At 38.9% G+C, this 144,179-nt stretch overlaps 1 protein-coding gene across 2 annotated transcripts; it reads right to left on the bottom strand.

The window, feature by feature from the left end:
• Positions 1-47,814: 47,814 nt before the first annotated feature.
• On the bottom strand, positions 47,815-120,260 carry elavl4 (ELAV like neuron-specific RNA binding protein 4). Of its 2 annotated transcripts, XM_088926749.1 has the most exons (8): positions 120,050-120,260; positions 98,783-98,869; positions 93,674-93,914; positions 72,690-72,793; positions 66,379-66,532; positions 57,418-57,643; positions 54,586-54,624; positions 47,815-48,874 (listed from the first exon to the last, which is right to left on the bottom strand). In XM_088926749.1, exons 1-8 carry the CDS (start codon positions 120,071-120,073, stop codon positions 48,547-48,549), a joined length of 1,203 nt encoding a protein of 400 aa, XP_088782875.1. In that variant the 5' UTR covers positions 120,074-120,260; the 3' UTR covers positions 47,815-48,546. The 2 variants fall into 2 exon arrangements, with proteins under 2 accessions (XP_088782875.1, XP_088782876.1); XM_088926750.1 differs by lacking the exon at positions 54,586-54,624.
• Between the last annotated feature and the right edge of the window lie 23,919 nt (positions 120,261-144,179).

Genomic DNA, 144,179 nt, shown 5'->3' with positions numbered 1-144,179 from the left:
CATATTATATTAATTATGTCGTACTTCAGAGAGGGGAGGGAGGGCCTATCTGTCATCTTCGTGAATTTCACTGTCTTTTTCCTTCATTGTTTATTTTGTGAGAAAATCCTCACTAAAGTTAAAAACGTATGTACTTACAACACTGTTGTTTGATCATGCTGCTGTAATATAGCTTTTAGCGTACTAGACACTTTTGCTTCCTTGTTTGAAAAATAAGATTAGATTTAATAATGACATTAAAAAGTTATTTTTTAAAACCCATTTTTAATTCAACCCAGGTGTGACCCTAGTCAGTACCTGGATGAAAGACCTCCTGGGAAGGAACTAAGGTTGCTGCTGGAAGAGGTGTTAGTGGGGCCAGCAGGGGGCGCTCACCCTGCGGTCCATGTGGGTCCTAATGCCCCAGTATAGTGATGGGGACACTATAATGTAAACAGGCACCGTCGTTCGGATGAGATGTAAAACCGAGGTCCTGACTCTCTGTGGTCAATAAAAATCCCAGGGCGTTTCTCGAAAAGTGTAGGGGTGTAACCCCAGTGTCCTGGCCAAATTGGCCCTTACCAATCATGGCCTCCTAATAATCCCCATCTATGAATTGGCTTCATTACTCTGTTCTTCTCCCCACTAATAGCTGAGTGTTCCGGCGCACTATGGCTGCCGTCGCATCATCCAGGTGGATGCTGCACATTGGTGGTGATGGAGGGGAGTCCCCATTACCTGTAAAGCGCTTTGAGTGGAGTGTCTAGAAAAGCGCTATATAAGTGTAAACAATTATTATTAATTAAACGTGGCTTTCAGGGATTGTTTAAAGAGTGGAGGTATCCATGGAAAATGTTTTTTTGTTTCTCTTTTTTGTTTTTTCATTTTATTTCTTTTGTCATGTCTCTGTGGGCCAAATTTAATATCCTTTACTGAAGAAAGTTGGGCTCTGTGTGGGAAATCAACAGTTTTGAAGGAATAAAAAATACCTCACAGGGATTTAGAAGGCCAAAGTCTTCAATCAATATCACTGAAATGGAATTCATTGTTTTTCTAGCAACACACTGCCTGTATCCTAGATGAATCACCTGTAACTGCTTGTTTTATGCAATGAAAAGCAGCTATACTTTAGTTTTTCCCTGGTAAAAATGTCTGTTTTCCATTTACTCTGGCCACAAAATAGTCAAGATATTGAACCCTGCATGGATCTTTGACACACATTTTTAATTCTATTGACCATTTCACTCCCACTGACACACAGGCAAGAGAACGCATTGTATTAAAAAAAATGTAGATTGCAATGTACATCCATTGATTTTAGTAACTATTTGTTACTATTTTGCAGAAGAGCAAAATTTATTGAATCTTTTGTGAAGAACTTCAGAAGTACAAGAGACAGTACATAATGAAATGAAATGAAAATTACATACATTATTTGTGTGAAATTAAGCAATTCAGTATCTGTATTTATGCATTTCTCTGTGCACTGTAAATAAGTGATATTAGCTGATCTACTTCAGAGATTCAATAGTAAAAGTTCTCCACCTTCTACTGACCAGATTCCCCCACTCATGGCAGTCAGAGGTCACTGTACTGGGGCTTATTTCTCTTCAGGGTGACAGGTGGATAGCATCTACAACTGAAGTATATCGAGTGAGCTATCAAACAAAGTGACCCAAAGGTAATAAAAGAGTGCAGTACTTAACCTTGCAGTGGGGTGAGCTAAGGTTAGATGTGATGAAGGGTATAGCCTATGTTCACTGTAGAGTTTTAGAAAGAATGTTTATATCATTTGCTTTTTAAAAACGAACATTATTTTCCTCCTTTATTGTAATTTCTGAGTTGAATCTTGGCTATGCCATTAACAAACTGTGACCAGGGATTTATATACCAATATGAGAATCGGTAAGTTCTGTTGAAGAGAGCTCGTCATCGCTTTCCTGCTCTAAACAATAGACACCTACAGGTGTTCTCCAAAATGTGCTGCAGAGAACATATTTTGCCTCGGTGCTGTTTTGAAACAGTAATAATAATAATAATAATAATTGCTTACACTTATATAGCGCTTTTCTGGACACTCCACTCAAAGCGCTTTACAGGTAATGGGGACTCCCCTCCAACACCACCAATGTGCAGCATCCGCCTGGATGATGCGATGGCAGCCATAGTGCGCCAGAACGCTCACCACACATCAGCTATCAGTGGGGAGGAGAGCAGAGTAATGAAGCCAATTCATAGATGGGGATTATTAGGAGGCCATGATTGGTAAGGGCCAATGGGAAATTTGGCCAGGATACTGGGGTTACACCCCTACTCTTTTCGAGAAACGCCCTGGGATTTTTAATGACCACAGAGAGTCAGGACCTCGGTTTTACGTCTCATCCGAAGGACGGCGCCTGTTTACAGTATAGTGTCCCCATCACTATACTGGGGCATTAGGACCCACATGGACCGCAGGGTGAGCGCCCCTGCTGGCCCCACTAACACCTCTTCCAGCAGCAACCTTAGTTCCTTCCCAGGAGGTCTCTCATCCAGGTACTGACCAGGCTCACACCTGCTTAGCTTCAGTGGGTTGCCAGTTGTAAGTAAACAGTAGAATTTACAAATCAGGAGGCACAATTTCTACTTAAGACAGCTAGTTCCTTTGGCTCCCTACCTCTTATGTAAGATACGCAGGTTCAACAATGTATTCTGGAAAACATTGGTATCTAATGGTTTATCTTCCAATGGGCTCTGAATTTATTGATCAAATTGATCTTTTCTATCAAAAGAAAGATGTGAGTCATGGTTTGGATAAAAAGAAAAACCAAAGCTAACAAAAGTCTCCTGGGTGGGCAGAGGATGGGTCTTGGCTCAGAACACAGGCTAGAATCCAGATATTTAAGGACTGAATCTGGACTACCTCATTATCAAAGTGTGATGAAGGTTCTTGAAGGGAAGGTAAGAGATAAGATCACTTTATTGGCCATATACAATTTCTTGTATTAGGAATTTGTCTTTTCGCATACTCCAACTTGTCAGCCATTTATACGGCGCCCCTGGAGCAGCTGGGGTTAAGGGCCTTGATCAGGGGCCCAACAGAGTAGGATTCCTCTGCCAGCCGCGGGATACAAACCAGCAACCTTCCAGCCACAGGCGCAGATCCTTATCCACAGAGCCACCGCACCGCCCCAGAGTGGCCCAAATGACTAGCAGAGTGGCGATGGGTTTGAAATTGAACAGGGTGACTTGCCAGGTGTCTGTGAATATGCCATCCTTCCAGGATGTTGGTAACAGTGGCTCCTACATCAGTCTGTTGTCCTGCGCTTTTGCTCCGCTGTCATTGCTCTGGACTTGCAAGACAGGAGTTGCAAGGGCTACAGGTGCCTGTTTTGGAAAGGGTACCTAGTCCGTTGTGTTTGCCTCTCCTGCACCGAAACGAGGATTGTAATGCCAAACTGCTCTGATTAACAACTGTGAAATCTCTGAGCTGTCAAACAGAGAAATGATTGGCAGTTACAAATCTGGGAAGAAAAAAAAAATCTAGTCCGAAAACTTATAGTTATCAGCAAGTGAGAAATAATGAGTGGGGATTAATGGTAGAGTAAAGAGAAAAGCAAGTATTTGGGAACACACAAACAGCTGCTCAGTTCTCCTTGAGCGCAGTGTTCCCTTGATGGGGGCATCTAATGTCCCATAGCCCTCATTATTCATAGCTCGGAGGTGTCAGATTACAAGGACAGATAAGGGACAACATTTCAACACATTTTTCACTGACTAACGAATAACCAAGATCATTTGTTATTGGACAATGGCACACAAGTCATGCATTTCCCTGCTCTGCTCCCAATAAAGGAAATTGTCAATGGAAATGCATGCTACGGTATAACCCTCCAGTCCTACCAGCAGCTGAGTAGCTCAAATGCCTTATGGAACAGGATTAGATGGAGACAAGCATGATAATGACCTTGTTCGGGGGATCTTGTCAAAACCTTACAGGGTATGTTGAATAATGCTTGCATGCATTGTGATTAGGTCTTACAAAAAGGCAGAGGGTCAAGGAGATTGAAACTAAAGGGATAATCAAAGAAAATGCCTGTGATGTGTTACTCATGCTTTCCACCTCATACATTATACCCTCCAGTACTGGTTGGAGGGCACTAAAAGTGTAATCTTAACTTCATTAACTAATTGCTAAAACATTGTCTACACACAATTTAAATGTGTTTCAGAAAATTCAGAGATAGCAGTTCATAGATGTATCCAAGGTAAAAGTAAATAAAAAAGATAACATCATTTAGCTCTTTTGTCCCTGTTTGACATAGTTGCTTCTGAAGGACTATCAGTCATTTTAGAACTTAGAAAATAATAATATCATTCCTTTTGGCTCTCTGTGGTAGATTCATTAGGTATACAATATATGTTGTGGAGGTCTGGCACTGGATTATAGGAACATAAGAAAGTCTGCAGATGACAAAAGACCATTTCCATTTAATTTGTTGGGTTTTTAGTAGCTGACTGAGCCAAGAATCTCATCCAGCCACTTCTTAAAAGAAGCTTGTGTATAACATTCAACAACATGGCTGGGAAGTTTATTCGAGATTCCTTCAAATGTCTTTATTCAAACCTTTTGAGTAAGGAAGTACCTCCTCTTTTTAGCTTCAAATACACTTCCCCACTTGAGTCCTTTGGTTCATGTCTGGCTTCTGATTCTGAAGATTTGTGTTGTTTTTGTCAGTGTCTTTGAGGATTTGTAATACTTGAGTCCCCGCATAATCATCTGCATTTGAAAATACCTGTCTGAGAAGTATTTAGTTATTTTAGCCTGTGAGAGTTGAATGTCCCTTTGATCCAAAGTGTGTAGCTGATCACCTGTCTTTGGACATTCTGTATCACCAATATCACAATGGATGGTAGGTTCAGGCAAGATGGCAGCTCTGATCCGAACTACATTCCCCAGAAAGCTATGGGGAATGCCGAGCTGCTCTGTCACCTGACTAGTTAAGAGAAACACAATTGATTAGGTGATGCTTTAAAACCAGGAAGCTGGCACTTCCTAAGAAGATGGAGAGAGCAGAGGAGGAGAAATGAGATCCCATGTGGGAACCTGAAGGATCTTGTGCGTTACTGTGAAGTCTGTGTGATGTGAGATCTTGGGTTTTTTAGTTTGCTTTGTGAACCTGGTAAGCAGCGTAGTTACCCAGTTATTATTGTTGTAATGAGAGATTGTGAAGAAGTTAGTAGGCCAGTAGCTCAAAGAAGAGCTTAGGTTTTGTTTTGGGTTTGGGATTTTTTGCCAGCACTATAAATGAACAACACTTGTTTTGTACCATATGGCTGCATTTGTATCTGTGTTCGTAGGACACTCCTATATCCTCACACTGTGATTCCACAACTCCTGGGGATGTCACAGTCTATATATCTCAACATTATTTTGCTTTTTTATTGTTTCCCTATGCTGTCTAGTGGAGGATGAAAATGTGTCAACATAAACCTCAATGTCCTTTTCATAGTTAGTGACTTCAAGCGTAGCATTTCCTATTTTAAATTAATGGTTGGTTTCTGCTACATGCAGTACTCTGCTTGTATCTGCATTAAATGTCACTTGTCAGATATTTGTCCACGCTTGAATTGTATCTGAATCTTTTCTCAACTTTGCAAATTCTACAGTGTTTTCTATTCTTTCTGTTTTGGTATCAAATGGGAACTTGACTAATTTACTACTATTCCAGAATTGAAATCAATGGAGTTTATTTAACTAAAGTTTGGGAGGGATGACAACAACCACGCTCAATCATCCCCAGCTGTCAGTGATTAGCAATCACTCCCTTCGTCCTTCCTCCACCGCATGCTATAAATACCAAATGTGATATCTCCCTCTCCCTCGTGTGTGACTTTTGCATCCCATCTCCACCCCAACTCCTCTGCAGCTGCCCCTTGGTTACCTTGCTGGGGGGTCCTGGCCTCCTCGTCCTACGGCCAGGAGGTCGGCCCTCAGCCAAGCGGGTTTAAGCCAAATATTCGCTCCACAATAGTTCGCCATGGTTTGATTTTGGGGCATTGTCATTCCTTGTGAATTGATATAAACTAGGGAAAATGGGTGCTTGTGGTACTTACATCACCCCAATTTGAGTTTTTATCCCTTACCTGTACTGTTTTCTATTATTATTAGTGGTAGTAATGATTGATTGATCAATTGATTGATTGAGCAGTTCTTAAACCATGTACATACATTTTCTTGAATATCTCAAGCCTGTAATTTGAGAATGATTTATTTTTAGGAGAAACCTCTGCGAATCACATAATTTGGGGTTACAACGCTGATGCGCTTTGGGTTTTGGGGGTTACCACTTTACGGCGCCGGGGTGCCTTGGCGGGTTTCTGCCATTCTGCGTCAGTTATGAGTTATGCACGATAAAGAGCAGACGTCTGTGAAATCTGTCCACCTCAGTCCCTGGTTTTCCATGGTGTAACAATTCCCTCCTAATCTGCTTTGTTAAAATTACAGACTTCATTTTAGACGCTACCTGTACAGTTTAAGATATATTTCAAAGTATACCTGTATGACGTTATGATCACAGCTCCGCAAGGATGCTCTCACCACTATTTTAACAACTTTTTCTTTATTGTTTGAAAGTATTGGATGAATACACCTCTAGTAGGTCTTCTGACAAACTGGGTAAGAAAATGAGTCCTAGTCAGGTCTGCCATTTCAATTTCAGCAAAAGAAAACCCTTATGCTTATTATCCCTAATACCTCAAAACTGTTGTTTCTGACTTATAGCCAGACAGTTTGTATTTGTGCATGCCCAAGCCATATCATTACTTCCACCTTTCTTCACAGATGAGGTGGTGTTCTTTGGAGCATTTGTAATGCCTTCCTTTCTACACACTTCAACCTTTCCACCTTTCCATCAGTACTATGATTTATTGATCACGTTAGTGATCTATTTTGCTTAATGTACTACACACCTATTGCTAGGTAGGATAGGCCTGGGCCTGGGATCCAGGGGTTTATTTTCTTTTTCTCCCTCTTGTAGAGTTTGGTTTCCTCTCATCCATACACATACAGACAGCTTGTTATACTGTTAACTCTTATAGAAATCTGGAAAGCACTCTGTGGCAAAATGCAGAGCTATAGCAAATAAAAGACTGGTTGACTTTTTTTCATTGATCTATCTTGGTCTCAGTTGTCCATATTGTTCCCTCAAATTTCAAACTACTGTGATTAATTTCTTCTGAGTAAATTCTGAAGCACGGTGGAGGTAAGGTCATGGCCTAGGCTTCTGGAACCGGCTCACTCTTCTTTATTGATGATGTAACTGATGATATCACCTGCAGAATGACTGCATTTTAAGGTTTATAGAAACATTTTGAATACATATGGTCACTTGAAATCACTGGGTTGAACACAAAGTATGTTTTGCTTTAATATGATCAAATGCATGCAAGCAATCACTCAAAATAAAATGTATATTATACTGTACTTATTCATATTCATTATTACAAAATTACTTGATTATAAAAAATAACAGGTTTGACTTTGCTTCCTCAGTACTTTTGGAAGAATAACTTAAATGTACCAAGGTGACTATTACCTGGTTTAGTGATATTCCTCATTCCTCACAGATACTTGGAGGTGTATTTGAGTCTGCTGTTTTAAACCAAGGTATAACTGCACAAACTACTGACGTGCTAGGGTTCAGTTCCTTTGGACTACAAAGTCAAAAGTCAAAAGGGAAGAGCTAAACAGGATTTAACATGTACAGTAAGTATGGGACGTCCCATAACTGGGTTCTCAGTAGCCAACAAATAAGTTGTCATTATGTTAGCATATCAGAATAAAACATTTGTCATACTTGTGACTGTTCGGGGTTGTGCCTGAGAGACTCAGGGTTTGAAACCTCAGCACTTATGCAACAGTTTCAATCAGAGGTTTCAAGAGTTGAGCATTGATATGCAAAATAAACTTTTGGAACACGTTGAACCAAGCTGAGAAATATTGCTCCTAATAACTCCACTCCACTTGAAGTGCTTTACAGGTAATGGGGACTCCCTTCCACCACCACCAATGTGCAGCACCCACCTGGATGATGCGCCAGTATGCTCACCACGCACTAGCTATCAGTGGGGAGGAGAACAAAATAATTACACTGTGCCTTACAAAACAATTAGAATCAAGTGAATGATGTCATAGAAGGCATTGTTCTATGCAGGAAAATAAGACTACCAAGCAAAAGCCCACTCAACCAACTACTTGGGTACTCCTCTGTCACAGTGGGATACTGAAATAACCAAATCTTGAATTTTAAATGTCTGAACCAGTGGTGTTAAAAAATGGATGGATAGAATCTATAGATGGATAGAACACCTACAGGATTCTGACGTTAGAGGACTGGATCAGGGTGGTTTAATCCTGGTCCTTGAGGACTGTGTCTGTAAGGATTTCATTTGAAACTGATCTGTTAATGACTTCATTCAGATCCTTATTGGCTTAACTGGATCAGTTTAACATCTTCTCTCAACCCTATACTGTAGGTGCTGCTGCTTTAAAGAGCCAGGAGACCTTCAGACACACCTGTCCTCCAGAACCAGGATTACTGGTACAGTTTACTGTAGTCTGGATTACAACACACATGGGTGTCAAATGTTTCTTCTGAAGAGCTGGGAGATGTGGATAAATTGGTCCAATTAAGCCAATAAGAGTTGATTTAGGTCATTAAGACAAGTATTGGAAGGAAAACCTGATGCTTCAGGACTAGAGGTGAAAAATAAGATCAAATAGAGAAGGGATTCACAATCCTGGCCGTGTAGGATCACACATCTTATTTTTGTTCCAGTTAAGCTCTCATTTACACAATTGAACCCTTAATTGATGTAATAATTATTAACTGTTCAGGTGTTGTCAGCTTTTTAACTTGTTGGAGGTTACCTTTTAACAAATGTATTTCATATGTAATTTAAAATCCTAAACTGTTGAGAAAAAAAAAACTTGTTCAGCAACTTGTTAGCTCAACTCTAAAGGCTTCAATTACGTAATTAAGATCAGCTGGAGTAAGACCCAGCAGGTGTGTGAGCAACCAGGACCAGGATTGGAAGCTCCTGAACTAGAGCATGGAGAAGATGACAAAAATTAAGATGTTACCAATGAAGCAAAAGATTTTATTAGCATTAATGAGGGACTTACCCTTCTTCAGATGTGTGATTAAAGGCAAATGCACACATGGACACTTTAAATGGGCCATTGTACCAATCCAAAGCCATTACTAATACTCTGCAGCTGTGAAAAAGTGATTAGTATTGATGATCTGACTTTCCAAGGTAAGTCTCTGTGGTTTCAGCTTGTCACAGCAGTGTTTAAAAATGTGTAAGCTGGGTGGTAGGAGTATGTTTTTTTATGTTGCTGCTGTTGAGGGTACTGTAGACCAGGCTCTTTAATATGGGGAAGAAAAGCTCTATCACTTCCCCACATTATGCAACTATAGTTAGTAACTAAAGTTAGTGTCTGGCATATGAAAAAGGTTACATAAAGGTTTATTTTTGTATAATGGTGAAGTCTATTGAGACTTTAAAAGCTTAGACATTAGGTGAACTAAGCAGCATTTTGTGTGCACTGCTTCTATATGTTTCTGCCTGTCCCTGGGAACAACACCTCCATGAATTCAATGCACCTGTAGGCAGTTCCAGTTTTCTTTTACACAAGGAACTTAGTGGGAGTGAAACATCAGATCTGATGTTCTAGGTACATTACTTCACAGAACAGTATAAGACTGATGAAACAGTTTGCCAAAACTGATGCAATGCCAAATAACGTCCTTGTCCCGATCTCAACTATTTTGACATCTGTTTTAATAAGACTCCCAAGAGACACGATGGCATGCTGTGTGTGCTTCGTCACGGATCGAATTGGGAGCTCTGTGGCTATGACATTTTCTGCCTTGTTTTAGAAGCAGATGGGGTATTATCTGATCACAGGGAAGCTGTGAAAGAGTGTGATCATTTAAGCGCTGTCTCCCCAGTGGAAACCAATGTGCTTTGGAAAGAGTAAGCAGTACTTTCTACACAGCACACTTAGAGACCAGGCACAAACTCGTGCATAAGGATTGCAGTTATAGATTTAGGAACTGTGGCACAGGAAAGCGGAGTCTTACTAGCCTCATAAGGAAGCTCTTTTTCTGATACTTAAATTATGGGCACATGCAGACTTTTGTTAATCTCATTCACAACAGTGCCTTGTCAGCTTCCTTGCTAACAGTAAGATTAGCTTGAAGCCAACGATGATGGGGAAGGTGAAAAGCAGGTTCATTAATCAAGGCCACCTTAAAATACTCTTTGAAAGGTGTCTGCATTTTCTTGCCCCTGGAGGACAGGGTGGTAGTAGTTCCTGAGAAGGCGAAAGGGTGACTTTTGGTAATTAGATCTCATTTTCTAAAACACTGTGATGGACCTTGACATCTATCTTATCACAATACAAATCACTACATGGCAGGATCACACAAGGGACACAGAAAGAACATTAAGCCCCTCTCCCCTTTTCCCCCCCCCCAACATTGACATCCAGCAGTTTTCTGAGTACCATCATCTTTTTTTAACCAATTCAATTATTAGTAAGTCAGCTTTACGTAATGAGGTGTCTGACATATGCAATTGCATACACGTATGACGGATGGCCAGACCTATTATGAGCATCTTCAAAGTCAGCCAGCTGGAGGTTATTGGATAAAAATGGCTATATAAATTAAATTTATTCTACTTTGAATTGTGCTCAGGAGCTTTTGGAGAATAGCTCAGTAAGGTAAACGATGGATAGAAAGAATTTGGCTACATTTCATCCACAAAGAAATGTTGATCCACTTTATCTGCTTTAACACTGCTAAAAACATTGAATTATTTTTGGACGCCTCATTATTGTATGTATGTATGGAGGCGTACATCATCTCAGGTCATCATGCAACATATGGTAATGTGCAGAACATACTGTAATTTCAGTAATCCTGGATTATGTCATGATTTAGGATGCACAGACTGTAACTGATTTCAGAACATGTGGTCACCCTATGCCCATACAGCACAGACTGCAACACTGGAAAAGCTTTTGTAAATGTAGGTTGAGCACACTGTGCATTAATGAAATTTAGTGTCAACACCTTAAATTCATTCAATACAGATGCAGATCATTGTATGGTAAAACTTACATCTGAACAAGCTTCCCACTAACAGTTGTATAGACTTGAAAAAACTTTGAAGAAACCTAGCCATTTGTGGTATAAAAACTTTATCAGTATGTGCAGTTTGTTTTTCTACAAACGTAGAATTATTTGCACACTACTCAGCTACAACTCAGTACACTCTAGCATAGTGGTTATTTAATCTGCAGATATCAGTGAAGTCCCACATATGGTTTCTGAGATTATGCTTGTGAACTAGTTTTCTGTGGTACCATGGTACATTTTAAAAAGTTAAAGCTATTTAAACATACCCTTTTTACAAAAGCCTACATTGAAAATCAATTCTCACATTCCTTTCCAGAACTGCAATATTTTTAATATCCTGTAGGTTCCTCTGCAGGAGGTGTCAGTTGAAATGCCTTTAAATTTCAGTCAAAGTACTTAACGAGAATGAGAATTATTAATATATCTTTCGATCTCGGCTTCAGGGTGGTCTTCAGAAGATGGCAGTCCATAGACATACTGGTAGGTTAATTGACGTCTAAGAAAATTGGACCTAGTGTGAGTGGGAGCATGTCTGTGTCTGTGTGTGCCCTGCAAAGGACAGTCATCATATCCAGGGTGTAAAGGAACAAGTAAAGGTTTATTCCATGCTGAAAAGATAAGAAAGGAAACACAACATTTCTGCTGTGGAGACTTCTTCTGGTGTGAGAAAGACAGCGAAATCAGCAGAGATTATAGAGCACAGGAGAACAAAAGCCTGGAGTGCGGAGGATGTGGGAGCAGGGGGGAGGCAGAGTGGGCACCCAGGTGATCCGAGGTGAGGAGAGATGTGAAGTCAAAACCGGCAAATGAATAGAGGGGATTAGAAGAAAACAAATCTATCATTGAGAGAAGGGGGAAGGTGTGAACCATGTTTCAGGATAATTTTGGTTTTGGATGTCTTTCTGCTATAGGAGTTAAGAAACCCTTCTTTGAGAATGCAGATAGAGAGATCAGTGTGATCATGGCCATTAGAAGTGAAATGAAAAAGCTTGGAGAAATCTTTGATCTTCACAGCCCTAACATGTTCTCTGAAGCGGTCTCTGCATCTCCCTCCTGTTTCCCCAATGTAGATAGCTGGGCATTTACTGCAAGAGATGCAGTAAATAAGGTTGCTGGAGGTACAAGATGTCATTTGGGTGATCCGGAATTGTCCTGAGGGGCCTTGAATGAGTGTGGTGTTAGATATATACTTGCAGGTGATACAGCGGGGTCTGTTGCAAGGGAAAGTGCCTGCTGTGGATGGTTGCTGAGGGCGGTCAAGGAGGCTGTAAACAAGAAGGTTACATGGATTAGGTGGTTGGCGATATGAGGTGATGGGGTGGTCAGAAAAGAGGGTACCGATGGAGGGATCATCCCTCCATCATAACATGTCCCAGGTGTATCCTGCTTTGCTCCCATTGCTTGCCAGGATAGGCTCAGGCTCTCATGTGATTCTGTATTGCATAAAGCAGTTAGAAAATGGATGGATGGATGGATTGCAACAAGATTTGCAATAAATCACAATTGGCTTTGTGTGTCTGCACTTTTTTCAATCAACCAAAGCTTCATAGATGTTCTTTTAGTCTAGTTATTATACTATCTAGTTTAACATTGTACTGTCTGAAAGCCAAACAATGACATTCCTACAATATGATGAGTGGTGATGACAGTACAGTATACACAAGTAGTGGTTTGTGATGAAATGAGAGGTGGCAACCCTGTGAAGCCACCATTTTGGCTCAAACCAAGGCCATGGTGTGGCTTTGAGCCAAGATGGCTGTTTAGTAACTGAAAGTGATGCAAAGTTTGACACAATTGGACTAAATGAGCATAGAGTATTCCAAGTGAATGTAATTCCAGGGAGAGAAACTGTCAGGATAAGCTCTCTGTAGAACTAACCACACCTCTGAGTATAATCAAGAGACTCATAAGAGATTAGAATAAAAACATATGCGTTAATTGGGTCTAGACTCCAGGAGTGAAAGAACAAAATCAAACTGACTGCTTCTGTTTCAGGGACACTGGTATTTGTTACCGAGGAGCCAACTGGCCAAAAGGGATTATCCATAAAATTAGGGCTTTGTAGATAAGGGTTTTAACAGAGATGGGCTAGGCTAGCTATCGGGCTAAAGGGAAAACGGACCACTTCGGGTGTTGGTCACATGGCACAGTGTCATGGAAGTGTGATGTTGGACTCGGAGTGCAATCCAGGAATGGACCCACTTGCTGAACGAAAAGGTAAGCGAGTTGGGAAGCCAGCAAGCAGCACACAGGGAATGCCCAGAGTTCTGCTATACTGAGAGTGGAGGGAGAGGAAAACGGGCACTCTGGGAAAGGGGGAGCAGGCTGCTTACAGACTGGTGAGCCGAGGCGCCATGTACACAGACAGAAGAGATGCCAGGGAACCAGAGTGTAGTTCAGGCAAACGCAGTCCAGGGTAGAAATCCACAACAAGCAAGGGTCGTTACCGGGGAGACACTGCAACAAAGAGCAAGGGGAGTTGGGTTGAAGTCCAGTCCAAGGTCAAAACCAGTGTCGAAGCTGAGAGACACACAAGGCGTGCCACCAGGAACACAGTTGGGAGACAAAGCAGGGGTCAGGGAACAAACAGAGCTAAACAAGGCAGCAAACACAGAGACGAAGCTTGAGGGGCTCAGTGTTGAAACGTAATGACGGAGCCCCAAGCTCTATCAGTAACAAGTTTTTATTCTGAGGAGCACCTGGAACGGATGTGGTCATATACAGATGCTCCGAATCTCCGGGTGATCAGATTCTGCAGCAGCCGGCCAACAGAAACAGGTTGACGATGACGTCACCAGCCACCACGACACGTCCAGCATGCCCTGCAGAGCAGCAGCTGGGGTGAGCACGACAGGAAGGGTTAACTTACTAAACAGCTCCTCTAAATTGCTGGGGTCTGTTTTTCTCCACTTCTTGAGTGAAAATCTGGCTTTATCAAATGTGGTTAATGTAGGAAAAGACAAATGTTCTGCAAGTCACTCATGCTATACAGTCTTAAAGCAATTGAGTAGTGATATGAAGCATATGATTCATGTGTAAATCTTATATTCCTGGTATTGCGACAGTATAATAAACTGAATTTTGTTTTGGTTTTGAATCTCTTATCTACTTGTTTTTGCACTTTGGCTTGGGTATTCTTTTGCGATTTGAAGGTTGAACTTACAATTATGTCATAAGAATTGTTAGAGCCGTTGTAGAACTGAATGGTCTGTGAGAGCAGCATATTACCAAGGTGCATTCAATTACTACAGAACAGTTTTGCTTGTAGCCATTTTTATTGCAAGTGCAGCAGCTTCAACTTTTAATTGGGAATTGTTCAAAATTTGATTGAAGAAATGCCCAAATACTCCTTTCCTTTAACGTACCTGAAGGTACAGGCTAATTTTTAATTCATAATTCTTTTCATATATCCAGTATAGCTTTTTCAATTTAAAAAAAGTGCCTTTACCAATGAAGGGAGAAGGGGGCCACTTTACCTACCACTGAAGTGTAGTTGGGTGATGATCAGCAGCCAGTAAGCTATAGTAGCCCCATTATATAGCATCAGGTGAAGAAATTAGGAATTAGTAAACACTTTGAATTAAACAAAAACTTAAAAACATACTGTACAAACCCAGAGGGGATTTTAGCCAGGGAATTGGGGCTAACAACCCCTAGTCTTTTAAAAAATACCATGGACACTTTAATGGCCAAGGAATCAAGACCTTAATTTGTGAGGGTCCCCAGTCACTATAATTGTCATGGATGTCTGAAAGAGCATGATGTGGAATGGCCAAGAGAGAAAAAAATACCCTAGGCGTAGCGGCAAAACAGGGGTTAGAAACCTATGCCCTCAGGCCATGGAGGAGACGACCTGGTTCTAGGCGGGTCTCAAGATATCCGAACCCTCAATGCTGAGCAAGGAGGAAAGGGTGACCCCAAAATATATAGCCCCACACAAAGACACGCTGGAAGGACAAGCAAAGCACAGAGGGAAACTAGGAACAGGACAGAGTAGGAGCAGGACAAATTCTAGCAGTAGAGGGCATGACAATAATGGGGCTTTAGTTTTGGAGAGTGTGGTCCAGGCAAAAAACCCTATAAGTCAAAACAGCCTTGCCTCCATAGCAACATGTTTTACAGCCTGGGTGGAAATTAAATAAAAAACTTGCCAGTAGTTGATGAGGCTAATGTGACGAAGTGTCATAGTTTAAATAGTACCTGTTTATTTTAACAAGGGAGTAAAGACGTCCTAGATTATAACTAAAACATTGCAAATACTGTAGCTGTTTACTGTACAGTATATACTGTTCACCAACTAATTAAGGTTCAAACCTACTGTACATACAGTAGGGTTTTCCTCCACAGTATGCCTTGCTTCATTCCAAGTTTGCACAACTGGTAATATACAGTACATATCCACATAACATCAAATAGAAAGAAAGTATGGATGTTTATTTGGTTTTCTCAGAGAATTCTAACATATTTGAAAAACGGCATTTTAAATATGCTGAGCAAGGGGTTTTTAATACTGCAGACAAATTCTGCAGGACTTGAGTTACGTCAGTAATACGCAGCACAGCTGAATGACAAGGCATGAATCAAAGTGTAATTAGGATTCCTCTTTAACAAAGCCTAGCAAAAGTGAATCCCAAAGGGATACATACTGTACATACAGGTGCATATTTTACTGTGTCACATAAATACAGACAAAAAGGCCGGAGTCATGTTGTGGCATACAGCGTTTTCTCAAATGGAACATGCACTGTACAGCTGTGTGCCAATACAAAACTGTTGCACCTCCCACTTGGAGTTCTCAGTGATTTTGTAAACTATCCTGGAAAGTCATCTCGTTGAAACTTTTTATGCTTAAATATTATTAACTGCATTCAAGAGAAAAAATAAATAAATTGAGGTGCAATTTGACATAACTTTGCCTAAGAAAAAAAATTGAAGCTCTAGATAAATCTTTTTCTCTTCCTTTCTTAACAAGCCTGAACTTAAAGGGAGATTCTGCTCCTCACAGCTCCTCCAGGTAGAGCTACAATCACTTAAAAAGATCTTTCATTTTTCTTTTTTTATAAAGCTGTGCATTCTCTCATTAATAAACCAAGGGGGGAAAAACATGCAGTTTTAATTAGAAAAGAAAATCTATTATCTGCTCTTCTGGATAATTTGTTCCTACTGCGCAAGCCATTAGGAGATCAGGGGTGTGGGGTTCGAACGTGGTTACCTACAAAGGGAGCCTGGATTTTAATTAGCTGTTGTCTTAACAATCAGGGAATCGGTGTGTTTTGTTTTGTTTTTTTATATAAAAATCATTTCTCTTTAATTTTGCTCCCCCCTGCAAGCATGAACAAAACTAACAGTGGAAGGGCTGTGTTAAAATAGAGCTGTTTCATTTGAATGAGATTACCAGGTAATTAAAGGATTTTCTTTAAAAAAAAAAGGTAGAGGGAATAAAAAGCAGCGTTATTGTGTAGTTGAGTGTAATGAAGACAATTTGTGAGGGAACAGATGGCTGGTGTTGATTTGCTTGTTGACAGGTAGCATGTTGTCAGCGATTCATGTTGTTATCATACAGAGAACAGCAGCTTTGAGTCTTAATTGGGACCCAGAAGGATTTACTTCAGAGCCAGAGAGAGGACAGACAGGGGAACAGCTAACACTGGGAAGTATTAAAGGAAAACGCACTTCAAAACGGGCCAGTCTGCTGCCACTTTTCCTAAAAAGAGAACAGCAGTGGAAGTTTATTCATTTCTTTTTTTTTTTTGTTGCTTTGGTCAGATTGTGTGTACACAATCAAGAGCCAAATGAGCATTTGTCTGAATGCTTTTAAAAAATACGTTTGTTTCATACAGTGCACAACCACCGGCATGTCAAAAGACTTTCCAGCACATGCACAGCAGTTAATTAAAAAAAAAAATACTCTTCTTCTTCCCGAATAAGGTTTTAGGTGACCTTAATAAGGCTGTAAACAAGTGAACTCTCTATTCTAAGGTTCTCAAAACCCAGGAGAAATTTGATATGATTTCAGTTTTAGTCAGACCTTGACTAGTGGAATTACTTTCCTTGATAGTGTTGTACACGGTTAAGCATAGAATCTGCATGCTTCAAAGTACTGTAACTGAAATCTGTTATTCTGAAACACCTAATGGTAATAATACATTTGCACATGGGTGGGATGAGGGGAACGGACAAGAGGAAGACTGCCACTTCATTATGGAAATGGCAGAGCAGGAATTCTGGGAAGAACTGAATAACTTCAGTGCTTTGGCTTGTTACTACAAATCACTGCTTCCACTTGGCTCCTTTTTCTCTGCTGGCTGCAGATATATCTCAGAAACAAACATCCCTTCCCCTGTACAGTCAACTGCTTCTTTTATTATAGAGTTAAGGACACAGATAATGCCGGCTTCCTTTACCGATCCAACCCCTGGCTGGATACAAGCCTGGCAGTGTGTCTGTTGTTTTAGACAGGCAAGCTAACTTTGCAGAGTTAAAGTTTAGGCTGCACGTTTTTGATGTCTATTCCTACAAATCCAGCTTACTTTTCAATGTCTCCTGAGCCGGCTCCTTAAAAAGAACAGAATAAATCAATGTATAATGACATGGTCTTTAGGGAGGGTTTCTTTTCATCCTTGCAAATGATACAAGGAAAAAATCATCTCGCTGACTAGTTTTCTGTTGTAATAGGTTCATTGCACCATTTTCCCCAATTGTACTCTTTATTAATGTAGATAGAATTCATTCTTTTAGAATATGTTTTTTTCACATTTTCTTTGTTAAGTGTAGATTTTTGGGGGGTGGCATGGTGGTACAGTGGTTAGCATCACTGCCTCATAGCCCTGGGTTCAATTCCTGACCTGGGGTGCTATCTATGTGGAGTTTGTATGTTCTTCCCATGATTGCATGACTTTTCACCAGGTGCTCTGGTTTCCTCCCATAGTCCAAAGGCATACTGGTGGGTTAATTGACCTCTGTTAAAACAGTGTGTGTGTCTGTGTGTGTGTGTGCCCTGTGACAGACTGGTGTCCTGTGCAGGGTGTACCCTGCTTTGAGCCCATTACTTAACTGCGACCCTGCTACCCTGAATTGGAAGAAGCAGTTAGAAAATGGATGAATGGATGGAAGAGTCAGTATTTTGCACACAAAGCAATATGGTTTATATAGGACATGTTTGGTTAAATAAAACACTTGATATATATTACCATTGAATATTCTTCATTGAATTAGAAATGTTACAATGCCAACTTTGGCTTTATAGAAAACTGAGACTAAAATCTATCAACTATGTTCATACTTCAAATGATGTGAGTAATGAGGACCACCTGACAATAAGTCAATCAGAATACATTTAATAAATAAATGAAAAAGGTTATTTACTACAATACTTCATATTAGTTGCTCATGTTTGTATCACCTTGAGTTGTCATCCATTCGTCTTCAATAACTGTTTAGTCCAATACAGGGTCACAGTGAGATGAGGACTAACCCAGCAGAGAATGGGAATGATATACAGTTCTGAACACTAGATGGGATGCCAGTTCATCACAGCGCAAACACCTACAAGGGACAATATGGAGATGCTAAGTCATCTTGATGCCTTGTCGTTGAACTTTGGGAGGAAACCCTAACTGCCATAGGGTGAGCACACAAAATCCACACAAAAGTTGGACAATGCCAGAATCGAATCCACAGCTCAATCGAACCCACGGCCCAAGTGCCACACCGATGTTCCACCCTTAGTGGAATCAGGTTTTTGAACCTTGTCATCAAAGTGAGTTACAGATTGTTAAATGACAAGCTTGGCCTCCTCTCACCCAAAGTAGTTGGGGTTTGAGTTTGCTGATACAGCAATTTTAACTCCTGATTGTCTTGGGCTTTTGTATAGCACTGTACATCCATCCATTTGCTGAATGCTTTTTCCAATATAGGGCCACGGGAGATCTTGAGCCCATACTGCCAAGCAACATGCAGAAGGAAGGGTACACCCTAGACAGGACACCAGACCATGACAGGGCACACTCTCACACCAGGACGGATTTACCCAGAAGCCAATTAACCTACAAGTATGTCTTTAATACTGTAGGAGGAAACTGGAGCACCCAGAGGAAATCCACTGGAACACAAGGAGAAACTACACGGAGACAGCACGCCAGGTCTGGTCCCAGCCTTTGGTTGTCTAACCAAGCGGTTAGAAAATGGATGAATTCATGGAAGAGTACATTTTATGCGTGAAAAGCCATATGCTTTCTATAGGACATGTTTGGCTACATAGAACACTTGATACTTTTTATCATTGAATGTCCTTTATTTAATTAGGAAAATACAATGCTAACTTTGGCTTTAAAAGGAAGTGAGTTAGACCAAAATCTATCAACTGTAGTCATACTTCAGACACAGTTCTTTTATATGAGTATTATTTTATTAACCATTGTGATTTTGTATTTTCCAACTCTGGAATATGTACAGTATATGTATAATATATGTACATCCCTTTATTGAGCTATTTTAGCAGCTTCATATTTGCCATAATAAACTTTTTATCCTTTGCCCTCCAGAACAGCTCTTCTAACCACTGCATTAACATGCTACCCAGCAGTATACATACAGTCCATACTGTATTATACCTAAATCTGTTTGCAAAATGGTATGGATGTATTCTAATTTATTAACACTGATACTGCATTGCTACAGGTTTTGTGTTCTGCAAATTCCTTGATTCATTAGATTAAATGAATCTGTGTTGTTGTTTTGCCTTTAGCAAAATGGCATCCTTAAGGGAAAACTCTTTCCTGTTGATTCACGCCTGCATTTTTCACAGTGAAATGTGATATTACACACAATATGTTTCATTTAATTTGATCTGTAAGATATCCACTGATAATGTTGAAAATATTTTTCTTCCACAGCAAACAATTACTGTATATTGGCTATGGAGTTTCTTCATATTAAGCTTTTACAAAGTAGTATGGATGACAAAGAAATGAAGATCAGTCAGATGCTTTGTCACTTTGTTGTGGGTTATCATAATAATTAGGACTCTGACTACGTTTTATTCTCATAGTTGTTTCTCATAGTTTGGTCATAGTGATTTAAAAGAAAGTCTTTAGTGAGACCTACACCTCTTTCACTGGAAGAAGTTTCTGTTTAGTGAAAATGGTTAATGAAACTACAGTATGTAAATCTAGATTACAAATCTTTCAGTGAAAGCACAAGAGGAACCTTGAAGTGCTTTATGTTTCATTCTTCTTAGTGGATGATTATTTCGCTTCTGATTATAGAGCTGACATTTAAAAAATGGTTCCCCTGTTACTGTATATCGGGAGCAAGAACATTTGTATTTTATGCACATTTAACAAAATTCAAGGCTTTTTTTAGCTTGTGTGGAGAACTGGAAGAAGTCAATCAATATAGAATTTCATTACTTTTTTACATGTACCATTATTTGGTTATTTTTGAATATTTTTGATTTACAACTCAGAAGAAGGAATCCAAGTACAATTGCCAGCTTCTGTACATGAGAACAAATGCTGTCAACCTGTAGAATCTGACCTTCTGCAAAAGCTTTTAACCTGCAGGTTACATGCCAGTCAGGCTCCGATGTCCTTGTTTCTCAGACTGATGGCTTGGTATCCTTTGTGTGCACTGATTTCCAGCTGGCTGTATTTCTTTTCTTTCATCAGAACCAAGCTGATCTTTAAAACTGGCTTGTGCTTACCAGACGGAAGTCAACATTGGTACTGTATGATCCAGACTCATTTGAAGTCTGTGTCCCTTCTTTCCTCAGGACATCATTTCAGGACCAAGAGAGGCAATCGCACAATTGCTCTGAAGTCATGTTTCTGATTGTACAGATTTGCTGTGCATTATTAATGAAGTCTTAATTGGCACTTGTTTAATGAAATTAAATTACTCTTCAATTACACCATGCCTGTTCCAAGAAATCTTTATTAGCTTCTTTGGCAATACATTTCTAGACTCGGGAGAACCCACTGGCTTCATTAGGGTCAATGTGAGAATTTTTTTTTAAATGGGGTTTCTTCTCACAGGAATGGAGAAAAAAATAGCAAGTAGTTTTTGTAATCTTGGAATTGTATTGAGGAAACACTCTCTCACTTTCAGTAACTGGTTATCCAATTCAAGCTCTGGGTGGCCCGAACCCTATCCCAATAAGCACTGTGTACACAATGGGATACCAGTCCATTGCATACACAGACACAAACATGCACACACCCATACTGGGGCCAATATCACAGAAGCCAATGAACCTGTCAGAATGTCTTTAAACTGTGGGAGCACCTGGGGAACATGCAAACTCCATACAGATAGCACCTCATGAATTGAACTTTGGGCTCCAGCACTGCAAAACACCAATGCTAACCACAGTGCCATTGTGCTGCCCATTGAACCAACATCTCAGTTTAAATATTAAATCGAAGGATGATGGAAGAGATTTATTACACATCAATGCAAGTTATGTAGTTAGCCACCTCAATTTGGATGTGTCTCCCATAAACAGAACAAATGCTGCATATTACTAGTTTAAATTTACTATCAACACTGTTAACCTGTAATGCAATGATAAACTGTGAAGTGAGACAGCAATGTTAAGACACACCTTTGGACTAAATGTTTCTCTATGCAAAGAAGTGTGGAAAAAGCTACAGAGCTATACTGCTGTAGATGCTCCTGAAGAGTTTCTGTAAACACCACTAATTTATAAATTATCACAATTTTTTTCCCTCACTTTTAGAGGACCTATCAGCAGATCAGGCATCCTGTGACAAATGTGAGCACTAAGTGAGCATGTGGTTGTGTTTCCAATTCACCAATTGCTCAGTACAGCTTTAGTCTTTATCATCTCCTTGTTGTGGAAAGTGTGATAAGCCTTGCAATAATTATAATAATTAATAATTGGTTACACTTATATAGCGCTTTTCTGAACACTCCCTTTCGGGACTCCCCTCCACCACCACCCCCAATGTACAGCATCCAGCTGGATGATGCGATGGCAGCTATAGTGCGCCAGAACACTCACCACACATCATACTATCAGTAAGGAGGAGAGCAGAGTAATGAAGCCAATTCATAGATGGGGATTATTAGGAGGCCAATGTGAAATTTGGCCAGGATGCCGGGGTTACACCCCAACTCTTTTCGAGAAATGCCCTGGGATTTTTTTAATGACCACAGAGACTCAGGACCTTGGTTTTACATCTCATCCAAAAGACGGTACCTGTTTACAGTATAGTGTCCCCGTCACTATACTGGGGCATTAGGACCCACATGCACTGCAGGGTGAGCGCCCCCTGCTGGCCCCACTAACACCTCTTCCAGCAGCAACCTTAGTTTTTCCTAGGAGGTCTCCCATCCAGGTACTGACCAGGCTCACACCTGCTGAGCTTCAGTGGGCTGCCAGTTGTGAGTTTCAGAGTGATATCGCTGCTGAACTCAGTAGTTCCTGAGTTGTGTCCCATAACCCACAAAGGCTGCAGTGAAGTGGGATCTGTGTGGGGTGTTTCTTGGCCTGCTTTCATGTGAGTTGATGGTCACACAAGATCAGACTTAAATCACACTAAAATATGGGAAATCTGAAATCTATATACAGTACTATGGCAGCTACTGATTCATTTCCTGGTGTGTTTGATGTCTCTGAAAATCCATGAGCTTTCCTGCACAGTTTTCTGATCTCTGTTTCATGTGAGAGTGTTTGTGTCTTATATAAGAATATATTGTTTTCATGTGTGACAGAATATAGGGTAAAGATATTGGGGGAATATACTGTAGGCCTAGGGCACTAAGAGCATAGACTCGACCACCTGTAGCTTTTCCTCATTTTATGTTGAAAAAAAATGCTGATCAGAGTTAATTAGAATTGTCCTGAGTTAATTAAGCACAGCTGTTGTCAATGGAAGTCCTGTGTTGAGGATTTATAATGATGTGGCTGAGGGACATGAGTGGTCTTTTGTAATATTGGGTATTGTGTTTGAAAGTGGGTTTTTTTAGGTCAAACTAGAAATATTAAGAAATGAGCAGATTCTAGAAGAACCAGAGGTGTTTTCCTTCTTTGACAAGTATGTAGACAAAAGAAGAAAAAAAGTTCCAAGCGAAAAAAAGCGTTTGTTTTTTATTGCAAGGGAGTGGACTGGACCTCCATTTTGTACTTCCAAGTCATGGAAAAGCTCAGCTGTTGTGACCAGCAAAACTGCAAGGTCTTGCACATGAATGGAAAGGATGTGTTCCAGTTCTGCAATAAAGTAGAAGTAGTGCTGAGGATTTTGGATATGAATGCCAAGCGAAAATATGACCTTAATCTATGTTCCAGAAACATTTGCTGTTGATATTTCATGTCATGAGCTATGCAATCATTTAATCTTTTTTTTTAACTGTTAATGGAAAAAGGAATTCCAGATCTTTTTATTAAATCAATTTGGATAGCTATTGTCTTCTTGTTAAAGCTTCTATAATTAGAAGGCAAATAAGAAAAGCTAATTTCTATTCTGGCTGTGTGGGGGCTGAAGGGTGGTGGTTCCTTGTGATTTCACAGTGAGTCAGGGAAGCCTACTGCATAATTACAGTGAGTTGTTTTGTCAGCTAGGTAGAAACACTGTTTAATTAGAGCTGTATATATTTTATACTGTGTTAAATGTATTCTGATAACATTTTAGCTGCAGATCTCGGGAGTGAATATAGCTCTTGAGAACACTAAGGTTTGGTTTGGCACAGAAATTATAAAATGTTTTGTATGGAAGTTATACATCTATTACCATTCTGCCTGCATTCATGTGTCTATTTAATGAGGCCTCCATACTTGGAACATTTAAGGAGGTGTATTCATTTTATTTTAGGGGATCATCACATATTTTGTTTCGGCATTAATCTTTCTGCTTGCGGTTTGACAGATTAAACAGGTGTTCCTGAGAGGGAGATCTCCTGAGAAGCTGTGTACAGTAGGAAAGAAGAATTAAATAACCTGTGCACAGATATTAAAATATCATTAACTGTCTAAACCTGGATCATGCCCTGTAGACTGTGCCACCTGTACAACATTGATAGACAGCCATTACTGATGGCTTTTAGTTTTTAATGCGGTGTACCACTTAAAATCTCCTTTCATATTTCTCTTGATGCAGCTTTGCACAGATATTAAGTCAGATATCAAGCTAAATTATACACTTAAATTGGTGGTTTACAATAAACACTGGGAGAACATTGATGACATACAAACAGTATGTGTTTAATTGTTGTTGTGGTACTAGGTGGAAATCTTAACAGCATTTCATCGAGTGTAACAGCTTCAGTGATGCAATAAGTTATGTGGTGGAGAATCCAGCACTATACACGAATTAGAAATGAAAACTCTGCCATATTGCACTAATATTTATCCCAGTCATTGAGGCCCTACCCAAGCCATCATTCCAACAGTCACAGACAAGTTGTGCAGAAGTATTTTGTACTGGAAGTCCATTATCTGTGGAAATACCCAGGCTGTTTCTTTTATCTAGGTGAGATGGTTCAGCCTTGAAGGTTGTTAAGGACAGTCATCTACATCAGGTGAAATGCTGGCGTTGCAAAAATAATGATAAGATACATAACATAAACGTTATTTCTTGCACATGAATTAACGATTTAGTTATTTTGTGCGCACAAATTGTAAATCGTTCCCTTAATAAAACTATTTCATGCGCACGATTTGTAAATCGTTCCCTCGATATAACTTTTTTTTCTTACTGAAGTCCCCTCTAGGGCTCCGTAGTGTATAATTCTACTCTGAAAACCAATAACAAAGCGCTTTTAAGAGAAAGGACTGAGAACAAAATTAAAACTACTTGTTAAATCAGTCTTTGGATTTTAGATGAAGGGACTGACACATTCACATTGCGTTCTGGAAGCTAGATGTGTTTTTCTGGAGTGTCTGCCAGTAGTAGCAATAATATTAATGCTGAGAATGAAATTAATTCCTGGTGATTAATTTCATAGTGGATAGTGTATTACAGGCTTGAGAAACCTATTTGAAAGGTGCTCATATACATTGCAATGAGATATTTCCTAATCAGGAAACTAACATCAGGACAAATATCTTGTTATAAGCGGAAACATAGCTGACAGTCTTCTCTCCGAAATGGTGTTTTTGAGAGGCATAGTTATCTGTGACTAAAAGGATGAAACACCCATATGAGTACCTTCAGGAACATGCTGTAGCTGGAGTCAATGTAGTTTGTAGAGATGCTGTCAGTTTCAGTTTCTTTGAGCATTACTCAAAAGAGAATGAGAGAAGAGTATGTATACCTGAAAAATGGAACATTTAGTGACATGAAACATTTTCTTACTGACTTCTACATGTCAAAGCCTGCACAACTTTTTTTTTAAACTCCAACTCAGTTTTAAGGTTCTGAGATGCTAGTCTTCAACCAATTCACAGTACCTACTCAAAGAAGAAACGAAATGCAGGTGTCAGTCTGGACTCAGAGCAGGAATAACATAAGTAAAAAAAATATTTACTGATATTATTAAAATAAAACAAAATCCAATGTTCCTGTACTGTTTAATACACCAGACTTGTTTTCTTGTATTACTTATTGCAATGACGTTCTTATTCCAATGTTTTAATTGTGCTCAAAACAAATTTAAACATAAGTGTTTGAAGACCTCTGATGCAAGGAAACCCAGAAAAAGATGAACTGTACTTATCGTTCTAGAATGTTTTTTTTGTGTTGCATTTTACATTAGAATAGCATATTGCATGCTTGTAATACCTAGACCAGAAATTCGAAGTCCACTTTTCTATCCATCCATTTTCTGACCTCTTCATCCAATGCAGGGTCACGGGACAGCCGGAGCCTATCCCAGCAAGCAGTAGGTGAAAGGCAGTACACACCCTGGAGTTCTACAAATTCAGAATTTTTTCATAGCTGAACATTCTTCAGCACCTGACAGTTCCTAGAAATAAAATGTAGAAAAATAAGCGATGAAGCTCAGTTCAACACACAGTCCTGGGTCTTCACAGATAAAAGCACAGTGCGCTTTGGGAACTCCATCTCTGAGTACAGAAGCTCCTCTGCCCTGCATATTCGGTCCTCCCTTTCAATGAAGTGTGCCCGGCCGGCTGCTTTTCATGCTAGATTAGCCCTCCTGTGGTCAATTTGCTCTTCTTAATGTCAGGGCCCTCTGGTGCTGGATCATCTGTCGCCTAGCAACTGGCACTGCAGCAGGCAAGACCAGCCATGCATGCAGAATTCCACCTGGTGGTGGACAGGGCACAAGTGTGAGCAATTTCCAAATTATCCAGGCTCCCCGCAGGTAGAGGAGGTGCCGAACAATTGCTGGCAAGGATTTCTTCAACACCCCTCACTCCCCCCAACGCGTGTACTAATCTGCATTCTCTAATGAGGCACTGTTTTTTTAATTACACAGGCTTGTGTGCAGGAGCACAGTGCTGGCGTATCCTCATTTTGAGTGGTGGAAGTTCTGGCGAGGCCCGCGTGTTGGAAGTTGATGAATGAGAAGGGGGAAAACCCAGGCAGGTCCATCTGTGACAGGAGAAGGGGTGCCAAAGCCGATAGAGATGTCTATTTAATATTTGTTCATCAAAGAGACTGAACCTTTCCGTGTCCAAGGTTGTGACGAAGGATGTGCTTGTTTGCTGGTGGACTGACTTGCTGATATTCATTATTTTTCTAGGATTTTGATGTTTTATCTTAACTGAGTATATAGCTGATGCTATAGAAAGTTTGATGATTGTGTTTTATCGGTATGTATAAATAATGCAATTCTATATTTAGGAAAACATACTGAGATATGATTGTGTTTTTGCAGTTAACACTGCTGTCTAGGGTTTTGGATCTACTTCTGGGCTGTGGATGTCCAATAACTACAATGTCCGTCTTCATGTTTCCTTAGCAGCATGACTGCCCTTACTCTGCATCTGAGCAATGCACTGTTCTAGGCAGGAAGTGGCATATATTAATCAGTGTTCTCTGTACTGTACTTCAAGAACTGCACAAGCAAAATGGGATGCCTAAAAAAATAAGGGAACTGGGTTGTACAGTACATAATGATATACATTTCAGGGGGTAGTACGGGGAATTTCTGTGCTTTCAGTTGCACATCTTTAAGCCTTCTGTGAATTGGCATGGTGTTGAAATATGATCCCAGCAGACTCTGGCATGTTTATTTCAGACTAACTCCCTACTTATTATGGGGAACTGCAGATTGTTTATGGCGTGCATCATAACATACTACAGATCTGTCACATGGTTGTACTCAACAGAGTTGAAGTATTATATATAGCAGATATAATGCTATGTATCACTGTGCTATGTAATTTTCTCTCAAGCTAGTTTTTTTCACACTTTTTTTCCCCGTTTCAGATGGTAGGTTATGTGTTAAAGACACTACTTTACTTTCAACACTTGCCTCTTTCAAACTAAATACATGCAAAGGGTAGAATATTTTAAATTCTATAACAATTGCAGTTTTAATTCTTGTTGAGTGGGTGTTTTTTCTTCTCTCTTTTCCTTCTTGACTAAAACTTTTGCTTTAAGTTTCTGGTGTTAAAAGGCTGTGTGACTTTGAAATCCTCTCACCTTTGGTCTACAGGGATATTTGTCTAGGTTTACAAAATATGATGCAATTGGGTGACAAATCAAAAGCATTTTGAATGATAAGCATACTGTAGATGCATTTTGATTCAAGAATATTTGCATCTCACTTGTTTCCCTTAATCTTTTTTTGTAAACCAAACAGTTATAGAAGAAGCCTCTATGTTGGTAGTATACTGTACATCTGCGCCTGTGGCTGGAAGGTTGCCAGTTTGTATCCCGAGTACAGCAGAGGAATCCTGAGCAAGGCCCTTAACCCCAACTGCTCCAGGGGCACCGTATAAATGGCACGCCCTACGCTCTGACCCCAAGCTTCTCTCCCTGTCTGTGTGTCTCATGGAGAGCAAGCTGGGGTATGCGAAAAGACAAATTCCTAATACAAGAAATTGTATATGGCCAATAAAGTGATCTTATCTTACATTCATTCTTAATGTATCACAAACAATATGAAAGTGGTCCAGAATGGTTGAGGTTCATCCTTAGACGCCAGAGCAAAACTTGAAAGTGCATTTATTTATCTATAGTTTGGCTTTGTATTTTTTCTTTAGACTAATTTGGGTTCTGTTCCTATAACACAGATGTGATTCTTGCAGTGTAACAGGGCTCATTTGATGTGACCTTGTTATGGTGATGTAACCCACGAGACTTGGCATTGTGGAATTCTCCACTCCTTGGAGGAGCAGTGTTGACACTCAGGGTGTGCCAGAAACACAACAATTGAATCCCTGACAGGGATAAGCTAGGGAACACATAGGAAAAGAGGTCCTGAACACTGTTCCTTCCAGTACAAGTGAAAAGGACACTCAATCCCATCCAGTTACACCTTCAGCCAGGATGGTTTTATTTTGGAAATGAGAAGAGGGCTTATTGAGCATTTCCACTATACTGTACTTAACCTGGCTTGCTACAAATTAGAGCTCAAGCCAATGTGTGCCTCTGAGCTCTGGAGTAACTGCACAAAAAAAAAGAATTCTTGAGAAATTGACAATTTGCAGTTCTTTTAACACTGAATGCAAAATTAGACGGAGGTGTTAGTTCATTTAAGCAAGCTCTTCTAGATAATGTCTTATCCTTTTCCTACATTATGCTATGTTATCCAAACCTGCTCTTTTGAAAGAGTGGATTAAAAAAGGCTACCATATAATATCTCAGGTAGAGAGTAAATCATGAGTTTGTTTTGTAAGGGGCTTTTTTGTATTTTAATTCCAAGTAAGCCCTGCTATTTTAGTTAATTTTGAAAGTTTAAGCAGATCTACAGTATGTCTGGAGCATACAGAAGGCTGGTGATCAATGACATGAGACCAGCCATTCACTAGTCTTGGGAACCACAGGAGATGATTTCCTTATCTGTTCTGAAATCATTCACTTACTTGCACTTCACCTTGAAGCAATATGGGGAGCACAAAAAGTCATTTGCTCATATTCAGTTCTTTTCAGCGGTCAATTTCATTGGTGTAGATTTGGAAGTGTCTTTGTTGAAATCCTCCATATTTTTGATAGTGCTGTGTAGACTGTTAGACATTGATAATTGCTAAGGCTTTTAAGGCTCAACGGTTTGAGTTGGCTTTACTGTGCATTAGCTCCAGTCTCTGATTTTAATTTTTCTAAATCAAGTAGCTAGACATTCTATTCCTGCCAATCCGTGGAGAAATTCTGCTCTCTGGTATTTCAAAAGAAAGTCCTCACTGGTTATTTTCTTGTCCGATGCCGATTGGGGCCCAGCAAACACTTGCCTGCTATAAGGTTCATTCACCTGCGACCAGTAATTGACATGGATTTAAGGATTTCAACCACTGTAAGGAGGCTGAACAGAACATTGCAAATTGAAGTTTAACATATAAAAAGTGACATTTCATCTAAGCTACAGTACATTGAGACTAAGAACTGCATGCCAATACATCCTTTCAATAGTGTGGTAACCAATTTAGACCTCTTACAAGCTGGTTGGACAGCACAATAAATTATAATTGCTTGCATTTGTATAAATATCTTCATTCAAAAGTATCTCAATTTGGGATGCCAATCACTTCACATATAAGATAAGGCCAATATCCTACGCCATTGAATTGCCCCATTTTTTTATATTTGGCAGTTATTATGTGCCAGGAACCCTGCCATCAGGTAGAGTAGAAATAACATTACCAATTGAATTAAGAAGAACATTAGAAAAGCCATATTGTGCAAGCCAAAAGTGGAATTCAGTCAAGACTTGGTTTAATGTTTAATCTAAAACATTATATACTACAGTATACAGTATACTCTTATAGTTCAGTGTCCCCCATTACCATAGTGGAAAATTGCTTTGGAAATTCTGGTTCAGAGGGAAGCAAACCACGTACTCATCCACCAAACAGCAGCAGTCTGATTCCTCTGTCCCATCACAGTACCGACCAGGCCCAGCATTGAAGACTAGATGGTGAAATTGCTGCTGCCACCATCTCTCTGAGCCTGGGAAGCACCATTTTAGACTGACATTTTTTTTAGTGCTATAATTATTACAAATTTAATGCAATGAGGAAGTTTTATTTTTAGCTGAGCACAACATTGTGTGACATGCCTCCTGTCGGCCATATATCCAGTTGTGCAACAGAACATCTGGTTTAGCTGTACTAAAGAAGAGTTCATTTAAAGTAATGGTCACAGTGCTGACTTTCTTAACAGCTCTACAGTACATGAGAGTGTAACTCATGATATTATTTATTGTTTTATTTGACAAAAATGTTGATGAAAAAGCAAATGTGAAATTTGCTAGGCAAGATCCATTGTTTTCTCACACAAAGAATGAAACACTGGAATCCATGAAGAGAAGTAATATTCCCTGGAGACTCATTTAAAGTGATGCAATATAATCACAACAGATACAGCCACTTTCATGCTGATGTCAATACAGAGTCTTTTTGGAAATGTTTCTCTATTTGCAAAGAACCAGAGCTAAGACAGGTGAGATCCAAACAATCTCACAGCCTTTAATAAGTTCTGTACTTTTCTGTGTGACAAAAGCGATTTCTGTCATCTTCTAAAAGCTAAAAATATGTGCTATTCATCCCAGGCAAAAACTGCCTATGCCTACTGAAGTTGCTATTCAATATTAGAGAAGTGGCATGTCTTCCCAGACTTAATTATATAATCTTATTATTGATTGTGATTTCCAGGAGGAGTTTGCTAATGTCCTGTTCGGGAACACTATCTTGCATTATTCCTGAAGCATAACACACAGAGGTTTAACAAAACCCACTAACAGCGATTCAATCTTAACCCTAAACTCTAACATCTTTATCTTGTTGGGATAAGAATTTATCTATGTAATCTATGGAATATCTATGTAATATAGTAATAATGATTAGTATTGTACACCTGCCAATATTTTTTTTAAATTTTCAAGCAGAAAGGAAAGAGAGATGTCAGGGATGTGAAGATGGGAGAGAATTTTCAGCATTCAAGGTGAGCAGTGTTTGCCTCTGCTGTCTTCTGCGATGTTCTTGAACCTGATAGCTTATGACTTTTCTCAGACTTGTGTAATGTTAGCAGGTATTCAGATGAGATGAGATGGTAACTTGTCCAGTTCAGTTGATTGTAATTCACATGTTATAAGAGGGTGAGTGCCTTGGTAAATGGAGATAATTATTGCTGATTGTAAAAACTTCACCCTGAGAGTAGTTCACATTTATTAATTCTTCACCCAGTCTTGCCTATTAGAGGATGTAAATCAGTGTACAGAGTTAGTGATCAATGGAAACACTACTCACAGAAGTGTGCTTCTCATAAAGAGAGAGTATCAGTGACACTGGACAATTTTTCTGCTGTTTTAAGCCATTCAAGTATGCAATTCACTTTCCAGTTAGTATTATTCAAATGCTCTTTAAACAGAATGTTCTCCTCTCCTGGCGATTAAAAAATTAAATATGTTTGAATTAAGAGACTCTCACTTGATTTCAACATGCTTCTTGCAGTTCTTGTTTTTTATCGTTGGGTGGCTGAAGGAAAAAAAAACCAAAGCTGAGAGAAGACAGTACAATAGTCCAAGTTTGGTCCATGTTTTGCTCTGAAGTATGTCACAGTTCTGGGAAATGTATTTAAGTCTTAATTAAAATTCCATCAATTGAACACAAGTTGAAGTGGTTATAATCTAAAATGGAAGTGAAGCATTCAGTTCAGAAAGTCATGGTTTTGAGGGAGGGTGTCTGATGAGGTTTGGTTTAGGCTGGCTGTCTTTATCTGGATGACTGCTGTTGGTCTGTGATCTCGCTCGGCATGACAGCTCCCCTCAGGAGCCTCCATCCATTTCTGAGACCTTCCAGTCTCCTCTCACACTATTTGGTCCTCAGTTGCAGGTGCTTCCAACAACTTTAAAAGGTTAGAGAGTTTGACAGGATTTTTTTTGCTTCTCCTAAAAGTGCCTTCTGTTTGGCTTGGACAGCTTTCTATTAGCCAATAGTGTGGAAAGAGTTCTAGACTCTCCAGTGGTTTATAGTGATTTGAACAAAGTTAATGCTGCCCGCTGAAAAATGTAGTTTAGTTTTATAGAGTCACCTGATTATTCAAATGCTCTACTTAATCATAAGTAGCACTGTATTCTATTGTTTGGCTTCTTTGTGTATTCATTGTTAAGTGCTATTCCAACTTGCATGAAAACCATCGTAAATCCGAGTCTGAAGCAACGTAGAGCTTGTACAGCAGGCTCATGCAGAGGTCTGGCCCCTAACAGCTGCCTTCTTCTCTCGCTGGGTGAGTGCAGAAAGGACCCAGCTGGCACAGCTCCTGAACTCTGCCAAGGGGCGCTGCTTTCTCACCCAAACACCAGCCTGTCTGTCTGTGTTTCACACATGGATGCACTTGGGCATGTCTGAGCGGCCTCTCCTCCGCTTCTCACAGCTATAACCATCTTTAACTTCAGCCCCACATTATTCATGGGATCAGTGCTGCCCATCTTAGTTGTTTTTTGTTATCAAAAACTAATGACTTACATACAGTATAGTGGATAGTCTGATTTGTTCCCCTTTCTGTGGTTTGGATTTACAAGGTGCAAGGGTTAGTTTTGTGACTGCAAGTACTAGACTTTATTTAAAGTTTGATCTTATATACTGTATATATATTTATACAAACTTGAATGAAGTATGTGACTCGCAATAATACTGTTGCAAACACAAGCAGGGCATGAGCTTTCCAGTCATGGGAATATTGATTGACACCAGACCCTTCAACATTCACAACGTTGTATAAGACTGTGTCCCTCAAATCTGGACCAACAGGGTTTTGTCTTTAAACTGTTCCCTGCTATGGACCTTTGTAATAAGTTAAATTTGTTCAATTAAGTAAATTAGCTTAATAACCAGTTTAAGAAGTCAGCTGGAAGGAAAGCTGAAATGCTCAGTGGATCTAGAGGTCCACAGCTGAGTAACAGTGGGTTGAAGGATTCAGTGCTTATTGGTTTTATGTGCATTTTAAATTAAGGAGCTAAGAATTTAAACGAATTAATCAGTCACAATTGCCGTCTTCCCTAACTGATGAGGTAGAGTCTCATAAAACCAAAGGCTCTGGCAGCCTGGTTTACAGCATTGCAGAGATTTCTAAACACAGATTCACATAAAATTAGTCGTTAAATTCTCATATGACCTCTCGTAGGGGTCAAAAAGGCAAGTTATTCACCAGAGTGGGGAACTAACCCGTCAGAGGGGTAACTGCATTTATCTTGCATGTCACATGTCTTGGATTTCTCTATTCTCCTCTGCGTCTAAGTATGGAGTATCAGTGACAGGCTCTACCTGTAGAACATCTGCATGCATTTTTAAAGAACTGACATATTCTGGCGTATGTGAGCTCCCGTTCACTGTGTTACAATTGCTATGTCCGCCCCTGCTGTACCTTAGCTGCGTATTTTAGTTGTAGAGGCTGGCGGCTGTGTCTGTGTTCCTTAATGGACACCAAGGAGAGAGCAACTGTCTGTAGTGAGTAGTCTCCTGGTAGCAGGTGCTCTGTGGCTATTCAAACCCTGATTAGCCTCTCCTCGGTGATCTGGCATTACCTTTCACATCACTGCACTCCTGAGCCACCTTCCGGTGCCTGGGAGCACTGCCTGTGGCTGTGCTGTCCAGAGGCTGCTGGCTGCTTAGTGCAGAAGAGAGGCCGGGACCCTGTTATGGGAACCAGACAGCACAAGACTCTCCCGGCTTGGTCTCCGGTGTGCCTTAGACATCCTCTGACAGCACGCAATTTCATTCAGTCCGGCACTAGCGGGCCCCCTGGATGACCACCCAGACTGGGAGTATCCTGTCATGTCCACCTGTGGGACCCCTCAGCCCTGCGCTACTCTCTGGAATGAAGCACAGCTCCGGACCCTGGTGACTACAGGTCCTGTACCTCCTTCCCTGCATTCCAGTCACTCAGCGTGGGCGATCATCGCGGACTGATCTTCACCTGGATGCGCCCTGTTCCAGGAGCCTGGCCATGGTTATCTCTGGACAGTCTTGTTCTAGGCTGACTATGTGCCTGAGGTACAGTGAGCTGGCCACTCACCCTGGACTGTGACGCCCTAGCTCTTGGGTCTGCTACATCATTGGGTGTCCTCTCCAGTTCCCTATGAGGAGGCACCTGGTTGTAACACTATTTATACCTAAACACAACAACCACTTTGTGGTTCATTACCACTTTTCTGTGGTTCATTAAAAAATCCTCAACATCCATCCATTGAAACACTGAAAACTCCTTGTCGGTGGTATCAAATCTGTCTGTTTAATAAGAAAAGAAAACATCAGGCCAGAACATTGGAAATATTGAAATCTGATAAAATTCTGATGCCACTTCTTGTACATGCAATGTTCCAAAAATTCTTGGAAATAGGTGAAAGTTGAAGTGTCACTATCGCAACCAAAAATTGCAGGTTTTGCAAGAAATACCTTTATCATTTCAAAAAGATCCATTACTGTTTGATCTGGCCCCACTGATGGAGGTTGAGTTCATTCATGTCTGTGATGATGTAGACTAGAAGCAACCCATTTTTCATTGAGCAGTTTGGGATAGTTTTGACTTTTTTCTGACAAAAAGATCTTGATTACATCAAGACAGTCTGCAAAGTTTGACAAAACCTTCCCACAGCTTTACAATGTTTGAATTAACATTTAAGTGTGGAAAACGTCCTCAATGGCATGGATTGCGAGCTTTCCTGTAAGAACAATTGGCTACCCCACTGAAAATAATATAGTAAATAAACCAAGTGAATCTTCTTTTTTCCCTGCCACAGGGCTTTCACTGAGTAGCATGTTGTAAAGAATTACATCATTTTTTACCTTAATTTCTTCATGGCTTCGACTACTGTATTGTTGCACATGCCATTAAAAATCCCTTTGCATGCCAATAATGGCACTCTTGCTGTAGGTCGCCAACCCCTATTGTTAATGGCTGAGAAGGCAGAGAAAAGTCATAGCATAAAGTCACTGGTTTGGAATTGGACAGTCCAGCACATCTAGATTCAGTACAGCCAAGTCATTGTCCTGACTTGTTTTTAAGAGATGATATCTTTGAAATCAATAGAGATCTTCCAGTGTTTAACACACTATTAGAGGTGGCTTTTGTTCTGATCACTTTCCTGATCCTTAAAACAAGGTTTCTTCTTTAACGGACAGGACTTGTTAGATCAAGTTAGCCTTCGTTTTGATTTGCCTTGACTGTGCTACAGCTGTCCAGACAAAGTACAAGGTGTAAAGGCCAGGCTGAAGTGTCTTTCTTCCTTGGATAAGGACCTTCTGTAAGTACATGTAGCATCAGGTAATGAAAGGTAAAAAGTGGAACTGCAGCTGAAAGAACAGTTCATTCACAGTTAAAGGAGTTGGGCAATCCATTGTGGCAGTTTCTAAAGGTTGGTCAATTTCTTTATACTTCATGTGTATACAGCAGAATTAAGAATGTGAGTCTTAGGTTAGATGGCTAGAGGCAGCCGAAAAACACTCCAGAGACAGAGGAAACTATTTTACATCCCTCAGAAGGTGAAGCTGATTTCTCTTTTGTGTTCAATTTGTTTATTGGATTTTCAGGGAAAACAAAAGAATATTACATGGTACTATATATACAGTAATAAGGAACAAAGGTGAACAATCATTGTGGTATGGCAGACTTGGTAACTTGGTATCTTTTTTTAAGCAGCACACCAGATGACTGAAGGGGTCATGTCCAGCTTGGGAATAGACCTATACTACATAATACAACAAAAAATATTACAGTATAAGCCTGAAGAAGACTGAAAGTCAACTAGGTTATACCAAACGTTACTGAAAACTATTATTGACTACTGCTGTGTCAGAAGCAGGAAAATATCATGGGTTTGATATAAGTCCCTGACCAAACAGGATCAGCCAACTAATATAGGGTTTAACAACTGGTAAATTGGAACAGGCAGGCTTGAGGACCAAACCATAGAGGGAAGGGTTAAACACAGGGTTAGTCTGACCTCAGACGATTAATTATATTATGGTTATTGGAAGTGGCTATTGAAGTGTTTTAAGAATTTAGAGACAATAATCAACACCTGGCTAGCGTCCACACTTACAGTTCTCAATGATTTTCAAAGCAAGAAAGCAACAGGGGTGTTTACAGAATTGTATTAGGTCTAAAGACACACTGATCAAAGGGATAGTCTGGTATACCATGGTTAATTAAGTTCTAGGTAAATGAATAAGAGATCAACAGTTGCGGAACTGAGGATACAACAGACAGGTACAGAGAAAGGAAGGAGCAGAGAGACGAGATGGAGGCAAAGGAGAAGAAGAAGAAGTAAGAAGGCGACACAGAGAGAAAGAGGAAGGCAGAGAGGAGAAAGGAGGATACAGAGAAAGAAGAAAGTGCTAGGCAAAAACTCCTTGTCCAGATAATCCATAAAGAACAGATTTATTTGAACCCTGCTAAAAGAGTTTACCATTTTGTTGTTTTTATGAAACTGATTTAAGTGAGAAATTTTTCTCTTTATTTACCTGTGTAGGTGTTACATAGGATTTGAATACTTGGTAGCTGTTTACTGTTTTTTGGTTAGTCAGGATATAGGCCTCTGGGACACCTTGTTTGTACATTTGTATATAGCATATCTTGTATGTGGTATGTTTATGTTGTGAGTTGTTCAGTGTGTATTAATGTCATTGTTAATGAATATTTATTTAACCCATAGTGCCTGACTTATTATTATTTTCTACAAAGCTATGCCAGAGAACAAAGAAATCAGGTGCCTCTAATTATGCAGTCCACTATAATACCCACTCGGATATATTCTTGGCAAAATCTTTACAATTTGGGGGTTTATGATTAATAATTTATTATTTGGAATCTCTATCAGAGTTTTAAAACCCTATTTGGAACAATAATTTACCTGATTTCTAGGTAGAACACAGCTGTACAGTATGTGTATAGCTTTTCCAAACCACACTACTGAAATAGGACAATTGGCTACAATTATAAAAATTTAAAGAGCCATTTCTTTAATCATCTGTGTTGCAGATGAAAATTAAGACTGTTGTCATACAGTTAAAATCTCTTGCTTTCATTGTAATATTAGAACATTAATTTTACATTAAATATTAAGTAGTTTAATATTAAAAACTGCAAATCTTTTTTTTAACAAAACCTCAATAGGCTTCAGTGATTTTCATATAAAGTTCAGTGCAGTTCTACCTTAATGTGCCTTAACTCATCCTATATATTCCGTGTAGGCCCCTCAACATCTGCTTTGGCATTTAAAGTAGGAACATTTGAACAAAACATGCGACACTGACACTTTATACATGAGCGTTTCAGAAAAATGGCAATAAAAAGAAGAAACTTGTTCCATTTTCTTAAATTCATTCTGTTTTTAGTGACTAGCTTGTAATTTAGCAAACAATGCCATCTAATTTGTACTCTATCTCTTGCGGTTGAGGTTTCATGCAGGCTGGAATGAATCCTGGCTTTTGTCTTGTATGCGTGTCTGAGCCTCATCTGGGCAGTGCGCAGTCACTTTATACTTCATACCCCATGAAGACAAGATAATCCAGGCTTTGAGGCAATTTCTGTATGAGTCTGAAAGGAGCCATAAATCCAGGGTCTTGTTTGAGCTGGCGAGTGGCAGGCCGTGCTCTGGTGTGGCACTGTGGTAAGCAGCCAGGCCTGTGAGCGTTCCCTCTGCGAGCCCGCCTCTGCGCTCCGTTGGCCAGATTGCTGCCATCTTGTTCGGAGTGCAGGCGAGGACCCTGGAGCTCTCAGAGCACCGCTTGCGCTTGGCACATTGCGAACCAGCGCGACAGATGGCAGCGAGTGGGCGTTGCGCTTCAGTATTCGTAACAGATTCGGGGATCCTGAAGAAGTTAATTAGCCAACATCATGTCTTGAATTAAGAAAAGGGCAAGAGGGGGAGGGTACGAAAAACAGACATTTTCAGGGCCACTCCACTGTGATAAATCAGCAAAGGAATGTTTGATTTTTAAATGAGCATGCGGGCTAAACCTGTCTACGGGTTTCAAAGGAAAATGCATAAGAGCTTATGTTGCTCGAGCATGCTAAAGAATGGAGTTGGTTAACACATATTTATAAAGCATTTTTAAGATTTTGCACTGCAGAAAAATGATTAGTAGCTTCTCACAGTGGGTCCTGTTGTCATTGAAGGCATGGATAAGCTGGTAAATCATTATGAAGAGATGACTAAACGCCCTGTATTTGCATCAATCAAACACATTTCTGGTCATTTCCTGATAATTTAATTGTGTAATACTGTGGGGAATACATCCAATAAATAAAACATTAGGCGAACTTTTTGTGGATTATAAAAAATAGGCAACAGCTGAAGGTTGTTTAGCCTTGACTTATTGCTGAACACAAGTACACTTAGTCTTCCAAAAAGGAGACTTTGAAGTATTTTTTTTTACCTTGTAGTGCTGAAAGCATTCTCTGCTGTCAACTTGGCTTATAAGACAATATGTTGTGCAAAACCCATTGCATCAATAGTTGTTTGAAAAAAAAACAGTAGAAGAAGTCCTTAGTGCTCTGGCCTGTGATGTGCTGGGCTGATCGGTCTGTCTCTGTTTAAACATGGCACCTCAGATGGCTCTGCTCCCTGCCAGGCTCATTCAGCAAAAGCTGCCACAGCCAGGGCTGGGCTGTTGCTGGCATCTCTCCGTCATGGTGAAAGTAGATAATTATGTTTCTCATATTTCTTAGCACGAGAGCCACTGAGAGAGGGGAAAGTCTGCTGCCTTAGGAGGTGAGATAGAAGCTCTGTGGTAGGCAGATGAGGTCTCCATATGGTTGGGTAGCAAAACAGCAAACAGCGTATGACAAAGTCACATCCCTGTTAGGCAGAAAGCAAGACTCTTGCTGTATGTTTTGATGCTAGCATTGCTGTAGTGGTTAGGAATTTAATCCTAAGGGCGCTATTTCTTTAACCTCTCTGTGCTAAGGGTGCAACACATTTGTCTCCCTTCTTCTGAAATGGATTTGATCTGTTGCTGATGTTGCAAAATGAAAAAGAAAATGATGTTCAAGATGGTCGTGGGAGCTCCTAAAGAACCATTCTGTGTGTTTTTTCTGATCCTATCCTACAGAAACATTTTCTGAGGTAAAACAAAGCTAAACATTTACAAATTAACGTTAAATGTTTGATGAATGTGGGTCAACCTATTTTCGTTTGCATACCTGTCTTGTCTGCAAAAGTGAATGCCCCAGCATTTTATTCTTATAACCACGGCACTGCAGGCAGATTCTTCTATTCAACTTATTAATCTTTTCTACAATACAACCATTCATCACTGCTGAGCTTGATAGGACCCACTGGGTCCATAAACTGAGTATCACAAATTAAACCTCCGTGCTCATGTTTTACAAAATGAAATGTGCTCTAATGTGATTTGGCTGTCACAGGACCTCACTGTGTTTCTAAAGAGACTTTGAGGGGAGAGAAAAAAAAAACATTTTCACTACAGAAGAAAATGCAGGAATGATCTGAATAAGGGTGCAGTGAGAGCTTTTATCATTAGGGGGCTTCTGGATTGGAAGTGATGGAAGGGAATGTTTCCATTGTATGTTCAGATGCAGTGTGAGAATAAAACCAGCGTCAGGTGACTACCTGTGTAACCTCTGAAAAAGGAAAAGACTGCTCTAAACTTTACACAACAGGGCAGGTGTGGCGCTATTAGAAAGACTGGAACTTCTTTTCTTGTGGGTCTTGGTTGCAGTCTACACTCTAGAAAACCCAATTGTGCAGCTCAGTTACACAAACAAAATAAATACTACTTCAAATGATCAGATCTTTCAAACTTCTGTTTCAGGACTTTTTCACAGAAATCTCTTTATTGCATCATGAAACAGTAATTTATTTGACTCCCTTTGCTTTAAAGTAGTAAAGTTGAAACAATTACGATATTTCTCTTTCAATCTCATTGGGTTGATCTTTCCAGTGCCTTTAAGGATTTTGAATACTCAAATCAGGTATTATCAAAATCCTCTATGACAGTCTCTGATTAGTCTTTTCTGGACTGATTCCTCAACAGCTATATCTTTTTGGCAACATGGTGAAAAAAAATTGTACATGTTATAAATGAGGTTTTACTTTCGGATTCTCCAATTTTAACGTGCCTTAATTTAAACTCTGCTGTTTTAACTATACTGTATATTTTCTAATTTATATTGTTTTGGCACATTGTCAAGAAAATTGAAATATGTCAACATAGATATCATTTTCTGAGGTCATTTCTTCAGGCTCAGTGTTTTTACATGTACAGTATTTTAATTGTAAGTTTTTCTACCAATATTTAACACTTTTGAGTTGTCTTCTTTAAATGTCATCTTCCAGGCATTTGAACGGTCTTGGGTTTATTCCTAAATCTTTTTGATTCTACAGTGTTTACTTTTGTTATTATCTGTGGACTTGACTAATTTATGAACTATTCAAGAATCTAGATTTTTCATTATAATTTATGGTACTTTGTGGTAGTTACATAACTGATTGTCACCCTAAATTAAGCATTACAGTTTCTATCCAATAAGCAGGTCTCAATCCAAAAACAAGCATTACCTTGAGTGCTTACTGCCTGCAGTCTGAGAATTAATCTTTTATGAGGAAAGTTATGAAAACCCTCCGACAAATACAAAAATACCATATCATATGTTCAGTTTGCAACCCTTACTGCTGTTGCCTTTAGAAGGAAAAATTGGCCTACCTAGTGTTAAGATCTGTTTATTGAAGTTGGTAAGCACTGAGCATAGCTTAATCTTGAGGGGAGTGTTTAAAAATACAACAATCTCTAGAGGAAAAGAATGCTTTCAAAAAGAATGTTGAGAAAACAAACCAGATTTGAAAAAAATATTATTTATATTTGCATGACAGTAACATTTTTAGAAATGAAGGTATAATAGTTGTATTATTTTTAGATTATATTTTAAAGAATGTATCTTAAACTTTAAATTTAGGACCTATTTACTTTTGTAACTCCATTAAAGTGAGCCATTGAGTGCCTTTTTTTTCATTCAGAGCAGCTCGCAGCGGACTTTCTGATATCTTGTTTTCTGCATATTTAAATACCTCAGAATAACAGACTGTCAAATTCTCGAAAGTGAGAACTGCAAGAGTGGAAACATTTTTCTTTTTTAAAAATCGCACTAGCCTCCCTTCACACCAGTCTGAACGGGAGGTGGGAGTAATTACATCACTGTGTGTTGAAGCAGCAAATTTCAAAAGATGTGGAAATCGGACGATATTGGAGACATTGCTCATCTACAGTTTACCACCACTTAAAGAATGACCAAACTTGCAAATGTTTTCCATTTGTCAAGATGACATTCAGAAATGTCATTTCAATGGCTGACAGAACAGCACTGAAGTTATTTTTTTCTTCATTTTTAGATAATGTCATATTCCTTGACTTCCCTGATGCAAAACATCTTTATATATAGCACCCAAATGAAATCTGACTTCAGAACACTTACAGATGAAATATAGTACTGACTGCCATGTCTAAGGTCCTGCAGTACCAATGTCTGGTCAGAAAACCAACCAATCACAGTGTGATATATTTTATTGCTACCTGAACTTTCTAAAAAACTTAAAATGCACCACGAACAAGACAAGTCTCTGCTTACATGTTGGTTTGTTTTTATATAGCAGCAGAGCATTTCTTTGTCAGTTTGAGACTTAGTGTTTTTTTTTCAACAGTTCTGTGGTATTTTTATCCAACCTAACACAACATGGCCATGCTAAGCGGCCCCACTTTCCTGTGTGAATTCTAAAATAAGGCATTGCTAGTGACAGGACAATTCCGTCTTTTTTCCCAGACTTACTTTGCCCTGCCTATCTGTATAACAGACCTGTAATAGTGATATGTATGCAGCAGTACTTTCTATGACATGATTGTATGTTTAAGAAATATACAGAAGGATTTCTTGTCTCATTGGGCCACTAAAAGTCCAATGAATCACATATATTAATCAAAAAGAGCAAAATTCGAAAAACAAACCTTATACCTATCTCTTGTTTAAATGACACCAAGAAGTCACAGAACGAAAAAATATTGGGGCTTAAAATCATAAGCAGGTTCAGAGGTTGCTACTCATGTCATGTCTATGGTTTGCTGTCGTATTGACGACTTGATTGCTGATGTGCAACACAGATGTGATCAGACTGATAGTTTCAATATGAGAGAGATCTATAAGAATTCGTAGTTGGAGAATAAGTAAGTGCATAAGACTCGATATTTAACAATACATTCAAGTAAGTAAAGAATTCCTACATGTTGCTCTATATACTGTACAATTCAAACATGCTCTATACTGTGTTTTTCTAAATGGGGAAATTAATTACTCTGTGTACTTAGGTTAAATTGTGCTGGGGTTATCAAGGCAGGGAAATCTGCTCATTACAGCGATGAAACTTGGTATGTCACAGACCCGAAGACTCATTATTGCCTAGCTAGCTTTTGCATGTCCATCTGTGTTGTGATTCCATTATGCTTCTCGCTAGCTGACTCATTTTGCTTGTAAACAGTTCTGATTAATTTCATCTTCACTTTCATATAAACAGACCTTCCATGTGCAGCCTTTTAAACAGTCTTCCCCAGTCTTCCTTGTTCAGGTGTGTGAGGTGGCATGGTGGTGATTACTGTCTCACACCTCACAGCTCCAGAGGCCTGGGTTCAAATTCCAAGCCATGGTCTGTGGGCTGTGCAGGTTCTCATCCTGCTTATATGTTGTTGTTTTTGTTGCTGGGTGCTTCAGTTTTCCCACAACAAGCAAGTTCCTTTTGATTGTTGATTTGATTTTGATTTAAATTGTCACTTTTTGGGGTAGGGGATGGGTGTTAAAAGACAGTTTTTGGGTGGAGGTGGGGGTTACCACTACAACCACTACTGTGCAGGTAGAAAAAACTGCAAAATTAGGAGAATGCTATATGCATTTATATTATTTTTGGGTATGTTTGTTTTTAATTTTGGATCACTAAACTGTTAGCAATTACTTCAAAGATTGTCTTCTGTTAAATCATATATACAGTGGCCTAAAATTTCAATAAGAAATGTCACAGAAGACTTCAATAGGAATGTTGTAAAAGTGAGCATTCACTGCTACATCTTGCTGGTAATTCACTGTGGATATATACTGTACAGTACTTTTTAATTTCACTCTGATATAATTAGTCAACTCTTTGCTAATTTGCTTCCACAGTCATTTTTAATGTAGAGGATAATATTGTACATTTATGGATTTCTATTACTGGCACTTCCTCTGTAGATGGGCATGTATCCTGTCCTGTGTAAATGCCACACCAGACAATGCCATCACATGCCTTGCACTGACAGTTACCAGACATCCTCATTTAATTACTTCTTGTCCGGACTTTTTAAAACGTGTATCATACTAAAACTCTGCCATAGTAAACTAAGCAAAAAAGAGCCATTTCACAGACAGTAATTGATCTAAGGCACCAAAACTGTGCTAGGAAAGGATTTAAGGAAAGAATTAAAGACCAAGCTGGGACCAGGACTGACCCTTTTTGTGCCAAGTGAAGCTCTGAAAAGCAGCAGAAGAAAATTAACAAAAATGTAACTTTCACCACTGTGTTTGGTATGCCATGTTTTGATTTGAAAATGTCTCTCTTTGGCAGGTACTTCTAAAAACTGCAGTTGAGCTATCCTGAGACCTTGCTAAGGAACACTGTTACTGGTGTCCCTTTAACAGCACTGTGCTCCAAAACAATGTTGAGTTGGCAGCTGGCCTGGCGTAGATCAGTGTTATTGATGGAATTTGACTGGGCTTACATTTCTTTGACAAAAGTTTCCCTCAGCAGTGTGCTGCCAGCACTTGGGAGGGGGAGCGAGGGCAGTGAGGTTGATGGCGCTCCCTCAGCTGTTCATTTAATTTCCGTTGAACTTTCCAGATATTAAATTGTACTTTCGAAATCAAATCTAATATTGCTAGACAGGAAGGCGCAGTGCCGTAATTCCATTGTTGTGGGCAGCCCTATTACTGTTCCTGGTCTTCATGAACAGATAAAAACATTGGCACCAGCGTAAAATTGGTTGATGTGAGAGATTTACAGAACAATGGTTTGTCCTATGGTTTTTATAAAGTCTACTTCAACAAATGAGGTTTTTACTCCAGACACTAAAGGGGGTATTATACGTATGACTATATAATCACTTGTGAAGACTAAATGAACTGTGGTGTGGTTATGAGTGTCCATTTCAGTATCTGTAAGTGCATGCATTTATATTTCTATACACTTTATGGTTTCAGATTGAATCATTGCTGGGTGAGTACGTACTATACAAAAGCAGCTATTAATTCAAGGAATAGAAAGACACTTAAGAAATAAGGAGTATTTTCATATAAGACTCTTTGGGTATCGGGTCTTCCATCTACAAATAACCCATGTACTGTATGCAAGCAGCTTTATAGATAAATACACAGGGAAGGATCTGATTTCTAGTGAAAAGTAGAATACATATTCCTTTCCCCATGTCACAATAACAATGCCCACAATAACAGACTACAACAACTCTCAACACCTCATTTTATTGTCCCAACATTCAAAAGTACAAATAATTCAAACACAACAGTTTTATGAAAAAAACATTTACAGCAAGTTATTTTTTCACTTTTGTTTCCAGTTTCAGAAATGATCTAAACTAGCAAGGATAACATGAAGTCATTCATCGCAGTAATTAGATTAATAAGAGTAAATTAAGTTGGATGGACCGGCGTGGTCCAGTGAAAGTTTTTTTCTTTTTTTTTAAAAGTTATTTTACTTTATAGATTCTCAGATAAACAAACACATTTCAGAATAAAATGAAAATGACAAGAGCCTTTTTCCCCCCTCTACCTTCCCTCCCACACTACGGTGTAGGTGATAATTTGTTCTGTCAGCAGGTGGCACTGTTTGTCTCTGCAGTTTTAACTGGGAGGAGAGAGTGCGGAATGGGACTGGCTGAACTGTCAGAGCTCCCTGTCTGTGGCAAATCAGTATTTAAAGTCCCACTTTACCGATCTAAAATCAGAGCCCACACACGCATGTCAGAGGATAAATTCTTCCACATATGCTGCTGAGCAAGCATGAAGTTGAAACACAACAACGTAAGAAAGGTGGAAAAACAGTGTAGGCCATTGGGCTCATCTTGTTTGCTTGGTTTCTTTGATTGTAATGAGGGTCTCATCCGCTCATTTCCTGTGGACTCCAGCTAATCTCTTTCAACAAGATGATTCTAGATTTATTTCCCAACGAATATATGAAATGGGGCGATCTTACATGTAATCTTACATGGTAAACCTTACATTCAACGGTTCTTTGTGAGTCCAAAAAAATGAAACGTTCAAATTAAGTTGCGATGTCGACCATATAAGAGTCCTGCGGAAATTACCACAGCAGACTGGTACAGATCCTGTCCCCTGGGGGCCATCAGGATCAATAGGAGGGATTGGGGGATTACTATACAAAGCAGACTTGAGGTTTCTTTAGGTTTCTGAATGCAATTGGCAAAGCACGAGAACATTGAAGATCTTTTACGACTGTAGCAACACTGTTCTGAAAGATTAAGTGGTCTGCTTTGTAAAAAGAAGCTGATGTTTACAGCAGCTAATGTTGACACCCAGCATTGACACACATCCATCTCTGTGTGTGAAAATACACATATTGTGTATTTGTGTGTGGGGTTGCAAAGACTTTGCCTCTGACAAACCCTGTATTCAGCAGCTGATTAATCATTAATCACAAATAACACAATTTCACATCAAATTGGACAAAGCAGTTGGATAAATTCTTTGTAAGTAGAACAATAAGTATTGCTTGAGTGACAAAAGTATTTTTTTTCACACATCTAATGTGATAGCAGTTTCTGAACTGTGTCCTGTATACTTCACAGCGTCTATATTACTCGACAAAAAGGCTTAACTTGATCGCAGTACCCCACAAATAACTTTTTAAAGAAACTGGTTTTAAGCAACATTGTGAGTTTGCAATTCATAATGGACTGCAGAGCCTTACTGGTAACATTATTTGGATATCATTTTGAATGCCAAGAACATATTTTTGTGAACAATTATCTATTTGCATAAAAGTTTGTTTTCAAGCTCTCTGTAGTGTGGTAGGGAGGTGTGGAGTGGCTTGCAAAACTACACAAACTTATCACAGGTTATATTGAACCAGAACAACTGTTAACATTCTAGTAAGACTAAACTTTATTGAAAAAGATTTAAAGATTTTTTTAACAAGACAAGAAAAAAGCAATAGCAAATTTAACTATCAACTAGGTTATGCATAGCGAGTAACTGTTTCTAGTAATTAGGGAAGAGTGTCACCAACCCTTTTGACTTATTTTTTTGTTTTAATCTTTTTTTTACTTTTTAATTTTGATATATTGGTACAAAGCACAAACGTACTAAAAGTTTTCAGTGCACTGGACTATTGGAAGAGCCTCTCCCTTAGTCATTTTGTTCCCTTTAGCTCATAAACATCCCCCCATACCAGAATCACGCATAAACACCAACAACATAAAAATAAATAAATAGATAAATAAATAAATTCATGAAACAATCAATAAATAAATACAGTTATCTAAGCTTTGCTCGGTTTCTTTCCGCAGCGGTAAGGAAAATAAACCCAAAACATTTCCACAAGCGACGTGACAACATATTAAACAAGATTTTCTCACGAGTTTTCTAAGTAACTGAATAATCACTTTATAAAGTTGTCATATGATAAAGACGAGCTTGAACAGAAAAAACAGTGACAACTGATATATATAGGAGAAAAAAAGTAGACTATATATTATTTATTAGCACACAACAAATAAAGACACAGTTGTACCTTTTCTAATAGCTCTTTTGAAGAAACAAATACCTAGACTAACAAAACTAGCTAATTTTTATTTGATTCTGACCAAATGCATCACACGCAGCAAGTAACCTAAAAAAGTCTGCAAGCCAAAGAAAACTCGTTAAGTGATTCTAACGAGCCCCCTATTTGGTCATCCGGCTTTCCCGAAATATTATGAAAAGCCGATACCGGAGGGGGGGGCGACAATTGAAATGAACCAAAACGGCAGCCCAATTCAATGCGAACATCAAAGATTTCTCTAAACAACACATAGAACAACAAACTTGGATATTTAAGATATGTAAATCATGTTATATAGCACCTACCGCTGATCACTAAAGGAAGTTTATTTCAAACTTTATTTTTTAAGGAATTAAAACAAACCGTTTTTTCTAAATTTATTTATTACTGATATCCCATAGACTGATGACTCAAAGAAAATGAGCTGACTATGCATCTCCTTGCTTCAGGGCTCTGGGCTGTGAGGGTCTGGTAGGTCTAGGAAGACCGCTATCCCTCCCTTTTTTCCTTTGTAGAACGTCTTATATAAGACGTGTATAATTACGTGCTATGAAAAGTTATGAAGATCACCTGCCTACATCTGTTTCTCTTGATAAAACCTTCCGTTTACAAAACAATCGCCGATCCAGTTTTCCAAAAAACACACAACCTCGATCCTAAAAAGTACCACGGCAGAACGAACAAGACAAGGTGGCAATATTATTTTCCCCTAAATTAGCCAGTCAAAATATTTTTCTCTTTTTTCAAATCCAGATTCTTGTAAAAATTCTTCAATAATTATTTTTATTATTTATAAAAATAGATTTTTTTCTCTTTTCTTTTTTTCGAAACCCATTTTCAAGCAAAGAGATTTTCTCTTTGGCAACAGTGTTTTTTTTTAATTGTTTACGTATGTCATCAGGAAAAGTGAAACCAACCCTCCCCATCTTCTTTTCCCAACCCCGTGTAAGGATAGACATGTAATTTTGCTTGCAATACAAAACAAAAATGTAAATTGTTTTCTTTCAATCAAAGCTAAAGAAAAACAAGACTTATGTCATCCCTTTGACTTAAAGTGGGGTTTTCAATTTACACCGGACTTTTTTTTTAAATAAGGAAATTAATGAATGACAAACTGCATTATAAAGAGCCCCCTCCCTCCCCCTTTCAGAGAGGCAGTTATTCTAAAGACAGTGGATCCGGGTTAGAAAAATTCCCAAGTTAAGAACAAATCAGATCTTAAGAAAAGGACATTCTCATGGTTGAAATAAGGGGACCGACTTTGCTACTGTGTACACAGGGGGGAAAAAAAAGACGACAAAAATCCTGCAACATCACAGGGTTTCCAAATTATGATTATTTTTTTTTTATGGTAATACTTAGGCAACGTTGGCTTATAGGTCCAAGGTTATAATATAAGCCATTTCCAGTCCTGTTTTGCGTTTTTCCTGTTTTGGAGTTGCTGTGTGGCAGCTTTTGGGGTTCACGACTTGTGGGTCTTGTTGGTTTTGAAGGAGACTTGCAGGACGCGGTCGCCCAACCGGTAGCCGTTGAGACTGGCGATGGCCATGGCCGCCTCGTCGTAGTTCGTCATGGTAACGAAGCCGAAGCCTTTGCATTTGTTGGTATTGAAGTCGCGGATCACCTTGACGTTGTTGACCGCTCCGAAGGGCCCGAACAGCTGCCACAGCACACTCTCGTCTGAATCCGGAGACAAGTTGTACACAAAGATGCACCAGCCCGTGCCTGTGTGTCCAGGAATATTCATTCCCACTAAGCTGGTCATGCTGTCAATGGTGATGGGAGAGAACCTACACAGAGAAAGGGAAAAATGGTAATAAGGTAATGACTTCACCAGACAAAACCTCAGCTTTAAGAGGTCTTTGGTTTTATGGTCTTGTTGATCAGTACATTTGGGCCACATTAAGTCAGTTATCACATTTCCAATAGCTTTTATAAAATATTGCTATAATGGTAGCAGTACCTCTTGATTTAATGGAGACCTTAGTTAAGGTAACACTCTCATTTTACAGCCTGAAAAGCTACCAGGGAAACTAAATCATCCCTAAGCCTCAACACAAAGACAAGTCAAGGTTTTCAGGTCATAACTACTAGCATTTCTCAACAAGGGACAATTCTTGTAAGTACTGATCACATCTCAAGTTCAAAACCGACATGCTGATAAAACTAACCTCCTTGCTGCCTTGAAATGTTCAGACGACCATTCTCTGTTATACTTTAATTTTTGGAAAGGAAAGTGCTAGCCATGCAGCTACACCTACAGTGTACTGAGTAAAGGCACAATTCTTGATGGGTAAAAAGGAAAATGTATGATTAGTTTTGTTGGTGTTGGTGAAAAGCAAGGTTTTCGGTAATTATTGAAATAAGGGGACTCTCAGAGAGCACTGGATTTCCTGCAAGGTGAAGGAGAAGCAAGGCAAATGTCAGAGCAGCTGGTTTTGTTTAGCTACAAACCCCCATGAGGGGAGCTGTGAGGAAAGACTTTGAGGGAACAGAAGATTCACTGGGGACTGGGGACAGACACTGCTATACACAATCAGGTTTGATGTAAGTAGTTTGATTCTAGAAGCAGTTCTACTGCCTGTAGATTGTATACTTTTGCCCACTCCTGTCAGACCAGCTAAAGTGTTACTGTATGTCTTGTGAGTAAAATGTCAGTTTCTTAAAAAGAGGCCTGGTGTTTACTGCCTGGATTCTCACTTTTTCCACCTCTTAGTTGTTAATTGTGGTGCCTTCTATCAGAACATTTGCATGTGTTTTTGTCAAAGAACCTAGGATGTAACCCTCTGTCTGATTCGAAAGCTAGTAGCTTTAGTTTCTTTGCAGAACGTCGGTAGTGAAGTTCACTTTAAGACTCCAACAGGAATCTTAGTGTGCAAGACATCTTGTCACAGTAATGGGAAGTCTGTTTCCAATCTGTCAGAGGTTTATAAAAGGTGAAAGCACACCAAACGGATTGCTCTTTCAATGGGCTAAATAGACACCTCTAATTCTGAACCTTTTTCTTTTTATCTCCAATAAAAAAGACATGACGATGAGGTTGTTACTGATTCTTTAACATCCTTAACATTCAATAAATAAGCAGAACAAGAGCAATGTACTTTTAATAAAGATGATACTTTAACTTTTGATGATGAATTCCATTATCAGTGGGGATTTGCAGAGATTCCTATTTAATACCAATTACACCTATTTTAGATTACAGAAGCTGTGAATTACACTGATTATCGTCAAAAAGTGACATGTGAAAATGCCTTCAAAATAGGATAACAGGATCGAAAATCCTGTTGTGTTGTCTTGTGTAATGTCAAGTACATTAAACTGCTACACGGTGGGAGTCAAATTTCTTAACCTGGGGTTGTACCATCTCAAACACCTGTCTGCCATTATTTCAATACCTCTACTGTATTTTGTAGGTATACTGTGAGTATAGCAGCTCTTCATGACAGCTGCTACAGTAGTGATAAGGCTCTTCACAAGGGCTGACTCCAAAGTGCTTAGTGCAAAATACTGCCTGCAGCTTTGAGTCACACTACAGCAAGCTTGGGTTTTCTTCTAATATATGTTTATGGAACCTAAATTACAGGAACTCGCTGAAACAAGGCTTTCACTCCTTAAAAAATCCAATTCTTTGCAAACTGAGCATATGCCAGATATCTCTGAAAGCCCAGTTGACTCCAGTTAATTGCCTTCTGATGAAAGGAAATTTCCACTTTAAATAAAAAGGTAGATTGTGCCAGTGGTTCATTTCCTATGCCACCATGTTAAAATTACTGTAGGCATTACAGGGATTCCTTTAAACAAAATTTCCTCTTTATTGCAGATGTCTCTGAAGTACTCTTTCCTATTTATGTAAGGGTGTAAAAGTCAGGGTGATGTACACTTTACAATTCTGCAGTGCTGCCTATGGAGGATTCCACCCACTCCCTGCATTCATCCTTAATACAGCGTGTGCAGCTAATCAATAGCACAATCCTGTGGAATACTCTTGTGGTTATTGGTTTGATTACTCAAAACATCAGTGTTTGTGATAGAAATGCCCTCTGTAGAGTTCAGGGAGAAAACCTGGCACCAGCTCAACTCCAGAGACAAGTGGAGTGTGGACAGGCCATTGCAGAGCTGACTGACATCTTGGAGTTTTGACAGGAAATTAAGATTAAGCTCGCCATTCTTGGACTTATCGGCAAAAATCTGTTTCGCTATCGTCATGGCTTGAACAGTTTCGTCTGTGCACTTAGTTTACATTAGACTTGATGTAAGGAATGACATTAAATGTCAACTACTGAATGGAAAAATTAACTACTGACACTTCCATGTGAGGTTCGTGGTTTGTCCTTCACAGTTTTTTATAAACTGTGAAAGATATGTAGGATTTCTAAGTGTGTAAATACTGTAAATACACTTGGATCCAGAACTAGTGTTCTGCACCAGTGGCTCTGTGGCTAAGGCTCTGCGCCTGTGGCTGGAAGGTTGCCGGTTCGTATCCTGTGGCTGGCAGAGGAATCCTACTCTGTTGGGCCCCTGAGCAAGGCCCTTAACCCCAACTGCTCCAGGGTTGCTGTATAAATGGCTGACCCTGTGCTCTGATCCCAAGCTTCTCTCCCTGTCTGTGTGTCTCATGGAGAGCAAGCTGGGGTGTGTGAAAAGACAAATTTCTGATACAAGAAATTGTATACTGTATGGCCAATAAAGTGATCTATCTCTCTTTAAAGACATCACTACTGAGAGAAACAACAGTAAGGACACTGAAAATTAATATTTCATTTTTTTAATTTCTTTCTTTTTCACATGATGGTAATTTGTTTTTATGTTAATGTTTTTTTTCTTGTAGTCTGTGTTGTTTTCCAAATCTACAATCTAAAATAACCTGCTTATGAAAGGAGTTTTAAAACATTGTGTAATTAATATAAATGAAAACACTACAGACCACTGCAGCTACAGATGGTGCTCAAGAACACTTAACACAGACTGTAGCTTTCTGGTTTTTAATTTTATATTACGCTTACAATTGTTCAAAGTACCCTAGAATTTAAAGGATTTTTTTAAGTTCAGCATTACTGTAGTGTCTTTTTCAGATTTCAAATGTAAGCTTTCATTACAACAGTGTATTGCATTCTCTGCCAGGCCAGAACCAGGCCTTTATTTTGATCTATTGACTTGAAAGGTAGGAAAAGTGTTGCATAGCAACCAGTGTGGTGACCTACAGCATAGCCATTCTCTTCCCCTCATAAGTGAAGCATATATTTGTAACCTGTTTTTGTTAATTCATTTTGTCTTGACTGGGTGTTCATCAAATGAAAATTAGATAGGTCTTCCTTTCTTGCCTTGTTCTTTCACTTTATGCTAACAGAGTATGATGAGCAGAATATTTGTGCATTATTCTCTGCTGTTTCAATACAACATTGTTTTTAATTATTTAGAAACTTTTGTGTATTTATCTTATTATTTATTTGAAACAGCATTAACAAACTTATATGATGGTGAGATTTTTGCCATCATGCTAAATTAACACTTATTTGTTTCTTATAAGAAGAAAACAAACAATTCAGGATAAAATATTTTCACAGGTTTGTGACAAATCTTTTAGGACCCTAATTTAAGATTTGCTTTTATTTTGCAATGTTAGTAGTTTTGTAATTGAAAAATCACAATTACCAATATGGCCCTAAGAGTTTATAAACATTTTCATCATTGTGTGAGAGCTCCACATTACAGTATTAACTGATTGTGGACAGTAGTGATCATTATGAAAACTGATTTTCTCTATTTGTGATTTTTTTATATTATAAAACATAAAACCTGTTATTTTCAAATGTAACATTTAATAAAGGAAAAACAAAAAACAGCTGTTTCTACAGCTTAATTAAAATACTACCATCAAATTTGAAGTAGAGTGCTAAGGCAAAAAATGCAAAAAGCAGTCATATATAAAAACAGAGCCGTTTTTCTGCGCTTCAATTAATAACATCAGCAGCAGCAAAATATGAGGGAAACCAAGTGATCAGAGTACACAAAACCTGCAGAGAAGCCAAAATTTCTTGCAGGGATCCACGTACACTCAGGTGCCACTCTCAGCACCCCCTACTATGAGTACTGTATATGTGAGCTGACCAAGACTGAGAAATGGGCAAAAAGCTTGTGCCAAGTCAATTAACAGTGCCCAATAATGACACATAACATTTCAGGCTATTTGATAAAAGTGCATTGGCACTCAGTAAGCACAAAATTAACTTCAGTTCTTGCTGAAATGTGAAAGACTGTGTTAACTTTCACGATTAAGGTGGAACTCTACAGTATACAGTAGCAGACTAAAAGCGAAATGTAATAATTCATTTAAAATAGGTTGGAGTTTAGAGTACAGAAAATTATCTTTGCCAATTTTTTTTTGAAAACCTTGACAGAAATATTAACAGCTAATCGTGAGCCAGAAAGACTGAAGTTCAGAGGAGGTCCTGTGGTTCAACTGCCTCCAGAGTATCTGACTCCTGCCAGCCCAGACTACTGGACATTATGGCAGCTCCTCCATTCTTTTCAGATCTTTCTGTCTACTGTTCAGAGCTGAGGTTATATCTTCTGTCTGTGAACACTTAGGCATGGTACGCTCTAAGCTGGAGAATTGAACTGCAGAAAGTGTGAGTTCACACTGTGGGACACTGACAGGGGGTATTTTTTTTCACTTGCAATCACACAGCAATTTAGGCTCCATATGAAAATTGAAATCCAACTTGAGCTGGGCCATAGCATGACAGTCAGATGCATTGTATTACAGAAGACACAGGATCAAACTTGGTGTTTTCTTTGTTCTCTGTTCTCCAGTAAGATATCTAAATTAAAGTAATCCGGACTCTTTCTTGCACTTTCCTGAAATGCCTTCGATCAATGCATTTAATTATTTCGAAGAGGTCACTATCCATTGTATTAGGTTTGTACTTACGTACAGATATTAGTGATTTCCACACAACTGAGTTTAAGAGGATTTCCTTATTTTTCTTTTAAATAGCTTCTTTTAAGTAGCTTTTCTCAGTACAGTGGTTCTATCTCAGCACTGTAGACATCTTAACTTTTTATCATATTTTTTTTCTTCTCCTTTGCATCTGTAATACGATTATTATTGTTGTTAAAAGCGGAACATGGATTTGCTAAAAAGCTGTGTGACTTTATGGAAGACCTACATCAGTGGCTTCCCTGGGGCACCTGAATCCATTGGGGGACACCTGAAAATAAGAGCTACACACAGGAAATAAATCATATATACAGAAAACACGAGGTGAATTAAAAAATAAAAATTCACGGTATGACTAAATTAAGCAACTCAAAGACTGGTAAAATTTGAAAACAAGTTTTTCTTTTGTTGGTGGGGGTGTTTAAAAACAGGTTGGGGGGGGAGGTGAAAAACAGATCTGAACTTAAACAAAGGCAAGTGACTTTTAACATAAATGAAAAAAGGAGAAGAATAATTTTGGCAACATGGACATCTGGCAGTTGGTGAAGTTTTAATTACCTCTTTACGCCATAGGCCATATTAAGCAAATTGTCCAGCCTGCGAAGAGAAGGAGGGTTCTGGGGTTAATGTCTCGCAGATGGTAGACTCACTCAATGGAACTAATGCTACATCTTTGCCTCAGTCAAGAAGATAAAAAACATTCAAAAACGGGCCATTACACCGAGCACCACCAGCAGACCGAGATCATTCAGGGGTTGAAGTCACACTTGCAAAAACAGCAAAGCAGAACTGAATACAGAAGTTCACTGCATGTCTTCATGGACACTGTACCAGCCTTAGTTTTAGTTTGCTGCATTTTGCAAGTGTATTACAAAGTGGGTTTCCAGCACGTGTTTTACGAGATTAAGAGAGATTAATCACTTTATCTACAGACTTAACCCACATGATCAGTTTTAACAGGGTTAAACATGTAGAAATGAGGAGTCATTTTTCTAAAAATGGGAGAGAGAATATGGACTATGGATTGTGAACATGCATGCATGTACACAGTGTCTTTAGGAGTCAGAAATAAACTGTGGGGATTTGAAAACAAAAAGAAAGCTGATATATTGTACAAAAGTAGAAGGTTTTGGGATTATCATAAATCCTATAATCATCAACCATATCATAATCATAAATCTGAAGTCTTTAATTTTTTGGCCATTGAGACCCACTGTATCTGTGCAAGGGTTATCAGAAAGACTTAAAATACCGTAGATGATGGTGGCATGCCAGTTTTCAACTTTGGGGGGAAAAAGCAATTCTAGTGCAAAAATAGTGCAGTATCAACCTGAATGTTTTCATCAATTTCCCTTCGGGATCAATAAAGTCTTATCTTATCTTATCTTAATGTCAACTGTACTATATCAATGCAGTTCTGTGTAAACAGACTTTTATTAATTCCTTATTTACTTGGGTGCCACTTTTATCCAAAGCAACTTACGTTTGCATCCATTTATACAGATGGGTATTTTATTGGAACAATTCAGGTGAAGCACCTTGCACAAGTGTACAAAAGCAGTGTCTCCCCTCTGGTTTCAACCCACAACCTTGAAGTTACTATACACATCCAGAACCCTACTCCAGATTTGCTGTTAAAGCTCCAACTGTGCAAAACCACCAGTGCTCAGCCTTTGTGTTTAATCTGGATTGTTTAGCCTCTTAATGGCCTTCATTTCTCAAGAAACCTCAGGCTGTCTGATTAAGTCATGTAATTTTGTTCGTCTGTGAATGGCATCGCGTGGAGCGGAAGAGTCCCTGCTTCCGCGCGCAAGGATCTCGGGTCAACAGTTGGAAAAACACAACTGCGAAGTTGGAAACGGAGAATCATTAAGGTGGAAATGACCCCCATTAAATGGGCAAGTCTGCTTTCTGGGTAAAACAGATAATTGGAGTTCAGCTGAAGTGCTGCTGCAGGCAACTTTTTGCAGAAAGACATGTTTGCTGCACCAAAGCTGGCTTGGTCTCCAGCATTCGGTTTACTTTAATTCTCTCTAAATGGGTTTGCATCCTTTCATTTGATGCTTGGTTTTTAAAGCAATTAGGTGGAAAAATGTGAAAACATTAAAAATATCAGATATGGCTTTGCAGAATGAAATACTGTAAACAAAAGTATTTTGATCAAGAATATTTTGAGGCAATTCATGGCTAATCAAGATTGTCGTGTTTAATGCAGTGATTAGATACGCTGTGAACTTTGGTCTTCATCTGACATATTCTTGGTCACTTATATTTATATTGTCCAGACAGATTAACCTTACTGACTACAGAATACACATCACTGATACTCATTTTAACCAATATCCTGCGTATATCCTGAATATAGAGTCATTCAAATTTAAAGAAAACAGGCAGTCCAGTGGGTGCAACTTTGCATTAAAAACAATATTCTCACTTTGTTAATTAGCTTTCGTTATTTTAATCTTATGTAAAAACCCCACCACTTGAACCAAACTTGAGTTCACATTAAAGAGGTGTTAATTTTCTAAAGATAACACAGGTTAACATTCTTATAGTTTCAGCAGTTACATTTTTAACTGCATAGGAAAGGTATTGTCTTTTTTTGTAAAATCCATTTTACCAGGTAAATTAGACAAATATAGCATTCACAGATGGTATTATAAATGTCAGTTTCTGGGTGAGAACATACGGTTCTTGTTTCCAATTTCTTGTCCTTGTACTCTATAAAGAAAGCTACTGCAAAATGGGAGATTGCCTCAGACAACATGAAAACATTTATTTTTGTCTGAAGAAATGTAATTTGTAATTTGACAAAAATGTTTTCGATATCATATGACTTCATTTCTTTGGAAAAATGTATACAGATGACTGAAGGAAAAAAAAGGGTGATCAAAAGGATGTGTGGAAATGGGGTGAACTGGATGCCACAGAGATGCCACTGTAGGGATTGTGAACATCAGAACCCCGCTATCTCTTGAAAACAGTTCCTCACTGATCTCTGTGAGGGGTGTGTGCAGGGGGGTGAAGTCAGCGTCTACTCTCACACACATTACAGGTGGTAAATGCTTGTTAAAAATACCATTTTGCACACCCTGAGATGTCAGTCATTATTACCTGGCTGGTGAACGATGCCGACACAGAGAGGGAAAGCAGCTGTTTTTTAAGGTGTCCACAAATTTCGGTCACATAACACAATCCCATGCTATTTGCGCACAAGACATGCTGTGAGGTCAATTTGGTTGGAAAATGCTAGGATTTAAACAGACTTTGGGGAGATCATACGTTTATGATAGCCGTTAAGCCACCCCACTAATGTATAACACAGAATACCCCACCCTGAAGCACTCTGTCTCTCCACACACATTTTCCTCTCACCCCAAAGATCTCTACCTGAATCTCTGGGCCTGGTGATGCAGAGGGCCAGGGTACCGCCGGTTGGGGGACTGGTAGAGCTGGGAGAGTAGGGCCTGGCTGGTTTTCTGGCTGGGGTTGTTGGCGAACTTCACGGTGATGGGTTCAGCGGCGCCGGAAGGCTTCTGGCCGTTGAGTCCCTTGATGGCCTCCTCTGCCTCTATCCTCTTATCAAAGCGGATGAACCCCACACCCCTTGAGGCACCTGAGGGGCCAGAAGGCCAAAAACAAAAGGGAGTCAAGTTTACTTCACCTCTTCCACATCTCCCTCCACCCTGCCTGAGTGCCCCTTTCATAAAGCGGTTATTACCATTCCTGCCCCAGTCTAAAATGGTCCAGATTGGATTAAACTAAAATTGTTTGTGTCCCCGATCTTTCAGCGACAGCAAAAAGAAACGGAAGATTTGACTTCTCTGACCTTTCCGTTGTTTGATCTCAAACATTTTGGTCAGGCATGAGTTTTCATCATTAAAATCAAAAAGCATCTGTCAAAAGCAGCATTGTGAGAAACAGCACTGACAATTCTCAGAGGGAAAGGATTAAATAAAATGTGTACAGAAGAGCAACGACTTCACAAATCAGTTTGTGAAGGAAATTGCAACATCATTATACCCTGATCCATTTAAAAGCAGAAAAGTCAGTCGAGAGTCTTTCTATATCTTTCTGTCGTTGGACAGGCAGCAGGTTACTTTCTTGTATGGGCAAGCAGATATAAAACAGACGGGATTTAATAATTTTATCATACAGGCAACAAAAGAAAGAATAAGTCCAGGATTGAATTTCACCAATCCAACAACTTTCTGTTAGACATGAAAAGAAAAGCTGCTTTGAGACCTAATGGATGTCGAAATGGAAAATGACCATGAAGCGAAGTTAGGGGTTGTATTAGTCATGGTGAATAAATACCCAGAATGCATGATGTGAGTCTGACTCCAGTACTGGCTGCAGTTTCAACAGTTGCTTGGGGTGGGGGTGACACGCACATGTAAAAGCTAAATTGCGAGCAGCATTTGAGTTAATTCCCAAGCCAGAAACACTTCACCACCTGAAAGTAACATTTAAGGTACTAACTGCCTAGGGGGTCTTTTCCTCATCTCCTAAATAAATGAAGGAGGCCTGTTTTTAAATGAGGCTGTTTCAGACGTGCACAGCATACCCAGGAGGCTCAGACGACAGCACAGGATGAGAAATATTTCCATAATAATGTAAATGGTCATCTCCTGAAGCCCCAAACCAGATTTATTTTGTGTTTTTCTCTCTGGTGTATTATTGGATATTGTTTTATTGATCTGGCTGATTTCAGTAGATAGTCAAGACCATCACATCACCTGAGAGCAAAATTATTCAAATCACACAAATATTATTACAGTAGTTCTGTATGTATAGTAATAATGTACATGTTAAAACCCTGATTTTAAGGTTTCTTTATCTATGGGCTAGTACATCATATAATTATGAGATTATAAATTTCCAATATGTGATGATCAAGATTTATTTAATATATAACGTTGATTGCAGGAAGTTCCATTTTTGAAAAATTCTTACTTTTTTCCACATTCATATATTTTACTGTATACAATAAATTAAGTAAATGAGAAACTTGTAGTTGATTACTCTTCCAAAGCATAAACGTCACTGGTATGAAGAGAGGCCGGTGGCACTGAAAGAGGAGGAGGGCTTTACAAACTATTGACCATGACACATAAATGTCCTACAGTGACTACTAAAAGGAACTTCAAAGAATTTATGGCCATCACAGAAGCCATTGATCACATAAATGTATAGATTCCACTTGAACCAGCTGCAGTCAGATCAGCTGGCTTGGTCTCTCATGAGACGAATCAGAGAGTCATTCAATCCAGTAATTTAATCCATCACTTCACAGCAGAGTTACTGCAGTTCTGACTGTGTGGAGCCCAGTCATTTCAGACAGAATTGCCAAAAGAGAATAATTAGAACAATGTTACATGGAATCTGGAGTAGTAAAAGAACTCAAATGGGCAAAATACCACATGTAAATAGGGAACATGCTGGGCATAACAAATCCACAATGCCCCTTCCTCCCAAGTAAACTTGTTTAAAGCTGCAGTGTTAGAAACGAACTCCATACACATGGAAAGAGTTAGGATAACAGAACTAATTAATAGTAGAATTTAAAGTCAAGCAGATTTAGTATTTATGAAATGAAACACAGAGGGGAAAAAGCACTTTTTTTAGGAAGCCCAATTGGGGACTTTTTAAGGTTTATTTTTGTATTTGTGTGTTTTGAAAACAAATCCTAACTTTTGATGTCTTGTTCGGCTTTTTCTCAGTTAAGCTGGCTTTTTAAGTAAATTAGTCAACCACGTTCTCTTTTATCCACTCTTCAATTTGAATCTGCATGTTATGAAGCTTCAAAAAATAGGGCTTGAGGACTGGGAAATATTTTTAGATGAAAGATTCATGTTTATCAGCAGCTGTGCAGATCTTGGTTTTCTTAAACGTTTTTCTCCTGCCTTGAGGAGCTTGCTTGCCAGAGTGTCCTGTGGAGGAACGCGTACAGAGAGGCGTTGCTTCTGCTCCTCTGAGGAGGGGACTGCCGGTGTACAGAGCTCTAACTATGAGCCTTTTGCCTCCAACGCTCCCAGCAGAACAGGCAACCCTGAGAGAAAACAGCACAGCAGAAGATGTGAAGATTTTACGCAATCAGTTAACTGTTGGAACAAAAGTGGATAAAACGAATCGTGCCCTGAATGTGCATTCCTGGAGCACTTGACAGTTTTAAATCTCAGCGCATTCCTTTGTTCGCAGAGAGATGCTTTTCATTACAGTTTTCTCTGCTGCAAAAGCGGTGATTTAATGAATGCTTATAAGCATCACAGTCCACAGCACCAAATGCTCAGTTTAAATAATCTAGAATCTCATTTATATTCTTTCTGGTGACAGGCATCTACAGTGTTCGATCCAACACGCAGATCCAAACCCTTCTGTCCTACTTAGAAAAGCATTAAGATCTTTAATAGTTATGGGAGAAATATAAGTGTTGAAAGATTTTCCTTGACATTTAATTATCAGAGACTTTATATTAAAGCAAATAGTACTATTTGTAAGACACAAAATGCACGGCTTGCTAGGCTTAAAGCTAGGGTTTTTTAAATGTTTAATTAAGAACCTGCAGAATCCTCATATATATTACATCAATATCTTTCCAGTTAAGGTGTTTGTCAGAATTCTGTGCTTATATAACTATACCTCTAGTAATCTCTAGCACAAATATATTAAAAATATCTAGTTTATTAACAAACTGAAAAAAAACAAATGGAAGATAGCAATGAAGAACTAATACAGCCCTAACAAAGCTATAATGTACCCACTAGGGAGCTACTCAACATTTTAAATGAAAATTAAAACATTCCTTGGGGAAATCCAGAAAGATCTGAGAGCTAAGACTGTTAATGAAAGCCTTCTTTCGACTCAAATGAGAACACTTTGCTGCTTTACCTCATTTTTGAGTCTTTTAAGTGACTGTGCCAACAGTACTGAAAATGTATAAGACTTGCACGTTAAATGCATTTTAAAATTACAGCTCGTCTTCTCTTAATCAGCCTTAAAAAGTCCTTCTTTTGTATAACGTGGATCTTCTTATTGCAGATGGTTCTTTGAGAAAGAGTGGGAAAGAACCCTTTGAAGTTTTGACATGCAAAAGGAGAGGGACTGTAAATGCTGGCAATTAAAACCATCTGGCTTCCTACCAATCTAGCAATGGGCTAAAGTGGCAATATCATGTACAGTATATTGTGATATTAGTTACAATGCAATATATTACGAGTCTTCTTAAATCTGATTGGTTTTTAAACTTGTAACACATACATACTGCAAGTACCGATATTTATCCCCAATACCTACACTGATTCTTTTTTATAGACTTATATTTGCCAGAACTAGAGTTCCCACATTGTTTTCTGAAGCCCTGATTGGATCTTCGGCAATTGTGGGGATCTGCAGTCAGTTCAGTGGGTTCGGTAGGAAAAGCCTAGACATTTTTCAATAAAGATAAGACGTGTGTAAGAACAACATGCTGCTTCAGTCTGTTTAGTTCTCTGTCAGGATGCGATGTATCTCTCATAAACGAATCGGTAAAAACAAATTCAGTTATTCTATATTCTCATGAAATAAATATTCATCACTAAATATTCCTCTATTCCTCTCCTGACATAATATAAAAGCTTTAACCAGCAAAGTGCTCCCCACTGGTCATGCTGATGGCTATAACAACCTATCTATGTGGGTGTTTAGATAAGGAAAGACACTCTCACTAATTATTTTTTTATCTTTCTTTATGTTCAATTTCTTCTGCAAGAAGTGAAATTGCTACCTGGGCATTTTAAATCCTAAGTACATAAACAAACGCCCACACAGGGGGAATCAGTCTCTGGTTTAGCGATGGCAGCATCATTTTTCAAGCTGTGTGAACCACCGCTGCAAACCAGCAAACATTCACAAATCCACCATAAAGGATAAAGCTTGTGGACAGGACACAGAAATAATCTCAATCAGAAGAGACATTACAAACAATACTGAGGTGGTCAATACCGGCATTCTTCACATGAATTGAATTAATGCAATATCTCCATAGTAATCCTTGTTCATTGTACAAACATAAAGTAAATTAGGGCTATCTTCAGATTTGATCAGATTTTATAAGTGTAATGGAGAGATCCACCTTGATCACGATTTTGATATGCAGAAGCCGAGCATTTCAGTTACACTCTTGTGCCTTTGTGCTAAAGAAGTGTACCTGGTGTAGTTGTATACGTTAGGCTTAAATATCTGCTGTTTTATAAAAAAAAACTCCAGTTCTTAATTAATCTGCATCCAGCAAACAAAGCAAGGTACAGTTCCATTAAAAAATATTTGCTCCCTTTTTAAATTTTCTTCCATGTTTTTGCCATTGAACATTATCAGAGCTTCATATGGGTGAATAAATTACACCAAGGTTTGGTGCATATTTCATTTCATCTATTGAGTTTGTGTAAAAAAGTTAATTCCCTCTTAGATTCAGTAACTGGCTGCAGATATCCACAATAGCTGTAACCAAACCCTTGCTTTAAATGACAATCAATTTTGGCCCATTCCTCCATGATAAACTGTATGGACTGCTCATTTCAAGTCCTGCCACAATATTTCTATGGGGTCTAGGTCTGGAAGTTGACTTGGCCATTCCAAAATATTGAATTTCCAGTTCTTCATCCATTCGCTTGTAGACTTGCTTGTATATTTGGCATCAATGTTGTGCTGCATAACCCTTGATCAGCTCCAAGACACATGGCCAGACATTCTCCTGGAGAATTCTCTAATGCAAAGCAGAATTTGTGCTCCCTTCAATGCTCAAGTCTTAATACTTTTTGGCAGAGCTGTCAGCTTCAGCATGACTGGGGAACCTGTTCCAGCCACCCATGAACCTTTGTGTAAAGAAGTGCCAAAACACTGTAACACTATAAGGACGCAAAAAGAAAATATCACCTTTTTTATGTCCTGAAAAGGTAAAAAAAAATAGAACTAGTATGAATTCACAGAGACGTCTTTAGAACAGTTGCAGACTACTTTCAGAAACTGAAAGAACCTCTGCTAACTTTTCAGCTGTATGAAATGTTTGTCAATATAGAAAGATTAGAAAAGATTTTCAGAATCATATAAAAGCCACATAGGGAGGTGGGCGAGGAGGACTGGGCATTTTCCTGCCATATGCTTCATTGACCTCCTATGCAATGCAAATGGACATAAGGCCATCATTATAAAAGACCATCATTATGAAAAGGATGTATTATGTATTTTCAGGTTACAATATTACAGAAATGATTAATAATATAGAAAACTGCATGAAACAATAGCCTAATCAATACAAAATGGAAAGACTGAAAGCAAAATTTATGTAAAATCCTGTATAAACATTGACAAAAGGCTTATCCCAGAAGGTAATCCTACAGATCTCTGTCACGATCCAGTAGCAAGGAAATATAGGGCAATTTTGCAAGAACAGGTGCTGCATAATTCCACAAGGTTTTGTACTTTATTTTCTTGTCCAGTTCATGACAAAAATATAAAGTTGTTTGATCTTTTCTTATGCCTTATGCCTTTGTCTTATGTCATGATCAAAATCTGATAAATCTCTTTAAAGAGCCAAGAAAATCATGGATTTTCAACAGACAATTTTCTCAGTCAAATCTACTTGTATCAGTAATCAGATACAAGAAATGGAAATCGCAGTTTTTGCTGTAATACACCAGTGACAGCAACACGTACAATAATTTTACATTGACAAAAATTTAATTTCAGACACCAACACGACTGTCACACAAATATAAATAGAACAACATTATTTTTTCCCCAGAAAGCCTATACTGCTATAGCCACCAGTTCAGTCCATGGTATATTCCATACTGGTAAAAGATATTTACCATAATCTAATTTATTATTCATGAATCCATTTCAATGTATGCAAATATCAAAAAAGGGAAACTACCATACCGATAAACAGTGTTTATGAATCAGAAAAAAAGCATAAAATAGTTTTTACCACCAAAGCAACTCTCAAAGGAGTACAAGTCAAGCAATCGGTATGAAAAGCCATATGGAGAATGTTTTCATTTCCAGGGAAAAGGAAGCTATGAAGAAACTCATGCCACTGATATTAACCTGAAGAACTGTTTGCTGCAGGAATACGAAAAGCAATATGGAACAAATGCATTGCAGTACGGGAGGATTAAAAGGTTGAAAAACAGGTGAAATTATGTGACCATGAAATACAAAGTGCTAGCACTGTGGGTCTTAACTTAAGTGAAATGCCCTCGTAGTTGTGATTTCAAAGCTTGATGCGTGAAACCAGATCAAGATGAAACTTTGCCAACAGCTAACTTTGTGGTTCAAAAGCATTACCCTGTTTGAATTGAAATGTGCCAGTCAAGAAAGACTTCCAGGAAGCTATTTGGAAACATCTGTATTCAGCACAGACCTGTTTAAGCTCTGATTCATTTGTCCTCTAGGGCAGCTCTAGGACAATATAAATGCCTTTGTCTGGATGTACGTAGCAATTGCAGGGCAGTTTTCATGATTATTTAAATAGCAGAGGATAAAAGCTTCGACATGCTTGCAGTTCCCCAAGTAAATTCCTTAGAAAAATCTCATAATATGCCAAATATCAGCAAACAGGCATATGATTTGATAAAGTTTTATTCTTTTCTTTTTTACTGTTTGCTTCCTTAGCTAAAAAAGAGAAAACTTCACACATCCCAGCTCTATAAAGAAATGTAGATCTATAAAGACAGTGTCCCTGGTCATCAGTGCATGATGCACTTCGGTCCTGGTAGTTTTACATACAGCTCTCATTGTTACTTAAGATTTCCTAGAGTTTTTAAATGACTTGTATTTGGTAAATATTGAAACTGCTATTGAAACTCAAAAATGCTGAACTAGTTTATGGTATTATTAATTTATCACCCCCTACCCTATTATAAAAATCCCCTATATATACTGTATATATCATTCTAATTGCTTAAAAAACATTATAATATACTGCATAAATGCCAATAATGTTTTGTATACTTGCATTGTACATATTTAAAATGTGGGAGCAGGAAAACTGCATGTAAAATATCCCTGTCCTGTGAAACTCGCCTCAGACTAAATGAGTCACTTGGGATCTTCCGCCCACTTAAAAATTTTAATAACATAGAATATTGCAGTCTTTTGTTCCCATGGTCCCTTGTGAGTTTAGCTGCAAAGGTGCTTATTCTGTGTATAAAATGCATTCCCATTTTCTTTAAATTGCTGAATGGTTGTAGAACAGAATTTAATTAAAAATCTTAAGGTTATTTCGTATCACCCACAGAGTGTTGTACATAGATGTTTTAGAAGCTGGAAAGTCTTTTTCCTTTCCCCTGATAGCCTGAAGTAACTGAGCTAATTAATCAGTAAATGAAACATAAACTTGTGCTCCATGAGTTGAATGCACAGAAGTAGTTATTCTTCGAGAATCGAGGCTTAAGGACAACCATCAAGCAGCTCTTATCCGAATCACTACATCCTGGAGTGTAACACAAGCAAAATGCAGCACTGGAGTACTTTTCAGTAGAGATGCTGCCATCTTCTCTTACGCAACATGAGAGAGGGCATTCTGAGAAACGGCTTCCTCTCTTTCACGTTAGTAATTGCTCGTGAATTTTAATTTAAGCCCTGTTTTAGTTTATTACAGTGTGACTGGGTATGAAAATTCCAGAGATGTCATCAACGGCTGAGCTCTCCCGGTCGTCTCAAATCCTCCTCACGTCTTAATCACCAGTAACTAAAATTTAATTAGTAATTAAAATTCCTCTAGCGGATCCACCTTTCTCTGGAGATGGGAAGGGTGTTTAACTGTGAGTGTAAAAGATCAGGAGCACAGGCAACGGGAGCCTTTTGCCTTATGCTGGTCTATTGGATGCTGCAGAACAATGACAGAGCTTTCACTATGGAATGCAAGACCAAAAAGGACTTGAACTGTTTTAAATATTTCCCTTGACTGCCAAAAGCCATCCAGAAAATGAGATAAACATCCTTGATACAGAACCTACCTACTTTCAGTTCCAGTTTCAATACAATGCAACGGCCCTGTGCTAGGAATGTGGATTTGAAAACGTCTGCTGTGTTAAATTTTAGATTTCAACTTAGATTAAAAGCAATATCTTCTCCAAAAACGGGGTGCTTAAATTGTTTCATGGCTTTTGAAATCACAAAATCAGTTCCTTAACCACTTGGAGCTGTTGTGAAGCTCATTTATTTATGATGTGTGCTTTACAGACATCTACAGGAAAACCCAGGAGTTGTTAATGTTTGCGTCACTTGTATTCATCCACCCCGCCTCCCAAAAAATAAACTTGTCTCGGATCTCCCATGTGCAAAAGATAATAGTTGCCCCATGAATACCTGTGACCTGGTCCACCAGGATGCGGGAGGTGATGATTCGGCCGTACTGAGAGAACAGCTGCTCCAGCTCCTTCTGAGTCATGGTCTTGGGCAGCCCGCTGACGTACAGGTTAGCGTCTCGGATTGAGGCCGAGCTGGGTCGTGCATACGACACCTGCAGAACAACACAAGCAGCTCAGCCAGTCTGGTAGAACACGTTGCTCGCTTAACAAAGTGTGTCGTAACAATGCACGACTTTTCACCTAGTTTATTTTATAAGTAAAGATGAGTGAAATGAAAACAACTGAGTGAGATCTGTAACATGATTAAAAGCAAGGTGTGCTTGAAAAATGAGCCATGTTCTTTTAAACAATAGACATAACTGTTTTAAATCTATCAGATAACACCGGGCACTTTTGTAGACTGGATAAGGGTTTCTGTGTAATGTGAAGTCAGGTGTCAGAAATCAAAGATCTAGGAGACTGAATCAGGCTGAAAGCTCTCTGGAAATATCTGCAATTATAAATGTGTTGCACCATCAGATATCACCAGATTGCAGGCCAGGATTCCCTCCATATACACTCACTGTGCACAGATGCACTAACTAGTACCTTGGACAGCGCCTGCAGCAGAAACCTCACAGATACACAGGATGATGAGAAAACTAAAATATTAACATCAGGTAATCTTCCAGTAATGATCACTTCAGTACTCATCCAAATACCAAATTAAAGTTTTTTTCCCCTCATGAATATAATGTAATAATTCTAAGTGGAGAGCTTTCTAACCTTTCAATATACTTGAGATGTCTCTCCCAAAGGATACCATACAGTATATTAAAAGTATGTCATTTGTTATGGCATAGTAGCTATATATTGTTATTTCAATTTAATTAAACACATTAGAAAATTGATATTTCCTCGCCTCACCACAACGACTGCCTTCTGGGATGAGTAATTCTTGTTTTCTGGACTGCCATAAATATATATAAGATAAATACTATAAGATTGTGTTTTGTCAGTAATGCTTTTTGTTGACTGACACGTTCAGAGTTGTCTTTTGCAGAGGTGAGAAAAAGCTGGTCTTTTAGGACCTTTTAGGTGCCTTCCAAACAATAAGGTATGGCATCAATATTCTATGTGTTTAAAGGATGAATGTGATCCTGAAATTGCTGTGATAATATTACAAATTGTGCACATTACTCAAACATTTGCACTTAGAATTAGTACTTATTTTATCAGGCCCAATTTTACAAACATTCCACATCTCTGTGGCCAATCGAGGATCAAAAAAGTAATCCTAGAAAGGCCGGGGCTCATCGAAGCTAAACTATAAAGCATAGAGCATATTTCATTAACATCACGGCCAGTTGTGGATCAAATGTCTGTGTTGGAAAGCTGTACACAAAGAGGAAGAAACTCCTTAATGGTTTCAACAGAGGAAAGGAAAAGCACGGCACAGAACAATCATCTGCCGTTTCTTCTCTAACTTCCTGATCCAGATGTCTCTATCAACACCTTGGCTGCTTCCGCTGACTTGGTGTTGCCTCCTTGCACTGGGCTGCGGTCTTCACACCTCAACCCGGGGCGCCTCTGAGAGGCACTTCACAGGAAGGCGGGCTGAAAATTGCACTGCTAACTCCGAGGTGCTGCGGAGGCGAAACCTGCCCCCCGAGCCACCTGTGAAGTTTGCGTTTCGAGAACACCAAAGGCTGGTGTGTTTCTTAAATAATAAAACAAAGGGGAACCGACTCTGTTTCGCAGGATAGCTCTGCTACTGATGGGAAAAAACGGGCTTTGAGCTTGAACAAGGGGAGTGAAATACTGCCTTCAGCTTTGAGTGACAATTTCCGCTGGTTAGCCCACTGTCAATCCATCGATGACATCGACCCAGAAATGGGTTATAAAGCATTTTTTAAGCAATCCCAGCTGTTATCAAAAAGGTAAAATGTTATTTTTGGATAGCATGGAAAGCATAACCAATAAATGAGATGTTATAAAAAGTGCCTGTCAGTCTTTTCAGGGTATACATGCTGTATACCGAGAAGATAATAACCGCTGATATACTTACAAAGTTGTAAAAGAATTCTCCTCCTAAGGATGATGGAGAGTTGAAAATGAGATCTACAACCATACACAAAAATTGCTCCTGCCTCATTTTTGCAGGAAACCCTCATAGACCAGTCATTTCCAAACCTCAACAAATGCTGTACACACTCTGTTTTGACAGTGCTGTTCAGGCATAAAGTGCAATCTTTAGTAGGACTGAAAGTCAGAAGCAGCTGTGCGAGATGATCTTTTTTTGCAAGTTTCGAAACCCATATGCTCTGCCTTCCTGAAGACACTGTCAAGGAAGCAACATGTGATAACTGTCAGGGATCCAGATGCTTTGGTGAATTTCTGGTGCTTACTTATGCAAAGGGATGTGGCAGTGGGAGCATGAGTGCATTCCCAAAAGAGCTGTTTATTGGAAATGTGTATTTCACATTTCATTCCAGGTATTTCTCTGTCTACGCAAAGTTAACTCCGGTTTACAGATTAATACATGATAAACAAAAATAGACAAACAAGTCTGGTTTTCAGAACCATCTCGAGCACTCTGAGCATGGCTGACTTCAGAACAGATCCGGGTAGTTTCAAGTTCTCTAATTAACCACTTCTGCTTCCCCCTGCTGGGAACTTTATCTGAGGGACCCTGTTCTGTTCAGAGACAGAGACACTACAGTACAGTATGTGGCCCCACCTGCATATGCTCCAAAATCTCACCGATAATTCTTCATTCTGAAACAGGAACATGAACAGCTCAAGTAAGGCCCGTTCTGGCCTGTTCAGAGAATATTCCTTTCTATCCTGTTCAAAAGAGAGCCACTGGCATTAACAGGAAGCTCTACCGTACTGTTGGGACCAGGCAACACCCCTTCTCTTCTCACATCAATAATCACCTGCAGGCAAACAGGCAAAGAAAAGCCAAACTTTTGCTGAATTGCTTTATTTTTATCCCACCCAGTCAATCGCCATTTGGTTCTAAATTATAAGCAACATTTAATTAGCACTTCGAGATATCCGTCAGGCTCAAGTAAAGTTTATTATGTGCATGATTTCACCTTTATATTTTGACATTTAAAGCACATTTACATACTGGTTACACTCCGCGGCTTTTAGCGCCTTACTTTCTTTGATTTCCAAATCCTTATGAATGTAAATTAGCCTCATATGAGTAAACCCCCCCCCCCTCCAACTTCCGTTTCTTTCCATCTGAAGCCTCGAAGATTGACAGGCTCCTGGCTACGCGCATCTAAGACTGAACCCTCAGCTTCCACCTTGGTCTCGACTTCCGTCAAAGGCTCAATCAAGAGCTTTGCAAAAACAGGAATGTCAAAAGAGAGAAAAAAAAAGGCTCGGATAAAAACTTGCATGCAGCCTTGCGCCGCCGAATTAATCCTTGAACTTGTTTGTTTTGAAATGCTGAAGATGTTCTCACTGCAGAACCAGACAATAGAGTGGCACAGATTAAAATTGATTCCCACCCAGCCCCCCTCCTTTCGCTGGCATTTACGTCTTTAAAAAAGCCTGTTTTTTTTCCACAGATGAAAAAAAAAGATTTGTGTTTGTTCTCAAAAGGAAGAAGCATTATAATCAGCTATTTTTTCAGTCCATCTGTCTGAATTACTATTAAAAATGGCACTTATGATTTCCTGTTGGCAAATTGTATCTTCAAACAGACATACTGTACATTGCTTTCACTCCTCTTGGACGTTTGTTCCCCAACAGCAGCTAAAAAGAGTGATTTTTGGATATCCAGAAATAAGAAGGAGTAGGGGAAGGATACTCCTTTTTTTTCCTTAATTTATAACTATGATTTACTAGCATGCTACATTGCCATGATAGAAGGAATTAATGTCAAAATGCCATTTTCCCTCATTATAAAATAGTGCAAAAGATTTCTTAGAAGAAATGATAATACTAAATGTTTTTTACTGGTATGGAATATAACATGCCCTACAATGAACTGCTGGTGGTTGCACTATAGGCTTTTCAATAGGACAAATTTAATGTTGTTTCTTTTCCTTCTTCCATACTGTATATCATGTGTCTGACATGATAGTTTTGCTTAGCAATGCCAGTGTGAAGTATGCACTGTATATTCTGTTGTATCAGGAAAGTATTGTAGCAGTAGTCTCAGAACAATATTAATTTCTGACAGTAACACAGGTACAGATCACCTTGCCTGAGAAAGTTAAGGTTTTTGCAGAATCACTCAACTCCATTTTATTAGCCCATACAGTACATTAAAACTATAGAAATATTGTTTATCTGGTTCTGATCAAGTCACAGCTCAACGAACGAAACAACTTAAATCTTTTTTCAGGGGCTGAACAGAGAAGTAAAGAGCAAAACCTTGTGGAATTATGCAGCTCCTAAGCTTGGAAAATTGCCATTGTACTTTCCAGCTATTAAACCATTATAGAGACCTGGGGTACGTCTATTGTCAATGCTTTTCATATTTTGGCAATGATTATGCATTTCTGTTGTTGTCAGTCTATCCTTCTGTTATTGCTCTATGGATATAAAATGACCTATACTTGTAACCTGAGAATGCCACCTTTGATTATCTTTAATAGCACGTCTCAAGATTCCCTTAAGCACATTGTTTATTTTCTGCAACCCAGCACTTATTTCCTACCATAGTTTCTATTTCAGTTGCACTGGGGGTTCCTGGGGGCTGTCAAAGTCAGTCTTGTTCGATCTCAGATATGGCTCTAACATAGTGTATGCTGGTGTACCGCTTATCAGTTTTTACACTTTCATGAAGGTTCATGATAATGATGGTATTTATAAATTTTGGATCATTCCCTTCTTACACCTTTTAGGCACTTTTTAACACAAAGGTTTGTGGGAGTTACTAGTATGACTTATGTTTTTAACTGAAATATTGAATAATTGGAAAAAAGGTTCCCATGGCTTTTTATGACACAACAGGAATATGAGTCTATGGTTCAAAAATACGCCTATTCCATGTTTTTCGTCTGTTCCTCCAATATTTTAACAGAGTCCCTCTGCTTCTGTAACATGAGCTGATCATGAACATGGTGGAACACTGCATTATTGTAATTCTGATAAGTTAGCAGGATTTACTTTTGCTCAACCTGTTTTTATTTGTGAGATCTTGAAACAAAATACAAAATAATTTCTTTTTTGTTCTGGGGCATAATTATGGAGCCATTAAATTAATACCTTTTTCCCTCACATGTTTTGAATCATGTGAAGATATGTGACCATCTCAACACTGCTCCTACCCATGTGTTTTCACTCTTTTATTGATGCTTCAGATAATTTGTCTTTTCCACAAGCTTCCCTCTTAGAATAATACGTTAGTAAGTGGAGAATTTCAGCTTCCTGTGCCTTCCTTATTAATTGGAATTCCACAACCCATTATCACTTTAACATCAATCAGACCTGGACACTCATACAATTGCCAATTGCAAGTGATTCTCTGTCACTGTTAATGTGCCAGTAAAACATGACCTTTATATTATTTATTCTGAATGTGGTTTTATGAATGAGTAAAAAAAGACATCCAATTTAATGGGCACATTTTATGAATAACCCCCACATTAAGGTATTTTCTTTGTAGCATGCAGATAACTAGCTAGGCTGCAGCTCTTTGCCCTTTGTACAATATTTCATCCAGTGCTGCACACTTGAGGTGTTGTTTTATTCACTGCTGAAGTACAATTGGTGATGGGAAATATGAATCGCTGTTGTTCAAAATCAACATTTTGTTGCAGCCTTTTTATTAAAATAAAATGAATGCAATCATTGAAAGGACACTAAAAAGAAAATAAAAAGTGACCTCATCTACTCACTTTAAATTTAAAATTGCCTTTGAATGTGCCTTCCCATGCTTAAATGAGAGCAGACTGCCTCTTAAGTGAATACAATGCTTCTGGCATAAGAGCAAGATCTGATTCAGGGTTTCTAAAAGCAAATGTGTAAGTAAAAAAATGTTCTGATCTGGCAAGAGATAATTTACATATGCAAAACAGAAAGGGAATTAATTTTCAGTATTTAGGCGTTAGAAGGGGTTTACCACAGGGTAGAAAATGTGAGAAATATGGCATTGGAGCAACAATCTATGAAAATAATAATGAAAACATACTGTAGCTGGAAGAGTCTGGTGGTTTATTACAGTATGTATGTTTTAGCTCATCCCATCAAGTGCCATCTAATGACCTTGACATCGGCTTGGTAAGATACAGAGTCTAGTGAACAACCAATGAATAAAACAGGACAAATGTGATGAAGTCCAGCAGCTACTTTTCAGCCTCTTACCTTGATAGTTTTGGTTTGAAGTCTCAGTCCATTTAACGTGTTGATGGCTTTCTCTGCGTCCTTTGGATCAATGTAGTTTACGAAGCCATAGCCCAAGCTCTGTCCTAAAATCAAACAAAGAGAACATTAGACACATCAGAAAACTCCCTAACTGTATCTCTCTGTTCCCTTGAAAGCAACGTGGAGCATTAAGGTGTGTAAAAATACGCTGCAAGACGTCCCAAGGGACCCCTGGAAAGAGATTTATGTGTATATGTGGAAAATCAGTCATAACTGAGCTTCAGTACAGAGAACATTGAATGGATAACGTGGGACACAGAAACAAATGAGGAAACTGAGATGTGAATATTGGGACTTTTGAATTTCTTTTGGGAGGGAGGTAATAAGGCATTGAACCATCACTCATAGAAGTTACTTTTACAGGTATAAGAAAGGTGCAGATGTCTGTTCTTGTCGCCTTTCAGAGAAAAAAGTAGAAAGAAAATCCCATATGAAGAAAGAACGAAGAGGCAAGAATGCTTGTTGCCTGTAACTCGCTCTGTTCTCTGTTTGCGGCTCTCTGCAGGGCCTGGAATGACAGGCTCATCCTGCTATTCTCTGGCAGATCTCAGCTGAATGCCTGACTGCTGACTGTGGGATGGAGAGTGTCAGCACTCTGACGTCAGCCATCCTCACTCAGTGCAAGAAGGCATCTCAGGAAATGCTGCGCAGCACCTGCCATTATTGGCACAAGAATGCGTAGAGTCATTCTCTACAAGATCGCCATTTCTGTACGTGAAATCTGGAGACTGACCTAATGGTCATGCACAGGTTTTGCATTTCGTGGCTGTCTCTGCGGTTCAAAATTAGAAGGGGAAATGGGAGAGATAAACTCTCCGAGGCTGATTAATCTAGTAATTGTTCACTTCATTTATATTCATAGTCCTGTTTCTTCTGTGAAGGACTAAATGAGCTTCAGCTTTAATGGGAAAAATGCAGATACAAAATCACTGGAACACCGTAATGGTTGATCGCTGTGTATTTACTGATGGACTTTTTCTAAAAAATAAAAAATCTAACAGATCAATCCAGTTTAGCAACCTTTTTCTTTAATTTTCTTTCATATTTTTTCAGACGTCAACTAACTCCCCATGGGCTTCGTGCAAAATTCAAGGAAAGCAAACGGCCGTCAACAAGACAGACCTCACTTTGAAAGCCAAGAAGCAAATAAAAGTATGGCAGTGTGATTGTTTTAAAAATCCAGCCACAGAGCTTTGTCATGAAGAACTCTGAGCGGAGCAGTGCAGAGTATGCAGTGCAGTTATCCTCGCTAATTGAAACAGACAGTAGTAAGTCTACAGTGTAAAGACAAAGTGAATCACAAATGTAGAACAGCAGTACTCAACCAAATAAACACAATCCAAACAGCAGCTTTGGGCCAAAAGGGAGCTGTATTTCTCACATCAAACATCATGCTGCTCCTTCACTTTCAATGGATTACCAAGGATTACCATTTCCCAGTGTTAATTAAAAAACCCCTGTCCTTAACTGCGACGGCTCCAGCTCCTAACTATTTTTAGTTTTCCCCCTCTGACACTGATCTGACTGCTATTAGAAATTTCCATTTTTTTTTTCATCAGAGTGTCTTGCAGGGCAATTCAGTGACATAGCTAACCCCTCGATTCTCTGGGTATAAGGCAATTAGTTAATACACAGCAGACTGTCACGGCCCCCTCTTTCCACCCTTTCCCCTGTGTTACTTCACAAGACTTGACAAGTGTAGCCTTACAAAAGGTTAGCCGAAATGAGGCGCACTTCTGGACTGTATTCACACAACACACCCTATGTGAGTTATACAGCATTTAATGATGTAGTCGCAATTCCCAGTGAAATGCAATCAAACTGCGGGGCTCTCAAGCACCGTTCCAGCACATTCTATTTCTGAGTTAAAGGGGACTGAGCCTCACAGACGTCACACTCCTTAATGCACTGCACTCCAAGCCAACCCTCAACAAAGAGGCTGTAACAGAAGCTGCAATCACTTGAGATACAGATAGCTATCTGTCCCTTCATTTGTCTTTTCTTGGATACATTATAATGATTACTGCTCAGTCATCTCAAAATATGTCATTATCAAAATCCATCCCGAATTACATACCCTGCAGCCAACACATACATATCCACAGGTCATTCCTTAGTGCTTATGTGGGAAAGCTAACCTTTAATTGTTCCAAAGCCTTTTTCAAAGCACAATAATTTAGAGCCCTTAGTAATATCTTTTTCTCCCTATACAAACTGAACAGCAGGATCTTTTTTGGTGTTTTCCCTTTGTAGCTCTCCACCAGTCCTGGGCTGGCTTGTCTTTCTCTACCTAATTGCCCCCTTGGCATTGCTGGCAGTCTGAGCGTGATGCTTCTCTGCTCGGCTCCCCCGGGTAGATTGAGAAGTAGGACAAGCAGCAGCAGCTGTTTCCTGAAGCGGTGTTTCCAAAGGGGGATTCCACCCACCGGCAGCCAGCCCCCATACCGGATCTCCACTCTCACCAGGGAAAGCAGCCCGGCTCTCTCCCGTCATCACGCGCGCACTGACACACACACAAGCTGGCAGTGACTTTTGAGTTTGAAACCGTACCTCGTTAAGACACATGGAGAAAAAAATGACTAAAATTCGAGTGAAAATACCCAAACAATAAAAAAGCATAGGTCCTCCTATAGCAAATGTAATAAAAAAGTTTATTCCGTGCTGAAAGGAAAAGAAAAGAGACGTTTTGGCTGTGGAGCCTTCTTCAGGTGTCACACAGCCGAAAAGTTGTGTCTCTTTTCTTTTCCTTTGGAATAAACCTGTTCCTCTGCAAGCTATCCATGCTGACACAGATATCCCTATTTGAATATAATAAAAATACAAATACTGTATGCCCCACTCCCTACCAATAAGACATTGTGCTCAATATTTACAAGTGAAAAACACCAATTTCCAATTTTTGTTCTCAAACACACACTCTTCAGTCGTTTATAATCCAGAAACTGTAATCTAATCTAGCTCCTCACTAACGTCACAAACATCCTCACTGAGATCTTGTTCTTCAAGGTCTTATAGATGGTGGGTTTGGCATTGCCCAGCATGAAATTTGTGAGGCACGTTGTTTCCTTTTTGTTTAACATATTCCACACAAACACAAGTTCTGAGGACCAGGCTGAGGTCATTAAAGAGTTGGATCCGGACACTTAATGACACGGGCATCATCGGACTTGTCCGATGCCTGTTCTTTCTGTGCTCAGGGAAAGACGGATTTCCATTCTTATAAATGCACAGTGGCAAAAGGTAACACATTGGGATACAAACACAGATGCCACATACTGTGATACACAGTGAACTGCAGGGACACGTGTACAGTGCAAGGAAAGAAAGAAAAACACAGGCTTGAGCAGAGGTGCAGATGTCAAGAATCCCAATAGCATGTTCCAAAAAGACAAAGTTGAAGGCTACCAAATACACAACTTCCGGATAGGAAATCAGAAGTTTATACTCACACTTCAACAGATTCCTGAATAATGTAACATACACGCACGCCTGCTAACACAAGTGTGCTGAGGAACATTGAATGAGAAACACTCACCTTGTGGTTTAATCATGTGAGACACATGAAACCAGAATCCAGGCATAAATACTATCTGCACTTCAAGAAAATGCAACAACCCACAGAATCCAGTGGAGGTACACATTATTGCAGACAAATCTTGCATATCTAACCTTATGCAGTATTTCCACAAAATACACTGCAATACAAAGGCTGGACAGTTGCAGATATGACTACTGACAACCCAGGTCTAGTCTTATTTAATTTCCAAAAAATAACCACTTATTGGAAGAATGAGTGCTCAAGAAACAAAAGGGAAATAATTGTAAAGTAGGTAGTTTTACCTATTACTGTTTATCACACCAAGTAAATTAGTGAATAACATTTTTGGGAATGGATGACTCTTATGTCTTCAACAGTACTTCTGAGAACTTCTGAGGTTCTGATTAGTGGAAGTTACATGGATGGTGCACCACTTTATACATCAATCATTTAATCCATTTTCTAAACTCTTTCACCAAAACAGGGTCATGGGGAGCTGGAGCCTATCCTGACAAGCAACCAGCACAAAGCAGGATACACGCTGGTGGGACACCAGTCCATTGCACTGCACAAAAAAACAAACAAACACAGACACGCACACACTCATGCTAGAAGCCAATTAAACTACCAAGCAAAGACTGTGGGTATAAGAAAATCTGGATGAAGCCCACACAGACATTGGGAGAACATGCGAACTACAATCACATCCGACCCTAGGTCCAGATTTGAACTCTGGGCCCCAGCACTGTGAGGCAGCAATGCTAACTACTGCACTGCTGTGCTACCTATCACTTTATACATAAAAAATAAAATTCTAAATAGTTTAATAACTAAATCACATGAGATGACATCTAACATACATGGTACACATTGTACATGGTAAATAAACCAAATAAAAAGTAAACTGGAGCTTGGCGATGAAATTTGCAGAACAGCCTCTAAAATAGTTCTTGGGAAATCTGTTTATGCCACTTGTCATAAGATTTTTTTTCCTGGCAACTGCAATGGCTCACTTGCTTAAATTAGGTTTCAGATCTTTTTCTGGGAAAAACACCTTGTCTTAATTTATTGCAGTTCTCTGCACCCTTCAACATTTTAAGATGAACCTCCCCAAGAGCAACCCAATATTAGCTGGCAGGTGCTCCATGCAAAGTACAAATGGCCGCGAACTTTGACTTTATTTACACAAAAGTCGTAATTAGAACTCTCTTCAGACAGGTCCACCCCCCTCAGCATTGTGAAACTGCAAGAGCTAATTAGTATTCATTACCATAATTTATAAGGATTATACACATACACACACACTGCAAGAGGGTTTTCAGGCACACATACAGCACTAACAGTGCATAGTGCTGTGTCTAAAGCCCAGTCTTCTTGAATTAAATATGCCCCCTTTTTCTTTGCACTGGAAAAAAAAGCTTTTGTAATAATTGCTATAAGAACAGAAATGTTAGCTATTACCTACCCCCCTCTGTTCCCCTTTAGCGCACTCTTGAGTGGGAAGGAAAGCAACGCAGCACAGATTGTGGGCAAACACAGGCAGGCAGGCTTGGCAAAGCGTGTCACAACAATTGGTAGATCTCCAGTTTAAACAACTCAGTGGCTCCAGCCCACTACGCAGTGTGCCTGAAATAGCCATCGCAGACAGGCCAGGTAGCAGCAGTAAGCCTATTTCCCATCCACAGCAACAAAGGAAAATAGGTGTTGGAAAAACTAAATAATATTCTCTGTGTGTCAGAAAACAATGGAACTCGGGGGGGAAGCATCTGTGGGTTTCAATTTTACCTGAAGTGGTTTCCAATTTTAGCTGTCAATTAGCAATAAATCTCACAATTGAATTCAATTGCAACTCTGTGGTTTGAGGATAGATTTTACCAGGATGGAGACACTTGAGAGCCATCTACCTGTTTCAGAAAACACAGACAGAGGTATGAGCTATGATTTTACACTATCTTGGGGGTGTTTGCGCACCTAATGGGAAAATACTCAAAAATATAACTGGCTGAGTTAGAAACAAAGTGAGGGATTGTTATGGGAACCAAATAACCAACATTTAAACCCAACCTTGTACTAGATTAAATGTTCTTTTTTACCTTATTATGCAGTTCAGATATAAGTGCCTAACTTGTTTTGTGTTAGCTCCATGGCTCTTGTGTGTTTTATATCTAATGTTCTGCTGTACAGTGGGTGCAGGCCCACATACAGTACAGTGCTCTGGGAAAAACTTTTGGGAATTTGAACAGAAAACTTGGAGAACACTTCCATTTATATAATACAATGAAAATGCCCTAAAGGATGGGCATGCAAAAGAAATTACCATCATACAGTTTAATTATACTAATGGTTATATTTACTTATGGTTTTTAATTGTCAATTAAATTGCAATACTAAATTGATGCATCACTCTTTTAATGAGCTTTTAATGAGGATGAATCTACTACCGACTTTCTAATTCAATTCCCAAACATGTTTGTATGTGTCCAAAACATAAAGAAATGTTTTAAGCCTGTAAAAGTCAGGGTTAAAGCTACTATATATTATACATTACAAAAAAATTAGTTTGGTGTATAAGATACAAACATTACAGTAACAGCTTCTTTTATTTATTGTACTCTTTCCCTGAAATGTTCCCATTAGCTACTGACCCTGATAAGCACAGCAGTATATATAGATCTCATTAAGCCTTAATGTTGTTATGGTTATGAAATGATGATCCATTATTATTTTCACACTTAAAAGTAAAAGAAAAATTAGATATCTGTGATGATCCATGCAGTAAATAAAGTCATCTCTTTTTGAATATGCTGAATTTTGTTTTAGGCCCTTGAGACAAGAAAAGTGGGACATGTGATGTGCATAATTAACTATGCATTAATTCATTTTGAAAAGATATCGGTTACGCACTTCACTGTGGTCCAGTGGAAGAGCTGTGAGTAAACTGCTTCTTCGTTTTCCTGAAACGTACTGCTGTCCCACTGTTTGACAATGGAGCAAGTGACCATATGGCCAAAAGCACATGCTGTGTTCCTCCATTCCTCTCTCTGTCTCTAAGATGGGACCTCTACACCTCCTGCCCGAGCACCTCATATTGAACTGAGGAAGCAACAAAAAACATACTGTATGGGATGGAGAGTGTATCTAAACTTTCCACAGACTCTGTCATGAATGATATTTAAAGCAAAATGATTTTCAATCCTTAGATGAAATTGCAAAGAGTCAGTCAACATATTTCAGCTGCACAAGCCTTGTACCAATGGTTTCTTTTCAATACACCCTGCTAAGCCATTCATTTCACATAGTGCAAGCTCAGTAATGCCATAGAGGAGAGTTAGTATCCAGTGGAGGAATGATCAACAAACAACCATCTAACTCCCTAACATGCAAAAGGCCACATGCCTCTGGGCAATCCTAGTTACAATGCAAGCTGAAAACGGTGTCAAAAAGCACATTTTCAACTTCAAAACAATTATGTCCTTTATTTAAAAGAAAATGAGTATAAGCCCCATTTTGAAGACTTTTCTAAAAATTGTGAGATGTTCCGTTTTCCCTTGTAACAATTAAAGATGAGGGCAAAGCACAATGAATTATCTTAAACTGGGACAAATCTTTTATCTTCCAGTTTTATTTTTTTTAGTTTATTCATTAAATCAAAACTAAGTTCTAAGGAAAAATCTGTACCCTCCCCCCAAATCCACATGCTGTAAATGTTTTAAAAGTCATGTCCTGATAATGCAGCTTGAAGAGTTTGAGAAAAATTGGTGTCATCTGTTTGTTTCAGTTTGTGTTACATTAACACTTTCTTTATAAATTGAGCTACTAGCCCCCAGTTTTGATACAAATGCATACTACCTGCAGTTGAAAAGTGACACAGAGTCATTTCTTTAAAGCCAAAAAAATGCAAAGCTATTTTTCAGGGTATTATATTTCAGGGTTAGAAAGAATCAGCATTTATGAGTGGAATTCAAAGCACAATGAAAGTAAAATATACATAAAATACAAATTTACATTTAAAATGTAGTGCCATATTCTGAGATTCAGCACGAGGCAACAAAACATCTGGTAAGATGAAGCGGCCCTGTGACATTATAGACAAGCAGAATTGTGAATACTGTACATCTCTTTACATCTCATCTACTTCACAAGAAGACAAATACTTCTTGTTAACTCTGCATGCAGATCATGTGGAACATTTCTGCAGTGAAATGTCCACTACACAACCCGTACTTGTCCACTCATACATCACATTATACTAGTCATTATAGTGACTAGTGAGCAGGAAGGGCAGTTTCACATCGCAATTCGCGCAAACTCTCATTCTCGCCCATGTGCGAGACCAGAGGTTTGTGACAATATGGCTCTATACATTACTTTCACAAAGTTCACGGTTATGTGCTTAATTTTGGAATTTATAAAATTTTGCAATACCCTTAATAAATTTATTTTTTAACTGAGATTTAATAACCGGTCTGAGAAATTGGGCCTGCAGCTCCCCTTTATGCTGCTAGTATTTTCACACTGCAAAGTCTTGCTGCCATTTGCCAAGCTTCAAGCGAATTTGGTTTCTTTTTAAGGGGAACAAAAAACTTCCCAATAAACACTTTTGTTGGTAACATTGCACTCCTATTGACCCAAAATTAATGCAGACCAAATCAGCTATACTAAGCTCTCTACCCAATTTAGGTTGTACTACAAACAAATCCCCACTTCATGGCCATATATTCAATAACCCATTTGGAGGGAAAGCACCATATGAGTTGATTTGGATTTTAAAAGACTATTCTAAGGAAGCAAAGAGTAGAAAAATCACTCCAGTAGAAGACAAATGACAGTTATTTGAACAGTTGATGATAACATACCTTGACAGGATAAAGCCCCTTCAGTAAAAACCCAAGCAAATCTGTTTTGCCAGTCTTAAATTTCATCACATTTAAGCTGGGGAGGAGGGGAGAAAATAGTTCAAATTGTCACAACAAATGCACTCTCCTCCTGTCGGTTTCTAATGCAGTGTTTCTGCTATGCAAGAAACGGGAAATGTCTAAGCTCTAAGGTGGAGTAAGAAAAATGACTCTTGACAGCAAATGATGGGCAAAAGAACAACACAAAACAAAGGGAGCCAGAGAGATGACTGTGGTCACTGGTAACTGGAAAATTAATAATATTTGATCTCCCAGTTTCTTGTGTGTTAATGTGATCCTGCTCCCAAAATACTCCTAATAATTCTGAAATTGTCCTCATTTTCCAAATGTAATTATTCGACTTTCAAAGAGGAAATATCAACCTAATGTACAGTATGACTGTCAGGTCCTGACTGACATACAGTACATGTGTACATGTGCAAGCTAATAAATAAGGACTTGCCATTTAGTGTTTTGTCATAGATGTGACATCTTCAGACATAATATTTGATATGTCCCTGAATTGTTTTCTTATTGCAGAGCACAGGTACTACTGAACAACTCAAGATGACATACAGCTACAGTAAAGCCTCTGCATCTTTATGCCTGCTTGCTGTTCCAACACACTATACAGCATTCTCACATCACAGGCTCGATTCTGCTACTGCCAGACCAGCTCTCTTCAGCAGGGATCAAAAAGGCTGTATCTATAGACTCTAGTCAGGAGTACTGCAGAAAAATATTACAGCACTGCTGCTCTTTAAACCTAACTGTGTTGTTCCATCTCTATCCCTTTCCTACAACATTTATTTTGTGTTAGGGTAAACAGCTTTTGCCCCAGCCTGGCATGATTTTTACAGCTTTAGTATAAAACTGAAAAGACTGCTAACACATACTGGCAGAAGAGGTGCCACTCTCTTGACTGCGATCTAAAAATATCTCACTCCCCACACCACTGCACCAATGCTCTACCAAGTTAAAAAGAAAGAGAGCATATTTTAAGAGCTAAAGAGGCAAACCTTGCATTCCTGTTGGGGATTCAGCCTAGTCAAAGCAAACAGGATTTGAATTTGGACAAAGACATTACCATAATCTTTAAACACCTGATACTAGTTCAAATATATAGACAATCAAAAAACAATAACAATGACAGATTGTCCTGCCTAGAATGTGTATTGTAAAAAAATGCCAGAGAGGCACTGGTGTTCACCGTAGGATTTTGAATTGTAAGGTATTTGGTGGATGCTTGGTTCGATTATGAAAATAAACCACATATTGCAACAGTAAAGGATTACCTATAAGTCGATATATAATACATGCTAGGCAACTATCACTCAAGGTGAGCTATTAATGCCAGATAATCTATTTAAAAGGCAAAAGCACAGTTTTGGTTTAAAGATTTGTTGTGGTGAAGTCACATAATGGCCCTGCTATGTGACTAGATCTGTTTTGTGAAAATTTTACTTTGTGCTTCGGAAATCTTGGTCAAGGTCAGCTAGTGACTCGATCCTGGCTGGAGTTCAAAATGTTGGATCACAGATCGAAGCCTCATTGTTGTGTTTGTTTTTTAAAGAAATGCCTGCGTATGTGTATTCAGGAAAAAAAGAATATGATCAAGTTGGGAAAAACTTGGAAGCTTAAATATCTTAAGCCATTGAAACTTATATTCATAGGAAAAAAAATCCAGACATTTTGGCTACTGAGATATCTGATACATTTTGGAGACTCTGGATGCGATAGATAGCAGACATTTCTGTATAAATTTGAATTTTGTTCCATTGTTTTACCGGATAAGCTAATTAAAGACAAATTCTAATTCGAATGACAACTTGACAACTTTGTACAGGGCATTCAGTGGAGCAATCTGAATGAAAGATTCTTGATCAGGGGTATAAGAACACAATTTCACCTCATCTTTTCTCTCTTTAGTCAAAACCTATCCATTCATTGTCTGACCTTCATACCCACTACAGAGGCATAAGGTAGCTGGAGCCTATCCCAGCAAGCAAAGAGCACAAGTCAGAACACACCGTGGATGGGCTGTCAGTCCATTGCAGGGCACACAAAGACACAAACACAGACACGCATGCATGCACAAATTAGGGCCATTTTCCCCAGAAGCCTTTAACCCACCAGGATGTCTCTGGGACTGTGAATAAATATTAGAGCACCTGGAGGAAGCCCACATGAAAACGGGAAGCACTTGCAAACTCCATGCCGTCAGCACCCCAAGAACAGAACAAACTCGAGGCCCCAGTACTGCAAGCCCACAATGCTAAGCGCTGTGCCACCGTGCCACCCATTTGTAGCATTTTAACTTTCTTCGCTTCTGCTGAAAATAAGGCATTTCCAAAATGTTCAATTGAAAAAACACATTTATGACAATAATAATTCTTTAACTAGCCAAATATCTTAGAAACAAAATCTTATTCACAGTCTCAACCTGGAGCTGAACTGTGAGCTTCCGCGACCTTTATTGCGAACAAGAAAACGGCAAGAGCCCAGCTGTATTCTGTACAATAGAACTAACCATTACTATAGCAATGTACAAGTAACTCTACAAGTTACAAACAACACTTGAGGCAGGGAAGTATGTGAGCAGTATCTGCGTAGCCTGGGTGTCTTGGAAGGTTGTGCACGAAAAGACCTGTATATCTGTGATATCCCATTGACATCAGGCTAAATATACCAGCCTGCTGAGAACCACTACTGGTTCCTCAGTGCCCTAGGGGAGTCTGGGACAGTGGAGCAAGAGAGGGAGGGAAACAGTGAAGCAGGCAGAACAAGTCAAACTGAAAGGAGCGTCAAACAAAATGCTGATGGGCTTCGAAGCTTGTTTTGGCAAAAGATTTAACAATACCCTTGCTAAATATTTTTTTTTTCATCATTGCATCTTCCACTGCATCTATACTTAAGTTGCCAGCCATGCAGTTTCCCATGTAACTGTTCCAGGCCAATAAGAAACAAATATGATTTCTTATCCTAGAAACCTCTCCAGTATGTATGAATTCTAAAAGATCTGTGGGACCTCCCCCTACTTCCAGGCCTTTGCCTTCTTTCATGTTGTGCAGATAATAACGAAATATGATGCGACATTAATGAAAATCAGCAGCCCGATTTTCAACACATGCAAAATGCATCCAGCACTAGAGTAGCACTCCATGCTCTTGCATTACGCAACACTTATTTCAAATATGATCATATTTCACAACACAAGTACAGCCAGTGCTTTAGGTTAATTTAGCTCAGATGTCGAATTCTCAATCAGCTGTTACAGCTATATCAAAATGACCTTCATGAGATGAAGTATGCAGCGAAGTTCCTTTATTTTAAATCAATGCACAGGTCTTGCACAGTAAATAGCTTGTGATAATAGAGAGCCATCTGACTTTATTAAATTTTCCCAGCCTTAGGTGACTGCACATTCAGTATGCAATACCCTAGAACACAGAACACAGAACACAGAACACAGACCTGTATCCTTCATCACGTCTGCTGTTTCAGACTTGTTCATTTACACATGTGATACACTCACTTTTCACTTTTCACATTCATGTCTTTCTTCAGAATTAATTACACGATTTTAAGATATTACTGTTTCTTTGTGGATAAGAATAGTTATACTGTAGCTGCAGGTACAGTATCTGTAGAATATTGAAACAATATAGATGACCCATTATTATTAAAAAATGTTTTACTGATATTTCAGGTGATTTAAAGTTTTGAAATAGCAAACTATAACCCGATAAACTCTGATCCAATGGTTTTTATTTGTCTAGTTTGTAGAGTTGAGCAACCCACAACGTATAACTGTTACTATTATATCTACTTCATAATTTATTTTCTCTCAAGTTGCTCATTTTCTTTTCTAATTAGTCTCAAGAATGTATACCAGTTCTTAATTTAGGACAGTTAATCAATTAAAATAAAGTATGATACTGAATGTAAAGTAATTTCTTTCAACAAACAACAAAATCAACAACCTTAACATTTAATATAGAAAAGATTTGAAAGAACAAAATATAATTAATAATTGGCTAAAATAACAAATATGGGAAAAATGTTTGCAATTTCATTCACATGATTTTAAAATAAATGGAATTTAAAAGGCTCGCTCAGATGCATCTACTCACCACCCAACACTAACAACAGTCTTTCCTTCATATTTTGCATAAAAGTAACAAACATTAAAAACTATCAGGTTTTAATATAACTTTTGCATGGCTACATAAACATTTTACAAGAATGCTATTAGGGAGTTGAACCCTCAGGTCAGAAATGGACCCAGAATATATGCCCTGTTTACATGTATTTTTATTGGAAATTGGTGTGCTTATTTTTGATTTATGAGGCATTTTTCAGCATACTGTATGCTGTGTCAAACTTAACCTTCCTGCCTTATAATTATTAACAAACATAAGAAATGCAGAGTGGATTCTTTTTCTTAAGGAATGCTAATTTTCTAGTGATGAAAAATTAGGAGCGTGAGGTCAAATCTTTCTCAGAGAAATTCCCCATTAATTTTTACTCTGTGCCTTTAATTTCAGGAAGCTTCTTGTTCTTGCAACTTAATGATATGACCGACGCACCCTGTAATAGCAGGTTTATGACGTGACGGCCTGGCTTAGGGATGTCGCATGCAGCCACACAGAGTTTCAAGAGCTCACCACACAGTGCTTGTAAGATGATGCTTTCCAAGGTGCACACCCCCTCTCTTAGATCGAACCCATCCCAGGTCACTCTGCCCTTCACAGGGAAAAAAGAGCTCCCTCAGGAGGTCCTGCCAGCTGTCTCACTTCCCCTCCTGCTCATCCAGCTCCTAGGACCCGCTGACTCATGTTCAACTGTGCACATGGAATGCCCTTTCACTTTGGCCTTACGAGTGGCCATGTGAATACATTTGCTAATATTAATACTACAAGCTACATATCTGCATTCACTCTGAGTAATCTACGCTGTTACATGAACGATATTGTGCCTTTAAAACATTCAGAGCTTGTGTAGCAGATGTTTTTTCCCCCCATGCAGTTTGTCATGTATTAAGGAGTGCTGTATAAGGCGCATCGGTTTACAATATTGCAAATTGGACTGAAAATTATTCAAAGATTATGAGCTTTCTATGCTCAATTTTTCACTAAGGAAGCAATTTTATGCTCCTTTGCATTGTATTAATTGCCACAGAAAACAGCATGAAGCTTCTTCACTGGGAAGAGAAAATGTCCCCGTGCCTTTTATCAGTGCATGAGACACCGGTATTATTCATAAGTCCCAGCTCTGAAGGGAATGGAAACTGGGAGACTGATTATGCAATGGAATTAATCGTTATCACAAGAGACTGGCCTAAATGCATCCACTTTCCACACACAAATGCTGTTATAATTCCTTGACTTTAGTTTTGAAACTTGCATAGAATAAAATTAAAAATTCGAAACTCATTATTTGCATGAAAAATGGAGCTTATTAATTTTGATATGAGGTTAATGACAGGAAATGGCATGTACACATAGAAATCCTGGTTTTCAAGCTTAGAACTGCAATATGCTTACTGATAATGAAGATACTACTGTTACCTTGCAAGGGAATTTTAAGAAGATTCACCTTCCCTCAAACAAAGAGAACAACAAACCAAAATTTTCCTTTTTAAGAGGGTATAAACTTGATAATGTGTGACCCATAACATAAAATACTCTAAAACTTCTACTGTTTACTATACTAGAGGCCCAGCAGTATAATTTTTTTAAACCATATATAGTTATAAATGTCTTGTCTTTATTATTTACATGCACAATGTGTTCACTAACTAAATCTAAAAATTTGTTCAAAAATTAAAAATACAATATAAAATAATTCAGACTGTATTTGTATTGTCCTCAATTACTATGTTTAAAGTCCAGGAAAAAAAAAATTGTTTTCCTTTCAATTTAAAAATAATTAAAACATTCCTTAAGATCATATGGGCATTTGTAGCAATTTTATTTTTGCAGCAATTAAACTAAAACAGTTTTAGGCAAAGCATGATATTTTCACAGCCTTATCAAGAGTCAGTGCTCTTGATAAATTATTGGAAACTGCCACATTCGCATTTGCAATAAAATCTGTCCTCAATTTTACAGTACAAAACAAATGCTGAAAGGAATATATTAAGAACGAAGCTTTGATTAGAATGCTAAATTAATCCAAAGCCATTTTTAATAGATTTACATAAATTGTAACTAATCTTTTACTGTAGAATTTATATTTTATAGGAACTCCTTATTAATCTAAATAAACAGCAATAATAACCCAAATAATAATGTCTTCACTGCAAGTCCAAGGCTTTAAATACAAAGCTGATTTTTAAAAACTGTGGTATTAGTGACAAGGGGTTTCTATGGGAAGCCACCATTTTGGCTCAGTGTGAGCCTGAGCCAAGATGGTCCTTGAAAGTATTCAGAAGCAGGTGTTCAATTGGACATACCAGAGGTTTGAGTATTGGGAGTTGCCAGTCTGCCAGTCTGTGTCTATGCTTATTAAAGAAAGGTACAAGTTATCAAACCTGTTGCTGTTTTATCTGAGTGTGTACCTTACCAAAATAAGACTGAAAGAGGGATCTTAGTAGCTAGGAGCTCTTCTGATAGCTGGATGGGGTTGTTTAATTGGCCAGTGGAACTTGAGAAGATTAAGTTAAGTGCACAGCACTAGACTACACTGAGGTGTCACAGACAGAAGGACAGAAGTGTTAGATGGCAGCTAGTTTTTCAAGGAAAAGGGTGAAAGAATAAGCTGATAAACAGCATAATAACTGTTAATCAGCATAATGCAGATGGATAGACTACTGAATAGCTTGAGGACTGCCTTAACAGCGCATTATACAATTTTACAATAACATTGCTTTATTAATTCTACTCTTTTAACTTCACATCCTAGCATTTTGTTTGCATTTTTAATTTCTTCCCCACATTGTCTAGAAGATGTAATAATGTGTCGACATAAACAACTTAAGTCTTCTTCTGAAGTAGCTTCTTCTAGCTCATTTAGTATTTAGAATTTGTTTTTATTACCCGCCCATAGTACCCTGCACTTGTCTACATTAAACGTTATGAGCTGGGTGTTTGCTTAAGAAAACTGGATACTACAGATTAAGCCCAACTGGAAAATGTTTTGAGATTTTTTTCATGTTCCACATGAAAAAAAGTGGAAAGATGTAGAAAACGTTTGTACATTTATTTAACTGCATTACAATAAAAGCAGATGGTGTCATTCTGAAGAACTGTTTTCCTACCCAGTAGTTAGGAAAATTAGAAAACATCAGAATCCCTCTAAAATATTGCTATCTAAAGCAAAGCAACTTATATAATGAAAGCTATAGCTATTATTGTTGGTTATATCAACCTAAATTAGTGTGTTCCACCCATCCAGCCATTTTCTAACCCCTTTACCCAATACGGGGTCCTGGGGGTCACAAGACACGATACACCCGGGAGAGGATGCCAGTCCATCGCAGGGCACACATGGACACACACACACTCACACCAGGGCCAACTTTCCCAGAAGCCCATTAACTTACCAGTATGGTTTTGAGCTGTGGGAGGAAAATACACGTTTGCTTTATGGCTATTCCTCGCTCTCTCCTTAATATTTCCCTCCATTTTCATTTCTAAATCCTGAATTTAGCGGCTCAATGAAAGAGGTCCTTTGTTATATCGTGGGGTGTTTTTTTTTTACTTGTACGTTTATGATAAAAAGCCATATCCACGTATCTGTTAGAAGGAACTCTAGTACTGGGCTGGACGTTAACTGGGTTTTACAATGACCGTTTGCAAGCTACTGTAGGTCTCTGATCTGTACAAGACGGTAGCAGCCTGCAGGGCTGTGGGCCACCAGTGACTGTCAGATGGCCTCCTCCATGTACCTCACTGTTGTCAGCAAGGCATGGCTGCAGCAGCAGCATGGAGGGGAGCAGCGCTGAGCCAGGCCAGATGGAGTATAAATAATGGGCAGCCGACACTTGTGAGGCGCACCTGGACAACCTGCATCGTGATACAAGGGCCTCCTAAATCTCTGATGCAGGCGAAAGAAAAAAAAAACGGAAATCAGCTCGGCTGAGCAGCAATCACTTAAAAGCAAAACTATCAGACCCCAAAACTAGCTCACCCCCTGCCATTACACAGAGCTACTCAATGATTTGTAAAAATAACTCTTAAGCACATTTGTGTTTAATCAGTCTCTCTTTTCTAAGTGATATCTATTGTCCTGTTTTCATGCAAGAGACACCAGCAGGCAAATTCTGTTTAGGCTTGCTCTGCAGAAACTACTTTATTTTTGTAAAATGTAATGAAATTGGATCACACTCCATATACACTTTTTTTTGCTGACTTTTGCATAGTTTGTTCTTGCAGTGCAATGAATATTAATTAGTCAGCTGCTGTTTTATTATGGTATAGTGCAGAACAGCACAACATGATACAGAAGATTATTGGCTTCAATGGTTAGCATGCAGTACTGTGAAGGTTTTCAGAATCAGTGACTTCTTTTCCTGTTCCTAGAAGCCTAATACCGTATTAGCCAACCTAACCTTCTTTTAACTGGTCAGACAGATACAGAGACTGAAATTGTCTTTCTTTAGATTCACCATGCAGCACATGCAAACAAGCCAATATGTAAAAAAATTAGTCATGCACATTATGTCAGCCTGAAGACCTTGTATGGATAATCGGGGGTATCCTTGCCTGATCCTGATCAGCCCCAATCCAGCAGATATTAAAAGCTTCTTAAATCATGAGTTATAAAGACTGGACTGTGAGTTTTCGATCAATATATCGAGCTTGAATAGTTTAATTACCGGAAACCGGGAGTGATCCTTAAAACCTACATGTTGCTAATTGTTTTTCTCTCTCAAATGATCTTGAATCAGGTGACTGAACAAATCACCTACAAAGAAACTGCTCCAAATGTTTGCACATTTTTTATATGTAACACTACAATATTTTTTGGTTTCCCATGTTCTATCCTTTATTGACTAATTTTTTTCTGTTGGGCTCCCAACAAAATGATGGTCAAAGCACTGCTGGATGTCATGGAGATAATGGAAGTCCCAGAGATCAGGATTATTTTTTTCAGCTTTTGCAGCTACTGTATGTACCAGCTATGTGATTTTTGCCTAAAGCAATTCACTGAATCATAAGTTTATGGCCAATTATTGATTTAAGGTGGAACCGTTTCCAGCCAATCCAACATAATGTTAATACCAACTAACCAGCAAGTCCATGATTTTAGAAGACAAAAAGTTGGCAATTCTTCTGAATTGAAACTCCAAAAATGCTAATACAAATGGCTCCGTTTTTCTTGTTAGCAGTTACTGCAAGCAAATATTAACTGATGGTGCTACTGAAAACAATTTAATTCATGGAGAAATCCAAGATGTTTTGGAGGAGGCATTTTCATGAGAAAACGGAAAGAGTACATAAACATTAACAACCTCTCTGACATTGTGTTACATAAGCCAATTTGCTGCATGCAATAATTGCCAAGTATAAACTCATTCTGTGATTACAGCCTTCCTTCTCTACTAATTCCTTCAGAGAAAACAGGAACACATTTCCAATTTGTAGTTTGTCTCAACATTATTGTCAATTGTTAGTGTGCATATTTTTAACAAATGTACCATTTGTAGAATGCTTGCAAAATGACAAATGGAGTTTTCACACATTTCACTACATCTCACTACAACTAGTATGCTAGAACATAGAATTGACTATATTATAGTAGGAAATAGACTGATATATACATTTCTGCATGCCTGATAGACCTTTGGGACCTATTTCATCAGATAACCAAGTGTTCAACAGCAGGGTATACTGAAATAACTTGTTTTATATGGGCTGTTTTGTATGGTAGTATAAAGGTGTTTATATCATTCAGACTTGGGAAAAAATACAGAGACGTCTCCATGTGTTCAAATCACAGATATGTGGCAAGCTTTTCCTTTGTTGGGTTCTTTTAAGCACACACATATTATTTAGTCAGAGCCAAACTAGATGACCAGGTCACCAGTTAATGAGGATACTAACTGATTTCATCTAACCAATGCTCCATTTGTGTGTGGTGAAGGCCATGGTTCCTACATTTCCTTAATATATTCCTTTAAATATTTCTTTTCAAGATGTGCGTCATCTGGAGCATATCAGGGTGCTTCACCGGGACTATGTGTTTACGTAGGAACTGACTATATGAAAGTACCTTTCAGAAACAGCTCATTCTAAATTCTGTATAACTTCTGGTCTTTAGTATTGGATCAGCCTATTGAGATATACTCAACTGCTGTTACATTCTTGATTTGATTGTTGATTTAAGGGAGTTAACATCAGAAGAAATATTGAGTAATATTTTATAATGATTATAACTTCACTCTTGCTGTACAGGTGCCATTGTGCCAGTGTAATGAAATGCATCTATTATCTGGATTTCTTTGAACTGTGTATTGTATTTAAAAACATGAATAACGATCTTCAGTGTATTTCAAGAGTTTAATTAAGAAGACATACTGTAAACTACAGTAACATAATCCTACACTCAATCATTACATACTGTATGTGAGGATACACTTGAATTTATGAGATAATTCCAACATCACACCAGCAAAAATGTAAAAAAGTAAAGCCAAATTGTGATTAATCAGCTGAATAACTAAACACATACATTATGGTAGCCTCTGATTTGGAAAGGATCAAGTGCAAGTAAGGGAGTCTACTATCTGCTAAACTCGATGGGAATTGGTGGAAATGCATGAATTTGAAAGCTCCTGACACCCTTGATGGGTTCAGATCCATCAACTCTGACAAGAGATTAGGCGAAAAATCGAAAACTCATCTTCACCAAGTTCAGTTGCTGAAGCTACACTGGGTGTGACGGAAACATCCAGAGTATCGAAAAAATCTGCCAGTTTGCAATTATGGAGTCTATTCAAAAGGCAGAACGGAGCAGTCCTGAAAAAACTGCGCTGACAAATTAAAGGCGATAACATTCGTCTTGGTGCTCAAAGCTTGGGCTTCGGCATTTCACTTGAACTTTGACCCTTAATCTCCACCTACTGTATGTCCTGTATTCAAGAGGTGATGCCGTCCAGACATACAGTACATTAGCTCAGTGCTTTCCCTTTGTTGCTAAACTCTTTGTTGCATTAGCCTGGCCTTTTAAATAAGATTATCAAGCGCAGAAGTGTCGCTAAGTAGGATATAAAATGTAAGCCATTATCTGGTATTATCTCAGAATAGCCTCCCCATCTATCTGCTTGCCACCCACTCACTAGTCCTGGATCAGATGCATTATTAGCTGGAGAATGCAGTTTACACACCTCTGCTCTCTGTCTAGCTAGGAATCTCTGGGCCAGCTGAATTCTGGCAGCCGCATCACCGCCCGTGTAGGGCCAGAGAGAATGCGAGAGAACTGATTCCAATCAAACAGCTGCTTTCAACCAGGGTGCAGTAAACCGCTCGGGCATTTTTTCACTGTCTCCGTGCTTGGCTGCCTCACAGCTCTTTACCACATGAAAGACTTTTCAAAGTAAGTTGATTGATTCTGCACAGCGATCTGAATGTGCTCACCAATCTCATGAATCTGGATTTAAGAAACGTGTCTCAAAAAAGCTGAAATTTTTATATCTATACCATCTTGTAAAAAATCAGAGGCGTATGGTAGACATTGTTTTTTATTCCTTTCATTGCCACAAAGCAAGAGCATTTAACTGTGGCTCACAATAGCCACAACCTGTCAAGTAAGTATGAGGCAGCATACTGTGTTTTTACTTTTCACAAAGAGTATAATGAAAAGATCACAGCAAAATCGAGAAAGTCATTTTGATTGATATCATGAGCAAACCCAAATCTAGGAAATTCAATCTGCATCCACTTTCTTTTCCTTCAAGTTTAGCCTAACAAAAGTGACTACAACTACAGTTTGGAGCAGGTCATTTATCAAAAATCAGACCCTGAGGTCACTTCAGAGACAGACTCTTTTCCTTACTTTTGCATCTTCTTTTGATTTGAAAATCCAGCATGGCTTTCCAACTGGTGAACCTGCATTATTTCAGCAAAAGCAACTTCAGGGTAAAGAAAAATAATATAATAATCGGAGAAAACATGAGAAATATTTAAATCTTATTACTGTCTCCCGGTAAAGCCCCTCTCACGTTGCCAGCACTAGCCAGTTCTGCCTCACAAAAACTTATTTCACAGGGATTAGGCAAGAATAAATTAAGTAAAAAGTGAAAATGTAATACCTCTTTTGCTTTGCTTTTGATTGCTTTTCTGTAATTGCTTGAACAATAGGGCAATAACAAAACACTTATTACAGGGAACTGTATGAATGTTTAAAAAAATGTTGAATCATATGAGTGTTTCTTCTCAGTCCAACAAAAACTTGGAAGCCAATGAGCAAAAAACAGGCCAGGGCTCAGTTTCCATCCAGGTGTCTCAGTTTAGCCCCCGAGCCCCACTCTGTCCTCACTGAGTTACCTGTGATCTTGTCCCGGACCAGCTTGCAGGACTCAATCTCTCCGATGCTGCCGAAGAGGCTGCGGAACTCTTCCTGGGTCATGTTCTGGGGCAGGTAGTTGACGATAAGGTTGGTCTTGCTGTCATCAGTGGAGCTGCCAGTCTGCATGGGGGACGGGCAGCTCCGGCTGTTGCTGGAGGGCCCGTTGGCTGTGGTGGCCGTCGGGCCATTTGTGACCTGAGGCTCCATGTTGCTGATTATCTGGGAGGAGAACAAGAGAGGCCACTCAGTCCAGGAGGTTGAAGAACCAGGATTGTGGCCTATTTTTATTTGCACCCACTGACGAGGAACTGCTGTCCCCAACAGCAAACAAGTACGGCTTACCCAAAGTGCCCCCAGCCCTGAAGCAAAACTAATGAACCCCCCGAAAAAAATACATCTTCTCTACTTTTGATATAGTCAAATCTGAATCCTCTGGGACACAGAGTTTTTCAGATATACGAAGTCGCCCTTTCTTGAAATATTCAGGGAAACAATGAGAGCCCTTCAGCATGGCTTTGCTGTCATGTGGAACAATGTTTGCGGCTCGTTTAGCAATCTGGTTGAGGAGCAGGTGTTTGAAGTAGAGCTGATCACCCCTGGGGAAAGAAACTGAAGAAGTCAGAGTCTGGTGCGCTTATCTTCAAGCAAACACTTATTTTAAGATTCTGACTGCCACCAAATGTATTCACCCATTAGCATAAAATGTGCGTTTAATTTTATAATTTGAATCATCGTTACAGAATGCTAATTTCTATCACCCACTTATCGAAGCTGTGCGGCTAAAGCGTTGCGTGTCGGATGTGCTGGTTTTGCTCACTGTTGTTTTAAACTCTTTAACTACATCATTGTTGTTCAGGTTCCTGTCTGCCTAACAGGACATAATAAAAGTTACAAATGAGAAGAGGCCATTCAGTCACTTCTGGCCTGTTTTGTAGATGGTATCTAATTGGGCCCAAGGCTGTGTGTGAGGGGATAACACCACAGCATGAAAGGTTTGAAAATTTCATGCAAAGCCCAGAAGAATATGAAAACATGAGGAACGTTTCTTCAATAATTTGATCAGGTCAATGAACCTTCCACAGTCTTTCAAATCTTCAGCAGAGATATAGAGATATATAAGGTTCCCTTATCCTCATCCCCTGCCAGTTTGATACCAACATATTTTGATTTGAGTTTTACTTAGAGAACTGAGGTAACACATTTATTTGTGTAGAACATAGGAGGTTAAACTGAAATTTGGATTACACCATTATGAAAAAACAGGATGGCAAATTCAAGGGATTTAAATACATTAGAAGTTATCATATTGGCAACCCTAACCTGTTATGTGATATTCAAGCCAGTTAACTCGTCATTAAGTCTTAATTAAAAGTTATAACTGCAAAGAAATAACTCATAGTTTTCAGAATAATCTGAAAGCCTAAAATTAGAGCTCACAATAATATGTAAAGTAGTTGTAACATATTCAGTCAGCATGTTTAAAAAATCATGTTTAAATAATTTGGCCAAAAGAAATATTTTGCAAACTTTACTATGTGAAATCTAATAAAGAGATTAATGATAAGTGAAACTAAAAAAGATTTTTTCCCCTCCAAATTGTCACCATCTTTTCTACATTCATGGAAAGTGAAATATGTTAAGCACAAAAATCCCTAAATGTTTTTTTATCTAACTTTAAACCCTCACAACGATTTACTAAAAATAAAGTGCTAACGTTACATTATTCAATGATAAGTTGTTTCCCATTTCATAGCAATAACTCTTATTAACAATTTTGATAATTGAATCTCCAAATACTGGAAAATATCATTTTGTGAAATCAGTTTTGACATCGTGTCAGCTTTATCGGTTGGATTTATACCTCTAATAAAGAGAGAAACAATTGGATAAAAAAGATTCAACCATATAAATCTATATCAATAATTCTCTCTGAATCTGTTTTTACGCAGGTAGTTGGTTTAAAACCGAGGTACAAAAATAAACCTGTGTCATATATACAATATATTCTTTGTATGCCTATAATCAACACTGGACACCTACAGCATATGGGCTGTTGGTGCAAATGTATTGTGTCCATTAAATCATGTTGTAACTGCTTCATTCAATTCAGGGTCACGGGGGACGGGGGGTCCCCCGGGGGGTCACGGGGGAGCTGGAGCCTATCCCAGCAAGTAACGGTTAAAAGACAGGGATGTAATACGTCTTGGTGATCAAATACTTCATTTGAGAGAGGACTGTCTTTCAGAATATGCCCAGATATTTAATTAGCAAAGTGTATCAACTAATGACTAAACTACAGCAGGTGATAAAGAAATGCCTACACCCCCTTTCATCTGTCAAATGTTCCGTTCTTCAACTTAAAAATAGTGTTACAGGGACTCACATTATAGACTGTGCAATATGTTGAATTCTACAACTGATGCTAGGATTACTGGATAATAGCTTCTAAATTCTATTTTCACAAATTGCCAATAAAATCTGTGGAAAGCCAGTCACAGAAGATTACAGAAATATGAGAACTGACAGATTTAACATGGGTTTTGGCATTCTGTCACAGACGACATAATTTTGCTTAATGTGCTTTTTAAAAATATATCACCCAAAAGACTCTAAGCAGAATATTCAAATCAGCTTTGTGAAAATGACAAAAAAATGCTTCAAGAAAACATCAATGCACATACTGTAGTGGCACAAAGAAAAAACAACATTTGAAGACATTACTGCATTAGCAAACAGCTGGTCCAGGCAGACACGCAGGTGGTAGTGTAGAGCAGTGGTTAGGCTTCTTAACATGTACCTGAAAGATTGTGGGTTCAAATCCTTCATGAGACACTGCTCCTATGCTTTTGAGTTAGATTCTTCACCTGAATTGCTCCAGTAAAATACCCAGCTGTATTAATGGGTGTGACTGTACGTTGCTCTGGATAAAAGCACTAGCTAAATAAGTAGTTAATAATGTTCCTCAATATTATATCATGTTTATTTGTGAGTAGGGCACTGCAAATACTTAAATATAGATACTCAAATATCAATTTCTAAATTTGAAGTTCAGTCTACTTCCAATGTGTTTTATGTTATATTTTCAAAATGCGTCAAAATCTGAAGTGACTTTCAATCTATGAAAGGACAAGACACCTGAAGAGAAAGTTTTTTTAAAATTTTATTAAGAGTTTTTTTTTCATTTATGAAATGTGTTTATGATACCTGCAGAGCTTTTCAATCAAAAAGCACTCAAAACTCAACAGGACACCAGCCTTAAGGTTTCAATGAAAGATCACATCTTTCACCATTAGTTCAAGCAGACTGCCGTGTCTTTTTCCAAATTAATCAGACCCTGGTAACCATTCCTTTTCCTTTGTACGTCCTCTATACACCCCTAAAAGTAATGGAAATTACAAATATTTAAATTATATATATAACACTATCTGAGTGATGAAGACAAAACATTGCCATTGATAAACCATTTGTTTCTGTCTTTGCTATATTTATTGCTTAAATACAGTGCCAGCATTCACATGACTAAGCTTCAGTGTCAATTTGAGGTCAAACACAGCCTTCAATAGAAGGCTCTCGACTCCCTATCCTGACTTGATTCTTTTTTGCTAGGCCCAGGTAATGATATGTTGAACCCTGATCCATATGAACTCCTGGTCAGTTTGTAGCACTGACATCACAAGCAACCTTATTACTTTTCCAATCTGTCTGAAGTACTTTAAAATGTGAACAGCTTAAACTGTTAACTTTGATCATGGGCTGCTTGACATAAGCCTGAATACTATTTCAAACATCAGAGTAGCACCATATGACTACATCTAGTCTGTGAGGTGTCTAACTTTGTTACAATTCCTGAGATATACAATGTTAAGAGTCTAGGCTCTATGCGCCGGATCCATCTTGCTTGGGAAACATATTAGCTGAAGCAGTTCAAAGATGAATCCTACCCATTGCAAGTTAATTTGATATTTTCTTTAAATAAAGATTTTAAGTAAAATAACCATTTGCTCCAGATGAAAGAGAGCTTATTACTTGTGTAAAAATAACAGTGAAAGGTTAATGATGTAAATCTAGTAGGAAACAACGTAGGTGTTAAAAAGAGGATTTATGTTTCACTCACTTGAGTCTACTTGGGAATTAAAAAATTGTGCAAAAGTTGTGCAACAGCTTTGCAACAAAGTCAAACATTACCTGCATCAACATACTGTATATGTAGATACACGGACACCTCTTAAGTAAAACAAAACAGGCTGATATAGCCTAATTAATGACAAATAACTAATTAATTTTGGCAACATGACAGTTTCCGTATTAAAACCTACTGTATTTTTATGTATAGAGAACTAAAACTAAAACAAATGGTATGCTCATTAAGGCTTTGAGAGTAAAGGCCTGGAGCCTCAGGAAATAATTGCCCAAACCATTAAAAATAAAAATCCTTGAGTAAATGTGTTGAAGCCGTATCAGTGTAAAAACACTGCCTTCAAGAATGTCTGTAGGTGGGAGTCTGAAGAGAAGCAGTTCGCCTGCAGTTCTCCAATTTGGGTAGGGGTTAGCCATGCAGAGATGTTGAGAATCCATAGGGAGTGGGTGTAATTCAGGTGTGATTCATGGTGTATTTATGTCCACAGAACTTTCCATTTCTAAGGGTTTCCTGAATGCTGATAAATTTTTGGATACATAAAATATGTGTAAAAAGTAGCCTTCTGAAGTTAATTCAATTCGGTCTCAGGTTTTGTTCTGCTATCTTCATTTAAGAGTCTTCACAGGCCCAACACACTTTAGAAAGAAACATCTTTACAAGCAGGTAATAATTAGGCAGAACAACTGTACATAGCAGGTGCAAATTATGGAACTGGATTCCAAGATAGCTGGCCATTACTTAAGCGTGCAAAATAGCATCTAAACAATTGAATCCAAAACATCTCATTTATGTAGCAAATTGTATGTTTTCACACGACAGAGATCTCACAGTTCTACCCAGCATTAGTCTTCGCTTCCAGCATCAATGCACGATCTAGCACCGCAACAGGCTACATCAGAGGGAAGCTTAGCACCGCGTTTGAAAAGGCGATTTGTGACTGTCTCCTTACCATCTTTGGCTGTGTCAGCATTCCCTTCTCTGCCCAGCCCTGCAGCTGTGGGAGCTCTGCCTGACGCCACTGTGTCTCTGTCGATCCCTAGGAGGTTTCAGGTCAAGATTTAACATGCCGTTCTAAAGGGCTAGCCATTATTTCAAGCAAAACCCCACGGTCACCAATAACGCCAAGACCCACCGATGACCCTCTTCTCACACTGCGTCACTCCGGTTCCACTCAGCAACACAGAAGCGGCAGCCCTGTGATTTGAGCCAGTCCTAATTCGGTTTGGATCTTCTAGTTGTTTTGTTTGTTTGTTTGTTTGTTTGTTTTGCTGTTCCAGTTTCCCTCACATTGCCAAAATGTCAGTTAGCCACCGGAGCGAACCGTGTGAGAACAGACCCTCCGGGTTAGGTAAACAAGGTTTTCGACAAACCTCCGAGGTGAAAAGGAGCATGCTGAATGAATTGCAGATGTGGTACTCGTAGCTAAAGCAGCCAATTTAGGAGAAAGGTGAGACCATTAGGGTGACCTTTTGTTCTGGAGACAAATGAAATTGGAGAAATGCACTGAAGAGCATCCGGGAAAACAAGAGCAAAAGAGGGAAGAATCATTTGAGCAACTGGAAAGGGGGGGGGGGGGGGTCATTCAGATTCTTTTTAACTGTTAGTTGAGATGTGCAAAAGCTGCACAATCAATTGTATCAATTGGCAAACCAATATTCCAGTTTTTCAGTATACCATTTGGATGGCATAGGGAGTTTGTGTTATTGAAACACATCCTTTCCTTTCCAGACACCACCCTTGTTTTAGCATTAGTGAAGACCGGGGGCTCTTATATATCACAATTTTCTTTGTGAAGAACATTGTACACATACATTTTAAAGAGGATGATTTGTCATGTAAATCTACATTTTACCAGGCTATGACTAATCTAACACCTTGCTATTCTTCGACATTATGAACATCTCTGTACTGTGGGGTCAAATGGATATGTGAGATCATTAAGCTCTCTGCCAAGCCCGGCCTGGCCTCCTATCCATGGTGGCTGATAGCTGGTATGACACAGTCTACAACCTCCGTCTGATAGCTGACCCTGCTGTTCTCCATCTCCTGCTCACACTACAACAGGCCTGGGGGCTTTCAGTTACATTACATACAGAGTTCACCTCAGATACTGCTTAATAACCTGTTCCAAACAATGTTGCCAGTTGCTTTTTTATTTTCCCTCTGGAGATAAAATGATTCGTAATGGGTTTCAGTGAGTGAGATAAGTTTTAAGTGACCTCTGTAGATGAAACCCACTGTTTTATTTTTTAACTCCAGCTCCAACTATAATTTCAGGGGGGACAACTAGGCAAGTGCCTAGTCTTCCCGCTTGGAAAATCCCAGTTTGGGAGGCATTATGTATATCAAGGAATTAAGACAGAACTAAGCCAGAAGTGTCAAAAATATATCAAATGGAAGTCATTCTAAGACCCTATAAATCATTCCTAGATAGGACAGGACATTAAATCATTTCCAGTCACATGTCTCTGTAATGGCCCTACTTTCAATAAGAAATGTCTGTATTTCACTGGTGCAAAATTCACCCCCAGCTCAGTGTCAGCAGGGATGTGATACCAGCAGTTCAGGGCTTCCTTTTATGTCCAAGGCCATTTTAAGCCTCAGGAGTATTGTTTTACTGAACACTTGAGCTTACAAAATTAAAAGAAAAAAAATGACTGGGAAGCAAACACAGAAAAAAACAGAAATGTGCAAACATTGACAAATCATTCTTCATTTTCACTGGCTTGCTTCAATCTACTTTGTACTACCACCAGGGGGTTAAAGCATGTGTGATCCAATATAAATGACATCAATCAAAAAAAGGCCATGTTTGACTAGATCTCCTTTGATTTTAGTGAGTGGGGTCCAAAATGGGTCAAATATTGAAGGACTATTGCAGCTGAACAGGAGCCCTTATGCCAAATATTTACACTTTGACCATGGGAAATTTAATCAAAATCAAAGCAGGTTGAGAATTCTGGTGACGAACTTCACATGAAATGAGCCTTCTTATTTGTTCTGTTTTCTTGCCATTTGAAATTTTAAGATGCATTTTCATCATTTAGCCCAGTATATCTTATCAATCGTCCTGTGTTAGTTGCTTCATAACCCATTACAAGCTCTTTACATCTGTAACTGGGCCAGAGCCTGATTCAATTCATTGCTCAATATACAGTATGTACTGTAAGGAACTTGCTGCCTTGGGAGGGTGTGTGGTGGGAAAGCAGGAGAGCTCATGCTCTTTGGCAAATTGTCTCCCCTGTAAGTAACTCGCTCTTATCAGACATAGCTGGAAAGGGTAAAATATGCTGGTTAATTGAGGATGAATTGTGGTCACTGAAGCAGAAGTAGTTTGCAGCAAGGAGTATGAACTCTGTTTAAGGGGTCTGAATAAGTGAAAAATCAAGCATGCTCATTAACATAGAATTTCCTTTAAAGTATATTAACAAGCTTAGAATAAAATGGATGCAGAGATGATAGGATGGTAGAGACAGGGAAAAGATACTGCATGTAAAAAAAAGAATTTATGTGTGTATATATACTAGTAGTATATATATACTAGTAGTATATATATACTAGTATTATATATACTAGTATTCTTCAAACACTTGGGTTATTTCAATGACAAATAAGCTTTTAATGCTTGCGTATATATATATTTTATATATACATATATTTTTAAACATTTTAAAATAATTCACATTCAAGATAAATAAATTAGCAAATTCTTTACATATGTTACATAATGCAATAAAAGAGTTTATGATTTTCTAGAACTACTGAAGAAATGTCATAAAAACGTCATGCAAAGCACTCTAGGACATCGTTTCCAACTTTGCATAATAACTACCTTATTATTAATATATCGATAACATGTTAGAAAAAAATCCCTTTAAATTCATAACACTGAAAATAACCCAAGCAGTTGCAAAGTACTATGTATAGACATATACATGCAAAGGTTAGGCAGTTTTATTAAATGAGCTATGAAGCTCAAACTACTAGGTGTCAATTAGAGTCTGAAAACACGTACACACATCATTCACACAAGAATCTCAGATCACAAGTACTGTATGTGGAAACGTTACATAATTGCAATAGACAGTGGTTTTAATCTCGTGACTTTGTATGGACAATACACTGATATACAGATATGTGCTAATTACAAGCAGATTTCTTAAGGAAGTGAATTTGATCATAAACTGTTATATTTTTCCTGACATATTTAACACTTGCAAACTAGTGTAGTTAATGCAACAAATTTTGCGCATAATACTTTTATTTCTAACCAACCTCTAGCAGTGCTGAAGCTGCTATCGATGAGAATGTCAACAAGATCATATTAACCAACTCTGCAGAATCTTTGGCTCCCTACACTGCAGCACATCTTCACTACAAACAGCTGCTGAAAAATGTCCTGTGTCGGTCTTTGTGTGTAAAGACAGGCAAAATATCTGCTTATTTCCCAATATCAGACCAAAAAAATACACTGTTAAAACTTTAGGTACCTTCCAATGGAAAATTATAACTCCTACATTTTTTCCCGGATTCACCTGTCCTATGAATTTTGTTTAGTTTTCCTAAAATATGAATTTCTCTATAGCAGCTGCTATGGAAGTATACTGTAGATGCTACCTTTATAGTTGTGTTTGCAGTCCCTCAGAGCTAAACAATTTTATTTACCTCTATTTAACCAGGAAGTCTCACAAAGATAATCACTTTCTCAAGAAAGACACGGGGGTGGAGGGTGGCTCAGGAAATTGAGTTTAATGCCAACCAAGAAAGAATTTACGTAGGCCAGATTTTCTACCATCGTCATGCTGGCTAGAGGCTTCACTGCTGCAGCATATAATCTCATCTCCATAGAATGTTCCAGAACCAAGAGCTAATTTTTGCTGAATACTCTAAATGTTAATTAATCTGCTTTCTACTCATCCAGATGTCACTTTCTATAATATGACAGGTCTCAAGGAAAAGAAAAATAAGAGAAATAAAAACTGTTGTGAGCTCACAAGACCCTCGTGTCAACAGAGGCAGAAGACAGTAACATGAAAAGAGGTCTTACAATGTGCTCTTAGATATTTGGGAAACATGAATGTGTTCCATTATGTAGGAAAAAATGCATTGTAAACAATGTACTGTTGAAACAGAGAGTAATGTTACTTAGATAAACAAGAGAAAAATAGGAATTTAACAGTACTGCCTATCACATAACTAAATTTAAATTACCATACATGTGGCTGTGTAGTACAAGTGAGTTTAATATTTATACACAATGTTGCACAGGATGGTTCATAAACTGTTTAATATTGTGAAAGCATCTTGATGACTGGTCGCACATCAGCCAGCACTGCCGAGGTTCCGGCACTTTCTGTCACTCTGGCAACCGCAGCTGTAAGTCTAAGATGATAACGGGTGAAACCACTCAGCTGACCAGTATTGGTTGTCTGTATGGAGGATTCTTGTAGCAGGTACAGCAATGTCAAAGTGAGCCTGATACAAGTAAAACAAAACAGCTGTGTGTCAAATCAAATACTCTCACATGAGATCCAGTATTCACAGGGACTGACAGAAGAAGAGTCTGAATATACAATACTTTCTGAGGAAAAATTCCAAAGGCGTAGTCTGCTTTCTCAACCGCATTTACAATTGTGCTAAATGTTTTCCAGACAGGAAGCACTATTCATATTTACACTGATAATTGAAAATCAAGAACAATGGGAAATTTACCTAAATTGTCGTGACAGTACGGAACACCCTTCCATGCCATGTTGTTGAAACCAATACCCTGGCTTCTTTCAAGAGACGGCTGGATGTGATTCTTGGATCAATTAACTGCTCACTACCAAAAAGACTAGAGGGGCTAAAAGCCTCTTCTCATTTGTAACCTTCTTTATGTTCTTAGTTAACACCTTCTCTTCCATATCTGGCCACGGGTTGTGATGAATTGCAGCACTACAGCACTGCTAAACTTTCACAATTTCCCTCCTGTCTGATCTAGGCTAGAAAGCAGATAACCAGAACCATGACTAGGCTGACTACTGCCATTACAGCTCTCAGGTTTACATCCTTAAACAGCCCTATCTCTCTCTAGAGGTGTTCTTAAGTCACAGGTGTACTGCTACAAAGCCCGCAGTCAAAACAAGCGAAGGCGATCAATTTCCACTGACAGCGCTCCAGCTCGCGCTGTGACATTGCAGTGCAGCAGGACACCACAGCATCAGAACTAACTGCCAACGCCTGACACACGACAGAGGTCACCGAGAACATTTATTCAAACACCACAACAGAATTTCATTGTTTTGCTTCGCTTTTGGTTCTCATTAAACATGCCCATTACTGCACACCCTTGTGGACAAGAAACAGCAATATGTGATGCTTTAATACCCATCTTCCCTCATCACCTGCAGGGACTCATCCACAGAGTTTTAGGAGTTAATCTACTTAAGCCTTGCTTTGGTGCCATGAGCACCAAGTGTAATACCAGGTAGCCTGTCACTTCTATTATCCTCTGTCTAGAAGTCTTTCTAAATAAATCATCTTAGAAGTATAGCATTGTAAATACTTTGAATATTCTCTTATTCTTATAATTATAATACGTTGACAGAGTACATTTTAGAGGCTTACCAAATTATTGCTGTAGATAACGAATCTGTTTTTGGTAATTGCTAAAATGCCAGGAGCATATTTTATTTTAAATTCAGCAAACTTAAATAGACAAACCAAAAAACACATCCAAGGTCACTAGCTTGTAATACGTCTTGCCGTAGTAATTTAATTGCATCAAAAACACTATAGCCTTTTAATATTTATATTTCAATATTTGTCTTTTTACCTTTATGAGTAAAATGAATCTCTACTAGTTCCCTTTATATTGAGATTGAAATAAATATAAAACACTGTCATTCTGTTGACCAAGGTGACCAAGGTGATTAAAGTAGTAATCAGTTTGGCTATATATTGTTTGGTATGAAAAACAACATGACAAATCTCCTAAAGGAATATAATTTCTTCCCATCCTTGTTGTAAAAGACAAAATGGGAACTTTTATATCACAGGAAAAGAATCAGCAGTGGATGCTGTATAATTGATTTATTTTTACCTTGTAAGAGACCTGAGCTTGGCATTTGCATTGAGCCTTTCAGTATGAGACAGAACTCCTGTGGATTTAAAAGATGGAAAAACATTTCTAGTTATGTAGCTGTTTTGATAGTTAACAGTCCTTTTGGGAAATTCCTTTGGTTTTACAAGATGAGAAATTTGACCAATTCTCCTTTTCCACGAATCAATGCATGGGCAAAATCACCTGCCACTCAAAAAATATCTTGTCTTTGCCTAGTCACATGTTAAAATCGGTTATGAAAAACCAACGGGAATTGAGAAATAGTTCATTTAAGTACCATTTACCTGGTCCAAATTTTTTTTCTCCTATCCATTGATTTTTATTTTGCTTTCCCTGCATCAGAACATCCCAGTTTTATCCATATCGTGCAAGTCCGATAGGAGCCTCAGCAAATCAATCATTAACGTAATCTCAGCCCATCGCAATCTCGGTCATTTCCAGGACGATCGATAAAGGTGCCTGCTTCACAAACGGACTGCGACACTGCATAATAAATATTTTGGTATGTAAGCAATTTTTCATTTAACTTTGCTCACTTTTCTATACAGAGCCACATTTTACAGGATCAATATTTTGTTTTTTCTCATGGCGCTTTTGTTCTAATCTTCATACGCTCTCTGAGGTCAAAGGGCTCTAAGTGGAATTGTGATGCTGGGGTCAGTTTGCAGTGAACGGACCTTAGAGAAATGATATCCGCCTTAGGTGACCCTGGACCTCCTCTGCCTTTTCACATCCGAGTCTTTCATGTCCTGCATTACTAAATGAACGACTGCAGCCCTCTTTATCCTACATTGAATTTACAGTACTTCTCCTGGCTGAATTTTTTTCTCCAACACAACTGCACCTTCAAATTCCACAGGTAACTGGGGTGCATAGAACTACATGAAGATACCTGAAATGTGCTCTGAGGAAAAGAAACAAAGGGAGTGAGACTTTCTGTTTAAACATTTTGAAAAGGTATTCATAACTGCATTGTTATTCGGTTAGGACACCATTCGGTTTTTAATATTAAGAGCTAACGAAAACCAGGACTTTTTAGAGGATATAAGGTATAAGGTGACAATGCTATCTTCTACAGTATACCAACTGAACTTTATAAAAAAAACTGTGAACATGGGCATTCGCTTTCTGCTAGGTAACACAGACAGTTCTCCTTGGTCTCATGGTGAAGCATTCTTTAAGCCACAAACATTTAAAGATCCAACTCTGACCAGAAACACATCCTACTGCATGACATAGAGAACTAAAAAACTGAGAAATATACCCAAATGACTGCCAGTGGATGTTCCCATAATGCAGACCAATACTCAACTAAGGGTTGTGGACACACACAAAGTAAAAAAAAAAATTTCCGCTGAAACAGTGTGTAGCACAGTGTGCAACACCGCCCCAGAAAAGCGCATGTTCCGCCAGTGAAACAAACAGCAGCTGCTTTAGGTTGTCAAGTGACTTAGAAATAAATGGTATCAGGGCTACGTTTCAAGAGCTAGTCATGGAAGGATTTTGTATGCAGCAGAAATTCTATTGTACCTAGTGAATGATTTCTAATTGTTCCAGGTGTTCTCTTCAGTATGTTTTTTTCCCATTCATTTCTAGAACAAAACTAATTTAAGGCAGTGCTAGCGCACACATCAAGAAAGCACTGGAATGTAACAGCAGCCTCAGCAGACTCTTGTTTTGAATGGGCACAGAAACCTCATTACAGTGATTTTGCTGCAAAGAACAAAGCACACTATAGGAGGCTGAAGGGGACTACGAATCACACAGCACTTTCAATTACTGCACAATGTGCTAAATTGTGTAGGGATTCCTGTGCTGGCCTTAAGGTAGGCATGATATCCAATGTAATGGAATTCTGTTTCTTCAAAGTGACAAATAGGGGGATAATGTGGCAGAGCAGGCAGAAGGCCATTTGCTATGCATCATAAAAAAAAGATCTGCAATGTTTCAAAGGGGAACAGAATATAGTACCTTAGAATAAGTTAGAATGTTCTCTTCACTTGTGCCTCTGTGACTGCTGCTTGAGATACAAGGCCCTTGTAGAAAGACAAGTTTTTCTTTAATTGCAGTTCTCATCTGGTGGTATAGTAATGTTGCCGGATTTAAATAAGTATTTAAAAAAATGGTCTGGAATGAGCAGGTTTCTCACTCATTTCATGTCAGAAAAGACTGGCCAAGGGCCATTAAGACGCTCTTGTGACTCAATAGCAAAATGGAAAAGACCCTCCTGTATGAGATAATATGAGACAATAACATGGTTAACTGCAATGTGTACAACAGGTCTGCCCTTGCACATTGGGTAACACCAATAGAGGCTTGAAAACCTGCAAGCATCTTGACTGTCAAATGCCAGTATGATTCATGTAGCAAAAAACATAGTGAAAGGTTTTCTTCATTCTTCCAATAAGCATCAGCCAATTGCTCAATGGCTGTTGTATAAATATATGCAAAGTTTTGCATGTACCAGCTCTGTTACATGCAACCCTAGAGTCTGTGTACTGGATTTGTACCACGGCCTTATCCTCAGTACACGTTCAACAGAACGGTGACCATTCCTTCCTACATCTTGTTTGACTGCAGAACTGCGTAGGAGATTCCGAACATGTAATTAAAGTTTACAGCGAACTTCTTCGGTTTCATATTTGTTAAGTCACGTTGTTAACTGGTACTTGTTTGCTCTTTTGAAGAGTATTGCAGTGAACTCTTCTAATGTATTTTCCTTCAATTACACTGCAGGAGAAAAAAAAAGGCCAAGTGAAGCTTCATCCACTTCAGAATATAATTACATTATAATATATCCAACCACCCAACCATTTTCTAACTGCTTTATCGAATACGGGGGGAGCCGGAGCCCATCCTCTGGAAGTCAGTCCGTCACAGGGCACACACAAACACAAATACGCACACATCAGCATTGCCATATACTGTATATCCAACTCAAGTAAAACATAGTTTTCCCCCTTATGAATCTGAACTGATATGCCATAATTCTCCAAAATAAAATAAAACCTAGTCAATAATACATGATGTCCTGCATATTGCAAAGCTAAACAAATATTTGCAACAGAAAGTTACTTTTGTCATATTAAATATACATTATTCATAACGGTGGTCTCTCTTTTAAAAAAAATAGAATTACTACTTTTATATATTACTCTCTGCACTAATTGGTATTTTGTTTTGCTCAATGTAGTATAACTATTTTTTCATACAGCTGCCCGATTTGGAATCGCCAGTTCTGTTAAAACTGGGTAATGTCTTTGGTGCCCACTCTGATGAGAATGTGGACATCTGGCATGTTACAGGCTCCACAGCCCCTGACAGGAGAGTTAGTGCCAATTAGAGGATGAGCGTACTCTCAATGAAAGTCACTCGCCCAACTGCAGCTTCCCACAGAATCACAAGAATGGCTGTTTGGGGGAAAACATGAGAACTCCCTGATAAAGGATACATCAATGCCAAAAGCCTCATATTTCGAGTGATACTGAAATGGACTTTACTGCTATGACCTTTATCCTTCCTATGAAACACACTGTCCTGACCATCATCTATGTTTCAGACCCACAATACTTGGAGGTCAAGCAGAGACTAATGCACCAACGACACTACAATCTCACAGGCCTTTCTGTAGCTCATGTACTTCTAAAAATCTTCACTTTGGTGTGTAAATGGGGCATTTGGAAAACTAATTTGTGGATTTATATTCTGTTGTACTCTGCCTTGTTCTGAAACCATCTTGAATGGCTTTGCATGTAATGCATGTACGTTTTTCCACAAAACAAAATCTTAAAATTAATTTTCAACTTCAAGGGAAGGATTGAATTTCTTAATACCTTTGTAACATGTGATGTGCTATTTTGTATTTTCTTTGAATCTATATGTGGTTGCTAGATTTAGTGTATCATTAGTAAAGGTTTTTTAAGCAATTACACTAGCCTGGGTTGAAAGAATGCATTTTCGTTCTAAGTACAGAGTAGGAAATTGCCTATTTAAAATATTCTAATAGCAATCATAATGACTTAACCTAAAAAAAGGCATTTTTAATGAAATTACTGCTTTAACACTCTTTCAGGGATGCTTCCAGTCATTAGAAAGTACTACAAGTTTAACTTATTGTTCAATTCCTTGTGTCCTGCCTCAGTTCAGGCAAATGCCTTGATAGATTAATAGTGTATCTTTGGCCAGAGTTTCCAATCAGTTCTGGAGTTTTTTCTTCTTTAAAGTCTGCATTAAGGATTCCAGATTGAGCATGTTATATAATTTCTTTCAGACTTCTTTTGTCCACTAGATATGATCTAAAGACCTCGTTTTGCAGTGTGATGTACTGGTTTTGAAATACCCCCAGCTGAAATAATCAATCATATATCTAATGAACTAGAAAGACAAAAGAAAAGTTTGAGAAGTCTGATGTACTTTTCATATCATTTATGCCTTACAAACCCATCAACAATCAAGTACTGTACGCATTACAAATTCTATCGTCCTTATGAGGTCCACCATGCTGCAGATTTTCTAGATCTTTTTAAATCAGCAACAGCTTCTGAGTGGTGGAGAAGAGTGAATTAATCCAATTTACTGTACCAGGTAGTTGTACCTATTGAGCTCTCGCTCCGGCCTTAAACTGTGACACCTAGAAAATCTTCAGGATTTTCTCAAGGACTGATGTTGGGAACTGTGACCTGATAAAACTAATGGGTTAATTCATCCTCCTTAAAACAACCAATATACTTAGCCTACTTCATGTTGCAATGGCCTTAACATGGAGCATGTCATGGCTTGCAGATTATTCTGCTGTACAGAATCATTAGTTGGTCTTCAAGAATCATTTCAGAAAGAAGATGGTAGTACCAGCACTGTGTACTGGAATGTATTGTAAAGGTGTCCTTAGCTTGTAACTCTTGCCCTAGAAACAATCACACTGGTAACTTATGAAATACAGAGTCAATGATCACTGAATTGACAGATCGAAGCAGTATACTGTAAATACAATTGGCTCCACCACCTGTTCCCCTGCAGAACACTTTTAACAATCTCGTTCAATGGGAAACCTGCACATCCATCAGTGAAAATATTCAGTCAAAATATAGGGTGAAAGTAATTTTAATTAGTAAATGTATAAAGAAAAAAAGGTATTCTATTTGGATTATTTTGTAAATACAGTAAATGTAAAACAATGCAACCATAGTTCTTCATAACAAATATATTGCTTGATTTCCTCTAGAAGGGCTTTTCTACAACTATGCAAGATGATGGCTGAGAGAGCGTATTTTGTGCATGAGTTGGTTCTATGAAACAAAAGAATTTGGAATCTACATAAATTACTAAACCCTTTGTGTTCAGCTACCCATTTTAAATGTAAATCAATCATTTATTTTCCATTTCATTAGGTGAAAATAGATTCCAAACAATAAATAAAACTTGGAAAAATTATTGAAAGTCTCTTTACTATGTAGGAGTGATGAACGACGCTAGCTATTCTTATATTCATGTTAAAGTCTCTAAAGTGTCTGTAGCCTAGCAATGAGAATCCCATCTCCCTCAAGAGGTTCTGAAATAAACTGTGCTTTTAATTAAAAAACTGAATACGGTATGTGCACTTGTAGGAATCCTGTCTTTGAAAGCTGGTAAGCCGTGGAGCCCATGTGGATTTTTAGCTCGTGCTGCAGGTCACAATGAGTTGAACTGGAAGTGCTTGTGATGGTTACCTACTGCTCTGGTCCCTCGGCACCTGCTGTCAGGCTAGGTCTGCACATGCACAAACACACAAGCGTCAGAGAGTCTATTAAGATTGCCTGAATGATTTGCATCAAAGGCTAAGAGGTGCGTGGAACAGGTAACAGTCCTGTGTCTGTTCCAGACAACAAAAAATAGCCTGGAGAATTAGCTCACCTACCCCAGGAGTGCAATTCTGCAGAGCCCCTGCCGCTCAATCTACCAGCCTTCTGCCTACTGATCCCTCACCAGCTCACAAATCACCATCAATCCCATCTGCAGTCGGAAACAGGAGTTTGACTGCCCTCTTTTGCAGCTGAGCTGGGAAATTTCTAGTCTAAAAAAGGTGGCTTTGTTTCATGACCAGGTTTATTCCTTTCCACTGTGATGGGAAAAGGCCTGCTTTCAAGCTGATTCCAGAGGCCTGCAATGTCAGTGGTTTTTTAAGTAATCAATGCATGCTTAGCAAACTGATGGGTACCTAAAAGGCAGTAATTCCCAGTTCAAAGCTGCATTTTACTTTGTCAACACAAGGTGTAGTGAGAACAGTCTTGTGGCCAGTCGGGTAGCTCCCGCTGATACTAAAGATTGTATTCTAACTGTAACATGAGCAACTAATTTGGATTCATGGCCTCCACCTCCAAAACACTGTTCACGCATACATGCTGTCTAACTTCTAATGCATTTCAAGACAGCAGGAAAAGAATTGCTTCATGTGGACAACAGCTACATACGGACATATTAATGAATGAGAGCTGTAAATTAGATTAACTCTATCTCTGACCCTGCTCCAGAGTGCTGGAGACTCGCTCCCAGAAAACGAATGCATCTTCCTGCAGGAACAGTTCCCTGCGCTTACCAACCCGATTGCTGAATGTTTCTCTGTTTGAAAGCATAAAGTCACCCATGCAAGGTTAGCTAGTGTCAAATGATTTATAAGTGAAAACCAATTGCTGTCCTTCGAGTATGCGAAAGGAAATCAAACAGCACATCATGCATGTTGTAAGATACACAGGCTAAGCACTTGCATAATTTGTAATCCAGACACAAAATCTAAAGCAGGAACTGAAACTGAGTTAATGGTATATTTGTCAGGTTTTTGATATATGAATACAAATCCTTTCGTAACTGTACAAAGCAGACTAGAAATGTGTAAAGAAATTGGAAGACAATTTCCACTCATCCGGACAAGAGATTTCAAACGCACAGGGGCTAAAATGCATACGGACATATGCACTAATGAAGGCTGTACAGCGAAGCGCAGCACCATAAAATGCAATCATAGTTTCAGAAGTACACCTTTCAGTACAAGACTTGCTTAGAATGTAAATGTTTCTACATTTTTTTCTCCCCAACTGCTACTGGATACTGTGCCACATGTATTCACACTGCCATGAAATGCTTGCTATTGCAGGTTTCATTGCGGTTGCTCGCCTTGTCACACATTGCAGAATGTGGGTGCTTTTAAATTTAATTTTATATTTGACTCTATAAAATGCACAGGATAAAGACCACAACATCACCAATGTTATTTGTGGATTTTACAGTGTTGTTTTACTGTGCTCAATATATGTCTTCATTACAGTGAGACCACATCCATTACTGAAGTGTTCTAATGGACAATATACAGTATAATAAAAAAAACACATCCGTACGTGGATACTTACAGTATCTAAAGAAATGTAATATACATTTTCATTGTTTTCTAACAATGAACCACATAAATATCAGCTACTTGCACCATTATTTCCCAGTTCTACACTGGGTCGTAGGATGCAAATTATTCTTACTATTCTTAATACATATTTCCAGACTGCTATACATATATGACAAAACCACAATAGCAGTGGACTGTGTTTATTTTGGCTTTCATTTGTAATGGTTTAGCCACCAACTGTAATATTGTCATTTTAGTGCCTTTAAAAACTTTTTAAACACAACCAATCTCAGATGTGTTTCTAATTTTGGACACCAGGAGAATCCCAAAAAATAATTAGAAAAAGCACAAAATAAAAATCTAGAAAAGAACTATAGGTGCCCCTTTATGCCAGCAGCCATATCACCCTGCAACTCACAACTGGCAACCCACTGAAGCTAAGCAGGTGTGAGCCTGGTCAGAACCTGGTCAGTACCTGGATGGGAGACCTCCTGGGAAAAACTTATGTTGCTGCTGGAAGAGGTGTTAGTGAGGCCAGCAGGGGGCGCTCACCCTGTAGTCCAGGTGGGTCCTAATGCCCCAGTATAGTGACGGGGACACTACACTGTAAATAAGTGCCGTCCTTCGGATGAGACGTAAAACCGAGGTCCTGACTCTCTGTGGTTACTAAAAATCCCAGGGTGTTTCTCGAAAAGAGTAGGGGTGTAACCCCAGCGTCCTGGCCAAATTTCCCATGCCTCCTAATAATCCCCCTCTATGAAGTGGCTACATTACTTTGTTCTCCTCCTCCCCCCCCCCCCCACTCTGATGACAGGCGGACTGACGCGCCGGTTGGAGTATTTCTCGGTTGCAGTTAATAGCAATGTCAGCTCAAAGATTTGGTTCAAACAACCAAATGGAGACTGGTGTGCCGACAAGCAGACCCTGCTGATGCGGGATTAATGCTAGGAAAGAGAGAGAGAGAACTATAGGTGCCCATTTACACCAAGGGAGACTTCTTTAGACAACTTCAGTTTAAAATGGTTATGTAATTTGTTTATGGGTGAGTAGCAGCTCTTTTAAAAGGGCACGCTAATATTTCCAGATAGTCTGAATCCCAGCAATACAGAAAATGTCTCATTAATAAGCAAAGAAGCCAAGTCCACTAGGTACACACCCTGCCCAAAAGCTGTGTAAGAAAATAAAAGGTTGCCAACGTGGAACCTGGCAGATTTGCATAGTACTGTATATACAACAAACAACAGTAATCTGAAAGAACTGTTTTTCAGTTTTGTATTCAATAGAAAAGTGCTGGATTTTTCGTTTTTTATGCACCGGGTAACATTAGAAAGGTCAGTCCCTTATTAAATTGCCAAATACAATTTGGCATTCTGCATTGTTTGGTGAGGAGAAATGTCTACCAGGAAGGTAGAGCTCTTCTTTCTCTCTGAAATCTATACAGCTGTACAGTCTGTGCTTTTGGCTGGGCAGCCCACTGTCACAGACCCGCAAAGGAAGCTTCACAACGTTAAGGAATACGAAGATGTACAGTATGCAGTTTCATTTATTTTTTGGTTGGGAAATAGCTGCACGATCTCTCAACTATTTCTGCATTACGCCAGAATTTCCACCTCATTACTCGACACATCTTTATGAACAGCCTGTTTCTTGACATCAAATAATACCAAAGAATTAAAACCTGTCTAGCTCTGACTGAAAACAGAGGCTTCTTGTGGCTTTGAAAAACAATGCATGTATAAGGATGAAAACTTGAAAGCATGCATAGGTTGGCTTTCCGAATGGAAACACCACTCAAAAACTGCTTTTCTATCGAAGCAAAAATCTATCACTTGATTGTGTTTCAAAAACAGAAACCAAAAGCAAAATGTCTCTCTCAGCTGCAACTGGACCTACAGTATACTGTAGGTAATGATACCATGTAGTCATAAACTGTGATTTTACTTTATGGCACATATCTTGACATTGACACAATGAATCTGAGGTAAAAATTGAGACTGCTTTTCTTGGAATTAACCTTAAAAACATTATGTTCTGCATTAACACCTGGCCCATTAAATTGTGGAGAATTTCCCCACTGAAGAATGACGTGTGTGCTTTGTATTGTCTTTCAGATCCAACTGAGCGCAATGGGTGATACTGAAATAAACTGTGTGTTCGTATTCTGCTTGTCTAGCATTTCTGTGTTAGCAACAAGACTGAGCAGTGTCTGAGGCAGTTACCGTTACAAGGTCAGTCTATCTGTTTCCCGATCGTAGCATTTCTTAATCTAATGAATACCATTCTTTAGTTTTAAATTGTGCACCATAGTGACAATCAATTTTAAAAGATTGACTGCTTTGTTTTAAACCATATGTATATCTTACTACAAAGCAAGTCACAAAGTTAGGTTCCAAACAGGGTAATGAAAAAGACAATGTTTGGCTGCTTTCATTTTCAAGAAATTTCTTTTGTTGCAGTCACAAATGTCTAAATTATATACTACTACAGCCCTTTAAAGTGAATAAAGGGTCAAACACTTGCATCACCTCAGTTAGTCGAAAGTGAGCATTCTTCTACTGGTAGTTTACTTCATCCTCCAAACTGAAAAAGTCAGATTGTTTGCAAAGAAAGCACTGCCTTTTCACAATACAAAAACTGACATTCAACCCGTTTTAGAGAGAAAAAAAACTGCCTTTACAATTGTTCTATTTGTATTGCTTGGGAAATTGTAATTTTTGATACATTTCAATCTAAATAAATCAGCATGAGATGAGCAACTGATTAAAATGGAGTTTAACCTAAAATTAATTTACCTGCATTACAAATCGTAGAATGTTTAAAGCCTCTGATATTGTGAAAACAAAGAATGAAACCCTCTTACATGAATGACCTTGAAACGTCCTTCAACATGATTCGCGTTAGACGACTTTCCTCTTACTTTAACACAATACTGTGTAGCTGTGCTCACAACACGACAGCTTTTTTTTTCCTTGGGATGCAAAACGCAGATCAGAGGAGCACGCGAATATGCACAGTCTCAGGAGAAACTGTCACTCAAACCAAAAATGTCTGTATGAATATTAAAACAAAGGAGGGAGGTAAAAAAAGAGGAGGAAAAAGAAAAAAAAGACGGACTACTTTCACAATCTCACTGGCAAAGAGAAGAATTCATCCATCACCCAATTTTTACTCCACGGATCTCTTTTCATTTTGAAAAAACACAAATGAAAAGCACCGTGGAAAGACAAGAACTTGTCCTCTGTATATAAGCTTGTTCTCCATTCTAACCATTTATAGCTGATTATCTTCTGTTTGTGACTCTCTGAATTTCTGCCAAAAGAATTAGACCTTCATTTTTGGAAGCTGGTTACACTTCTCTGTATTTCCCCCACAGCAGAATCTGTTCATTTCAGCTTTCTGAAAAGATAAAAGAAAAATCACTCTGGAAGCCTATTAAATGTTGGCTAAAACGTTCAGTGATAGTTTTGTATATTTAGCCCCCTCTCTCCCCAAAAAAATGAAATAAAAATACACATTACTAGAGACACAAAAGAGTAAGAATGGCTTATCTAAATATCATTAGCTCGTAAACCCTAATTTAGCCAAATGCCTTTTACTGTATTTAGGTATAATACGGAGGAAAGCCATTAAAAACCAACAGTATACAAAGGATTTTGCAGGTTATTCAACCAGGCATCCTCAGTTAAGGTAGGAAAGTGGTTGTTTCAGGACCGGTAACATGATAGAATATAATATTCCAACTGACTAATTATAAGCTAATGAATTACTGAAACTGCATGGCAACTAAGCTTCATATAAACAATGTTAGGAAGTTGTCGCCTTGCTGTTTTTCCACAAGGGAAACACCAACCATGTTAAATTTTTATATTAAACACATATTAAAACACGTTTTGCCAGCAAGGCCTTCTCAGACAGTTCTTCAAATCTTCAGAACAATGAGTCATCCTAGGTGGCAGATAAATTAAAAGGTACTTCTAAATATTATAATATCACTAATGTGATATTGTAGCACATACTCTGTTTCCTACTTCAGACACTAGCATCACGCTGATGTTTTACCTTCCCGATTAAACCTTTACAAGCAGATTATGTTCTATCTCGCTAAGAGGTTTGGAGTTAAATCAATAAATTCATAGTCATTCTATGTACTATTAACAACTGCATTGAGTCTCACACTAACACCAAGGCAGCATTTACTGTATATAGTATAAAATGGATTGACATGATTGATCATCTCTGCACCAAAAAGGATAAAATAAATGTAAATCTCTTCAGGAAAACGAACTCTCAAACCTAGAATCCAGAAAAAATAAGGTTTACTAACTAAAGGTAAAACCACTAGATGGTTTTCCAACAGAGCCTGGGCACTCCATACAGTAAATTTGTGTAATACAGTACGTGTTTCAGTAGTTTTTTAACTGATGAGTTTAATGTGATTGCCTATAGCAGTCTATTGGAATATTTTTTCCCCGACTTCTTAATTAAAAAAGACAATTAAACAACAAACACCTCTGGCAGCTATCAGTCAGTCACCAGGCGCAGAAGCACAGCACTAGTCTGTGGTGCCACGTCAGTGACATTAGGCTCTGAAAATGCATCCACGGTCTGCGAGGATACAGTGCTGCGACACAGGTACTGAATGGGCACACAGGAACCCAGTGAGAAATGCCTGTGTAACGCCAGCCACCATCTTTAGGTGAGGCAATGGAGAGACGATCTGAAATCCATAATTTTAATCAGCGGGAGTACATTAACATGGCTTGAGTTACTGGTTAATAACACCTGAAGAAGGAATTCAGTACCGCCTAGGAATCGGTATTCGTGGTATTAACCACGATGCATGATAATATGTTTTAATTTCACAACAATTGCTTAAAGTCTTAATATAAGTCAAAACCTACAAGGGACCCTCATACAAAAACCCTGCCATGCACTGGGAGGCTGGAGATTATTTTAACACCTATGTGCTCTTCAGCCTTGCTGCCCCTCTGTCTCCTTCGGTCAGTCTTACTCCTCTGTTTATCTTCAGCTATCTCCTCTTTTGGGCATGTTTGTGCATATATCCACCTGTCACTAATTGTCCCCTTACTCAACACAAGCGGATCTCTAGTTGAATGCAAAGCTAAACGAGTGAATAACAAAAGCAGCAGATAAACTCAGATTAATGTGGTAATAAACTCCTCCGAATTTGAGTTTCATCCTCCAGCGTTGTGTCTACAGTTTTTTTATATTATTAAAAGAAAACCAGTAGAGTGGAGTTTAAGATGACAATAAAACAGAACGTTTTATCTCCAGTCATCTCCTTTCAATGTGTCATCTCCAGTCATTACGAAACACGCTATTTTTTTTTTATCTCCGGGCGAGTTGGTTATTATACAGCAACATTATGTTCGGAATATCACCTCTGCAACAAGGGTGATTACAAAACTGGACTCAGCTAATGTTGTACGTCCAATTACTCACATGATTGTCTACCAGATGGCATCAGGCTACATGTACTGAAAACAATAATAGTGAACCAATAAAATAAATATTGGAAATAAAAATGTGTCCACATACTGTATAAAAATGACTTGGAAAAAAAGATAACTATATTACTTTGGCCAGTCCCAAAATTTAGAAACAAAAGCCACAATACACCATGGCTACACATTTTGGGCAAATGATTCTGCAATGGGCTTGTAAGGCTTCTTATAGAAGGCTGGTTTGAAGCTACAGCAAGATTCGATCATCTCTTTTATAGAATATGTATCTTTTTTTACAGCACACTGCCACATTCCTATGCTGTATTTTGTGGCTGTCCTAATACATCCATCTACTTGTCAGCTGTACTGAGAGACATGCTATGGGCTTGGTCTCTTTACACCAGTGGATTTTTTTCTTTTGAAGACGCTCAGGGAGGGTTCCTGGAAGATCATGCTTTTTCAGCTCCTGGCACAGAGAGAAGACAGTGCTGACCCTCGCATCTGTCTACTGTAAATCAGTCTCCCCCTCTTTTTCTCTCTGTCCCTGTCAGTGACTTAAACACAGGCTGGCCCCCCCATATCCCCATCCCTCCTGCGTGAACCCAGCGCCTTCCCTTTCTCACACTGCAGAGACAAGTGCAAAACCAGCAGAGCCTGTATCACTCTCCCCTGTTCTAAGCCCTCCGAGCGACATAACCACGGCCAGCCCTGTTTAACAGTGCCCAGAGCCTTCCTCGCCTTTCTCAGAAAACCGAAACACGGCGGTGAACTGCAGTTCATCTCAAGCACTCCCCCCCCCCATTATTAGCATTAAAATACCACTGCCCAGGAGGTCAACATGAAGCGCTTTCTGTATCCCCGCACGCTGTCACAGCTGCAGATGTGGCTGGAGAGCCATGTGTGAGGAAAGACCTTCTGACAGCAAACAGAGCAGACTTCTGATGACTCCGCAGATGGGAGAGAGAGAGAGGGGTGGCTTGTGAGGAGAGTCTGCAGTTCCGCACTGTAAACACTGCGTGTCATCTGTCGTCTGCCTGCCAGGGCCCTGTCCCGTGATGCAGCACTATGGGACACCGCTAAGCGTGGACTCCCGTCCACAGCCCTTTTATTAGTCTGACTTGTACTGCGCCGCTATCATTCCGCAGTTTCAAACGGAAACAGAAAGGGGAAGACCAATGGGTTGGCCAGCGCAATGGAGATCTGATCAGATCTTCGAAGAAAAAAAGACACAGTCCTTTGAGAGAGCTGAGGTGTGCCAAGAAACATTTTAAAATCTGATACGCAGATTACTTCAGAACGCCTGCAATTTTGAATCCACATCCAAGACCAGGTCCAGGCTTAATGGTGGAATTAACCACAGTGATGCTACGGTTAAAGGAAAGTTCAAACCTTTAGAAGCTGGGAAAACATCACAGTGGGGAAAGACTTATTTTCGATTTAAGATAAAAAAAACAACGTTCTTGCTGTGAAGTTCCTAAGACCAGTCTTGGACTCTTTCCCTTAAGCCTGATGAGTTAAACTCAAGTCTCTACTTCGCAATACCTCCCTACCGGCACTGACAGTCGTGGGAAGCTACAATTGTAAGCCCATTGCTAACAATAAGCAGTAATCTCCAGAAAAAAGGAACATTAGGGAAAAACGCATCTCGCATGCTGAACAGAAGCGTCCATCACCCTTGGTATCAGAGGCTGTAGACGCTGTGCTGAGATTCCTTAAAACCAGCTTACAGAGGGGAGACACGCGTGCACACACACAAGCACTCACACGCACACACAGCTACTGTTCTGAGCAGCATCACACCTTTAGGCACCTGCCTATGTGCTTCTGCAATGGCCATGCACTGTGTACTTACATCTGTGCGTGCGCGTATCTAAAAAAAAATGGAAAATTAATGTAAAGACATGCATGACTTGCAAGAAGGTATACATACATGCAACTAATATCCTATACAAGACAATCTGTCTTTACACATTTACAGCATATGCGAATCTGAGGCAAGAATTTTAACAAAGACAAGTACAATCCAGACAGAGAGCAGGCTTTTGCAACACCAGCTCCTCAGTGTTATATTTCAAAAGACTGTCCGTCCTAGACTTCTCCATCACCTGCCCCCGAGCCCCCTCACACCACACTCCACTGCACTAGAGAAAAAAAAAAAGAAGTATTCAGCCAATTCTCGGAATCCCAATAAATCACACAGCGGCTAAACAGAAGAGGAGGAGAGTGCGGCTGCAGGCAATCGGATGAAAGGGCAGAACAACGGCTGCACTTCCTTACCATTTTAAACCCATTCCACTCCATTTGTGAACTGGCGGTAGGTAGATTTCTTCCCTCAAGCGAATTTCCCCCCTGGTGCCCTCTCACTGACTGGGAGACAGAGGGCGGTTTGTAAAAGCAGACATTCCTCCTTCCAGAGAGGCTCGGCGACAATGCAAAGGCATCGGCATGAGCACTGCGCTGCAACCCACTCCAGTCTCCTCCTTTTTTTTTCTGTGAGGTCAGAGCTGCCTACTCTTTGGAAAGGCAGTGCGCAGCGATTTCACTGGTTCCCTCGCCCATCCGTCCCTCTCTTTTAAATTAACACCTTCACTCTGTCAGCCTGGCACGCGGCGCCCGCAAAAAGCTCCTGGGCAGCGCGCAATCCCTTTCTGCCGCTGTTTGCCTTAACATGTGCGCGTAGCATAGACCGATAATTACAGTACGGCACAGGAACCCACGGGCTCCTAATAACAGGCTGACTCTATGTGTAAATTTCTAGACAAACCCCTGTATACGCACACGCTATGGAAATATTGCCATTGCAACCTGATACTTAATTCAAGGAGGAAATAATGTTTAAGGTACACTAGTTTCCGTTTTTTTTTCTTGTCGTCATTCACGGGTTAGTTTACGGTGCACAGAGCGGGAACTAAGAGATCGTTATGCAAAGGTTCACTTCTTAATTTCAGCTCTAAATAGTAGAAACGTGGCTCGTGTATTTTAGCATTTATACCTAATTTGAAAATCCGTCTTACAAAGCAACCTGTTACCCAGTTTTTTTTCCAGGACTTTTCCAGAAACATGAGTGTTAAAACTAATAAAAAAAAATAATGGTAACACCTACACTGTGTAGCCTACACAAAATAATATTACAAGACGGTGTTAAAAGATGAAATCATTCCTAATGAGTAAAAACAAAATCATTATATTTATCATTATTGACACAACGACATTAAAATAATAGTATTCAGTATTCTTTTTTTCAGTCTTTAGAATTCAACGTGTTTCATGCACACACTACTAGTCAACACCACCAAGATGCCTTTTAGAGAGAAACCCCACTTTAGAAGTCGAGTTGTACGGCTGTATGCAACATCTCTGTTCGGTCAATCAAGTCTTTACACACCTACACCTCAGCATCCTTTATTGTCGTGCAGTCTGAGAAACACGGACACCTGTGCACGCGGACTGCTGTCACTCGCACCGCAGCGACAAGCTCTCTTACAACCGAGCGAGCCGAAACACCACAGATTCAAGTCAATTTATCTTGCACGTTTAAACACCTCTGTTTGCGTAACGGTTAAAAACAATGATGAATAGGTAAATTCACATGCACAAACCCTGCCCAAGTTTTACCGGAACGTTCCTACACACAGGCGATATCCGCCCCGCACGCTTAATTTGTAGGTATCTAACCCAAATCGTGATATATATAAATAGATATCGGGTTGTTGTTTTTTTTTTATCAATGAACACTTTTTGAAGGTTAAAGAAAGGCAAGACTTTGTAAACGAGGTATCCGTACTCACCATGACCATTCTTGTTGTACAAGGTTGAAAACGAAATTCTAAAGGTAACAGGAGGTACTGCGAGAAGGCTGCTTTTTCGAGAACGGAAGAAAGGAAAAGACAGGGGGGAAAGTCAGTCCTCCGACCGTGAGATTTCCAAGGACAAGCGGGTGGAGGAGAGTGAGTGACTGAACGAATATGAGCCGGAGCGTGCCTCTCGTCGGAGGCTGAGCAGTGGGTGGGAGCAAAAGCTCTCCTCTCTTTATTCAAGGGCTGCTGGAAAGAAAGGGTAGAGGGGAAATTAAAAAAAACAAAAGGGAAGAACCTTCACTGAAACTGCTTAGCTTGTGCTAGCACCTCGGGTTTTTTTTTACTCCCATTTATGTGACCATCTGTCAGTCTGGTGTAGAATCTGATTGGCTGGTATGGAGAGGGTACGGGGGAGGTGTGTGTGTGTGAAGGGAGGAGGGTGGGGAGGCATGGCGAAAGGGAGGGGAGGCATGCATATGGGGCATCTAAACATCAGGTACCGTTGGTATTAGCCGAGGCAATGTTGACAGCATTAATACGAGCCTTTTCTCCGCGCGGAGAGAGATGGAGCTGCTCGTGTTAAAACGTTAAGCGCTCTATGGCAAAGAGTAACCGACTACACAGAGCTGGCATTGTCTCTCAACAGCACTGGCTTCAACACGGCAAGCGTGTACTGTGGCTGCCTTCTGAAAGGGAGCTGCGACGCTAACGAAAGTCGGTTTCACTTTTATGCATTGACCTTATAAGAAAGCGAAACCAGTTATCCATTTTAAGATGCAACAGTGTAATTCATGTACTGTACACTAACTAAAGGTGGTTCAAATTAAGAAAGCAACTTGGTTTGTGTGAACACCTTATTAAATTGGCATCGTTTCACGTCTCCTTCTGTGGGATGTAAGCGTTTTGTTGTTTCCGATTATTTTTCTTCATATGAGATGCTACGGTTACAAGTATTGGAATATTTCAGTTTGTTGGCTTTCTTTCTTTTTGCGTTTTATTCTTCATCAACGTGTTGATTTCCCCCGTCATTCACGTTGAAATTCCATGAAGACTTTTTTTTTAAAATACGAACTGCATTATCGATATTTTGTACAGTACAACATGAAGTTAACCAGATCACAATAATTCCACTATTCGGGGGATCCAGTTATAGCCCATTTGTCTTAAACAGGTCAAAAAGTGACTGATTTACAGGTCTTACTGCTCCCTCCAAATTGCGTCCCCTCACTTAACCAACTACTTAGCTCGACTTCTTTTTTAAGTCTCATTTTGCATTCACAACACACAGCGTCATAAAACGCAGTTTTAAATTATTGACAAACACGTAAATGTTTCTCTACTAAAATGACAAATCCAGCTTCTTTAAAATAGAGAGGCTCTTGGAGGTCTCTTCTACATTATTCTGCATTCTGAATTGTTTCCCAGTACAAGAGATGTTATAAAAGTAACATGTAATAATAAAAGACAATGACGTTAATGTTTTTGCAGGTGAGGTGGGTGGGGTGTGAGGTTGCAGTAATACATTTAAAACCCACTAGGTGTGTAAGGTATATTTTTTTCAGACATGCTCCCAATTTTAATAATTACCAGTATTAGTTTTGATAAAAAATCAATACAGATAAAACTACAAAATGTTTTTTTAAGAAAGCCGAAGCCAAAGCATATTGATACTGCATACAGTACGGCATTTCTGTGTGGGACATTATGTCACGTTTCTACTGAAGGCTTCAGAGACCCTTAAAAAGACATTTTGAATAATATCTAGCTAACGTCTTTCAAAAGGACAGGGTAAATGATCACATTTAGGTAAGCAGTTGGGTTTGATTAAGGTCAGAATCTGGAAGATGAATACATTCAATTCTCATTGCTCCTATCGTTTGTCTTACACCACTTAACTGAAAGTCCAAATGAACTAATGAATCTAGTCTGAATTCTCTTCTAATATGTAGCAATTATGTAACATATGAAGACTACCGTTCCCCTTTTTAATTGACAACCATGTTTGCAACATACTGTATACCCTACAACATGTACTGTGATACCCAAACATCCTCCTCTGTTTCTGGAACATCAACCACATCTTTTTAAACATGATGAGATACAGTAAGTTGATGGAAATTTCATTGCAGAAGGCCCACTGCAGGCTGGAGGTGTTTGGGTGGGGTCTTGAGGGCTAAGTTATGAGGAAAGTACCAGCCAGTTCTGAACTGAAAAATAATACAGTAGGTGTTGAAACGCAAGTCTGAAGTGCTGCTCAGACAGCAATTAAGGTTGCGGCTGCCATGTCAGGCTTCGTTTAGTTTACCAGGAAACCCTTGCAGCTCATTAAAATGATGATACGACACGACAGCTCCTTCCCCTTTTTATCTGCTGTGACTATTAGGAGACATTATGCCACTAGCTACTTTGATAACTCTTTGTTGTTCAGGAACCATGAGAAGTCCTGACAAAATCACAAAGATGGCAACATTGCGGAGTTGTTTCACATCGATTCCTAGTCCTGGCCAGTGAAAATACTGTACCTCAGTTCATCTCCACTCCACACTGGTAGCACTCAGCCACTCGCACACCACTTACTTCACTCTTTTGTACTTCCTTGGCAGACATTGGTTCTTCCCTGCCAACGTCTGACCTACAGGACAGCATCTCTTACCGGGATTTCAGGAGCCTGTACACTATTTTATTCTGAATGCTTAAATTCCAATTCATAACACAGGAAGCTGAAATGTTACAGCCAGGTTACCCAAACCTTGAATTTTGTAAGGACATGTAAATCAAGCTCTGTGGAAGCTGCCTACATGAACAGAATGGAAATGGCAAGAATTTTCTATCGGTGCATGACTCTCTTGGCATTATCAGCTGAGAAAGGGAGTATATAAGCTCAAAGCTAATGATAGAAGATGGCTTTTTAAATGAACCAGTTTAGCTTCATTTATATCTTCAAAGAATAATTCAACATCTCAGGTGCACATTTAAAGAACAACAGAAATCAATAGTACTACATAGCAGGTTTCATACCACACCAAAGTAATTAATAAACTCTTAATTTATATGAAGGAATATAATTTGGCAAGCAGCTCATTTACTGGGATAGTAATACAAATGGGGTGCATATAAACACAATTTAGCCAGAGGTTCACTTGCAGTTAAAAATATTGGATTTTTTATTGCACAGTACAATTATGCATTAGCATTGCATTGATCATATTCCCAGGTTTCTTCATGTTCATGTAAAAGTAAATTACAATAAAACAGTGTATGAAAGCCATTGCTATTCCAGTTTTTCATTATACACACGGATGTTTCCAAAGAATTGATTTGAAAAAGCTTTGGTGTTTTACAATTAGCCCCAGTTCCAATTTGGTTTTTAGTGCACATTTTGAAATCTTGGGGAGAAATGTTGGGTAACGTAAAAGGTATATAGACAATGCTTTGCTCATAGTAGCACGAACTACCGTACTTATTTCATTTTGAACATACAAAGCTCAGCATCCGCTCAAATTACATTATGATTCATGATTCATCATGCCACCGGGAAACTTCAGTTTTGTAATTTTTTAATGACTAAATAATTAAATAATTACTTTCTAATTATAATATATTATATATTATACATTTACAATTACTACTTTCACAGTACAGCTATAAGAATGAAATTGCCGTATGTCTGCTGTATATTAAGTACAACAATATTTGAAATTAGGTTCTGTATAAGACAAGTACAAAATTAGGGGAAGACAGAATGCAGGGTTAATGAAAGATCTTAAAATTAAAAAAAAAATAATTAAGGTAAAAATGCAGACTAAAGTGCAACTTCAAATTATCTTATACAACGAGAACTTTATATTCTTTCCTGTGAGTTACTGTACGTCTTTCAGACATCAGTTTTCCTGAGCTTTTAAGCATTGGTTTTCCTGGGCTTCTAATTCAAAGCACCAGTGAAGAAGTTTGGTTGCAATGTGTTGATCTCCAGAAGACATGTGGTATCTGGGATTATCAGTTCTCAGGGTCAATGTAATGAAACTGTTTTAAAATACATTCTGATCAGTTAGCTCTCAATAATGCTAAACTATACCCTTGAGTCTAGATGACGTATTTGTAATCCATACAAAAAAGCAGTAATAGAGCATTTATAACACATGCCCATAAAATAACCCATTATCAAGGCATTCCAATGCCAAGCAGGCATTTCCCTGCTTTTATATTATGCACAGTAGTGATAAATAAGCAATGCTCTTGTTAATGCACAACTTTACAACCTGCACATAAATCAGGAACATATGTTTCCAGTTTTTTTTGTTGCCACAATTGTCATCAAAAGCACTTAGGACTCTCAGTGCAGTTCAGTTTGATCCATCTTGGATTTTTCAAGCTGCAAGCTCTTGTACAAGATAACATCAGATTGCTGGACAGTCCCAGAGGCAGAGATAAAGTATCACGATATTGTTGCTCTCTTTGCGGTAACCGACATTTGCGCAAGAGCACAGATTGTAAAACCTGGAACTGACTACAGTGCTGCGCAACTTGCTTCTCTTCCGTTAGCTGCTGCTGGCATGAAGGTGTCTCTGCTGAGAGCGTCACACTTCCTCCTCCTGCTGCCTGACCTCTCGGACCGCCTGCTGTGCCTGTCTGTCTGGTCCTTGTGTTTTAACCACCTTATTGCTTCTGATAGCTGCACAAGAGAAGCATTAATAATTAAAACAGAGCCTCTCAGCTCCCACCACTGACAAAAACCTAATTCAGATCTTTTCCGGAGGGGTGGGAAGGGAATTGCAAATATCCCCCACCTTCAGTGTGGATTTATCATCAGCTCCAACATGCACAGTCTTGGTTTTCCAATTTGCTTTCACAACGATATTGCTAGGGAGCCACTTTTTTTTTAAAACCTGCTATTATGTCTGCATTGGGCCTACTCGTGTAATGGGGAGAACCGCGCTGCTGGTGTCTTGCTTTCTTCTTTAAAATAAAAGATGGATTTCAAAAGAAAATGGTCCAGAAATATGGCATTTATCACAGGGGTTCCCCAGAGGATTATCTTGTAGGAATCAATGCCAAAAGATGTTTGTGTTATTTAATTTTAATTCAACTTTCCTGTGACATGCTTTATTTCTTCAATAAAACACACATATATATATATATATGAACGTCTTGTAAGCGAGCTACCCCAAAGTGTTGGATCAATACTAGCAACCCAGGATATAAAACAGGGACGTGCAGCTGAATTGAGCTGTGCTTTTTTTTAATTCACTTTCGATCCTGAAAGAAATTTAAAAGGGGAGAAAAAATTCTGGACCCCCCCATCACCACCGCCTGCCTCTTTGCTGATCTTACTGTTTTTTTAGATGTCATTGACATTGCGCACTTTCGAGTTTCCACTGATCAGACAAATGTGGGTTTTGGCACAAGGAGCTGCAGCGACCAAGAAAGTCTTAAGACTTGAATTTAATTCACTGTGGCTGGTCCCTGAGAGGGCCTGCCAGGAGACTGCATGAAACCCACCTTCAGTGGAGTATAATTAACCACATTTTTCGCACCAGAATGGAAATCGAAGTTTTTTTTATTCTTTTGACTGTCCTGTTTCTGGTCTTGGGCTTAGTGGGTGATACTGCAACATTTACTAGGCATTACCTAGACCTGAGTTGATGCAGAGACCACACAGCAGTTTGGAGATAAACATTTTGGCATCTGTGTAGAAATGACAAGTGCTTTTTATTTCCCTGAGAACGTCTTAGGTGACCATGTCCAGAAACCTCATATCAAGCATTTGCAGAGCAATAGGTAGTACACAGCTCTATTCTGAGTATATGGTACTGAGTGGTGAGGTATTTTTTATAATTGAATGCAAAGCAGTCATAACAAGAATGATTTGTGTGCTGCGTTGTTCGCGTTGTTGAAGTGAATTATTTTCCTGTGTAGCTGACTGACGAAAGCTGGTGATCATTTTTGTAAATCACAGTTTGGGGTAAAAACAGGGTTTTCACACAGGGAACAACCTCGTGGGTCAGGCAGCAAGCTGCTTTTCTTTGAACATGAGTCAAGCCGTGCACAGGTCGTAGTCACCATACCTTGGTTTGAGAAAGTTATTTTACGTCTTTCCATTTTCAGTGCTGACATTTTGTCTTCTTAGTTATGGCCGGAGCTTCACTGCAGTGTCAGTCTGTGCTGTGTAAACAACAGAGGTGGTTGCCAGTGCTGGTGAATGACTATGTTGTGACTTTAATTTCAAAAGCACTTCCTGGGGATAAATTGATGGCCCCCATAAAAAAGACTATTGGAATGAAATTCAAACCGTTTTATTGGAAATTGAAATTTGGAAAACACTGCAATTGTGTAATTCCAAAACTGAATTCCACTTTTTTTTTGTTCGTCTTCACTCTATCAAAACTGCCCTACGTATGAGGTTGGAATGTCAATTAGCAGTATGGCTGATCCACCTTAGAGACATTTTAGAGGTACATTTTAACTTCTTTGCATGACAGGAAATTATTTCGCTAACATAAGGTTGGGTCTCAGTTCATTAAAAGCCTTTTAAACCCCAAATCGCACTCCTACTAATTTGTTTATTCTACACTTCCGATTAGACTCTGACCCTAACATCTGCTCTCCTAAAAATAGGGGGCTCTTTGAGTAGTAGCCTGAGGCTTTCTGCTGTGTTTTTAGTCCTACGTGTTACCCTTCTCCGACAGAATATGTGACAGGAAACCAAGCAGAGACTTCCAAGCATTTTTCTTTTTTTTTTCAATTACGGGGAAACACTTGTCGCTGCTGAAACTCGAGTTAGTCCATTAACCTTAGCTGGAGTTCAACAAACTCCAGTTTAACAAGCGCTTGTGGAAAATATTATAGCACACTCCATATTCTCTATCACTCCAGTACTGTTAACCCGAGCCTTAATGAGCCCGAATAGTCTCTGCAGTATAGCACTCTGAAGCAAGCTCTAATGAACACCGAAATCTAGAAATGTATATATGGTCACTAGGCCAGGCAAACCACCCCTTTCTGGAGACAAAGTCCTCCACACCTCTGGAAAAAAAAAACTATCCTAAACATTAGCCAGCTTTGAAGTACTCCACTCTCTGCACTCCAACTCATTCCCTTTGCACCTTATTGAGTACTAAAGCTTTTCAAACAATGTGCTTGAAATATTAATGAGCACTAAAACCTCTCAGATCTCATTTGCCACAAGCCTTGGCACTCTCAATTAAAAACAAACAAAGCTCCGATATTTCAACAGGAAATAAAATGAGCTTGGCGACTTTTAATTAAGAAAAAAATAATACAATATTTAATCTGTTTTTTTTTTTTCCAGGAGACAAAGCGCAGGAATTTTTAGTGTCATCTAGGTTAATGAACGCTGGCTGGCTCTGTTATACTGGTGCACCATATATTATAATGGAAAGGAAAGATGATTGCACTGGAGTGCCTAAAAATTAAATTCTGCAGTGACAGTGTTGTTCTGCTGCAGCTTAATTTCACAAGCCATTTTTCTCTGATGAAGAAACTGATTTCAGGCAATAGTTAAAGATAGAGCTGAGAGTTAAAGGGGAGAAAATACACTGTACATTTGTGACTTTCTGGTTGAATGAACTTAATATTCTTTCTTGCTCCTGTTTTTATTAGCACATTTTACAGCACTATTGAGTGTGGCAGAAAATAACATCAGGCCACAGGAATGATGTGTGAATAATAAAAATGCAGGGTGCTTTAATACTGATAGATTTGACCTTTTGAAATTTTAATAGGTAAGCTGCAGGTAAAACAATCTGGGTGCTTCAAATCGCCTTTCTGTAAAATACCACATAACCTAGTTTCTGAAATGCGTAATTTAGAAAATCTTTAACACTGGAGGATTTTAAAGGTTGTGCTTGAAAAAAATAAACAATTTTTCGGTCGTAACATTTTTTAAATACAGTATGCACAAATAGGGATCAAACCTAAATATATTTCTATATTATTTAAGAAGGGAGACATTTTAGAAATATGACATAAAATACACTAAATACTAAAGAATTATCATTGATTTTGTTCTATGTCGTTACAGTTCTTTTTATACTTAACAATAATAGATGTTTTGCCCATTTTTATTGATTGTAAACATGGTTTCCAATGTATAAGAGACACATTAAACAATTACTCAATAAAAAACATGGGAAAAGAACAATCAAGGAAAATATGGAATACTCTAGCAATCAAAATATGTAAATGGACTACACGTACAGAGACTGATTGGAATGATTCGGGGTTTAAGTATTTTTTACAGTGAGCTTTGAAATGTAACAATGCACCAATTACAGCCTTTGGACAGTCAGTCTACTGATTATAATGACTGTTAAACCTTGGTTGTACTGATCTGTGTATCCAGAAGAAGTCTCATCAAAGAATCACTGCATAGGACCATGAAGAACTTTTAGGCAAGCTCTTTGAGGTTTTCTAAACCTCCAGTTTGGTATACAGTACTGTAATAAATTAAAATAACAAATAGACTTTTATAGAGTAGTTTTTCTGTGGGTTCACCTGAAGGTGACCATATTTAGATGCAGACCAACTTGTCTGCTAATATTAATTGGAAGAGTTTTATTGAGTAGCTTCTTCCAATGCAAAAGACCTCAAAATGTCTTTTGCTGTTTTTCTAGGAGGAGAAATTAACTCTGGACTTCTGGCTATGACCTCTGATTCCTTCTTACCCCATTATTTAGCCTTGATCTCTTTATGAGCAATCCTTTCGGTGATACATTGCATTGATAAACATCCAAGTTGGCAGATGATGCTGAATTTATGATATCCTTTTACTGTCAATTCAGAGTGACAGGATTTTTCCAATGGGTGTCACATGGACTCATGAGCAGTTGTCCTCTTTTGACTTTTAAAGCCACATTTGCAACAGCTGAAGGTGAGACTAAATGAAAACAGACATGAAATGTAATGCAAATCTGACGATCATGGATATGCAAAATTTGGTTGTCCCACACAGCTTGAAGCCAGGTAATGTCATATACACAAATCCCTGCCATATTAACACAGGCACCCTTGATGCAGGGACAATACAATCAGAACACCACCAGCCACAAGCTAGTGCAGACATCTGGAGCCGGGAATCAGCCCTTGCAAGCCATGATGCACACTACTGTGCAGGAGGGGGACATTTATTGTACTTGCACAGGGAAACTAGGGAATTCTAATACTTCTGTGATGATCATGTTAATATGACAGGGTACTTTATTCAAATACTTGTGCTTAAAAAAAACTGCTCTCTCCATGCAAAACCCTCTTATAGAGGCATGGCAGATCATTACAACGCATATATACAGAGGGAATACAAAGTGCATCATAACAAAGAGAACGGAATGGCTCAGACTCCTTGCATGTGGAATTGCTGCAAATAATTAAATTGCAGGGTTAAAAAAGCTGGACCAAACAAAGAGCAATGGAAAAACTGAGATCAAGAAAAAACTCAACCGTACGCTACACACATCGAGAGTAGTTTTCACAGAGATGCTGATCAACCCAAACGAAAATTTCAAAGGCTCACCAAGCATGTGGCAATGGCTTCAACTCACTTTTGCTGGCTCTATGCAGATGCTGAGCTTGTAGATTTTGCCGTTTTGCTTCCCGTGAGGTTCTTGTACAGAAAACGCTTTCAATCAGCTCTATTTAAGCTTGAGCTAAAGTGAAATTTAAAAAAAAAACTCAAACAAGCAGCAAGTTTGGGCAGCCTGCTGTTTGTCTGAAGAAGTCTGCAGAAGGAGATGAGACCACCTCCTTTGAACTACATCGAAGGGATTGTAGAGAAACATTTTCTCTGGAGGACATTTATTTATTTATTGTTGTTTGCTGCAAGTTGGTTAAAAGATGCTTCCTGAATCACTGCCGTAAACTGTTCTCAAGCAGCGAGGAAGAAGTGCACAACAAATGCACAACAGAGGAAAAAAAGCTATCTCAGCCTGCAAGACTAATTTTCTACTTAAGATGCAAAGATAGACTAAAAACACAAGAAGGATCTTAACTTTTACATGAAAGAGGGGTCAGCTTCTGTGGCTGAGCTGGTTTAAATCCTGGCAAAATCTTCAGATTTTCCTTTTCTTTTTTTTGCTCTACTTACAGGATGTCTCGGCACCCAGCTGTAAAGACGTATAATGCTCAGTTTAAATCCTCCTCTGTTTTGTCAAGGGATATTCTGCATTAATATTCAACAGATAAATATCCCCATTAGCATTTTTCGCAGGACATTATTTATAAATGGAACAAAACTGATCATGCGTTTTATTTTCCCAAGACCATACAATCTCTCTCCTGTTCTTTAGTCATCCCCTATCTACAACCCAGTCCTTCCATTAAGTACTGCAACAACACTCACACAAGATCTACCAGTACTTCTGTTTCCATTTTCCCCTGTATGCTTTGAGGTAGAGTGTGGGATGGAAATGTACCTGAAAGGAAGAAAAGTAACACAGCTCCACTGACTTTCTGAAGGGAGTATCTTTGGACAAAACGCAAAGTACTAGGAGAAGATGCGAATCACAGAACAATTTTAAAGTAGGCGGCCTTGCCAAATTTAAATGAACAACCCCAAAGACAGTGGATTTGTTAAGCTTTTCCTCAACACCCCTGTGATCGTGAAATTAATACCAGAATTATGAATAGAGAGCAGATTTATTCAAATATTATGTAATGGTTATTATTATTATTTATTTTTAATCCAGTCTATATTAAAAAAACAGAAGCCTGACACTTTAAAAAAAGTACAACTGCCCAGCTTTCCTACATTATTTCTTTAGCCCTGGTACAAACAAGTGGAATCATACGCATGACTTAAAAAGACACGCCACCACATGTTTTTTGTGCTTGTTCTAGTGCAGTTGCACTTTCCTTACCACAAAAACAACACTGGAAATCATAGTGTTGTACCTGCTCCTCACATGCTTCAAGTTGTATTGCTTATATTCAATGTATATGGTATTGGCATGCTGGCACAACAGATGTGCCTTGCAGCACTGGTGTTCAATTCTGGACCTGGGATGCTATCTGTGTGGAGTTTGTATGTCCCCCCTGTGTTTGTGTGAGTTTCATCAGACATACTGGTACTTTAACTGGCTTCTGGGAAAATTGACCCTGTTATTTGTGTGTGTGTGTGTCTGTGTTTGTGACTGTGTGTGCCCTGTGATGGACTGGCGTCTCATCCAGGCTGTATCTTGCCTTGTGCCCATTGCTTGCCAAAATAAGCTCCCCCAAGATCATGAATTGGAGGAAACAGTTAGAAATTGAATAGAAGGATCTATATAGTCAGACTCCTCATATAACCCGTGCTCACTTTCACACTTGAAGAAAACCTACAGTAAAGGCTGGAGCACAAGCCAGGTATCTATTCATTTCTGAATTATATTACGATTCAAGTTTAAATTGATGGCTTTCATACAAGTTCAGTAAACAAGGGAAAACAGCCCACAAGCATAAATAATGCAGACTCATTTCTGTCTTGTTCTGTAAAGCAATGAATACTGGAACTTCATCCAATCCAAAACATGTCTCCAGGGTGTGACCCCTATCTGGGTTGGACAACATGGTCAACATTAAAAAGAAAAAATGGCGTTTGCCTCTTTCCCATGTGTGGATGGCCAGCTCTTCCTCGTGGGGCACAGCTAGCAGGAGAGAGGGATGCATACAGTATGTGATCTTGCCGCTGTTAAGACTGCTGATTTAACTGCACTGTGGCACAGCCTCCCTTGTCCCTGTTGTTTGTGTTCCTGTGAAGACGGTGACAGACAGCGGCTGGGCGCTCTCTCTCTCTCTCTCTCGCTGCCACCCTTTGTTAGTTGAGTGCTGCTGATCCAACACAGTTTATCCCTAATTAAAGCAGCCCGGCGGCACAGCGTTTTTCTGCCGCTTACATCCACAAAAGCCTGGCAATTTGAAGGAGAAAATCTGGCTAATTATTCTGACCTCTAGACTGTTTAGTCAACAGGCTGATTCTGAAACCCCCCAGATTAGTGAAGTAGGAATTTGCAATCGTATCCCTTTGCTCTCATTCCCTTTAGTCGGCTGGATGTTGCGTTGAGCATTAGAGCAGTGCGGGTGGATTCTTTTTGCAGGATTTGTGGCTTTCCTAACTTATGAAACATAAGAACATAAAAAGGACTACAAATGAGAGGAGGCGATTTAGCCCATCCAGCCTGTTTGGGAGTTAGTAGTCAAATGGTGTGAGGATCTCATCCAGCTCCCACAACCCTTTGCGTAAAGAGTGGCCTCTTGTTTTTTGGGTTTAAATGCACTTCCATATGGCTCCCACATGCTGCAGATAAATGGACTTGCTCAAGAATGGCCAGCTTTGCAGAGGAGAGGAAACCGAAATAAAAAGGACAAAGCGATGTTTTCCTATGCCCATTGAAACCACTGTGTGAATGTTCTCCAGATCTCTACTGGATTGCTACCTACCTCCCAGAGAATGAACTCTAAAGAGCTCTCCATTACTCGCAACCCCTTCCATTTTCAAAAGTACCAGTTACACAGACAGCCCTCATTCTTAACCATAAGTCTTCAAACTTAAGTCTTACTCACACACAGCAGTGAGTGAAGGGTGAAGGTGGGCTGAAATGGATTGATAGAAGCAATCTTCATTAGATAACATATTGATTAATATGCTCCTGGCACCCAAGATTTCAGATTCCAAAGTGTTTACCACATATATAAAACTCTAAAATGTTGCCATTACCTATATCTGTATTGACCATCAGGCAGTGTAATACTTTATGATGGATTGCTTGACACGTTTTTACACAAACAATATTCCTGTAGTAGTTAATAAGTATTCATTTTAAGTTACTACTACTACCTTATACTTATATAGTGCGTTTCTGGACACTCCACTCAAAGCACTTTACAGATATTAGGAACTCCCCTCCACCACCACCAATGAATAGCTTCCACCTGGTGATGCGATTGCAGCCAAAGTGCACCAGGACACTCACCACACATCAGGTAAATGAGGAGGAGAACAGGGTGAGAAAGACAATTCCTAGATGGTTATTATTAGGAGGCCATGATTGGTAAAGGCCAGGGGGAAATTTGGCCATGACATCAGGGTTGCACCCCAGCCCTTTCTGAAAAATGCCCTAGGATTTTTAATGACCTTGATTTTACATCTCATCCAAACAATGGCAGCTTTTATTACAGTATAGTGTCCCCATCACTTCATCCCTATCATTATCCATCACACTTTCAAAATGATATGTTTGAATGAGCGTGCGATATTTAGTGTTAATGATTTTAGGTGTCCAATCAGCGAAGGGTTAGTCTGAAGTGCTGGCTGTTTGCAACTGTTCTATCCTGCTCTTTAAACCAATAACTTTCTATAATTTAGAAAGCATACAGAGTTTCAAATGCATTATTAAGTTACAGAATATCAAAACCTCATTGACAAAAAAAAACGTTGTTTACATGATCAACAGTATTCAATTTGATCTTAGCAGTGCAGAAAAAAAATTCTTAACACTGGATTGTTGTGTAAGATGAAATCGAAACTCCTTCAAAAATAATATGAAGGTAAATCATCTTCCATATTCGCCAATGACAGGTTTGTTAAACATGCATACAGTAAGGTACATCTGTCTATTGAAATGTCTTTTTCATACCATTGGACTACTGACCATATCTACAGGATATACCGGACTTATTTAGCCCTCATGCAGTTGAACAAAGTAGAGTTTGGGAAATCACAAAAGTATGATTCTCAGTCACCCCCAGTTAATACTCCCTATCGGCTTCATATTTTACTCCTTGGTAAAGTACAGGTTTTCCAAGTGGATTTATTATTGAAGTTGTTCAACTACAACTACAGCGTGATATTCAGGAGGAGAAAAATCTAATCATAATTAAAAGAAGAGAAGACAATATAATTTAAGATCCTGCAGAGCAATTTCAAACCCCCACTTGACCACAGCTACTGTATGACATATAAAAAAATGCAGTGCACAGCTAAATAGACAAAGTAAAGGGAAAGCCAAGATAATATGTGTCAGGTAAATTGGAGACAAAACACACAAAGTATTAAGTGTTGCCTTGATAGAGCAAGCCATATTTGAGCTGTGTTGAAAATCAAAGAGAGCTTCTCTGCATGTTCTAAGTAGATTCTGTATAACATACTGTATGATGAGCGCTGACCATGTTGGGGTCTGAGGTCCCCTGCTATCGGGGGAGTTCAAGCCTGTTCTCACAGTGCAGCAAAGGTTTCCTTAGTAACGTATTTCCCCTTCATTTTCCTCCAGGTTGATAAATGCACAACAAAAACCGAACACATTCCATACCTTAGGATAAGGTTAATTAATAGATCTTGTCTTGATGACTATTGTAAAGTTTCTGGACCCTTTTTGTTTGACTTTTAGTGCTTAACTATTTCACAAGTAGCTAATTGTTTTCATAATTTAAAGTGAAATCATTCAATGAGCCCTTAATGTTGAACTTCTTTTAACTTCAGATTGAACTTTTTGGACAGTCTGGAGAAAACTATCGGGGAGACAAAATGTGTTTGGTGTAAACTGAAGTTGGAAGCCCAAATACGTGTAGACAGTTGAATCTAATTTGCTGTAGCATTATGAAGTGAAACAGTAGGCATGGTGGTGCAGTGGTTAGAATTGCTGCTTTGTAGTATTGGAGCCCTGGGTTCAATTCCTGGGATGCTATGTGTGTGGAGCTTGTATGTTTTCCCCATGTTCATGAGTGTTTCCTCCAGGTGTTCTGGTTAACTCCCACAGTTCAAAGTCATACTGGTAGGTGAATTGGCTTCTGGGAAATCTGGCCCTGTATGAGTCTGTGTGTCTTGTGTCTGTATATGTGTGCCCTGCGATAGACTGGCATCCTGTCCAGGGGGTCTCCTGTCTTGCGCCCATTTCTTGCCAGGTTAGGATCTGATTTCTCCCACAGTCCTGCACTGGATACGCGGATTAGAAAATGGATGGATGGAGTGTTATGTGAATGTCTTTCTCTTTCTTCGATTCATCTAGAAAAATGTGTGACAAAGACATTTTCATCTTCAATTTTTGTGCGGGAGGGGGGTGCAGGCAAAAGAAAAAGAGGCCAGTCATTGAATGACTTTGATTCATATCACAACCTCTGGATCAACCCTTTCATTACTTTGTGTGCTTAAGAGGGCATGCTGCAGTACATGGGTTTTTTGAGTGGAATTTTTCTTTTATTTTTAAAAGAATCAAAGCCATTTGAATTCATGTCCCTGTCGCCATTTTAAAATACCTCCTCTGCAAATCATGAATACTTCATGATGCCTTCGGAATGAGGGAGCATTACATTCATCAAATACGTATGTCAGCTTTACTAACCCATGCCTTCTTCACAAAGACATTATTATTTGGATTTGAGATCCGACACGCTTGCAAGTAACCCAGGAAATCCACACTCTGCAACATAAGATCTATCTGCAGAGCAAAGTGGACAGTTTTCTCTCTTCTGAGAAAAAAAGAAAGCTTCACTGTCTAAATACAATAAAATTAACAGAGTGCCTTTCTGATTTGATGTTCACACTAAAGTGAGTCATGTTAGTAAAGTATTAGTATATCTCTAACTACATTAGAAATGTCAGGTATTGACATGCACGATGACCCTTCTGTATGAAAACCTGGATTACTTTAAATGCTGTTTAAGAAGTTTTAGAAATCTAGGTCTGTTCTTGAGAAGGCGGCAAAACTTCATGCAACCCCCATAAAAGTTTACGATACATATATATTTTTCAAGCATAGTAACGTGCAATAAAGCAGTTTTAAGTTAGTAAAAGCATGAGAAATAATGTAGCTTTACACAACCATTACAGAAGTGGTACAGAAAAGCAAACTATAGACATCCACAAAATTACTCTGCGTCTTCACCATAGCAACTTTTTTATAAAGGCCCAAAAAATGGAAAAGGGTATGAGAGAAGGCCTTATTCCAGAAAATTATATGTCATTATAAAACAACTTATCTCTAAGTGGCCCAGTTTATTTCTGCCATTCCTCCTTAATCAGTGAATTTCCATGGTGAAGGGCTGTTGTAAAAGAGAAACCAAAACCTTCATTGTCTGATTCTTTTCTTCTGGGATTTGTTGCATGTGTCAGGGCAGATGGAAAGTCTGTGTGCTGATATGCACTGCTTTCTCCTTTCCTAAATAATACACTTGTAGTGCAAAATTAAGGTAATTACAAAATACATTTGATTCATGAAAGCGTTGCACGTGACAATAGGTTTTAAATTAAAATCTCATTGGTTGTTAGTAACTATAATTCTTATTTTATAGTAAGAAAAGTGGCAAGTTAGAAAAAAACAAACTGAAAATTGACAGTTTAAATGTGTCGACTTTTAATTTCAATCCTGATTATGCATTAGAATACAGAGAACAGAAAACAGTAAAAACTCCAGAACTAATCTGACCAGCTCTGTGAAAGCACTTCATTTGTTTGTTTGTTTTTTTGTTCCAGCAGAAAGCTTTCACATGATTTCAAATTCATTGTGAAAATCAAAACTATCCTAAAAGAACTAAAAAAATCATCGCTTAGGATAGAAACAATTCTATCCAAATCAGCACATTCAAGAGCACAAGTAACAGGGTAGCAGCTCAGGTTTGTTGTCTACAACCAAAGTGTTTTGTCACAAGTTAACAAACTTTGTGCAGTCAATCACCAATGAAGACTAGAAACAACAGGCTGGATAAAATCATCTCTGGGGAATAATGCGGACACTAATTAAAAAAATGGACACAAATGAGCAAAGCAGTGATGACTCATTAAGGAATATTTTCTTGCATTGGTCTGATAGTACTGTATTTGTCTGAGTAATTATGCGGGAATAATAGGAGGAAGCATCCTGGGTAAAACACTGTATCAGCCCTTGCTCTCTGATGCCTAATATCATATCATACTCACCACTCATTGGCATTGCTGATGTCACACACAGGCAGACTGTCTTTGTGCTGTAAAAAAGCAGGTCCTTGTTAAATACATTATAATCATCCTGTTAGGCTAGCTCAGGGTTATGTGTATGAGTGGCACCTACAGTCATAACTGCAGATTCAGATTTGAACCAGTAACCCAGTGTGATTTTTTTTGCGACTTCATTAAAAGAATGGCAAAACGCCTGTGTCCCCGGCTTTGATCGGATACAAGTGTGAAGTGCTGGTGTGTGAGGAATGGATGTTCCATCTTCTGAATTTGGGCCTGACATCGATGTGCTTAAAAAGTCAGGCTCCATGAGGGGAGGCACATACTGTAAGATTAGAGCCCTGTTTACAGTGCATTCCTCTGCCACTTATCCTCTCCCTTCAGCTTGCTAAATCTTAAGCATACCTGTCTATGAGTACCTGGCTTTTTAGGCATAAGAATTTACATCATAAGAACTCTCTCCTTTAGAAGAGGAAACTTGGTTGAGTCCTGTGGTCTAAACACTGTGGGTCTGAGTCTAGATTGTGAATTGGTGACTGTGACTGGGAATTTCCCGAGCAACATCACATCATTGACTGAGAGGCACCAACTTATGTGTTTGAGAAGGATCTCAGTGATTCACCTTCAAACCTGAATGGATGTGCCACAGAATTATGCAGTAATCGAAGTTGCACGTTTGGTGCACACACACAAGACAAAGGCCACACTTCATCCTGTAAGAATGGGGTGTAGTGCAAGTTAAGGTTCTCAGGTTTGATGGACATAAAGAAGTAAATCAGTGTCTGAGAGTGTTTCACTTCTAGAAACATTTACACATAAAAGGCTGCCATCTTCTAGCATTAAACTCTATTAATTCTTCAGAGCATGTTGGTGCAGCAGAGCTCTCCTCTGTTGGAGGAAGAACTGTGTGACCCCCACACTGGAGTGTGATTGTGACAGGGTTCAGATGGAGATGAGATGAGTGCGCAACTCATACATATAAAAAAGCAAGCAAAGACCAACAAGAAAACTTAAAGGTTTTATTAAGGAACGTCTCTAACAACTGTCACGTGACAAATCAATGCCTGGTGTATGCAAGTAAATTCGATTTTCAAAGCTCATTTAAGAAAATAACGTGAAGGAGTGGCAAAGGAACCATAGCTGGATGCATTTGTCTAAGTCCCTTTGCTAGGCTCACTTAACTAGCCAGTGACAGCTGGGATAAAGGCAGGAGATGAGAGGGGGGGAAGTGCTGAATCAGATCTAGGAAGTGGCACATCTACAGGTCTCTTCACCATTGTATTGTATTAGAAGCTTCACGGGGGGAGTCTTTTTTTTTGGCCAAATGCCTTTCACTGCAGCTGTTCTTTTTTGCTTTTGTTCCATTTCATTGATATTTCTGAAATTATCTAAGAACACTCTGTAAATGGGAAATGTCTAGTCAACAAACCCTGCCAAGATCCAGGCTCTTTTACTGATATCAGAACATATACTGCTTACAGCAACAGTTTCTCATTTTCTTCGAATTTTCTGTAGTGTGGATTTTAAATAGAAAAAAAACAACTAAGTACCTGCACCAAGTCAATATTCAAGTAATTAAAAATACATATCCTGCACTTTCTATCTCAGAACATAAATTTTAAAACAAAGATTTTATGCCAAATGTGCATTAAAAACATAATTTGATATGTTTAAGAACACATTCTTGCCGGAACAGCAGTGTTGTGGTGTTCCAAGATTATTTCTACGGACTCCTGTCTCTTGTCATATGCATTTGTACCTCAACATTGGTCTGTTCGTTCAAGTTCACCCACTTTTCAGATACAATGCCTTCAAAAGGTTTAGCATTGTCACTTCCAGATTTCCTATGTTTTTCTCTAGACCATCATTCTCCTATTTGAGACATAAAATTAGATTTTCACGGTTTCAGGAGGCAATTTTGGTTAAAAGCTAATCTATGCTTCCAGTCGAATGAGCTAGTAAAGTGCTTCTTTCCAGTCACTTGACCATCAAATCTGTTCCCTTAACATCACGTTCTTTAGCCTGTTTTGCACAATATATGAAACACCCACTGATTTTTTATTTACCCTGTGTGTAATTGCTCTATCAAATCACGTTTCCTGAAGGTGTGCAAAAGAAACCTCATATGTACATTTTTGTTCAAGAATTATATCCCTCATGGCACTGCTGAAGCACTGAGTATAAACGACAAATTGGTTGAAAACCGGATTAAGTCAGAATTTAAAATAATACAAATGTTCTCATCCAACACGTCAGTGGCACAAACCCATCAAAGGCTCATATATAATGGGTATGAAGACAGGATATACTATAATCTGCAAAAGGACCTGCTCCACCAAAGAAGAACTGGGACATGCATTCTGATTAAGTCACTAGAACTGTTAAGACCGTGTTGCTTAAGGTTTCAATTCTTTCAGGTTAATCGGTTACATTTGAAGCAAAGCTATGCTTGAGCACTGCAATATGTTTTAATAGAGGTCTAGGCTCTAGGTTAACCCCATTACAGTTTCTAAAAGGAATAAGAAACATACCCATAAAAGCCAATTTAAATTAAACATAAAGTTTTATATGAAAAAAAAACTTTTACCTGAATGTGCCTGTCATTGAAGTTTTGCAGTAGCTGCAGCTCCCTCAAAAAATATTTTATTTTCATTAAAAAAATAGTGTTTGTGAATTGGACCCAAAAACAGTGTTTGCCTATTCCACTGACTCTATTTTCTGTTAAAAATGCTATAATGTGAAAATCCAGCAGAGTGATGTGATCTTATTTCATTTTAAAGCCCAGTTCATTAACAAAATACGCCATTAGTTCTTCAGTAACAACCTGTGCGCTGATTGAAAAATGGCACATTTTTCCATATACTGTACATGTACAATTATTACAGCAGAAACAAATATACAGATTTAGTATCCTCTCACACTTTCCTGTACAGAGTAGCTAAGTTGTGTTAATGATTTACATCTAGCAGGAGGCTACATAGTTATGGAAAAGAGCAAAAGTATTTTTTTTTTGGTTAAACAGAAGAATGTAAGAAAGACAACAGATAAGAAGCAGCCATTTGACAGATAGTGCCTACTAGATTAATTATATCTAACTGATCACAGGATCTCATCCAACTAAAATGGCTTCAGACACCCCAATTCTTTGTGTAAAGAAGTGCTCCATATTGTTCCTATACACACTACCTCTTAATTTACATCTATGAGCCAAAAGTCCTACTTTTATTGCTGATGCTTAAATAGTCCATTGGATTAAATTTGAATAACTTTCAGGATTTTTGAATACATCTATCAAGTCTCCTCAATCTCCTTAGATTTAAATAGATGAGATTAAGTTCCTTTAAACTGTGCCATATGCAGTGCCTTTTAAACAAGGAGTTAGTCCAGTGGCTCTTTCTTGATCTCTTAGGGAGAGAAATATTTTCTGTAATGTGGTGATAAGAACTGTAAACAGCATCCTAATCTCAATATAGCAGACTCTGTTCAGAGAAACATTGCACTACAGAAAAAAAAATCCTTACTGTATATATAGGTCAACTCATCCTTATTTAGCAAAGCTGTACTGTTGCAAAGATAATTTTCCACAAACAGCTTGCTGTTCAGAAGTATACATGCTGTTCTTAAGGATGCTAAACAGCCGACTTTCATGTGTATTCATTGGGAGAGATTTCCATTTGCTACACCTCCTGTTTCAGAGGTATTTCCTACAAGGTGTGCCTTACTGTGAGCACTCACTGCGGGCAGGTGTGATCTCAGGGAAAATGTCAAAGATCATAGCTTGGGTTCAGGCTCCTAGCCCGAGAGGGCTACCGGAACACATCCTAACCAAACAACTTTGCATACTCCCTTGCAGCTGGGCTGGAAAGGGTTTCCCTGCCTGCGGAGGTCTGTGTCATGTGGATTACAAAGCCCGGAATGGAGGCCCCTCTAGGAAACGATTCGTCCCATGCTGGCTTCAGTGTTGCCTGTGCACTTTGTTCAGAGACAAGCCTGAATGCCTAAAGGAATAATTATCATACACAAATACATTTTTTTTTTAAAAAAAGGGGACTGTTTCAGTAGCTGCCATTGATGTTCCTGGCAGACTGTGTGGTGAGGCATTTAAACCTTAATGTTGCTGTTAGAGCAGATGAATCATTAATGCCGTGAAATCACAGGGACTGGGATTCTTGCAGTTGCGAAGAGAGGAGCTGGGCATGCCTCTGTGGTCTTCTTCAGATGCATATACCTGCTATATCTACCAAGCAATTATCATTTATTTATGGTAACAGTTTTCACTGCAATCGGAAACCATATGCTTTTTCTAAATGGTTTATGCGTATTACTAATAGAGCGCTTCTTAACTCTCTTCAATTTGCTGGAGCTCAGCCTTCACTTTACAATTGAACATTCTTTACTTTGCAGACAGCAGGCTAAGGAAAATAAGTCTCTAGTCTGCAGGATTCTCCCAACAACAGGAGATGCTGACAGGTCTTTTACTTGCAACTGAATAAAAAGCGGCCCTCAAGCGGCCCTCAAAAGATACAGTAATGCCACTTCCTCCTGTTGTCCAAATTCTTACTTCTTGTTACATAAACACCTAGTTTTTGAAACACTGGTTTTATCTCAGCTGAGGGTGACTCCCGTGCTCAACTGGGAGAATGAAGAAAGGCCGAAGGCCCTCTCAATAATTTTTTCAACACATTGCAAGCTCAGGGTGCATTACAGGATGCTAAGAGCTGTTTGGAGGTGTGAACCATCTATCAGTGACACCACCGTAAGCCACGGGCAACCAAAAGCTGTGGTAGCTCAGCTGTTGTTTTGCCAAGAGCCAAGACAGTTCTGGCTGACTAATCCTAACTCCCTTTTCCAAGGCATTGAGCTATGCAGGGATGCTGGGGTATGGAACACACTACCCTGCCACGTTGTTGAAGCCAATACCCTGGCTTCCTCCAAGAAACAGCTGGATGAGATCTTTGGTTCACTTAGCAAATCAACAACCAAATGGTTGACAGGCCCATTGGACTCCTCTCGCTTGTAACCTTCCTCATGGTTTTCATCGTGTATCACCATTTCGAGAATCCCAGTCTCTGTTGGCTAGTGAAATGAGTGCACGGCCTATAGACAGCAGCTGTAGCGGGCTTTATAATCTTTAAAATAAAGTATGCTGAAGAAGAAAAACATCCTTACTTCACCACATTAACTTGCTTACAGCATTCTCTGGGTTTTACCGTAGCTGCTGCTGTAGAGGGATGGCAAACACCCTGATAAAGACAGGGCTGGAAGAGCTGTCAATTCCTGTGCATTTAGCATTTTGATGACGAGTTCGTATAGCAGGACCACAGTCATGAGGGAACGATGAAAAAAGTCTGTAATAAGCTAATGGTACACCCCTCAGTACCCTTGCGCATTTCTGTGCTAATTAACAAAGACACTAATTACAATAGTTACATAGAGCAGAGAAAATCTCGCTCTTAGGCATTCATAAAATCAACAGAATTCTTTCAATTTTTAATTGAAATGTTAACAGCCATAAAAAATCCCAAATTGAAATTATACAATAACAAAAACTAAGCAAACAATGGCTTCAGTCTCCACTTCAAAATGAATGTGTCTTTATTGTTAATGGGAAACAGGCGTAAACGAAAACAACAAAAACTGATATAGGGGATGTACCCTCCTTTTTTAATTAGCTGTTTGAAATTAAAACAGTTAA

Source organism: Atractosteus spatula, chromosome 11 (assembly GCF_055471065.1).
Source record: "Atractosteus spatula isolate fAtrSpa1 chromosome 11, fAtrSpa1.hap1, whole genome shotgun sequence".
In the NCBI taxonomy this organism is placed as follows: domain Eukaryota; kingdom Metazoa; phylum Chordata; class Actinopteri; order Semionotiformes; family Lepisosteidae; genus Atractosteus; species Atractosteus spatula.
The sequence above is the reverse complement of the archived record's forward strand: the minus strand, read 5'-3'. Positions and strand labels throughout refer to the sequence as shown.

Coding starts and splice junctions, on each gene's coding strand:
- elavl4 (XM_088926749.1), bottom strand. CDS start 120,073: ATGGAGTGGAATGGGTTTAAAATG. Junction 98,870..120,049: donor AGTGGAATGGGTTTAAAATG/GTAAGGAAGTGC, acceptor GAAACCTCCTAG/GGATCGACAGAGACACAGTG. Junction 48,875..54,585: donor ATGGCCTATGGCGTAAAGAG/GTAATTAAAACT, acceptor TTCTCTGTGTAG/GTTCTCTCCCATCACCATTG.